The 116467-nt window shown below is 45.1% G+C and overlaps 4 protein-coding genes and 1 non-coding gene across 8 annotated transcripts in view; all 5 read left to right on the top strand.

Annotated features, from left to right (window-relative positions):
• The first annotated feature begins 1148 nt into the window (after window positions 1–1148).
• LOC116509662 (protein ABHD16B-like) lies at window positions 1149–2456 on the top strand. The gene has a single exon (XM_032218914.1). It carries the CDS (start codon window positions 1149–1151, stop codon window positions 2454–2456), a length of 1308 nt encoding a protein of 435 aa, XP_032074805.1.
• Window positions 2457–6792: 4336 nt separating this feature from the next.
• Window positions 6793–8245, top strand: LOC116509657 (protein ABHD16B-like). Its single transcript, XM_032218909.1, has one exon. It carries the CDS (start codon window positions 6793–6795, stop codon window positions 8170–8172), a length of 1380 nt encoding a protein of 459 aa, XP_032074800.1. The 3' UTR covers window positions 8173–8245.
• A 4575-nt stretch (window positions 8246–12820) lies between these two features.
• Window positions 12821–55907, top strand: TPD52L2 (TPD52 like 2). 4 transcript variants are annotated; one of them, XM_032218052.1, is made up of 7 exons: window positions 12821–12955; window positions 19958–20121; window positions 22804–22952; window positions 33485–33544; window positions 42405–42506; window positions 52921–52969; window positions 53981–55907. In XM_032218052.1, exons 1-7 carry the CDS (start codon window positions 12937–12939, stop codon window positions 54077–54079), a joined length of 642 nt encoding a protein of 213 aa, XP_032073943.1. In that variant the 5' UTR covers window positions 12821–12936; the 3' UTR covers window positions 54080–55907. The 4 variants fall into 4 exon arrangements, with proteins under 4 accessions (XP_032073943.1, XP_032073945.1, XP_032073944.1 ...); XM_032218053.1 differs by having other exon boundaries at window positions 12822–12955; window positions 19985–20121; XM_032218054.1 differs by lacking the exon at window positions 33485–33544.
• A 6570-nt stretch (window positions 55908–62477) lies between these two features.
• TRNAE-CUC lies at window positions 62478–62549 on the top strand. Its single transcript has one exon. It is a non-coding gene; the product is annotated as a tRNA-Glu (tRNA).
• Window positions 62550–63371: 822 nt separating this feature from the next.
• DNAJC5 (DnaJ heat shock protein family (Hsp40) member C5) overlaps window positions 63372–116467 on the top strand; it is a 97380-nt gene continuing 44284 nt past the window's right edge. The window contains exon 1 of the mRNA XM_032218141.1: window positions 63372–63630. The gene's annotated coding sequence lies outside the window, so the exon portion shown is untranslated. The remainder of the gene's footprint in view (window positions 63631–116467) is intronic.

Here is a 116467-nt window from a genome sequence, read left to right as displayed (position 1 = left end):
GACGGGGGTGAGGTGGGGAGACAGAAAAATAGAGAGAAAAAGAAAGAGAGAAAAGAAAGAGAAGAGGAGAGAGAAAAGAAAGAGAGAAAGTGAGAGAGAAAAGAGAGAGAAAAAAGGGAGAGAAAATGAGAAAGAAAGAGAGAGAAAGTAAGAAAGAGAGAGAGAGAGAGAGAGAGAGAGACGAGGGTGAGGTGGGGAGACAGAAAAATAGAGAGAAAAAGAAAGTGATAGAGAGAAAAGAAAGTGAGAGAAGAGAAGGAGAGAGAAAAGAAAGAAAGTGAGAGAGAAAAGAGACAGAGAAATAGAAAGTGGGAGGGAAAAGAGAAAAAAGGGAGAGAAAATGAGAAAGAAAGAGAGAGAAAGTAAGAAAGAGAGAAAGAGAAAGAGAAAGGGAGAAAGAGAGAGAAAGAGAGAGAGAGACTGCATCTGGGTGGGCTTCATGGCTCTCTTGGGGATGCGGTGGCTCAGAAGCTAACATGCTGAGCTTGTCAATCAGAAAGGTCAGCAGTTCAGCAGTTTGAATCCCTAGCACTGCATAATGGAGTGAGCTCCCGTGACTTGTCCCAGCTTCTGCCAACGTAGCAGTTCGAAAGCACGTACAAAATGCAAGTAGAAAAATAGGAACCACCTTTGGTGGGAAGGGAACAGCATTCCGTGTGCCTTTGGGGTTTAGTTCTGCCAGCCACATGACCACGGAGACGTCTTCGGACAGCGCTGGCTCTTCGGCTTTGAAACGGAGATGAGCACCGCCCCCTAGAGTTGGGAACGACTAGCACATATGTGCAAGGGGCAAGCTTTACCTTTATATGGCTCTCTCAGGCAAGTCCTCAGAGGAGAAATTGCTCACAAAGGGAGGTTGCCCTGGCTAATTATTACCTCTCTCTGACCTGGAGGTCTCTCAAAGGACATGTCCTCTGCCCATTGCATGGTGCCATCCTCCTTTTCCATAACACCACCTGGGTGACCTCAAGATGTTCTAACACAGTTCAGGAGCCACATCTCCTTTGGGGCCAAATCCTGAAGAAGTGGCTCACTCCCGGTCTTATGTCCAAACCAGGTTGGTGGCCGTTCCTCCTCCTCCTCCTCTCCTGCCAACTTCCTTTCATTTATCTCGCGCTTTTCAGGTGACCTCACTCGAGGGCGCCACCATGTGTTTCAAAATGGAAACGTGCCTGAAGCTCAAGGACAGCTATTCCTTCAAGAAATGGCCCATTGCGTATTCCTGGGATGAGGACAGCAAAAGTATCAACAGCAAGAAGGACAACATCAGTCACAGGAGCTCCCTATCGGATGTGGAGACAGCGGCCCAGGATGGAGAGGCCAAGAAGGTCAAAATTAGCATCCTCCACCAAATGAAGCGGGCATCCGGCACCTGGATCAGGTACACCTTGGCACACTCCCTCGGTCGCTGGCTGCTATACCCTGGTTCCATCTGCCTCTTGAACAAAGTCCCGCTGAAGCTGCTGGTGAACGGGAGGACACGCCTGATGGAGGACTTTCGCGGGAAGCGGGCCAAGCTGTTGGCGTGCGACGGGAACACGATTGACACCATGTTTGTGGACCGGCGTGGGGAGAACTCCGGGAAGCTGGGAACGCAGCTGGTGATCAGCTGCGAAGGGAACGGCAGCTTTTACGAAGTGGGGTGCTTCATCACCCCGTTGAAGGCGGGGTACTCTGTCCTGGGATGGAACCACCCTGGTTTTGCCAGGAGCTCGGGCAAGCCGTACCCCGAGAATGACGTCAACGCCATGGAGGTGGTCCTCCGGTACGCCATGCACCGTCTGAAATTTAGCCCAGAGGACATTGCCATCTACGGATACTCCTTGGGGAGCTACACTGCGACGTGGGCGGCCATGGCTTACCCAGAGTTGGGAGCCCTGGTCCTCGACGCTTCCTTCGATAGCTTGCTCCCTTTGGTCGCCAAGATGGTGACCAAGCGGGTGCGGAAGCTAGTCCTTCAGACGATCAAAGAGAACTTCAATCTCAATGTGGCGGATATGCTGCGCCACTATCAAGGGCCGGTGCTCCTCATCAGGCGGACCTTTGATGAAATCACCACCACCCAGTACCACCTGGAGAGCCATCTTCCCGTGATCCAGACCAATCGAGCCAACGACCTACTCCTGCAGATCTTAAAGTGCCGTTATCCTAACATCATCTCCGGGGTAGAGGAGGTCGTCCAGCAATGGCTCACTGCCGACTGCCCTCGCGTGGAACGCTTCATCTACCACAATTTCTACCGGGTGGATGACAACTGGTGTCTCGATCAACTGAAGACCTACCGCTCCATCGTGGGGAGCCAGGATGAATTCCCCTGGAACGTCGGGAGCGACTTAGAGACTGCAAGGAAGAAGCACCTGGCTTTGTTCCTGGCCAAGAAACATCTGAAGAACGTGGAGATCACGCATGGGAGAACGTTACCCCCGGACGAATTTGAGCTGCCTTGGAAGCTCTAGCCAGGCCGGCAGATGGTGGGTTTGATAGCAGAGTAAGAGAGAGAAATAAAAGCTAGGATACATCATTGCCTATGGTTGCCCTGAGAGGTTTGTCTAAGGATGAAGAACTTATGACTCAAAAGGTGGATAGGAAGCCAACTTTCTGCTTCTCAAAAGAGCTGAGGAATGGAACTGGCTGGGTCCACCCAGGTTAACCATGGCAGGTAAAGATCTACTGACGTCATGTGCACCAAACCTGGTTGACTATTAGCTTGGTTGGTTGGGATGATGGTGGTTTTTGCTTTAGGGTTCATTATCTCCTCAAGCCTGTGTCCTAAGTCCACTGTTGACCCATGAGTGTTGTGCCAGGTCAGGGGTCGGCAACCTTAAACACTCAAAGAGCCACAAAAGTCCTAACCAGAAGCCTCCCGTTCAATTCTGGAGCCAACCGGAAGTCTGGTTCCCCCACCATAGAGTCTCCTGCTAGCATAGCGTCCTTTTTCCTTTGCTGACCGGAAGTGCAGTTCCCCCACCATAGAGTCTCCTCCTAGCACAGTGTCCTTTTTCCTTTGCTGACTGGAAGTCCGGTTCCCCCACCATAGAGTCTCCTCCTAGCATAGCACCCTTTTTTCTCTGTTGACTGGAAGTGCGGTTCCACCATAGTGTCTTCTCCTAGCACAGCGTCCTTTTTCCTCTGCTGACTGGAAGTCCGGTTCCCCCCACCATAGAGTCTCCTCCTAGCATAGCACCCTCTTTTCTCTGCTGGCTAGAAGTGCCGTTCCACCATAGAGTCTTCTCCTAGCACAGCGTCCTTTTTCCTCTGCTGACTGGAAGTCCGGTTCCCCCACCATAGAGTCTCCTCCTAGCATGGCATCCTTTTTTCCTTTACCTGTTCTAACCAAAAGGCCTATCAATTGTGGAGCTGACCAGCGACAGGGAGCCGCAGTAGAGGGATGAAAGAGCCACATGCGGCTCCAGAGCTGCAGAATTGCTGATCCCTGTGCTAGGTTGACCACCAATCATATCGTGAAGTATGTGGACGGTACAACAGCAGTGGGCTTTATTCAAGATGGCAAATGACTCTGGCTTCTCCTATTGAATTTCCTTTCCTTGTCAAAAGGTTACAAAGGGAAATCACGTGACTCCAGGACACTGCAACCCATAATAGATATGAGTGGGTTGCCAAGCATTCAAATTTTGATCAAGCGACTGTGGGGATGTCGTGTGTATGTGAAACAAGTGTGAAAAATGATCCTAAGTCATTTTTTTCAGTGCTGCTGTAACTTCAAACAGTCACTAAATGAATTGCTGTAGCTGGTGTGATGGAATGTGATCTGGATTCCAAGGAGGGAGGGGCTGCATTCCAGAGGGCAGCCAAGTTTAGATAGTTTGTTTCTTAACAATAGGAGTAATTCACTTAACAACTGTGGCAAGAACTTTCATAACATTGGACAAAACTCACTTTAACAACTGACTCTTTGGCAACAGAAAGTTTGGACCTCAGTTGTGGTCATATGTTGAAGATTACCATATTTTTCGGAGTATAAGACGCACCTTTTCCCCTCAAAAAAGAGGCTGAAAATCTGGGTGCATCTTATACGCTGAATATATTTGAATTTGAATTTATTGACATTTGTATGCCGCCCACTCCCTTGGGACTCTGGGCGGCTTACAGACAAGACAAAGAAACATATATAAAAATCAAAATATAGCATTTTTGGCCTCCTGAAACCCTGCCCCCTTCACAAAAATGGCTGTGCAGAGCCTTTAGGAGGCTTTCGGAGATCTCCTGGAGGCTGGGGAAGGAAGAAATTAGTGAAAAACGGACCGTTTTTGCTCATTTTGGGGAGGGGGCATCACCCAGGAGCACCCCCTAAAGGCTATTCATGCCTTTTTATGGAAAAAAACAGGGCCGTTTTTGAGAAAAACGGGGCGTTTAGGGGAGGTTTGCAGAGTGCAAAACCTTTTTAAAAAAAATTTGCCTCTTCAAAACCTTGGTGCGTCTTATACTCTGAAAAATACGGCACCTGCTTTCTGCTTTATTTTGGCAAGATTCTGTCTTTAGGTGAGGAACAATAAAGGAAATTTGCTCAGAAGGAATTCTTTCAGGGGTGAAATCCACCAGGTTCGGCTCAGTTCGGCCGAACCGGTAGGGACAATTGCCATTAGTGCTGCGAACCAGTAGTAAAAAAAAAAGCTTGTGAGGATTGTGCCACTCAGTTGTGAACCATGCAATCGTCGGAAGCTTTCCCCCCGCTTTTTAAAGCATTTTTTCCTGCCTATTCGCTCAAACCAGCAAGAATTTTTTTTTTCAAAAGTGGGGGGGGGGAGTTGGCCCCACCCACCCAGTCACATGACCCCACCACTACAACCAAGCCACGCCCACAAAACCAATGGCAAAAAATTTAGATTTCACCACTGAATTTTATATGTCTTTTTTGGTACTTGGAGCCTGACAGCTGGCAACCTACGGAATTTTTCGGTGTATAAGATGCACTGGAGTATAAGATGCACCAAAGTTTTGAAGAGGCAAATTAAAAAAAAAAGTTTTTGCACTCTGCAAACCTCCCCAAAACAGCCCATTTTTCATGACAACCGGCCCGTTTCCTCCCCCCCCCCCCCGAAAAGGGCATGAATAGCCTTTAGGAGGCTTGTAGAGTGCTGGGGGGGGGCAAAAATGAGTAAAAAAAACCTCTCTTTTTTTGTGAAAATGGGCCCATTTTTTGTCCAAAAAAGGCATAAATAGCCTTTAGGAGGCCTTTAGGGGGTTGGGAGGGGGGCAAAATTGAGCAAAAAACTGGCCATTTTTTGCTTATTTCTGCCCTCCCCAGCCCCCAGGAGAACTCTGAAAGCCTCCTAAAGGCTATGCATGGCCATTTTGGTGAAGGGAGCGGGGTTTCGGGAGGTGAAAAATGCTGTATTCAGTGTATAAGACACACCCAGATTTTCAGCCTCTTTTTTGAGGGAAAAAGGTGCGTCTTATACTCTGAAAAAATGGTACATATTTCCAAAAAGCAACCCATATTTTCCCCAGACCTCCTTCCATTCCACTTAGTTCTTTAGTTTTTCAAACGTAACTCTCTTTTTAGCAAGACTTCTGAACTGGTTTTATTGCCGAGAAATTGGGATTGGTGTATCCATTTTGATCTCAGAGTGGGAAACTGACACCCCCTCGCCAGCCCTCCAGCCTCATTTCGTCAACCCTAGAAATCGATGAGAAGGCTACACCAGTTGGATAATGGTTTTACCAGTGCCCTCCAGGCAGAGTAAGAGTTGGAAGGGACCTTGGAGGTCTTCTAGTCCAACCCCCTGCTTAGGCAGGAAACCCTACATCATTTCAGACAAATGGTTATCCAACATCATCTTAAAAGGTTCCAGTGTTGGAGCATTCACAACTTCTGGAGGCAACTTCTGTTCCACTGATTCATTGTTCTCACTGTCAGGAAATTTCTCCTTAGTTCTAGGTTGCTTCTCTCCTTGATTAGTTTCCACCCATTGCTTCTTGTCCTGATTTCAGGTGCTTTGGAGAATAGCTTGACCCCCTCTTCTTTGTGGAAGCCCCCATAAATATTGGAAAATGCTATCATGTCTCCCCTTCTTTCCATCAAACTAGACATACCCAGTCCCTGAAACCGTTCTTCATATGCTTTAGCCTCCAGTCTCCTAATCCTCTTTCTTGCTCTTCACTGCACTCTAGAGTTTCCACATCTTTTTGGCATCGTGGGGACCAAAGCTAGATGCAAATATTCCAAGTGTGGCCTTACCAAGGCCTTATAAAGTGGTATTAACCCTTCACGTGACCTTGATTCTATCCCTCTCTGTTGATGCAACCTAGAACTGTGTTGGCTTTTTTGGCAGCTGCTGCACAAGGCTGGCTCATATTTAAGTGGTTGTCCACTAGGACTCCCCAAGATCCTCTTGCAATTACTACACTTGAGACAGGTAGGACCTATTCTATAACTGGAGGACATTCTCCTCCTCTATCCTCCATCGTGGTCTTCTGGACCTCCTGTCCACAGGGGCGGGGGAGCCCTCAGGCCTGCTCAGGCAGTGGCCCTTGCCTGATTTGGGAGCTGCTTGAGCTCACAAAGAGGACTGATGTCACCCATTATTACGCGGTTCTTGTAGGAGGGGATGCTGAACCACCTTGAGATCTGCATTGGACATGGTTTCATCATCGTCACAGAGATGTCCTTCTAAAGCTAGCGCCATGCAGCTATGAAGGGAGTGGTCCAGCCACGAAGGTCCTACTTCTGAGACATCAGAAATATCCAGGTGGGGGTCCTTGCCGTAGCCCCCTCCGTTTTTTTTAAAAAATTACTTTATGCGGCTCCTAGAGAATAAGCATCGTCTCCCTATGTGCGTCTTCTGTTTTCCCAAAGCGCTAGGCCGGGTTTTTAAGGCTTATTTTACAGCCAGTTATCACTTTGACTTTGCGAACTGGCCGGTGGAATTTCGATGGGACGAAGCAGGAGGCAGCAGCTTTCCGGAGACGCACACTGACCATGGCAAGTCCCGTAAGCACTCTCTCAAGGCCGTGCCAGGGGCTTGTCCCCCAGAACTGGCGTTTGAGGCCGGTCCTTGTGGACATCGGAGTAGCCAATGGAACCTGATCAGCAGTGTCAAACAGTTGCCCAGTCGACTTGCCAGTTACATCATGGCTCACTCCTTAGGCCGGTGGTTATTGTACCCAGGATCGGTCTTCCTTTTGAACCAAGCCCTGCTCCCCATCCTGGCCAAGGGTCAGACTCGCCTCTTGCAAGAGTATAATGGGAGGCGGGCAAAGCTGGTAGCCCGGGACGGGAATAAGATCGACACTATGTTTGTGGACCGGAGAACCAGGTTAAACATCCCCGGAACGGAACGAGGGAACCGCCTCGTGATCTGCTGCGAGGGGAACGTCAGTTTTTATCAGTGGGGCTGCCTGTTCACCCCCTTAAAGACAGGCTACTCGGTGTTGGGGTGGAACCACCCTGGCTTCGCCGGAAGCACCGGGCAACCGTACCCGAAGAACGACGCCAACGCAGTGGACGTGGTGATGAGGTACGCCGTGCTCCGCCTGGGCTTCCCGGTGGAGGACATTGTGATGTATGGGTGGTCCTTAGGGGGCTATTCGGCCACCTGCGCTGCCATGTCCTACCCAACGCTGGGCGCGTTGGTCCTGGATGCCACCTTTGACGACTTGCTCCCCTTGGCTCTGAACGTCATGCCCAAGAGTTGGAACAAGCTGGTGGTGAGGACGGTGAAAGAGCACTTCAACCTCAACGTCGGGGAACAGCTGTGCAAGTACTGTGGCCCCGTCTTGCTCATTCGCAGGACCAAGGATGAGGTCATCAGCACCTGCCCGGTGGGTCTGGAGGACCAGATAGACAATCTCCGATGCAACAGGGCCAACGAACTCCTCATCCAGTTGCTGCAGCACCGCTACCCATGCGTCATGTCCCAGGAAGGACTGGAAGCCGTCCACGACTGGCTCCGAGCCTTCAACCCCAAGCAGGAAGCAGCCCTTTACCAACGCTACCAAGTGAACGACGACTGGTGCCTGAAGGAGCTTCAGAGCTACAAGTCCATCCTGGGGCTGAAGGACCACTTCCCTTGGCAGATTGGAAAGTACAGCCAGCGCCGAGAGAAGCAACAGCTGGCCGTCTTCTTAGCCAGGAAGCATCTGAAGAACGTGGAGGCCACCCACTGGTCTCTTCTGAAGCCCGACGACTTCCAAATGCCGTGGCGGTTGTAGCCGGAAGAGGGGGAGACGGACACGGAAGGGAGAAAAGAGGAAGCGACAGACAGACAAAGAGAAAGTCTTGGAGAATTGGATGGTGTGTCTCTGTTGTCTTTGCGCGATGTGCCCTTTCCCCCCAAGTACGGGTCCTTTGGTTTTGCTGGATCAATCACCATCATCTATGGCAGGGCGAAAGCTATGGGCCAGCACATCTTATGGGGCAGCAGGCCCACTGTAGAGAATTAGGGTGATAGCCAGTGGTGGGATTCGAATAATTTAACAGCGGGTTCTCTGCCCTAATGACTGGTTGGGCGTGGCTGGGTGGTCATGTGACTGAGTGGGTGTGGCTGGGTGGTCATGTGACTGGGTGGTCGTGGCTGGGTGGGCGTGGCTGGGTGGTCATGTGACTGGGTGGGCGTGGCTGGGTGGTCATGTGACTGGGTGCGCATGGCCAACTTGATTGATTTCACCCTTAGGAAATTTCTCCTTAGTCCAACTCACAATAAAATAGAACAATAAATTAGCAATGTTCTAATATTTACAATATAATAGAATTGGAAAGAAATAGAGTTGGAAAGGACCTTGGAGGTCTTCTAATCCAACCCCCGGCTTAGCCAGGAAACTCTACACTACTTCAGACAAATGGTTATCCAATCTCTTCTTAAAAACTTCCAGTGTTGGGAGTATTTAAAATTTCTGGAGGCAGGCTGTTCCACTGATTAATTGTTCTGTCAGGAAATTTGAGGGGCTCCTACAAAAATGAGGGAGTCAATCTCTTTTCCAAAGCACCGGAAGGCACAAAAAGAAACAATGGATGGAAACGACCATATTTTCGGAGTATAAGACGCACCTTTTTGCCTCAAAACAGAGGGTGAAAATCTGGGTGCATCTTATACACTGAATACAGCATTTTTGGCCTCCTGAAACCCCGCCCCCTTTGCAAAAATGGCCTTGCAGAGCCTTTAGGAGGCTTCCAGAATGCTCCTGGGAGCTGGGGAGAGCAAAAATGAGTGGATAACGGGCCATTTTTTGCTCATTTTTGCCCCCCCCCCAGCCTCCAGGAGTACTCTGGAAGCCTCCTAAAGGCTATGCATGCCCCCCCCTTTTTTGACAAAAAACGGGCCTGTTTTGGGGAGGTCTATAGAGTGCAACCCCCCCCCCCTTTTTAATTTGCCTCTTCAAAATCTTGGTGCGTCTTATACTCTGGTGTGTCTTATACTCTGAAAAATATGGTAACCAAAGAGAGAACAAGCTAGGACTAAACAGAAATTTCCTAAGGGTGAGACCAATCAACCAATAGAATAGCTTGTCTTCAGAAACTGTGGGTGCTCCATCATTAGAGGCTTTTAAAAAGAGTGAGGGAAGTACACCCCAACAGGACAGCGACGGGAACCACTAAAACAATGCAAAAAACTTAACTATTCCCCGTTTTTAAAAAAGTCAACTCCAAAGCAACTGCCGCCAGCTGAGAGGAAAACTAAGAGCAGTTGCTCATGCTAATTGAAAGCCTGGGCATGCTGCCAAACACCATTAACCCTTCTAACTCTATTATTCTAGGTTTTCTATGTTCTAAATTGGATTCTTTACCGCAGAAGCAATACAGTTGGCTGGACAACACATGCATTAAATTCAGGGCCTGTATGATCAAGCTGCATCATTGTCCCCTCTTGTATCTCCCCTCCCCCCAAGGAAACAAGAATAGCCAACATTGCAGCACACACACACACACTCACTCACTCACACACCTCTGTCATGAATGTTAGTCAGTTGGGGAAATAAATATATATGTTTATGTTCTAACCTTGGCTTCCCCAGCAGCACGAAGCCGAGTCCTCGTCCTGATAAACCCCTTTTATTTAATTGACAGTGAATTCCTTTCCAGCAAAGTCTTTCCTCTCCCACAGTCTTTCAAGATAGTTCACAATTACCGACCTTTCTCAGGATTGGAGAGCGGACAGGCCAGTATCTTTCAGATGCTGCATTACGTGGCAAGAATGCAGGAATGAACAAATTGTCTCCTGCAAACTCCACTCCCCTGTCACTCCTCTTTTATTCTCTCTGGGAGGGGCCATTCACCGTCCACCTGTGGCCTTACTCCCAAGTCGACCCCTGTTCCTTAGCAGTTCCCTTCGTCTGGCAGCTCTGCTCATGCGCACACTGGGAACAGGCTCCAATTGTTCCTCTGCCTCACTGATGTCTGACTCCAAAGGCAGCTGATAACTGGCATACAGCTCTGGCTCCCTCTCTCCCTTCATCAGAGCCTTCTGCGGGCTCCAGGACTGGCCCATTAATCTGTCGACAGGTCTGCTGGCGTCTGGCGAGACACAACAATATATACAGGGGGAAAAATAATTAATGCTAGCCAGACTTCGCATCTTACATGAATGGATCTGCTAGAGACAAAAAGCAATCCATTTAATCTTATTGTATGTCATGCTGGGTTCTCCCAGCGTCCCAACCTCCACACTGACTCTGCAGGATGTGTGAAATCATTCAAGATGACGATTGCAATTGTGCAATTAAGGCCCTGCATGGCTGGCTGGGGAATTCTGGGAGGTGATTCCAACTGGTCTTAAAGTTGCCAAGGTTGGACACCCCTGGTGGAAAAAAACCACCAGAGCTTCGCCTGTTAATGAGAAATTCAGGGATTTATTTATTTATTTCCATTAATAAGGCTTGCAGGACGGGAGGAAAAAAATACTCTTAAAACTTCAGAACAAGTAAGGTGATTCTTGGTGCTGTGTGTTCTATCGCCACGAGAGGGCGCTACGCCAAAGGTACTTTTCAAAAGGAAAAACCAGACTTTGTTGGGGGAGGGGGGGGGGATGAAATTCACATTGGGCCAAAGAGTGGCAGTCTAACCCACGTCTCACATTACTTCCGATTCTCAAATGCAACTGGACTTTGGTGGCCTTTTGATAAAGCATCCCTGGGATCGATGGATTGAATTTATATAGCTGCCCACTTACGCTTAGAGGCTCTGGGGCGGTCTACACATAATAAAACTTTCTCCAGGGGGGTCGTCTGCATGAGGGACAGGCATGTGGATGAATTGCTAAGGATAAAAGCCTTGCCTTTTTTTTGCTGGTGCTTTGAAAGAAGGCCTCTTCCTCCCCCCAACGGCAGGAATGAAACGGCAAATGTCCCATCAGCCAGTGAAGCTCATCTTAGCTAAAGAAATAGAATAGAAATAGAATTACAATAGAATTAAGAACGAAAAAATAGAATAGAGAATAGGAAATAGAATAGGAAATAAAATAGAATATAGAATAGAATAGCATTAGGAATAAGAATAAAATAGAATAGAACAGAGAATAGAATAGAACAGAGAATAGAAAATAGAATAGAATAGCATTAGGAATAAGAATAGAATAAGAAATAGAATAGAACAGAATAGAAAATAGAATAGAATAGAAAATAAAATAGAATAGAATATAGAATAGAATAAAATAGAAAAGAAAATAGAATAGAATATAGAATAGAATGTAGAATAGAAAATAAAATAGAATAGAAAAGAAAAGAGAAAAGAGAATAGAATATAGAATAGAATAAAATAGAAAAGAAAAGAGAATAGAATATAGAATAGAAAAGAATAGAATAGCATTAGGAATAAGAATAGAATAGAACAGAGAATAGAATAGAACAGCGAATAGAAAATAGAATAGAATATAGAATAGAATAGCATTAGGAATAAGAATAGAATAGAATAGAATAAGAAATTGAATAGAATAGAACAGATAATAGAAAATAAAATAGAATAGAAAATAAAATAGAATAGAAAATAAAATAGAATAGAAAAGAGAATAGAAAAGAATAGAAAATAAAAGAGAATAGAAAATAGAATAGAATAGCATTAGGAATAAGAATAGAATACAATAGAATAGAGAATAGAAAATAGGATAGAAAATAGAATAGACTATAGAAAAGAATAGCATTAGGAATAAGAATAAAATAGAATAGAACAGAGAATAGAATAGAACAGCGAATAGAAAATAGAATGGAATATAGAATAGAATAGCATTAGGAATGAGAATAGAATAGAATAAGAAATTGAACAGAATAGAACAGAGAATAGAAAAAATAGAATAGAAAATAGAATAGAATAGAATAGAAAATAGAATAGAAAATAAAATAAAATAGAGAATAGAATAGCATTAGGAATAAGAATAGAATACAATAGAATATAGAATAGAAAATAGGATAGAAAATAGAATAGACTATAGAATAGAAAATAAAATAGAAAAGAATAGAAAAGAGAATAAAATATAGAATAGAAAAGAATAGAAAATAGAATACAGAATAGAATTGAATTGAATAGAAAATAGAAAAGAAAAGAAAATAGAATAGAATAATAACCACTGGGTTAACTAACTGAACAAATGCAACGATTCACTTAACAACCGTGGCAAGGAAAGTCGTAAAACGGGCCCAGCATGCTTTAACAAACGTTTCACTTAGCAACAAAGAATTTCGGGCTCCATCGTGGTCGTTAAGTAACGCGAGGTCTTCCTGCCCCGCCTTCCTTACCCCTTGCCTCCCACTTCTCCAGAGTCCATCGAGAACCCGAAGTTTTGAAAACGCCGCTTTTTTGTCTCCTCCCGCTCGCCCTCTTTATCCCCCCCTTGGGCGGGGCGCGAGCCGACGCTTCTTGATGACGCCCCGCAGGCCGGAAGAGAGCGTCGGTGGCGTGTGACGTCGCGCCGTCAAGCGAGAAAGCTGCCTCGGTGGTTGTTTTCAATCTCCGCCGTAGCCGCGCAACGGTCCCCGGGCCTGGGCGAGATGGAGAGCGCCAGCCAGGGTAGGGGCCGCCGGGAGGGGCCGTCCTGGGGGTCGGGGGGGGGGGGCTCGTCTGGAGGCTGCGCGGCTTCAGCCTTTCTGGGGGTCGGGGGGGGCACCTCTCGCCTGGCTGGCCCTCCCTGCAAGCAGAAATCCAGCATGTTGGGCGGTGGGGGGGGGGCTCCGCTTTTATTCACCGGGGGGGGGAGGTTAAGTGGTCCAGCAACTCAGAGGGGAAGGTCAGACACCCCCCACCCCAAAAGGGAGGAACGGTGGGAATTGGGGCCATGGGGGCTCCTGGGGAGGGGGGGGGAGGACCCTGCAGGGAAAGCGGGTCTGCGGGGGGGGGGGGAAGCGGGGAGTCTTTATTTTATTACATTATTTTATTTTGAAGTTTTCCTTGTTTTCCTTTTTTTTTAATTCTTTCGCTTTTCGTTTACTTTTTATTCTTTTACTTTTTTGTTTTATCCTTTTACTTTTATTCTTTTATTTTGTTCATTCTGCTTTTTTATTTCGCTTTTGTTCTTTGTTTTATTTTACTTTTTTATTCTATTTTTATTTTATTGTTTATTGTTTTCTTTTTTTTATTCTGCTTTTTTATTCTTTTACTTTCATTCTTTGGTACTTTTTTATTTTTATTATTTTACTTTTTCCTTCTACTTTTCTTCTTTTTATTATATTTTTTATGTTGCTTCTTTATTCTTTTGCTTTTATTCTTTTGCTTTTATTATTTCTTTATTATTTTTATTTTATTCTTTATTTTTTGGGCTTTTATTTTAATTATTTCACCTTTTTATTTTATTTTTATTATTTTACTTTTTTATTTTACTTTTATTGCTTTTATTTTATTTTTTATTTTGCTTTTTTATTCTTATTATTTCACTTTCATTATTTTTTATTTTTATTTTATTATTTTATTCTTTATTTTTTGGTCTTTTATTTTTATTATTTCACCTTTTTATTTTATTTTTATTATTTTATTCTTTATTTTACTTTTGTTTCATTTTTATTCTACCTTTTTATTTACTTTTTATTGTTTTACTTTTATTGTTTTATTTCGTTTTTCTTTTATTGATTTTTTTAAATTTCATTCTTTATCCTTTAGTTTTATTTATTTTATCATTTTTTTTTACTTTTACAAATTTATTTTTATTCTTTTACTGTTATTCTTTTATTTTTATTATATCATTTTGCTTTCTGTAGCTTTTGGAGACAGCCCTTCCTGCAGTCCCTTCCTGGGGGGGGGAGGAGGATTGTGAAAAATGAATCCCAGAACTGGATTTCCAGCTGTTGCAAGGAGAAGCAGTGTAGGGGTCACCAGGGCTTGTTTGCCCGCCCGTCGCCCCCTTTAATGCCCCACCCTGGGACACTGAAGAAGTTTCGGATGGAAGCCTAGAATTGGAAGAGGCCTTTTAATTAGGAGCAGCTGGTTGGGTGGGTTTGGCCTGGCCAGAATGTCCTTGGATGCGGGGAGGGAGAGAAGGCTGAAGGGGAGTCTGAACTCAGAGTTTACTAAGGGTTAGGAAGGCCCGCCTGGAAGGAGGGGAAACTGGATCTGTTTTGGGGCTGCGGGAGGTTGCAATCTTGGGCGCGGGCTTGGCTTTTGCAGCTTTAATCTCCTTGAGGGAGGGGTGTCTGTTCCCCCCCCCCCCCCCATGATTTGCCAAATTAAGTTTGATAGTTTAGAGCTGTCTTTTTCAAACTTGGTGTTGAAGACGGGTGGACTCCCAGAATTGCCCAACCAGCCATCCTAGCTGCAGGAACAAAGTATTAAGTATGTTTGCCAGCTTTTAGTTATGTGTAAAAGCAATAATGATGGGATAAAGATCTAATCAATAAACTAAACATTTAGGCTTATCTTTTCTACTTTCCCCTGTCCCTAAACAATTTATTTTCTATTTGAGCACTTACCTGAGCCACTTCGTAATATTTAGAATTCTCTCTGGCTTTGTTGATAATGTTCCTACCCGACGGATGTTTACGCTGCTTTAAATCAATACTAACAGGGATGCGGTGGCTCAGTGGCTAAGACGCTGAGCTTGTCGATCAAAAAGGTTGGCAATTCGGCGGTTGGAATCCCTAGCGCCGCCTAACGGAGTGAGCTCCCGTGACTTGTCCCAGCTTCTGGCAACCTAGCCATTCGAAAGCAGGTAAAAAATGCAAGTAGAAAAATAGGAACCACCTTTGGTGGGAAGGGAACAGCGTACTGTGCGCCTTTGTTGTTGAGTCATGCCGGCCACGTGACCTTGGAAATTTCTTTGGCTCTTTGGCTTTGAAATGGAGATGAGCACCACCCCCTAGAGTCAGGAACAAGTAGCACACATGTGCGGGGAAACCTTTACTTTTTTAAATCAATGCTTCTTAACCTTTTTTTTTAAAAGGAAAGGGCACAGCTAAACTGATGCTACATCCTCTTTGAATTTGTCAATGGATTCTGCAAGTGATGCGGCACCTGATTGAGACCTGAGTCCTTTTGACCAATCCTATTTGGCTTCGGCTAAATTTTGAAGGAACAGGGGGGTACATCTATAGCAATAGCAGTTAGACTTATATACCGCTTCATAGGGCTTTCAGCCCTCTCTAAGCGGTTTACAGAGTCAGCATATCGCCCCCAACAACAATCCGGGTCCTCATTTTACCCACCTCGGAAGGATGGAAGGCTGAGTCAACCCTGAGCTGGTGAGATTTGAACCGCTGAACTGCAGTTATCAGTCAGCTGAAGTGGCCTGCAGTACTGCACTCTAACCACTGCGCCATCTCGGCACTTACAGCCCAGTTCAACTGCGCGGTCAATATCTCTTCCCCCATATACCCCAAAGAGGGGAAATGTCTCCTGGTGTTCGCTGAATTCCTCCCTTACTTTGTTCCTTTAAAAGTTATTTTTAATCAAAAAGAACCAGAACAGGGAAGGCAACGTGCTAAAAGCACAAGAGCTCCTTCTCTTACTCAAAACAACTGCAAAAAGGAAAAATAGTGGGTAATCTAGAGCTGTGTTTTGCCCCCATCGCTAACCACTTTAAAATGGATGGACTTCAAATCCCAGAATCCCCCAGCCAGCAGGCTTCAGACGAGGAAAAACAATTGGGGCGGGGGGGGGGGGAAGCAGATTCCTTAAAGGCTGCATGATTCACTTAACCTGCTGCAGGGATTTCACTTAAGGGCAAAGCAAAAAAGGCTGTAAAATGAGGCGCTTGCCTAAGAATTGCCTTGCTTAGCAGCAGAAATGTAGGGCTCATTTTTGGTCATATGTTGAGGACTATCTGTGACACCTCCACACCCCACCCCACCTCGAAGTATCCTAGGGAACTGCTGACTTAAAGCATAGAAGGCGAAATTGCGGACAGTAGGCCTCTGTTTTCACACAAGTTTTGAGCTGTTTTCTAAGGCCGCCTAAGGTTGACACTTGTCTCCTGTTACAGTTGCAGCTGTGTTTTTAGAGGGTGTGGGGGTGTCCCTTGTGTTCTTGTGTATCTTGAATGTGCAGCTGTTCTCTGCCCACCCTCTGTATGAAGCGTCTGTGTCCTATATTAGGGAGATAGTGACCGTCCGAAACACCAAAAGTTTAGAAAAATCTTTTTATTTGCTTTGATAGCAGTTAGGCCAGTATGGCTCAACCTTGGCCACATTTAAGGTATATGGACTTCAACTCCCACAATTCCCCAGCCAGCCATGACACACAGACACACAAACACACACACACACACCACCAGGGCAATGCAACCATCGTAAATATGAACCAGTTGCCAAGTGTCTGAATTGGGATCACGTGACCCTGTCGTAAGTCGAGGACTACTTGTACCCTGTTGTTCCTTCTTTCATGTACATGTGTGTATGAATTATGAAGCATGGAAAGACAGGCGCCTATCAGGCAGGTATAGCTGTTGTGGTCCACTAGCAGAGCTGGCAGCAGATTCGGACAGTGAGGAGGCTGGGGAGGAAGATGGGCCAGTCCTGGAGTCTGGGGAAGGCTCTGATGAGGGCTCTGTGTCAGGGGCAGAGAGGGGGTCAGAACCGTCCGACAGTTCTCAGCTGCCTTCGGAGTCAGAGATCAGTGAGGCAGAGGAACAACTGGAGCCTGTTCCTAGTGTGCGCATGTGCAGAGTTGCCAGATGAAGGGAACAGTTAAAGAACAGGGGTCGACTTGAGAGTAAGGCCACAGGTAGACGGTGAGTGGCCCCTCCCAGAGGGAATAAAAGGAGCGACAGGGGAATGGAGTTTGCAGGAGACAATTTGTTTGTGTAATTGGTTCATGACTCTCTGAGATTCCTTGCCAAGTTCTGCAGAGATCGGCCTGGCAGCTCTCCAAGCCAGAGAAGGTCTGTGACTGTAAATCCTCCCTTGAAAGACTTTGCTGGAGGTGAATGAGCAGAATTCATAGTCCATGAATAAAAGGGGTTTTTGTCAGGACAAGGAGTTTGCTTCAGGCTCTTGGGAAGCCTCGGTCAGAACAATAGCTTGATGCCACGTACTATGTCTCCAATAAGAAAAATAAATTGTAAGATGGGCGGCTAATAAATTTTACAAGGGCATGCATATGGATTTGTGCCTCAGGGTTGAACTGTGAGTTCTTTGGTACTCCCTAAGTTGGTTGTTTCCTTGCAAACAGGTTTCATTGCTCAATTAGATACCCGACTCCTACAGCAAAGGAGAGTCCAATTAAGGAACTGCAGTACTAACTCAGAGAAGCAATCAAAGAATAAACAGCCTAAACAAGGAACTACTAAGAACACCCCCACCAAAACTGGCAGGGCAAACTGCTCGTATAGGAACGAGAGTGAAACCCCACAGCCGTATAGCCCTGATGATGTTACCTAGTTTGGTAGTGAAACGTCTGCAAGAAAACCAGCTCAGAGGGCACCTGTGACCTCACGACGTCTTCCTGACTGGTACACAACCTGGCACCGTGTGTTTGTCTTGAACTGCTATTAAAAATGCCTGTGGGTCCAGGCTGTGCTGTAGCCCACAGGATAAATAACTCCCATGATCTCGGCTAAATGAAATGTCTCATCCCCCATGTTGAATAACGGAGTTGGAAGGAACCTTGGAGGTTGCCTAGTGCAGGGGTCAGCAAACTGCGGCTCTGGAGCCACATGTGGCTCTTTCATCCTTCTGCTGCGGCTCCCTGTTGGCTGGTTTGCGTCACAATTTTGAGTGGAGCTTCCGGTTGGGTGGGTGGGAAGCCCAGCAGGCCAGGAGGAGACTCTATTGCAAGGGATGGGTTTTCCAGTTGGCTCCACAATTGATAGGGCTTTCAGTTAGGACAGGTAGAGGAAAAAGGACACCCTGCTAGGAGGAGACTCTATGGTGGGGGAACCAGACTCCCAGTTGGCAGAGGAAAAAGTGCACCCTGCTAGGAGGAAACTCTGGTGGGGGAACCAGACTTCCAGTTGGCAGAGGAAAAAGTGCACCCTGCTAGGAGGAGACTCTATTGTGGGGGAACCAGATTTCCAGTTGGCAGAGGAAAAAGTGCACCCTGCTAGGAAGAAACTCTATGGTGGGGGAACCAGACTTCCAGTTGGCAGAGGAAAAAGTGCACCCTGCTAGGAAGAAACTCTATGGTGGGGGGGAACCAGACTTCCAGTGTGCAGTGGAAAAAGGGCACCCTGCTAGGGGGAGGCTCTATGGTGGGGGAACCAGATTTCCAGTTGGCAGAGGAAAAAGTGCACCCTGCTAGGAGGAGACTCTATGGTGGGGGAACCAGACTTCCAGTTGGCAGAGGAAAAAGTGCACCCTGCTAGGAAGAAACTCTATGGTGGGGGGGAACCAGACTTCCAGTGGGCAGTGGAAAAAGGGCACCCTGCTAGGGGGAGGCTCTATGGTGGGGGAACCGGACTTCCAGTTGGCAGAGGAAAAATGGCACCCTGCTAGGAGGAGACTCTATGGTGGGGGAAACCAGATTTCCAGTGGGCAGAGGAAAAAGGCCACCCTGCTAGGAGGAGACTCTATGGTGGGGGAACCGGACTTCCAGTTGGCAGAGGAAAAAGGGCACCCTGCTAGGAGGAGACTCTGTGGTGGGGGAACCAGACTTCTGGTCGGTTCCAGATTTGCATGGTGCGCTTCCAGTTAGGACCTTTGTGGCTCTTTGAGTGTTTAAGGTTGCCGCCCCCTGGTCTAGTTCAACCCCCCTGCTCAAGCATGAGATCCTATAGCAGTGGTGGCAAACCTTTTCGGCACTGAATGCCCAAACTGGAACGGTTGTGCGCACCGAAATCCGAAGACCTGGTCTTCGGATTTCTTGTGCTCTGGTGTACGCGAAGACCAGCTAGCGCCAGAAACCAGAAGAGCAGCTGGCAACATTGTGTGTGCCCACAGAGAGGGCTCCGCATGCCACCTGTGGCACACGTATCATAGATTCGCCATCACAGTCTTATACCATTTCAGACAAATGGCTGTCCAATCTCAAACACCTCCAGTGTTGGAGCAGCCACAACTTCTGGAGGCAAATCCTTCCATTGATTAATTGTTCTCCCTGTCAGGAAATTCCTCCTCAGTTCTAAGTTGCTTCTCTCCTAGTTGAGTTTCCACCCATTGCTTCTTGTCCTGCCCTCAGGTGCCTTGGAGATTACTTTGACTCCTTCTTCTTTGTGGCAACCCCTGAGATATTGGAAGATGCTATCATGTCTCTCCTGGTCCTTCTTTCTATTAAACTAGACATCCCCAGTTCCTGCAACCGTTCCTCATATGATTTAGTCCCGTAATCCTCTTTGTTGCTCTTCTCTGCCCTCTTTCCAGAGTCTCCACGTCTTTTTTTCTTTATATTGTGACCAAAACCAGATGCAGCATTGCAAGTGTGACCTTGAAAGCAGAGATCACACCTTTACTATTGAAGTGGATCTATGGTGTGACCTGTGGGTAGCTGCTTGCGAGTCCCAAAACACAGATGCCCTTCCTGTAACCCTCTGGGCCGCTCTTTCATTTGACTCCGTCTCCTCCCTCTTCTCTGCACCGGCGTCCTCTGCTTGACTAATCCGCTTGCCTTGTCTCTGCCTGTCCTGTCCCTCCCTTTGCTTCTCGTCCATGACAGATATCAACCTTAACTCTCCCAACAAAGGTCTCCTGTCCGATTCCATGACCGACGTGCCCGTGGACAACCCCAGCGCCGTAGCCATGGCTGCTCCGTCAAGGACCTTACCCTACAATGGTCTCACCGAAGCCGAAGAGGAGGAACTCAGAGCTGAACTGGTCAAGGTAAGGGATGGCCTCCTGTCCGCTCTTTGAAGCTTGCTCAATCTCGGCAACCTTGTTCAATGTGGTTGAGCCAGTTGGGCCTAGTGGTTAAGGTACCAGGCCCAGAAACCGGGAAACAGGGAGTTCTAATCCCGCCTTAGACTTGAAAGCAAGCTAAACAGGCCAATCACCATGATAAGATCTAGTCATTGCTTAGGCATGAAAGCCAGCTGGGTGACTTTGGGCCAATCACAAGAAGACATTAAGTTCTAGTCCCACCTTAGACATGAAAGCCAGTGGGTGACTTTGGGCCAATAACCAGGAGACAATGAGTTCTAGTCCTGGATTAGGCATGAAAGCCCATGCGTGACTTTGGGCCGATCACCAGGAGACAATGAGTTCTAGTCCTGGATTAGGCATGAAAGCTGTCTGGGTGACTTTGGGCCAATCACCAGGAGACAATGAGTTCTAGTCCTGGATTAGGCATGAAATCCGGCTCAGTGGCTGGATCAATCATTCACTCTCAACCCAACCCACCTCACAGGATTGCTGTTGTGGGGAAAACAGGAGAAACAAAGTATTAAGAGTGTTTGCCAGCTTTTAGTTATGTGTAAAAGCAATAATGATGGGCTAAAGATCTAATCAATAAACTAAACATTTAGGCTTATCTTTTCTACTTTCCCCTGTCCCTAAACAATTTATTTTCTATTTGAGCACTTAACCTGAGCCACTTCGTAATATTTAGAATTCTCTCTGGCTTTGTTGATAATGTTCCTACAGCCATCATTAGATAAGATAGGCCAGTATTTCTCAACCTTGCCAGCATGTGGATGTATGGACTTCAACTCCCAGAATTCTCTAGGCAGAAGGTAAACACTCGGACATTGAGGGATCTGGAGCTCTAATTCTGTAGGGCCCAGCTGTCAATCATCTTCCCTGCCTCCTCTGTTTTACGGCAGAAAAGGAAACTGCTTTGCTGCAAAACACCAGCAGGCAGAAACATTTTTATTCGCAAGATTTGCCTAGGTTATCTAAAGATTTCCCAAGAGCAGCACGGTGGTTTAGAGGTGAAGACGCTGGGCTCCCACTCAGAAAGTTGAGAGTTCAATTCTAGGCAGCGACAGATGTTTCTCTTATCAGAGAAAATATTTGCTGTGAACTCCATGTAGGCATCAGGAAGGCCAGTAAATGCTCAACTCCACTTAGTTGCCCTGACCCCACCCTGAAACAAGAGATTACAGGGTTGTAAAAAGATTAAAAAAAAAAAAAAGATTTCCCAGGAAATCTTTTCTTAGAAACTTTCCTAGGAATTACGGGGAGGGAATTTACTTTTATTCAATAGGCATTTTGTGAATGGCTACCTCCTCCATCGTGGGTATAGAGGTAAAGTCTTTTTTGAGGTACCCTGTTTGTGAATGATCTTAAATTTTCAAAACACACCTTAAAATGTTTACGGCAGTGTTCTCAACCTTGAAGATGGGTGGACTTCGACTCCCAGAATTCCCCCGGCTGGCTGGGGAATTCGGGGGTTGAAGTCCAACCATTTTAAAATGGTTGAGAAACCCTGTCTTAACACATTAGTTCAGTGTTTCTCAACCTTTAGCAACTTGAAGATGTCCGGACTTCAACTCCCAGAATTCCCCAGCCAGCATTCGCTGGCTGGGGAATTCTGGGAGTTGAAGTCCGGACATCTTCAAGTTGCCAAGGTTGAGAAACACTGCATTATTAGTTGCATTCATGCAAGGTGCCTAATTTCCTGAACAGGTGTGCACCGTGCATCAGGTAACTAATTAACCCAAAGTGCTGAATTTGCATTCCAGGTAAACTCTCTTAAAACGACTTTCAGTTTAATACTGATCAAGCCCAGGAAGTCCCAGCTGCTGAATCGACCTGACCTGCTTAAGCATGTTGTGTCATCCCACAGCTGGAAGAGCTGATGCTTCAGTCTTCTTAACCTGCCTATTAAGATGACGAAAGAGCCAAGGTGGCGCAGTGGTTAGGGTGCAGTACTGCAGGCCACTTCTGCTGACTGTTATCTGCAGTTCAGCGGTTCTAATCCTACCGGCTCAAGGTGAACTCAGCCTTCCATCCTTCCGAGGTGGGTGAAATGAGGACCCAGACTGTGGGGGCGATATGCTGACTCTGTAAACCGCTTAGAGAGGGCTGAAAGCCCTATGAAGCGGTATATAAATCTAACTGCTATTGCTATTGCCATTCTGCTGACTGCCAGCTGCCCACAATTTGGCGGTTCAAATCTCACCGGCTCAAGGTTGACTCAGCCTTCCATCCTTCCGAGGTGGGTGAAATGAGGACCCAGACTGTGGGGGCAATATGCTGACTCTGTAAACCGCTTAGAGAGGGCTGAAAGCCCTATGAAGCGGTATATAAGTCTAACTGCTATTGCTATTCTGCTGACTGCCAGCTGCCCACAATTTGGCGGTTCAAATCTCACCGGCTCAAGGTTGACTCAGCCTTCCATCCTTCCGAGGTGGGTGAAATGAGGACCCAGACTGTGGGGGCAATATGCTGACTCTGTAAACCGCTTAGAGAGGGCTGAAAGCCCTATGAAGCGGTATATAAGTCTAACTGCTATTGCTATTGCTACTTTTCTTGAAGGAATGCGTTGCTGATCATCAGTGGGGACCCTTATAAATTAGAATAGAATTCTTGCCTAACTTGGGCTTCCTTCGTCCAAACGTGTAGGTGGAAGAGGAGATTGGCACCTTGCGCCAGGTGTTGGCGGCCAAGGAGAGACACTGTGGAGAGCTGAAAAGGAAGCTGGGCTTGACCCCCCTGGATGACCTGAAGCAAAACCTCTCCAAGAGTTGGCACGACGTCCAGGTTTCTAACGCGTAGGTATTCCCCTCTTTTGGGATCTGGTATCTTGTTGCACACATTTAGAGGATGAAACACCCAAGACGTAACCTTGCAGCTCAGCAAAGGAGGGGAGAAGGCACAGGTAGTCCTCGACTTACGACCAGCTGCTTAGCGGCCATCCCAAGTTGCCACAGGCTTACCTTGAGGCAGCAAGGTAGTCCTCGAGTTGCGACCACACACTTGAGCCCAAAATTTTATTTTTGCCGAGAGAAACATTTGCTAAAGGGAGTTTTGCCCTATTTTACGACTCTTCCTGCCACGGTGGTTAAGTGAATTGACGCGGCTGTTAAATTATTCATGTGGTTGTTAAGTGAATTTGGTTTCCCCTATTGACTTGGCTCGTAAGCAAGGTTGCAAAAGACACCCCACCCCCCGGGGACCCTGCAACGGTCATAAATATGAGTCAGTTGTCAAGCCATTTTGATCACCCGACCTTGGGAAATGCTGCGACGGTCGTAAGTGTAAAAAATGGTCGTAAGTCACTTTTTTTCAATGCCGGTGTAACTTTGAATGGTCACTAAATGACCTGTTGTAAGTCGAGGACTACCTGTACTTAACAACTCAGCTTTGAAGTTACAGCAGTTGGAGAAACACACACACACACACACACACACACACACACACACACACACACAGGCATTCACGTGGCCAAACTTCAGACACTCGGGCAACCGGACAACATTTTCACCCGTTTGCACCATCCCGTGGTCGCGTGATCTCATTTTATGACGGTTTCACCAAACAACGGCATTTACAGGGAAACGACAATCATAACAAACTCTTGGTTCGCCTAACAATCTCAGCGTTTATTTAACTTCCACCCCCAAAAAGGGTTTTAATATTGAGTCGGTCACATGACCGAGTCACTGTATGACCATGATGGGCAGGCTGTGTTACGGTCGTAAGTTGAGGATTGCCTGTACTTTCCTTCCATTTGCTTCATGTTGTATCTGTGAAGCCCCCTGTCTCCGCAGTCCTCGGGCAATGAGCTTGCCTTCTGATGTGCCCCTGGGTAGGGTTTCTACTGGTCATTGGGGCATACGGGGTCTTGCCCAGGGTGGCTCCCTCTAGGTGCCTTAGACTCGTGGTATCCTGGGAGTTGTAGTCCTAGTGTCTCCATAGGGCTCCCAACTCTGGCAGGCCTGTATATCTGGGAGAGGATTGCTTCTCTCAATCACAGGCCTCGGGGATAACAATGAGGAAGTTTCAGTAGAAAGCCCTGTGATTTTGAGCATTTATTTATTTATTGGACTTCATTTATTTAATACAATACAATAGCAGAGTTGGAAGGGACCTTGGAGGTCTTCTAGTCCAACCCCCTGCCTAGGCAGGAAACTCTATACCATTTCAGACAAATGGCTATCCAGCATCTTCTTAAAGACTTCCAGTGTTGGGGCATTCACAACGTCTGGAGGCAACTTCTGTTCCACTGATTAATTCTTCTCACTGTCAGGAAATTTCTTCTCAGTTCTAAGTTGCTTCTCTCCTTGATTAGTTTCCACCCATTGCTTCTTGTTCTGCCCTCAGGTGCGTTGGAGAATAGCTTGACTCCCTCTTCTTTATAGCAACCCCTGAGATATTGGAAGACTGTTGTTTGTTTGTTGGATTTATATGCCGCCTTTCTCCCAAAGGACTCAGGGTGGCGTACAACATTAAAAAAACCACACACATATTACAAAAGTTAAAAAGAAAATTAGATAAGAGTATCCAAAAACAAACCCAATTAATATTAGCAATAACATTTAAAAAATTAGATTAAAATTAACAATTAAATCAATCATTTATTTTATTTTGTTCAGGCCAGGGCCGGCTTGCTGGGAAAGCCAACTTTTTAGGGCCCGTCGGAAGGACCGGAGGTCGGGGATTATAAAACCACGATCTGCGTGGCTGAGAATCTCCACAGACGTCCATCACTTTGAGATGGATGAGATTGAGGAGAGAGGGAGGAAGAGATTGGGCAGCCATCTGTCTGAAATGACATACGGCCATGATGGCGAAGCTCAAGTGGCATGCAGAGCCATGTTGCCTGGCACGCGCAACATTGCCCCTTCCTCTTCTGGCTTTCTGGCACGCATGCATGCATGCACGCGCGATCAGCTGTCCTCCTCGAGTGCGGCAGTGGAGGAAACCAGAAGAACTGGCCTCCCGGTTTCTGGTCTGCACATGTGTGCCGGCTAGCTGATCATTGCGCACACATGTAACCAGAAGACTACCTGGCCAGTGCGCATGCATGCGCTGGAAACTGGAAGTTCGTTTCCCGGCGCGCGCATGCCCACCGGGCAGCTTCTCTTCCGGGTCGTGGCCCCAATGAGCCCGCATGCGCTTGGTGTCTAAAAGGTTTGCCATCCCTGATATAGGGTGTCCTGGTTGAGCAGGGGGTTGGACTAGAAGACCTCCAAGGTCCCTTCCAACTCTGCTATTCTGTTGTTCTGTTGGAGACTTTGTGGATAATCCGTCCGCCTGGTCTTCTTGACCACAGGAGATTCTTCCTTTTCATCTGAGACGTTATTTCTCAACCTTGGCAATTCTACGTAAGAAGTGTGGACTTCAACTCCCAGAATTCCCCAGCCAAGCACCTCTCTATGATTCATTAAAGGCCCCCTTCTTTTGTTCCCAGGATCCTGGATGTGCTGAGAAATGATGATGATGATTCTTGGGGGGGGGGGGGGGGGGGGGCATGTGGCAGGCAACCTCAAAGGAGCCACTTGCTGGCTGGCTAGGCAATTCTGGGAGTTGAAGTCCACACACCTTAAGAGTTGCCAAGGTTGAGAAACACTCACCTAAGACCTTAGAGCAGTGTTTCTCAACCTTGGCGACTTTAAGTCCTGTGGACTTCAAGTCCCAGAATTCCCCAGCCAGCTATGCTGGCTGGGGGATTCTGGGAGTTGAAGTCCACAGGACTTAAAGTCATCAAGGTTGAGAAACACTGCCTTAGAGCCCTGGTGGCGCAGTGGTTAAAGGGCAATCTTGCAGGCTTACTCTGCCCATTGCTAGGGATTCGATCCTGACCGGCTCAAGGTTGACTCAGCCTTCCATCCTTCCAAGGTGGGTCAAATGAAGATCCAAATTGTTTTAGGGGCATATGTTGACTCTGTAAACTGCTTAGAGAGGGCTGTAAAGCACTAGAAAGCAGTATATAAGTCTAAGGGCTATTACTAGGATACTTTCAGCCTTTGTTCTGTTTCCCCCCCCCTCTTGGGATTATTTCCCCCCCCTCCACAAGTTCCTAGTCCTCAAGTGTGATTGACCCCTGGGTTTCCCCATCCCTCCAGCTACATGAAAACTTCTGAAAAACTTGGAGTGTGGAGTGAGAAGGTCATCCAATCGGATTTCTAAGTCCCTTCCACCTTGTACACGCTGCCTCCTTCCTGTCTCTGTTGCCTTCTGGGCCCTGCACCCCCTTATTTGCGGGGGGGGGCAGAGGCTGCTTGTATGCTCAGAATATGGCAGATTCCCGTCGGGGCCTTTGGCTTCTTAACTTTCCGGCTTATTCTTCACTGGGAAATGCATTTTCCACTAAATATCTTGCGAGGTGTTTCCTGAGGCCGAAGAGAAGGAAATTCCATGCAGCGGATGTCACAGGGAAACAGAAGCCATTGTTTCATCCCAGTGAGATTTCCCCTGTCCTGTTTTGCTCCAGGGCAAAGATAGTCCTCAACTTACAACCGCAACGGAACTTGACGTTTCCGTTTGCTGAGCGAGACGGTCGTGAAACGAGTTTGGCCGCTTTGCGTTACGATCTTCCTTGCAGAGTTGTTAATTGAATCGCTGCTATGGTGAAGTTGGCAACACGGTCGTTAAGGGAATCTGACTTCCCCATTGGCTTTGCTCTGCGGAAGGTCGCAAAAGGGAGTCACGTGACTCTGGGACACAGCGGCCGTCATAAATACGAGCCCGTGGCCAGGTGTCTGAATTTTGATCACATGACTCAACGGCCATTAAGCGTGAAAAACGTTCATCGGTCACTTTTTTTTCTGGTGCTGTTGTAACTTGGAACGGTCACTAAATGAAGCTGTTGTAAGTCCAGGAGTACCTGTACCGTTGTAATTTCAAACAGCCGCTCAGTGAATGATTGTAAGTGGAGAAATCCCTTTATTTCTTCATTTTTAAATAATAATTTTAATATTGATACCTTAGCACCATCTATATAGTGGCCCCCAGACAAAGAGAGCAAAATATAGATTAAATTCAGGCAGTTGAAGAGAGATTCCAATACTCAGTGGCTAAGATGCTGAGCTTGTCGATCAGGAGGTTCGTCAGTTCGAATCCCTAGCGCCGCGTAATGGAGTGAGCTCCCGTTACTTGTCCCAGCTTCTGCCAACTTAGCAGTTCGAAAGCACGTAAAAAATGCAAGTAGAAAAATAGGAACCACCTTTGGTGGGAAGGGAACAGCGTTCCGTGCAGTTTTGGCGTTGAGTCATGCCGGCCACATGACTACGGAAACATCTTCGGACAGCGCTGGCTCTTCGGCTTTGAAACGGAGATGAGCATAGCCCCATAGACTAGTATATATGTGCAAGGGGAACCTTTACTTTTACAGATATGTATGTGTAAATGTATAAGCAACGCGGTGGCCCAGTGGCTAAGATGCTGAGCTTGTCAATCAGAAAGGTCAGCAGGTTGATGGTTCGAATCCCTAGCACTGTATAACGGAGTGAGTTCCCGTGACTTGTCCCAGCTTCTGCCAACCTAGCAGTTCGAAAGCACGTAAAAAATGCAAGTAGAAAAATAGGAACCACCTTTGGTGGGAAGGTAACAGCGTTCCGTGTGCCTTTGGCATTGAGTCATGCCGGCCACATGACCACGGAGATGTCTTCGGACAGCGCTGGCTCTTCGGCTTTGAAAGGAAGATGAGTACTGCCCCCTAGAGTCGGGAACGACTAGCACACCTGTGCGAGGGGAACCTTTCCCTTGACCTTAGCACCATCCATATAGTAGCCCCAGATGAAGAGAGCAAAATACAGATTAAATTCAGGCAGTTGAAGGGAATTTTAATCTGCAGAGGACAAAGGGATGTGTAACTATGGGGAACACCCGTGTTTCTGTCGGTGAATTGCTGGTTTGCGCAGAAGTGTCCATGCTTGAATGTGTCTTATTACACAGGTGTCAAACTGGTGGCTGTTTTACATCCGTTGTGTGACGTTTCATGACGTTTTTCCCCCTTCGCGGAGCTGGGGTGGGCGTGGCCTGTGCATGACACCTCCAGCCCTCAGCCTGCTAGTTTGACACTCCCTGCTCTATTATAATTTCCAACCAATGACATGGCCATGTTTGTGACGGCTTGGTCGGAGCATCTGAGCTGCAAACAGCTAGGTCTGGATGGACAGTAATCCTTGACTTACGACTGGTTGCTTAGCAACCATCCAAAGGTACAGCAAACCAACATTGGAGATAACTGGTGACCCAGGTTTGAAATTTCGATGGTTATCCCCATGTCCCCTAAGGTCAGGTGATCAAACTTTGGACCCGTCGTCCCAAAGGTGGTTTTTTTTCCCCCCAAGAGGCAACTGGACTTTCTGGTTTTTGTTTAAAGACGTTTCCCTTCTCATCCAAGAAGCTTCTTCAACTCTGAATGGATGGTGGGCAAGGGAAGGATTTTATACTCCTTGCAGACAGCTGGTCATTTGCATCCTCTTAGAGAGTCGTTGAGGCCACCTGGATCTCTGCAAGGAATATAGATCCTTCCATTCCCCTCCCTCCAGTCAAAGCTGAAGAAGCTTCTAGGATGAGAAGGGAAACATCTTCAAACCATAACCAGAAAGTCCAGTTGCCTCCTGAAAAAAGCATCTTTGGGACAACCATGACCTGGAGGGCGGAGAATCCCCATAGACACTTGAACACTTCCCCATAGACACTTGAAGAGACACTTGAAGAGCTGAGGTGGCTCAGTGGTTAGGGTGCAGTGCTGCAGGCCACTTCAGCTGACTGTTATCTGCAGTTCTAATCTCACTGGCTCAAGGTTGACTCAGCCTTCCATCCTTCCGAGGTGGGTAAAATGAGGACCCGGATTGTTGTTGGGGGCAATATGCTGACTCTGTAAACCGCTTAGAGAGGGCTGAAAGCCCTATGAAGCAGTATATAAGTCTAACTGCTATTGCTACTGCTATTGCTAACAATCGACAACACAAGCCGCGTTTTAGAACCTTTTGCTGCCGTCATGTAACTCTGTCACAACACATACAGCCTTAGAATCGTTCGTGGCTTTTGTTGAAGGCCACATTTGTTAACCTCGGCAACTTTAAGATGTCTGGATTTTGTTGTGGTCTGCCAGCAGCCAGCAGAGTGAGGAGGTTGGGGAGGAACCTGGGCCAATCCTGGAGTCTGGGGAAGGCTCTGATGAGGGCTCTGTGTTAGAGGCAGAGGGGGGGCCAGAGCCGTCCGACAGTTCTCAGCTGCCTTTGGAGTCAGACATCAGTGAGGCAGAAGAACAGCTGGAGCCTGTTCCCAGTGTGCGCATGTGCAGAGCTGCCAGAAGAAAAGAACAGCTAAAGAACACACACACACACACACACACACACACACCACCCAGGGCAATGCAACCATCGTAAATATGAACCAGTTGCCAAGTGTCTGAATTGGGATCACGTGACCCTGTCGTAAGTCGAGGACTACTTGTACCCTGTTGTTCCTTATTTCATGTACATGTGTGTATGAATTATGAAACATGGAAAAACAGGCACCTATCAGGCAGGTATAGCTGATGTGGCCCACCAGCAGAGCTTGCAGCAGATTCGGACAGTGAGGAGGTTGGGGAGGAAGATGGGACAGTCCTGGAGTCTGGGGAAGGCTCTGATGAAGGCTCTGTGTCGGAGGGAGAGAGGGGGTCAGAACCGTCTGACAGTTATCAGCTGCCTTCAGAGTCAGACATCAGTGAGGCAGAAGAACAACTGGAGCCTGTTCTTAGTGTGCGCATGCGCAGAGTTGCCAGACGAAGGGAACAGCTAAAGAACAGGGGTCGACTTGGGAGGAAGGCCGCAGGTGGACGGTGAATGGCCCCTCCCAGAGGGAATAAAAGAGGAGCAAAAGGGGAGTGGAGTTTGCAGGAGAGACCATTAGTTTGCTTCATTGGTTCGTGACTCTCCCAGACTCCTTGCCAAGTTCTGCAGATATGGGCCTGGCAGCTCTCCAAGCCAGATGAGGTCTGTGACTGTAAATCCTCCCTTGAAAGACTTTGCTGGGTGTGAATGAGCAGAATTCACAGTCAGTTAATAAAAGGGGTTTTCGACAGGAGAAGGAGTTTGCTTCAGGCTCTTGGGAAGCCTCGGTCAGAACAGATTTGCTGACTGAGGAATTCTGGGAATTGAAGTCCGGACATCTTAAAGTTGATGAGTTGAGAAAGACTGGATTAATTGGGAAGGTCTTGCTGAGCCCAGGGAAAGGGGCTGTTTTGCAAAAGGTGGCATTCAGGGATTGGATTTTCTGCTGCAGTTACCTTTTGAACTACAGGTAGTCCTCGGTCTACGACCGCCACCGAGCCCAAAAATTTCCATTGTTAAGCAACATGGTTACTAGGTGATTTTTGACCCATTCTACGACCTTTCTTGCCACCGTCGTTAAGTAAAGCACTTCAGTTGTTAATAACCCGGTTTGTTAAGTGAATCCAGCTTGCCCCTTGGATTTGCTTGTCGGAAGGTCGCGACGGGATCCCAGGGGACACTGCAACCGTCATAAAGATGAGTCGGTTGCCAAGCGTCTGAATTTGGATCACATGACCCCGGGGGAGGCTGCGACGGTCGTAAATGTGAAAAATGATCGTCGTAAGTCATCTTTGTCAGGGCCGTCATAGCTTAACAACGAACGGTTGTTAAGTCAAGGACTGCTTCTCATGGAAAAAATTAGAAGTTGTTGATTTTTGCAATTTCCTGCCGTACCAATGTCATTTCCATCCTTAGCCTGGTATCGTTAGGAGCACAGGTATGTCTGCGCCAAGGTGGCGCAGTGGTTAGAGTGCAGTACTGCAGGCCACTTCAGCTGACTGTTATCGGCAGTTCAGCGGTTCTAATCTCACCGGCTCAAGGTTGACTCAGCCTTCCATCCTTCCGAGGTGGGTGAAATGAGGACCCAGACTGTGGGGGCAATATGCTGACTCTGTAAACCGCTTAGAGAGGGCTGAAAGCCCTATGAAGCGGTATATAAGTCTAACTGCTATTGCTATTGCTATTTATAGTTTCGATATGGTGATATGCTGAGCACAGGTGGAGAAGGTTCAACAGGGAACGTTTCTTTTTAAACAATTTTTATTTGTTTTTGAACAAGGACAAACAAACATAAAAATTAAAAAAAAACCCATCTTCCATTACAAATTGTAGAAAGGGTGTCATTTGGTCACAATATTTCTATGCATCTCTTCCATAGTCACCACCTGCTTTTCATATCAAATCGCGTATTTTAAATTCACCTATATTCATGTATTTCACAATTATTATAGCTCAACCTTAATTTGACTCTAATTGTTTTTACGTCCTTTTATGTATAATATTCCAAATCTAGAATAGGATTATACGATAACATTCCACTAAATCATCCTAAGATCATCCAATCACAATACATCTTTATAGCATATTCTAGATAAAGCTTTTAAACCTCCCCTCATGATCTCCACGTGTTGTTTATATAACATTTCATATTATCAGACTAATATATCTATATGTATTGTTATCATTATTAATAATTATTTAGCTATAGCTGTTGTCACTTCATTTTATACATACTACTAGTAAATTTAGCTTAATTTTTATTATACATTTTCATTGCATAAACCTGTATCCCTCCCGCAATAGTATGGTCTTATATCTCTTGCCATTTGTAACATTAATGTTCTAGTTTCTTTCTTAATAAATCTTGTATAAACCTCCCTTGGCAACATGCTGTTCCTTTCATATCTCATAAAAGCTGGAAACCCAACATCTGCTCTTTCCATCAGCTTATCTTTGATTATCACTAGTGCTTCTATCAAGATTTCTCTCTTTATCTCCGTCAATTTTTCTCTGTTTTCTTCTTCTATGCTTTGAGGTCTGGGGTAGAGTTCCAATCCATCCATCTCCCCTTTCCATATTCTGCTCTTGCCAATACCAACCTGTCAGTATCCACATTTTTCTTATCTCTTTGCTCATTTTTTTCTTCCTTCTTTTGAACTCTGTCCTCCACTTTCTTCATTTGGTAAACATCCTCAGTTTCTCCATCGGATTTTTCTGTTTTGTATTCCATATTCTCCAATCTCTTTTCAATTCTCTCTGTCACAACTAATAGATTTTGAATTTCATACATAATCATTTGCAATGTTAACAGTTTCTTTTTCCTGCTGAGCCATTCTTTCAATTTTGCAGACACTGCCACTATAGGGTTCAAGGCTATTTTAATAAACTTCAAACAGGTTCATTTATTATCTTTCAAGTCAAAATATTGTCGTCCCTCCAATAGCTAGTGATAGAACTCCCAAAAGGCACCTGTATAAACAATCTGTGCTCTTCCTGCTATCACTATCAGTAAACAAACTGAAAGAACCTTGAATCTCAAGTGATCAAAGAGAAAGGAGAAAAAACTATGTATCCAGCCTCTTAAGTGGCATTGTAACTGCTTTTCCTCCTGTTGTTACAACCCTCTCCTGCAAACTCCACTCCCTTTTCGCTCCTCTCTTATTCCCTCTGGGAGGGGCCATTCACTGTCTACCTGCGGCCTTACTCCCAAATTGACCCTTGTTCTTTAGCTGTTCCCTTCGTCTGGCAACTCTGCGCATGTGCACACTGGGAACAGGCTCCAGCTGTTCTTCTGCCTCACTGATGTCTGACTCTGAAGGCAGCTGATAACTGTCGGACGGCCTTGGCCCCCTCTCTGCCTCCAACACAGAGCCTATCTCAGAGCCTTCCCCAGACTCCAGGACTGGCCCATCTTCCTCCCCAACCTCCTCACTGTCCGAATCTGCTGCCAGCTTTACTAGCCGCTGGCTGGCCACAACAAGGGGAAAGGAGACCAACTGGTTGCCGGAAGATATGTCCTTTGACTTAGAAATGTGGGGAGGGGGGACTGAGAGGTGTTGGCCCAGCAGGTAAGAATTAACAACCAGATGATCGAAAACAGCTTGTGGGTGTTCCCGTTGCTGGAGGTTTTCAAGGAAAGATTGGACAATCTTTTGTCCGGGATGATATAAGGTTGGGCTAGACTAGAAGACATCTGAGGTCCCTCCTAGCTCTATGATTCTATGGTTGCCCTCTTGCACGACGAGGTCTCGAAAGCTGCCAACTGCCAGGGTTCCAAATAGCATCCAAAAGAAAGATGGCTGCCGGCCTAACACCAACTTTTAAGAGTTGTGGACTTCAACTCCCAGAATTCCTCAGCCAGCCTAGCTAGAATTCTGGGAGTTGAAGTCCACAACTCTTAAAAGTGGCCCAGTCTCCAGAGCCCTGTTCCAGATGTGAAGGGGGGGGGAACAGGCCTATTCCCTCCTAACCGATGAGTAAAATTGTATGAACAAATGAAAGAGGTGTTCTCTAATCTGTTGTATTTATAGATATGTTTCGGCCAGCAATACTCTGGAGGACTGGAATGACAAATTAACCCAATCAGAAGCGTGAGTCTCTTAACCTTCTGCATAAAACGCACGCACACCTTCTGTGCAAGACCACCATTAACTTTTCCTTCCTTGCACTAATTACTTTTCTGCTTGGTCCCTTTGCTGGAAATGCTTCCCGGGGGCTGCGTAATATAAGGCAAAAGGGTGAGGAAATTCTTGGAGTTTCGGGCTGTTTGGCTGATGCTTTTCCTGGGGAGATTGATAGTAAGACGGTTCTTTTATCCTACTAGCATTGACTACTAGCACTGAGGGTGTTACCTAGCTGGGCCATGAAATGTCTGCAAGAAAACAACCAAGCTCAGAGAGTGCAAGCATCCCACAGTCGTCCTCTTCCTCCTCCTCTCCCACTCCCTTCCAGCGCTGATGATGTTACCTAGTTGGGTCATGAAACGTTTGAAAGAAAACCAAGCTCAGAGAGCACCAAGGACCCCACAATCTTCCTCCTCCTCCTCCTCCTCCTCCTCCTCCTCCTCCTCCTCCTCCTCCTCCTCCTCCTCCTCCTCCTCCTCCAGCTCCTCTCCACAAACCCCATTCCCATCTAGCGGTGATGATGTTACCTAGTTGGGTCATGAAACCTTTGCAAGAAAACCAAGCTCAGAGAGCCCCAAGGACCCCACAATCTTCCTCCTCCTCCTCCTCCTCCTCCTCCTCCTCCTCCTCCTCCTCCCTGTAAGCCCCACTCTCTTCTAGCACTGATGATGTTCCCTAGTTGGGTCATGAAACGTTTGCAAGAAAACCAAGCTCAGAGTACATGGACACTACAATCCTCCTCCAGCTCCTCTCCACAAACCCCCTTCCCATCTAGCGCTGATGATGTTACCTAGTTGGGTCATGAAACGTTTGCAAGAAAACCAAGCTCAGAGAGCCCCAAGGACCCCACAATCTTCCTCCTCCTCCTCCTCCTCCTCCTCCTCCTCCTCCTCCTCCTCCTCCTTTTCCCTGTAAGCCCCACTCTCTTCTAGCACTGATGATGTTCCCTAGTTGGGTCATGAAACGTTTGCAAGAAAACCAAGCTCAGAGTACATGGACACTACAATCCTCCTCCAGCTCCTCTCCACAAACCCCCTTCCCATCTAGCGCTGATGATGTTCCCTAGTTGGGTCATGAAACGTTTGCAAGAAAACCAAGCTCAGAGTACATGGACACTACAATCCTCCTCCAGCTCCTCTCCACAAACCCCCTTCCCATCTAGCGCTGATGATGTTCCCTAGTTGGGTCATGAAACGTTTGCAAGAAAACCAAGCTCAGAGTACATGGACACTACAATCCTCCTCCAGCTCCTCTCCACAAACCCCCTTCCCATCTAGCGCTGATGATGTTCCCTAGTTGGGTCATGAAACGTTTGCAAGAAAACCAAGCTCAGAGTACATGGACACTACAATCCTCCACCACCTCCTCTCCACAAACCCCCTTCCCATCTAGCGCTGATGATGTTCCCTAGTTGGGTCATGAAACGTTTGCAAGAAAACCAAGCTCAGAGCACCAAGGACCCCACAATCCTCCTCCTCCTCCTCCTCCTCCTCCCTGTAAGCCCCACTCTCTTCTAGCACTGATGATGTTCCCTAGTTGGGTCATGAAACGTTTGCAAGAAAACCAAGATCAGAGTACATGGACACTACAATCCTCCTCCAGCTCCTCTCCACAAACCCCCTTCCCATCTAGCGCTGATGATGTTACCTAGTTGGGTCATGAAACGTTTGCAAGAAAACCAAGCTCAGAGAGCACCAAGGACCCCACAATCTTCCTCCTCCTCCTCCTCCTCCTCCTCCTCCTCCCTGTAAGCCCCACTCCCTTCTAGCACTGATGATGTTCCCTAGTTGGCTTATGAAACGTCTGCAAGGAAACAACCAAGCTCAGAGAGCACCAAGGGGCCCTCATTTCAACCCAGAGCTACAAATGTTCTCCTAGACAGGTAGTCCTCGACTTGCAACGGTTCACTTAGTGACCGTTCAAAGTTACAACGGCACTAAAAATGTGACTTGTGATGATTTTTCACACTTACCGCTGTTGCAGCATCCTCAAGATCACGTGATCAAAATTCAGAACCTTGGCCATTGACTCGCACTTATGACGGTCGCAGTGACCTGGGGTCACGACGTAATCCCCTTTTGTTACCTTCGGACAAGCCAAGCCAATTGGGAAGCCAGATTCACTTCACAACCGTGTGACTAACTTAACAGCTGCAGTGATTCCCTTAACGGGGACAAGACGGGTCGTAAAACGAGGCAAAGTTCACTTGACAAATGCCTCACTTAGCAATGTTGGGCTCAGTTGTGGTCGTACGTTGAGGGCTACCTGGAATTGGGCACTGTTTAATAAAATGAAAATCAATGGTGAAAAGAGTGAGGTTCTACATAAGAAAAACTAAATGTACAGGTGTAGAATAGGTGGTATCTGACTCAATAGCAGTAACTGTGAGAGGGATCTTGGAGTCCTAGTGGGCAACCATTTAAATAGGAGCCAGCCGTGTGCAGCAACTGCCAAAAAAGCCAACACAGTTCTAGGCTGCATCAACAGAGGGAGAGAATCAAGATCACGTGAAGTCTTAATACCACTTTATAATGCCTTGGTAGCAATAGCAATAGCAGTTAGACTTATATACCGCTTCATAGGGCTTTCAGCCCTCTCTAAGCGGTTTACAGAGTCAGCATATCGCCCCCACAGTCTGGGTCCTCATTTCACCCACCTCGGAAGGATGGAAGGCTGAGTCAACCTTGAGCCGGTGAGATTAGAACCGCTGAACTGCAGATAACAGCTGAAGTGGCCTGCAGTACTGCACCCTAACCACTGCGCCACCTCGGTAAGGTCACACTTGGAATACGGCATTCAGTTTTGGTCACCACGATGTAGAAAAGATGTGGAGACTCTGGAAAGAGTGCAGAGAAGAGCAACAAAGAGGACTAGGGGACTGGAGGCTAAAACATATAAAGAACAGTTGCAGGAACTGGGTATGTCTAGTTTAATGAAAAGAAGGAGTAGGTGTGACTTGATCCAATATTTAAGGAGCTGCCACGAAGAAGAGGGAGTCAAGCTATTCTCCAAAGCACTTGAGGGCAGAACAAGAAGCAATGGGTGGAAACTTGTTAAAGAGTTTGCAGCAGCTGCCAAAAAAGCCAAGACAGTTCTAGGCTGCATCAACAGAGGGATGGAATCAAGATCACGTGAAGTCTTAATACCACTTTATAAGGCCTTGGTAAAGCCACACTTGGAATCCTGCATCCAGTTTTGGTCGCCACGATGTAGAAAAGATGTGGCGACTCTGGAAAGAGTGCAGAGAAGAGCTGGTTTAAAGTTGCCCAGGTTGGAGACCTCTTTCCCAGATAACTCCAGATGAATAATTTGGTTTCTCACACATTAATTCATCAAGGTAAGATTCCCACTGCCCCCACTGCACTCAGCAGCCTGCCCAATCAGCTTGAATAGGTTTTCTCCCTTCAGATCTGATCTGAATACAGGTAGACCTTGAGTTACGACCACAATTGTGCCCAAAATTTCTTGCTGCTAACTGAAACATTTCAGTGAGTTTTAGCCCCAATTTATGATTTTTCTTGCCCCATTTGTTAAGCGAATCACTGCACGTGTTCATTGACTAACGGTCGTTCAGTGAATCTGGCTTCCCCGTTGATTTTGCTGGTCAGAAGGTCGCAAAAGGGAATCACAAAGCGACTTGTCACCCTTGTTTCATCCTTACGGCCATTGCAACATCCTCATGCTTAGGTAATCAAAATTTGGGCGCTTGGCAGCTGGCATGTGTGCGTGTCCACTGCAACATGCCAGGATCACAACCTCCCTAGCCAGCCTCTGACCAGCAAAGTCAATAGGATAAGCCAGATTCATTTAATGACCACATGGTTCACTTAACAGCTGTGGCCAAAAAGCTCATGAGATTGAACATGACTCAGTTTGCAACTGTCTTGCTTAACAGCAGAAATTCTGGTCCCAGTTGTGGTCAGGACTACCTGTATTTAAGCTGGAGGGCTTTGCTCCAAAGGAGATGCTCCAGTTGTGATTCGGAAGAAATGGAATTGTTTTAGGTATAATTTGAAGAATCCATTGTTCTACTTGGCACCCACTGGCTTCCCCAGTACCAAAGTCAATGGGGAAGCCAGTGGGTGCCGAGTAGAACAATAGATTCTAGATGACTTTAATTGTCAATGGGGAAGCCAGATTCACTTAACAATTGTGTTAGTAACTTAACAACTGTGGTAATTCACTTAGCAACTCTGGCACAAAAGGTCATAAAATGGGGCAAAGTATTTCACTTAGCAACAAAGATTTTGGGCTCAATTCTGGTCGTAGGTTGAGGACTACCTTGCATTCTGTGAATCGGAAATGCATTTTGTCTCCGAGGTCATTTCTGTAAATCAGTGTTCCTCAACCTTTGCCTCTCGAAGGTGGATGGACCTCAACATCTCGAAGTCACCCGCCAGCTGGCAGGGAAATTCTGGGAGTTGAAGCCCACCCATCCTCAAGCAGGCAAAGTGGAGAAACCCTGCTATAAATGAATGGTGCACCAGAGTTGGTTTCGTGCTTTCAAGTCGGAGAAAAGAATTAATACAATAACAGCTTCTTGTGATGCCCCCTCAGGAAAAGGACGACTTGTCATTTCTATTTGCAGACTGCTTTTCCAAGTGTCCCTTGGTGATTTATTTATAATCATTTAATTGCCAGAATTACAGTTTGCCTTTTTTCCAGATGCTTCCAAGTGTGCGTGTTTGTGTTTAGATAGAGAGATAGAGATAAAGAGAGAGATAGAAGGAAAGATAGAGAGATAGCTAGATTAGGATAAAGAAAGAAAGAAAGATAAATGATAGGTAGATAGGTAGATAGATGATAGGTAGGTAGGTAGGTAGGTAGGTAGATAGATAGATGATATATATATATATATATATATATATATATATATATATATATATATATATATATATATATATATATATATATATATATATATATAAATATATAAATAAATAAAATAAATAGATATAAATAGATCAGTGTTTCTCAACCTTGTTAACTTGAAGATGTCTGGACTTCAACTCCCATTCTGGGAGTTGAAGTCCAGACATCTTCAAGTTAACAAGGTTGAGAAACACTGAAATAGATGATGGATGATAGATAATAGATAGATGATAGATAGATGATAGACAGATGATAGATAGATGATAGATAGATGATAGATAGATATAGAGATGGATGGATGGATAGATGATAGATAGATATAAATAGATGATAGATAGATAATAGATGATAGATAGATATAAATGATAATAGATGATAGATAGACAGACAGACAGACAGACAGATAGAGACTAGGGGGTGACAAGATAGAAGGATTCCAGTATTTGAGGGGCTGCCACAGAGAAGAGGGGGTCAGGCTATTTTCCAAAGCACCAGAAGGCAAGATGAGAAACAATGAATGGAAACCAATCAAGGAGAGACGCAACCTGGAATTAAGGAGAAACTTCCTAACAGTGAGGTTAATTAACCAGTGGAACAGCTTGCCTCCAGATGTCGTGCTCCGTCACTGGAGGCTTTTAAAAATAGAGTGGATACCCACTTGTATGAAATGGTATAGGCCTGCTGCTTGAGCAGGGGGTGGTGGTGGACTAGAAGACCTCCCAAGTCCCTTCCAGCTCCATTAGGTATTGATTGAGATTGGAACCCAGGTTCTACCACCCCCATCCCTTCAATTCAGGTACTTTAATTTTTGCTTCCTCGGCTGGATGTCCTGCCTCACTCATAATTATGGGCTCAGTTATGGTTGTAAGTTGAGGACTACCTATAGGGGCATTTCCAGATTGACCAATTGCACTGCAATTGCAATTCATGCAGGGGTGGGGTTCAGGCAGTTCGGGAGGAACTGGGTGCTAATTTTACATCTGATTCGCTGAACCGGTACTTGCAAGGAATGGCTGGCCCCGCCCACCCCTCTTCCCTTCCAGGAGCCTCCCCGTGGCCCGTTTTGGATGCCAGGTAAGTGCAGGGCCTGCGCGGAGGCTCCGGAAGGGGGGGAAAATAGATCTCACGGAAGTTCCGGAAGCCTGGAAAGGGGCCTGTTTCCAGCTTCCGGAGCTTCCTGTTTTCGCCCTCCTGGAGGCTCAAGAAAAGCCTCCAGAGCCTGGGGAGGGTGAACATGCCCCGCCCCCGCCATGCTGCAGGAGGCCGAGTAGGCCATGCCCACCATCACCGCGCCCACCCAGCCACCAAACCCTTTGCTAAAATTTTTGAAGCCCACTCCTGAATTCTTGGTTATTTTGGAGAACCCCCACGTTGCAATTTCTGTCTTTCTCCACAAAATACCGAGCCTGGCTATGGAGATTCCACAGCATCCGGCTTTTGGGGCAGCTAAGCTTTGTGCTGACAAGGATTGCGGATGTGAGCGACTTCCTTCCATTCGTTTGCGAATCTTGTGATCAGAGGGGAAAAAGATTACAGTCTCGGTAGCTTCCAACTGTTGGAGAAATCTCAGAATGGGCAGTTTGAGAAGAACAGAGGCTGCTTCCGCTGTTGAAAACTGCAATTTTTGATGGTGTCTTGACAGGAAGCCTTTCCCTTCCTGAATATGTAAATCCTTGCTCAACAGTAGTAACTGGGAGAGGGATCTTGGAGTCCTAGTGGGCAACCATTTAAATAGGAGCCAGCCGTGTGCAGCAGCTGCCAAAAAAGCCAACACAGTTCTAGGCTGCATCAACAGAGGGACAGAATCAAGATCACGTGAAGGGTTAATACCACTTTATAAGGCCTTGGGAAGGCCACACTTGGAATCCTGCATTCAGTTTTGGTCACCATGATGTAGAAAAGATGTGGAGACTCTGGAAAGAGTGCAGAGAAGAGCAACAAAGAGGACTAGGGGACTGGAGACTAAAACATATGAGGAACGGTTGCAGGAACTGGGTATGTCTAGTTTAATGAAAAGAAGGACCAGGGGAGACATGATAGCAGTCTTCCAATATCTCAGGGGTTTCCACAAAGAAGAGGGAGTCAAACTGTTCTCCAAGGCACCTGAGGGTAGAACAAGAAGCAATGGGTGGAAACTAATCAAGGAAAGAAGCAACATAGAACTGAGGAGAAACTTCCTGACAATGAGGACAATTAACCAGTGCAACAACTTGCCTCCAGAAGTCGTAAATGCTCCAACACTGGAAGTTGTTAAGAAGAGACTGGACAACCATTTGACTGAAATCGTATTAGGGTCTCCTGCTTGAGCAGGGGGTTGGGCTAGAAAACCTGTAGGGTCCCTTCCGACTCTGTTATTCTCTTATTGTTAGTGATAAAAGTGCAAAAGACCAAGATATCCTCAATGTGGTTTGGATTTTTGCAACTCGAATCATCATCATTTTTTAATGACCCCATAAATCCCTTGCGGGGAGTGGGTCTGGGCAACTGGAGCTAGTAGAGTGTTTTCTGGCCGGATGCCCTTCCTGTTGCCGTTGCAGAGTTTTGTTCAGCAGAAACATTCTCATTGTGCCCAGAGAGAGAGATATCTGCCTCTACCTAGGATCGAACTCACAGCATCTTGATTGTGAGGCAAAAGCTCCACTTGTAGGCCACCACGCCATTCCATTTTTGCAACTCAGATATGGTAGTTACCGTATTTTTCAGAGTATAAGACGCACCCTTTTCCCTCAAAAAAGAGGCTGAAAATCTGGGTGCGTCTTATACACTGAATACAGCATTTTTGGCCTCCTGAAACCCCGCCCCCTTTGCAAAAAACCCCACCCCTTTGCAAAAAAAATAGCCTTTAGGAGGCTTCCAGAGTGGTCCTGGGGTCTGGGGAGGGCAAAAATGAGTGAAAAACAGGGCATTTTTTGCCCCCCAATCCCCAGGAGCACTCTATAAGCCTCCTAAAGGCTATGCCTTTTTTGGGGGACAAAAAACAGCCTGTTTTCATGAAAAAGGGCCGTTTTTGGGAGGCCTGCAGAGTGCAAAACCTTTTTTTTTTTATTTGCCTCTTCAAAATCTTGGTTTGTCTTTTACTCCGGTGCGTCTTATACTCCGAAAAATACGGTAATTTGAAAAGCGCATGGATGATAAGCTGAGCTGATGATAGGCAGATACCAATAATGTTAATATGTGCTTTCCCCCTTTTTGATCTCCTTAAACAAGGCCAAAAAAGAAGAAACAATTTGACAATAACAGCAGAATAAAGAGTGTTAATTTCACCCATTATCGGGAAGCAGGCAGAGAGACTTCGTACCCTTGCTGAAGTACAGGTAATCCTTAACTTACGACCATTCGATTGACGTTAACGGCGCTGGAAAAAGTGACTTGCAACCGTCCCTCGCACTTACGACCGTCACGGCATTCCCCCCACTGTCATGTGTTCAAAATTCAGGCGGTAACATTTTCAACGGCTGCAGCCTTCCCGGGTGGCACGAACATTGTTTGCGACCTCCTCAGCTGGCTTTTAACAGGTCAGGGGGAAGGGGGGAGGGAAGCCTGATCCGCTTAATGACGCATAGTTCACTTAACAACTGCAGCAATTTGCTTAACAACCATGTTTTTTTTTTAAGTCACCAAATTGGGCATGACTCGATTTTAACAGCCTCCCTGCTTAGCCCAGGAAATTCTGATCTCTTGGTCGTAAGGTGAGGACTGCCTGTATCTTGAGCGTCTCTCAAAATCCTGCCATAACGAAGCGTATCTTCAGAAGGGACACATCCTTGCTTAAATCCTGTTTGCGGTAGTTGCAAAGCTTTGCGAAGCCTCCAATGTGTATGTACACTGAATGCATACAAACCTCTCCCTTTCCCTAACTCCTGTTGTTTTAATCTCCAGCTGAGTCTTCCTTTGCTCCTTAGAGACCGTTCTCAATTAATGACGGCCTCCCTTCACCGTTCTTGTTTTTCTCTAGCTATAAGAAGACCCAGGAAACGCTGTATCAGGCCAGCCAGAAGACCTCAGCTGCTCTTTCCAACGTGGGCTCTGCGATCAGCCGGAAGCTCGGAGACATGAGGTAAGGGGTTGAGTTATTTTTCCTTTTTAAAAAAAAAATCTAATTCTTCCAAAGAATTTTTGACAGGTGCCAAAGATCCGGTCCAGGCATGAAGGTCCAGCTAAAACGGATTTATTGCTCAAATGCCCATGGGCAGACTAGGACTTACTCGGGAGTTAAATAGGGGCCAATGGGACGCGGTGGCTCGGTGGCGAAGATGCTGAGCTTGTCGATCAGAAAGGTCAGCACTTCAGCGGTTCGAATCCCTAGCGCCGCGCAACAGAGTGAGCGCCCGTTCCTTGTCCCAGTTTCTGCCAACCTAGCGGTTCGAAAGCACGTAAAAATGGAGGTAGAAAAAATAGGAACCACCTTTGGTGGGAAGGGAACAGCGTTCCGTGCGCCTTCAGCGTTGAGTCCTGCTGGCCACATGACCACGGAGACGTCTTCGGACAGCGCTGGCTCTTCGGCTTGGAAACGGAGATGAGCACCGCTCCCTAGAGTCAGGAACAACTAGGGGAACCTTTACCTTTTAGGTAGGCTTACAATGAAATTGTGCTTAACATCGTCACGACCAATGCAAAATCACTGTTGTTCTTGGCATTGATCTTGGAACAGCAGTTAAAGTAACTCAGTGGCATCCTATTTTGGGCCTAAAATCCTGATTCTTACCTAATCTAATCAACATCCTGATTTCCCTTTTTCTAAAAACACCTTTTAATCCGTCTGATGTTCTAACTGAGGGGCTGTGGACAAATTAACAAGTTATCGTTGTTGATGTGTTCAGAACTTCCCTTGGACATATCGTTACACCGTACCCGTTGCCAATACTTCATATTTCGGGGTTTATATAACATAGTTCTGATGACGTAGATCAGTGGTTCCCAAACTTGGCAACTTTAAGACTTGTGGACTTCAACTCCCAGAATTCTCCAGCCAGCTGGAGTTGAAGTCCACCAGTCTTAAAGTTGCCAAGTTTGGGAACCACTGACGTAGATTAAAACGATGCTTTGGTTGACCTGCTTGGGAACACATTCATCCTCCCCGTTGAAACTGCTGTTCTTAAATGTTGAAGGCACTCCAGAAGTTCTGGGCAAATTACTTCTTAAAAGATATTGGACAGTTAAGATGCAGAAATACAATTTATATAAATTAGTTTTGGCTTAAAAAGCTGCAGAGTTGAGGATTCTTTTGAGCCAAGTGGCGAGAAGGAAGGTGGCCAAATTCTAGCATTGGGATTTCCCACATATATATGAAATTTCAATAGTCCCCCCCCCCACCTTTTCCACATTGGGGGTTTTCTTACTAATGAGAATCCGTTTGATTTTGTGGTTAAGGCCCTGGGAGAGAAGCCAGAAGATGATGAATGCTAGTCCTACTTTAGGCATTGAATCCAACTGGGTGACTTTGGGCCAATAACCAGGAGACTCTGAGTTCTAGTCCCACCTTAAACATTGAATCCGACTGGGTGACTTTGGGCCAATCACCAGGAGACTCTGAGTTCTAGTCCCACCTTAGGCATTGAATCCGACTGGGTGACTTTGGGCCAATCATCAGGAGACTCTTGAGTTCTAGTCCCACCTTAGGCATTGAATCCGACTGGGTGACTTTGGGCCAATCACCAGGAGACTCTTGAGTTCTAGTCCCACCTTAAACATTGAATCCGACTGGGTGACTTTGGGCCAATCACCAGGAGACTCTGAGTTCTAGTCCCACCTTAAACATTGAATCCGACTGGGTGACTTTGGCCCAATCACCAGGAGACTCTGAGTTCTAGTCCCACCTTAGGCATTGAATCCAACTGGGTGACTTTGGGCCAATCACCAGGAGACTCTGAGTTCTAGTCCCACCTTAAACATTGAATCCAACTGGGTGACTTTGGGCCAATCACCAAGAGACTCTGAGTTCTAGTCCCACCTTAGGCCTAAAAGCCAGCTGGATGACTTTGGAAGGAGGAAGGAGCATTGTGTCTGTTCACCACTTTGAGTGGTTTCTAAAAAAAACAATGATGATCGGCTGTAACTAGATAAATGAAATGAACAAGTGGATAGAGCAGCTGCCTTGTGTGTTTGTTGTGACAAAATTGTGAACCAGCAAAGAAGAATGCTTCACTCATCAAAACCCTGATTTTTCAGGAACTCTCCTCTCCCCATCTGGCTGGGATTATCTGGGTGGTAAGCGCATGCGATGGACTCTGATCACATAAGTGTCAAATGCAAATACCATTTTGTGGTCTTCTACAATTTATGTGTCGATATATGGCTCCTTCCTCCCTTTCTGTTCTGACCCAGGCTTCCTTTGAAACCAAGAAGCAAAATATTGGTCCCGACAAAACCTCCTTTATTTACACAACTGTGAATTCCTTTCATTCACAGTCCGCAAGGCTTTAGCAAACAGTCTTTCAGAGGAATGTTTGTCCACACGAACCTTATTTCGTTTGGCGAGCTGCCAAATCACTAGTTTGCAAACGCAGGGCAAGGCAAAACATGGCACAGAGTCTCTTATAGGCACAAACAGAACTTTCCACTCTTGAAACGACCGAAGGAACAAATTGTTTCCTGCCAACACCCCCCACCCCACCATGTTCACTCCTCTTTTATGGCACTGTTGGTAGGGATGGGGTTTTCTCCTTAGTGTTTGCTGATTAGGTTATTGTTCCCTGATTGATTGTTTGTCTGGGGTCAATCCCTGTTTATCTGGTTGGTGGAGAGGATGTGTAAAACTAATAGCAAACCCCCACACTTATTAGTGTTTGATGATGTTACATCGTTGGGTCATGAAATGTCTGTTAAAAAACCACCAACTCGGCACCAACGACCCCACAGTCCTCCTCCTCCTCTTCACAAACCCTACTCCCTTCTAGCACTGATAATGTTTCCTAGTTGGGTAATAAAATGTCTGCAAGAAAACCACCAAGCTCAGAGAGCATCAAGGACCCCACAATGTTGAGTCTTCCAGATTGATAATACTTACCCGGTCATGATTAACAATCAGAATTAAAACTAGGAGAACAAAAATACCACACAATTTTATCAAAAGAAACATTTTCTCTTCCTCTCAATCTTAGCAGCTTTACAAAATGCCCAGTTCAATCCCCAGCATTTCCCAGCCAGCCACGTGTGGCCTTCAATGTCCAGAATGCCCCAGGCGACATGCCAGCTGGGGGCTGCTGGGGGCTGAAGTCTGCACATTGTCAGGGTTCCAAATAGCATCCAAAATTAAATGAGAGTCCAAGGCAAAGTATTGCTCAAAGTTCCAATTTATGAAGAGAGACATGTTGGCACATCTGGGAAAACCCGAATCTGAAAGCTTCCCGGTTTTCCCCACCCAGTTGATAGTTCAAGATCTTGCCCCTCTCTCCCCCCCGCCCCGCCCACAAGTCCATCACATGGCTCAATCATCCCCTGCCATGCTGGCAGCTTCCACCCATCCAGTTCCGGTCAGGTGCAGCGGTGCAGAGACAAAGGATGACTTTGGCTTTCTAGAAAGAATGTTGTTATGGCTACATCTCATCTCACTCTGTACAATCCCCGCTCCCGTTTTCCCACCATAGAAAATGCATAGCAGAATAATAGAAAGTGCGGCAGGCCAAAGATCCAAAAGGAAAGATGGCTGCAGGCCTGACACACATCTTTTTACCTTACCATGGTTGAGAAAGATTGCTACCTGGTTGCTATCGGTTCTCTTTTTTAACCACGGGGGCGGATTTTGGCTTCTCTGGCAGCCCCCAGCTCCTCCCACCAAAACATCTCCAGTTATTTTGCGGTGCAGAAAGACTCCAAATGATTAATCCGCCCCCATTTTCGAGTTTATCTTATGTGATCAGAGGCTAAGTATTGTGGTGAATTCCTTTTTTTCCTTGTCTTTGAAAGGTCACTTCTGCTCAGCTTGTCTCTGCTGTGTGGTCTTTTTGAGGTTTTATGGTCTTTCTCCCACCAAACTCTGTGTGTGCAGTTCCTTTACTTTCCTGGTGTGCCTGCATGCGTTTACCTTAAAATGGGTAAACAGTTCTGGAGGTGATTCCGAATTGGGGAGACCAGGGAAATCCTGGCAAATCTGAACGGCTTTGGTATGTAAGTCACCTGGTAGCTCAGCATAGTTTCTATACAAGAGTATAAATAAGGGTATATGGAAAGATATATATTTCTATAGAAGAGGGACATGGTGGCTCAGTGGCTAAGATGCTGAGCGTGTCGATCAGAAAGGTCGGCAGTTCGAATCCCTAGTGCCACGTAATGGAGTGAGCGCCCGTTCCTTGCCCCAGCTTCTGCCAACCTAGCAGTTCGAAAGCATATGAAAATGAAAGTAGAAAAATAGGCACCACCTTTGGTGGGAAGGGAACAGCGTTCCGTGCGCCTTTGCCGTTGAGTCATGCCGGCCACGTGACCACAGAGACGTCTTCGGACAGCGCTGGCTCTTCGGCTTTGAAACGGAGATGAGCAGCGCCCCCTAGAGTCGGGAACGACTAGCATATGTGTGCGAGGGGATCCTTTACCATCACCTATAGTTATTCTAGTTTGATCCAATCCAGATGTGTTTATATTATTCCTGTCTCCCCCCCTCAGCTTTGCCAGTGTCTCTCCTGGCTGGGGATAATGGGAGAAACCAGCGGGTCTACATTCAAAGTGTAGCTAAATTGAGTTGGGTTCGATCCAATGGGAATTAGTTGTAGAATGAACTTCCTTTGGATTCAGGCAAGCCAGAATCACTTTGGTCTAGTGGTTAAGGCAGCCGGCTACAAACCAGGAGACTGAGAGTTCTAGTCCTCCTCCAGCATGAAAAGCAAATGGGTGAGTTTGGGCCAATCACCAAGCGACTATGAATTCTGGTCCCACCTTCAATGCGAACGTCAGCCGGATCACCCAGGGGGACGGTGAGTTCTAGTCCTGCGTTGGTCACAAGTCGACTGGGTGACTTTGGGTCTATCAGCAGGGGATTGTGAGTTCTAGTCCCGCCTCAGGCATGAAAGCTGGCTGGATGACTGGACCAACCATTCTCACCTCTCCAGGTATTGGTTCTCGTAGGGAGGAAGGAGTACCAAATATGTTTACTGCCTTGAGCTATTTAATAACAACAACAACAACTGCTGCTGTAAAAAAATCACGCAGACTGATTATAGGTTGCGGCACAATTCATTAGCACAAATGATCCACTGGAATTTGTGCAAAAATTATAATATTAAAACAGCAACAAACTGGTGGGAGCATAAGCCTGAAAAAGTCACCGAAAATCAGATGGTCAAGATCTTGTGGGATTTTCGTATACAAACGGACAAAATACTGGCGCATAATACACCAGACATCACACTGGTTGAGAAAAATAAGGTCACAATCATAGACATTGCAATACCAGGTGATAGCAAGGTCGCCGAGAAGGAACATGAAAAAATCGCGAAATACCAGGACTTAAAAATCGAAATTCAATGATTATGGCACAGACCTGCAGTGGTGATTCCAGTGGTAATTGGCACACTGGGTGCTATTCCAAAAGCACATTTAAAACAGTTAAAAATTGACAAAATCACCATCAGTCAAATGCAAAAAGCCGCACTGCTTGGATCTGCACGCATATTACGAAAATACGTTACGACGTCGTAGGCCCCTGAGTGGGACCCGACTAGTAACCAATGCCAAATCCGGCGAAACAACTGGCCGCTGTGATATAATTCTGTTGTTGCGATAATAATAATAATGGGAAATAAACAAATACAATAAATAACCCCACTGCTAATTACTCTTCTTCTCATTCCTCCAGTGATGAACAGGAGGGACAGGTTTTTTTAAACTATTTTATTAAGTGCACTAAAATCACCTGGAGGTTGACCTTTGTCAAAGATTCCCAGCTTTGTTTGCCAATGTCTCTCGGGAAACTGGTTTGCCTAGTAGCTTCTTCCTTGCCACCTGGCCGTTTCCTCTGGGTTTCTCCTGCCAGAAGATGCCGATTTGTGTGTCGGTGACGCCTGGGGCTAAAGACCAGGGCGTTCCTTCCTTGTACATTCAAGCATAATTTTGGTCTTGGGGGAGAAGGCGTACCTTCTCTGATCTTCTGTAATTCGCAATGAAATGAGCCCAGAGGTGCTGTTGGAAACAAAAAAGGACGTGGGTTTTTTTTCCCTTGAAAACGTTTCGCTTCTCATCCTGAACTGAAGAAGCTGCTTGGATGAGAAGCGAAGCCTCTTCAAGCAGAAACCAAGAAATCCCAGTTGCCTTTTGAAAAATTGCACCCGGGCCTGAATGATTGCAAATCTCGAGAGGCAAAAAGGAGACAGGTACGGCTTGACCAATGGACTTGGCTGCGTATGGAAATGAAGCAGTCAATTTAGCCTACGGAAGTCCTCAATCATCCATGTTGTTTTTTGCTCCAAAGGTGCTCTCTTTCAAAAGGCAACTTTGCTTTTTTTCCCCTTGAAGGCATTTCGCTTCTCATTCCAAGGAGCTGCTTCGGTTCTGATTGAATGGCGGAGGAGGGAAGGATTTACCGTATTTTTCAGAGTATAAGACGCACCAAGATTTTGAAGAGGCAAATTAAAAAAATAACAAAAACGTTTTGCACTCTGCAGACCTCCCCAAAATGGTCCATTTTTTGCAAAAATGGCCCTGTTTTTTGTCAAAACAAAGGGCATGCATAGCCTTTAGGAGGCTTGTAGAATGCTCCTGGGAGCTGGGGGGCAAAAATGAACAAAAAAGGCCTGTTTTTCACTCATATTTGCCCTCCCCAGCTCCCAGGAGCACTCTGGAAGCCTCCTAAAGGCTCTGCAGGGCCATTTTTGCATAGGAGGTGCGGCTCCGGGAGGCCAAAAATGCTGTATTCAGTGTAGACTCACCCAGATTTTCACCCTCTTTTTGAGGGGGGGGTGCGTCTTATACTCTGAAAAATATGATATATTCCTTGCAGTCTTCTGGTCGTTAGCATTCTTTCTGAGAGTCATTGAGGCCACTTGGAGGTTTATCTGTGCAATGGGGGGGGGGTTCACTTGAATCTAGAACTGAAGAAGCTTCTCGGGTGAGAAGCGAAACATCTAGCAAAATAAAGTCCAGTTGCCTTTCAAAAAGCACCTGGGTGATTGAGAATTTCCACAGACAATTGAATGAGCCATTTCTGACCTGCAGCCCAAGGGGAAGACGGCCTACAGACCCCTTAGCAGATGTTGGTGGACCTGTTGGTTTAGGAGCCGAGGTGGCGCAGTGGTTAAATGCAGCACTGCAGGCTACTTCAGCTGACTGCAGTTCTGCAGTTCGGCTGTTCAAATCTCACCGGCTCAGGGTTCACTCAGCCTTCCATCCTTTCGAGGTGGGTAAAATGAGGACCCGGATTGTTGTTGGGGGCAATATGCTGACTCTGTAAACCGCTTAGAGGGTGCTGAAAGCCCTATGAAGCGGTATATAAGTCTAACTGCTATTGCTAGTTGGGTGGGGAGCAGATGTCCTCCAGCATCCTTCACTGAACTCATCCGAGCTGTTTTGAGATCTGCCACGGACGTTCAGATGGGTCAGGACTTAATTGATGGAAACTAACTTTAATCCCACTCTGTGGCATGGATACTAACCGGGGTCCATATTTGGCAGGCTGGAGCTTCTATAATTCTTTCTCCTTTTAAGATTCAACTCTTGGTGGATTGTTTGAGGCCCGAGGATTGGATATGGAAGAGGTGGTCTTGCAATGTGCCCCTAACTTTCTCTCTTTCCTCCTTCTCTATTTCTGCTTCCGTTGGACTCTGCCAGGGCCCATCCGTTCTCACACTCTTTTAGGTAAGGCTTGGTTAGAGGGACGCGGTGGCTCAGTGGCTAAGATGCTGAGCTTGTCGATCAGAAAGGTCGGCATATTGGCAGTTCAAAACCCTAGCGCCGTGTAACGGAGTGAGCTCCCTTGTCCCAGCTTCTTCCAACCTAGCAGTTCTAAAGCACATAAAAAATGCAAGTAGAAAAATAGGAACCACCTTTGGTGGGAAGGGAACAGCGTTCTGTGCGCCTTTGGCATTGAGTCATGCCGGCCACATGACCACGGAGACGTCTTTGGACAGCGCTGGCTCTTCGGCTTTGAAACGGAGATGAGCACCGCCCCCTGGAGTCGGGAACTAGCACATATGTGCGAGGGGAACCTTGACTTGGTTAAAGGAATCATCTGTATGGGAACGCTGGTTCAGCCACGTCACTATTCTGGAATGCAGGTAGTCCTCCACTTACGACCACAATTAAGCTGTAAATTTCTGTTGCTAAGCAACGGAGTGTCTCCCCCCCCATTTAATGATCTTTTCTTGCCACCGTTGTTAAGTGAATCCCTGCAATGGTTCAATTTAGTAAACATGGTTGTTAAGCGAGCCCGGCTTCCCCCTGGACTTTGCTCGTCAGAAGCAAAGGGGACCAGTTGATCCTGGGGATCCCTGCGGCCGTCATAAATACGAGCCACTTGCCAAGCGGCCGGATTTGGATCACATGACCATGGGAGGATGCTGCAACGGTTGTAAGTGTGGGGAAAAGTCTCTCCCCCCTCCTCCTCCTCCAGTGCCATTGTAACTTAGAACGGTCGCTAAAGGCATGGTCGTAAGTTGAGGACTGATCTGTAATTCTCCTGATCCATCCTCTGCTGAGAGGGTCCCAGAATGAGTTGCGAGTCACAACTCGTGCCCAGCGAGGGCTGCAAGGGGCAGTGTGGCGCTGTCCGTGGTTTAATGCTTCTAACGTTTCCTTCCTTTCCCCTTAACGCTTCCGAGTAGCAGTTACTCCATCCGTCAGTCAATAAGTATGCCAGCAATGAGGTAAGGTAGCAACAGCCTCGTTTCCCCCCCCTCCAAAACGATGTTTAATTTATTTTTTATTTTTTATTAACAAACATGTAAAATACACACACACACACAAAACCTAGACGTACACCACATTTACATAATACAATACGAACAGGAGCTTCCTGTTCTTTCTAATAGCAATTATCGATCGATACCGCTCACCTTATATTATTTCCCCTTCTATTGTATTTCATTTGGATTTCACCATTCTTAACCCTCCTATTTTACTCATAACTATTATTGTTTTGAGTTTTGTTATATTCCTTCATTGATTCTTGTTTCTTTCCTCCATCCAGCTCTATCATTTATCCCATATCTGGTATGATTCTGATTCTTCTTTTCCCTGGATTTCTTTAGTTAGTTTGTCCATTTCAGCACAGTCCATAACCTTTCTTATTATTTCATCTTCGCTTGGAATTAATTTGGTTTTTTCCATTTCTGGGCAAAGGCAATCCTTGCTGCCGTAATTGCATGTAGTATTAAATTACTGGATTTCTTTTTTGTATTTCGCAGACATTATTCCTAATAAAAAAACTTCAGGTTTCCATTCTATTTTAACCCCTGTTATTGCCTCCAGCAACTCTTGCTTATTGATTCCGTGTTCAGTCTGGCGAAATGGCCATGATTTAAATGTTTATTTTTTGCAAAGACACCTAGAATCACTGAAGGTGAGTGGGAGGCCATATAAATTCTCTAAAAATAAGCAAACGAAGAAACAAATTGTGGGAAAGCAAGTTTGTCAACAGGAAATAAGCCTGTGGATTCTCAGCTGGCGGTGGGACGTGGCCATTTAGCGGTTACCACGTTTTTGTGCATGCTATTGTAAACTTGGGGGCTTTGACTATCGCTGTTGTATCTTATGATTTATGATGATGGCATTTTAGGATTGTGATCGTGACTTACCACTTATTGCTTGTATGTATTCTCTTCTCTTCTCTTCTAATTATTTCATATTCTATTCTATGCTAAGCCAAACTATTCTATTCTGCTCTACTCTATTCTTCTGTTGTTCTGTTTTGTTCTGTTCTATTTTACTCTACTCCACTCTATTCTTCTGTTCTGTTCTATTTTATTCTATTCCTTATTCTATTCTACTCTACTCTATTATCCGTTCCGTTCCCTTCCTTATTCTATTCTATTCCATTCCACTCTACTCTATTCTACTCTATTCTATTCTACTCCTATTCTATTATTTCATACTCTTTGCTATGCTATGCTATTTTATTCTACTAATTCTGATTCTATTTTCTGTTCTATCCTATTCCTATTCCTGCTTTTGAACTGCTTTCTAAGAAAGCTGGAACCTAAAATTTCTGAACCATCTATAATTGTTTTTTGACACAAGCCTTCCTGGAAGTTGTAGATACATCTTTCTCTTTCTGGAAAAAAAAAAGTGTGCGTGTTTCTCATTCAACCGAGAATTGTGGCTTTTAAGGATGCTTTTGTGGAGCTTCCCTTGTTTTTCCACATCATCATCATCCAGAGTTCAGCAAATTGTGGAGGTGATAAATTGTGGGAAGTGGGTTCTGAAGTATTCTTCAGGTAGCGAGACAGCAGGCTCCAAGATGGCCTGCCTGAACAAAGAATGCAAAATTGTAGTACTCTCTTTCTATTTTTTATTTTATTTTACATAACTGTTCTTTTTTCTTTTGCAAGGAATTCTGCAACTTTCAAGTCTTTCGAAGACAGAGTTGGAACCATAAAGGTAATTTTCCTTCCAAACATGGGAGAACCATCTCCTCCACCTCCTCCACCACCACCACCACCACCACCACTAGGCAATGGAGAACCAGCTAGTAGTTAAGGCGCCAGGCTAGAAAACGGGGGATCGTGAATTGTAATCTCGCTTTAGGCATGAAAGCCAATTGGGTGACTTTGGGCCAATCCCTAGGAGACGGTGAGTTCTAGTCCCGCCTTAGGCACGAAAGCTGGCTGGGTGACTTTGGACCAATCGCCACAAGACCTGGAGTTTAATTAATTAATTAATTAATTAATTGATTGATTTATCTATTTATCTGTTTATTTATTTATTATCAAAATTTATATGCCACCCAATCCCGAAGGACTCCGGGCGGCTTACAAAAAAGAGAAAAAAAGACACATAACGAAAGAAAACGGTTTAAAATAGCAACACCTCATACATTCATCCTAATCGGGGCTGGACCTCAACAGTGAGGTCAACAGCCCCAGGCCTGCCGGAACAGCCAGGTTTTTACAGCTTTCCTGAAGGCCATGAGAGTGGGTATGGTCCGGATCTCTGGTTGTAGCTGGTTTCAAAGAGTCGGAGCAGCCACAGAGAAGGCTCTCCTCCAGGGGCCCGTCAGCCGACACTGTCTGGCTGATGGCATCTGAAGGAGGCCCAATCTGTGGGAACTTACTGGCCGCTGGGAGGTATGTGGCAGTAGGCCTTAATCCTGCCTTAGCCATTAACTATGGGCCAGTCACTAGGAGACCTGGAGTTCTAGTCCTGTCTTAAGCATGATAACCGGCTAGGTGACTTTGGGCCAAATCACCTCTCTGTGAGGTTGGTTGGGCTGAGAGAGCCCAAAGGCCAAAGGAGTATCAGATAGCAAGATTAAAGGTCACATATAGATTTTGAAAAATGCACTTAAATGGGGGGGGGGGGGGGAAATGGAGCAAAAAAAAAAAAAACAAACCCAGGGGAGAGGTTCATCCGCTTAATTCTTAACACTTTTTTTTCCCCTTTTTCATTCAGTCCAAAGTTGTGGGTGGCAAAGATAATGATGGCGGCAACCAGCTCCACTCGCCGACAGCCGCTGGCGACAAGCCGCCCCAGGACAACGCGCCTTTCTAAGCCCCCCGACAATCGTGGCGGTGCATGGCTGCCGGAGCCCCACCCTTTGCTCTTCCCAACACGCAAGACGAAAAGAAAAAAGAAAAAAAAAAAGGAAACAAAACAAAAAAAAAAGAAGAGAATTGCGGTCCCACTTGGAAGAGAGAGATCCATACATCCCCTCTTCGCTGCTGGAACCTTCAGGTCCAATAAAGTGAACAGACGGCTTTTTGTACACTTATACCTATTTTACACTAAAGGCTTCTCGAGGGAGCCCCGCTCTACGCTTCTTGTTGGAAGGGTTAATCAGCGGGGAGGATTCGGCCGTTTGAACCTAAAAGAAAGACCCCTTTTAGGCTTCAAGAGGCTTGTAGACACTGCCCCCCCCCCACACACTCTTTGTTCCTCCAGTTGCAAGCAGAAATTTGAATTTTTTTACGCAATACGGGGAAAAAAGGGTCGTTTCAGGAGGCATTTAAGCTGTACGCAAAACAGCCGAGTGCTCTATGTACCCTTAACGCCATCTTCTTGGTATAACTAGCTAGCTAGCTTTCAGTTATTCGAGCTCGTTTCCTTTCGGGGCAGTTAGAGTCCCCGTTGACTGCTTTGGAAACCTTGCCCCACCTCTTGTTTAGATCGATAAACCCTTGGGGGGGGGGCTTAAAGATAGCCCTCCCCCTTTCCCTTCTCTTCTGGAATTCCCAGAATCTCCTCTTAGCCCCCAGCCGAGCCTGCCGCCCAGGCTTATCTTAAGCTTTAATAAATCTCAGAAAGTTTATTTTTTGGGGGGGTGGGGACGACGCGGGGGACTTCCATAGCGCATCAGCTTTTTCGCATCGCGATTTAGGGGGCCATTCCCGCCTCTCAGACGCGGGAGCTGAAACACAAGCCTTACGTCACCAGCTGCTTTAATCGTTTATAATCTTTTTATATCTCGGAAGTGTGAAGGAGGTTGTGGGTGAGGAATCGAAGGAAAGGAAACGAAACAGGTTGAGGCATCTTATCGTAGAAACGGTGTCTCTTGACGTTCATTACAGCGTGTTGCATACATACTCGCTTGAACGCATGTTCTTTTTCTCTCCCTCTCTCTCGTTCCCTTCAAGTGTAGGGAATTTGCTTTTCTGTCCTCTGGATTTGGGTCTTGCCTTAGAAAGTCCCAGAGGCTGCGAGGGAACCCCTGGGATTATCAGGGCGCCCCAAAATTCCATTCTTTTCTTCACTCGTTGGTTCCTTCCGGGAACTTTTCGTCCCATGTTTTTGAGATTCTGATGGCAGGATTCTCTCCATTGGCTTCTGCAGCCATGGTGGTCGTGGGTGGCACCGCTTGGTGATTACGTATGGAAACACTAATCCCTGGAGGGAAGGGTGAGAACGCGCCGTTCTCCTCCCCTTGTAGCTCGAAGGCAGAGGCGCCCCTGAGCGATGCAGACTTTTCCATGCCTTAGAGGCTCAGTGGGATGGGAAGCAGCGTGCCCCACAATAGATACCAACTTAGCACCCAGAAAGAACGATTGGGAGACCCTTCCTCTCTCTCCAGTCACCCGAGAAGCAAGTTTTGACACTCAAAAATGCGGGCGATGAAATTCTTCTTTGTGTCCTTTTGTTGCTGTTGGCTGAATCCCTTCCTGGCTCAGAACCTGGCTCCAGAGAGGCAGGGGAGGCTAAGGGGAGGGGTTTTTATTGTCGTTTCTTGAGAGGGAGATAGCCCACCTGCGTTTGGAAAAAAATAAATAAATAAAAGGGAGAATCGGTGTTGATGCGACCGGGCGCTGCAGGACGAGGCTCAGTTGTTTCTCCTGTAATGGGTCTGGGGGAAATTTGTCAATAAAATATTCCTTTTGGAAAAGCAGAGCGCTTGTCTGTCCTGTTATATTTCGGATCTGCAAATCCTGGTTATAGGCAACGGTCCCCGGGTTGCGATGCGTCAGCGTTCCAAGTCATAACCCCGTAGAAATCGGAACTCCCGAGGCAGACGGATTCCTCAAAGAAGAGTTTTATTGGAGATATCATATTGGCACAACTGGTGAAAACCGGCTCTGAAAGTTTCCACGGTTTTCACCTAATTAAAAGTGAAAGCCCCACTTTCCCCAAACAATCAGTCACGTGGTCCAATTAAGGTGCTGGCCAGTTGCCTGGTTACTTCACTCCTCCTTTCTCCAGCCACCTGTTGGAATGACCTTGGTTCCCACAGGAATCTATTTTGCTTTGGCTACAGATCCCCATTGAACTATGTTCACCCTCCCTATCCTTTCTTCGCATAGCGGCAATCCTCAAGCATCTATAATGGCCCCAGCTCGGTTCGCTTCAGAATTGACACGGTGATGATAGATAGATAGATAGATAGATAGATAGATAGATAGATAGATAGATAGATAGATAGAAGTTTATTTATATGCTGCCCTTTTCCCTGGGGGGACTCAGGGCGGCTCACAATCCAAGAAGGAGGGGGAGACAAACTTTTTGACATATAAGACAATACATAATTAAAAAAACACAACATTCATAGCATTCGGGCGGGTTACAGTCTTAGCCCCAGGCCTGACGGGATAGCCAGATTCTGAGGGCTGTGCGGAAGGTCTGGAGGGTGGTGAGGGTACGAATCTCCATGGGGAGATCGTTCCATAGGGTCGGAGCTACCACCGAGAAGGCTCTCCTCCACGTAGTTGCCAGTCGGCATTGACCGGCAGATGGAACTCGGAGGAGGCCTAATCTGTGCGATCTAATAGGTCGCGTGGAGGTAATTGGCAGTAGGCGGTCTCTCAAGTACCCAGATCCACTACCATATAGGGCTTTATGGGTGACAAGTAGCACCTTGAAGCGCACCCGGAGATCGACAGGTAGCCAGTGCAGCTCGCGGAGGATAGGTGTTATGTGGGTGAAGCGAGGTGCACCCACAATCGCTCGCGCGGCCGCATTCTGTGATCTTTTTGGTGCGGCTGAAAGTCAGATGATTCTGAATGAAAGGTTGAGAGCAACCTTCGAGTCGCCTTGAGACGAGAAGGGCAGCAAATGGATCTAAAACAAACAACAGTTTGCTGTCAAACCCTTCTCCTTGCGCCATCGTCGCACTGTTCAGATATTCCACGACTTACAATCACAATTGAGCTCACAAATTTCCCTTGCGAAGCCAGACAGATCTTCAGTGGGCTTTTTTATGACCTTTCTTGCCACAATTGTGGAGCGGATCACTGCAATTGTTATGTTAGTAACACGGTTGTTAAGTGTAGGTAGAGGTCACAAAAGGGAATTGCATGACAATAACGCGTCAATGGGAGGCAGGGAGCGGAAGCTGAATTCGCTTAACCACATGATTTACTGAACTGCAGTGATTTGCTTAACAACTTCGGCCAAAAAGGTAGTAAAATTGGGCACCCCTCCCTGAACGGAACGGCCTTGCTTAGCAGTAGAAATTCTGGTCCCAGTGGTCATAAGTTGAGCACAGTCCGTATTGGCATAACATGAGCGACGTTGAGCCAGGGGTTGCCTTGCGTCACTCATGTCACACCCAGCTGTGTGTCAGCTTTGCTTTTGAAAAATCCACCTTGCTGTGCTACAAACACTTTGAACGACAACGGGGAAGGCACAACTTCACACAATATCCTCTGCGGGCCATCTTAACGGCTTGCTGATTATTGTGAGTGCAGTGAGATGATGGTTCAGCGATGCAGACTCTGAATGTAGTTTAATTCAGTTCAATGAACAAGAGCCCAACATGTCCTCCTAACCCAGGCAAGAGGATACATCTTAATTCTGCAGCGACATTATGCAATTAATCTTTCGGTATTTGGGCCATGAAATTGAGCATTTTTTGCCTGTGATCCACGTCTCTTTAAAATGTGAGGTCATTCAATGTGCGTTTGATAGGCTTCTTTTGGGTGGGTGGGTAAGAACGCAGCCAGCAGATAATTAAAAAAAATAAATTCCTATGATCCTGCGAAGGGCTTGGGGGAAGAAAAGGATCAGCACACGGTGCATCTGCCACTGAAAATGGGCCCCCATTGCGGCCGAAAACAAACTGAAAATGAAACCAAAGGAGAAATGTTTCCCCTTTTGCATTTGAGCATTCAAAAAGAGACAGAAGAGGAGAAGTGGAACGAGCAAGGACAAAGAAAAAGAAGGGAAGAGAGCAAGGAAGGAAAAAGAGGGGAGAAGAAAGGAGAAGAGGGAAGGAAGAGGGTCTGGGGGAGGTCCTGCCTTAGTATTTGGCTACCACAGGTGCCCCTCCCTCTGACATGAGTGACATTGAGCTGGCCGCGCCCGCCAGACCCACACCCTGGCCAGGCACCCTCTCCCGGCCCTCCGAGGTCAAACACAACCCTGATGCAGCCCTCAATGGAAACGAGTTTGACACCCCTTTATAGGTAGTCCTCAACTTACGTTTACTTGTTTAGTGACTGTTCAGTTACATCATGGAAAAAAGTGACTGATGACCATTTTTGTGACTGTTGCTCCATGGTCATGCAATCAAAATTCGGACAGTTGGCAACTGACTCACATTTACGACGGTCGCAGTGTCCTGGGGTCACGGGATTCCCCTTTTGCGACATTCTGACAAGTGAAGACAACGGGAGAGGCAGATTCACGCCACACATTAGCGTTGCGAACTTAACCACGGAAACGATTCACCTAACAACGGTGGAGAGAAAGGTTGTCAAGTGGGGCAAAACTCACTGGACAAATGTCTCGCTTAGCAACAGAAATGTTGAGCGTAACTGTGGTCGTAAGTCATACTTATCCATCCTCTGTCTATCAGCGATTGTCTTCACCTTATTCCATCAGTAGTTCCAACTTTAGCAAACGTTCTACCAATGTACCTAAAATCCTTTATTTGCTCTGGCTTTTCACATTTCTTGCCAAATTTTTAATTACTCATGACATTTTGTTAAAGCCAAGTTATCTTGGTCGCTGATGCCTTCGTTTTTGGGGGTCTCGTGCTCAATGCACCATGTACTCTGAACAGCTGCAGCTGGAAGCAAGCATCATGTTCGGCGATAGCCATTATTTCGAATTATGATGGAACCGCAATTAGGTAACGTTTGAAGATTAATACGCTAAAAGTATAGTGCAAATTTACACTGTGATTTTTATTATTTTGCTAGTAGGGCTGTTCAGTGGAAACACAGCACAGATAACCCTCAACTTAACAATCATTCGTTTTCGAGATCATTCAAAGTTACAACAGCACTAGAAAGTGACTTACGGCCATTTTTCACATACATGACGGTTGCAGCATACCCATGGTCATGTGATCAAAATTTGGCTGCTTGGCAACTGGCGTGTAATTATGATGGCGTCACGTGCTTCTGACAGACAAAGTCAATGGGGAAGCCGGGTTCATGTAACAACTGTGTTACAACTTAAAAACTTGATTCACTTAACATGTGGCAAAAAGTCCTCCAAATGGGGTAAAATTCACTTAACAACTGTCTTGCACAGTAACAGAAATGTTGGACTAAATTGTGGTTGTAAGTCGAGGTCTTGCAAATACAAATAAAAATATATTACGGGTAGTCTTCAGTTTGAGGCAGCAATTGGAATTACTATTACTAAGTGACAGTTTTAAAACATGACTGCATTGCTTAGCAACAGCAATCTCTGGCAACTGGTGTTAACTGAATCACACAGTTGTTAGGCAAGGCAAGTTCCTGCTGGCTTCCCACAAGCAAAGTCACTGGGGAAGCCAGCGGGAAATTGCAAGTCCCAGTTCAGTAGCTGCTGCCGGGCGGGAGAAGGGAGCAAGGGGGTGTGCAGTGGGGAGGCATAGGGAGGGTTGGCAAGGGGGTACATTAGAAACATTGGGAGGGTCGGGGAGGGGGTGACAGGTGTGATGGGTTGGTATGTGTGTGTGTGTGTGTGATCAGCATGAGCACAGATGGGGATGTATGGATGGTGGAGACTTACTCAGTGACTTGCAATCTTTCCTGCTGGCTTCTCCAGTGACTTTCTGCAACCAGTTGTAAGTATGAACTGTCATATTGCAATTACGTGAAGACCAAGGTTCAGAAACACTGGATTGGTGTGTGAATGTTCTTTCAGCACTTCACAAGTTTTAACCAGCGAGCAAGACCTGATGGGTCAAAAATCTCTGTTTATACCATCGTGGCTTAACAATCAAATTTGTAGGATTTGTAGGATCAGAAATTGCCGCTAAGTCAAACTTCAGCAGATGAAGCAAATCTGGTGGGAAATACATGGATAGGAGACCACCAGGAAATTTTTCCTTTGTAGGAAGTGGATGTCCTTGGCCCTAAACTTTGCTCTCTGAGACCATCCAGCTTTGAGAGTGCAGAAACTTTGCACTCTTTGGTCCTCTCAGAGCAAGGTGGGGATTCTGGGTGTTGTAGTCCTAGCTCATCTCAAGGGTAAAGAATGGGGAGAGGGGCTATAAAGTCCATTTGGAAACCTTTCTGTATCCAAAGACATCCACGCCAGCCACGCATGCAGCACGCAGTGTCCAGACTTAGCTAAGAAGTTATTTCTGGGTGAGTAAGGTTAATACAAGGTAGTCCTCGAGTTACGACCACAATGGAGACCAAAATTTGCATTGCTAAGTGAAACCTTTGTGAAGCGAGCTTGTCCCATTTTGCAACTTTCCTTGCCACAGTTGTTAAAGCAAATCACTGCAGTTGTTAAGTTAGTAACAGGCTCGTTAAGTGAATCTGGATTCCCCGTTGATTTTGCTTGTTAGAACGTCGCAAAAGCAGATCACGTGACTCCGGGACACTGCAATCGTGATAAACATGAGCCACCTGCCAAGCATCTGAATTTTGATCAGGTGACCCTGGGGCTGCTGCAATGGTAAGTGTAAAAAATGGTCCTAAGTACTGTTGTAAGTTCAAACGGTTGGTTTGAACAAATGGTCGTAAATGGGGGGCTACGGTACAGGTAGTCCTCAACTTACAACAGTTCATTGCTGTAACTGAACGGTCTAAATCAGGGGTCGGCAAACTTAAACACTCAAAGAGCCATTTGGACCCGTTTCCCACAGAAAAGAAAACATCGGGAGCCACAAAGGTCCTAACCGGAAGCCCCCTGTTCAATTCTGGAGCTGACCGGAAGTTCAGTTTCCTCACCATAGAGTCTCCTCCTAGCGCGGCATATTTTTTCCTCTGCCTGTCATAACCAAAAGCCCTATCAATTGTCGAGACAACTGGAAAACCCTCCCCTTGCCATAGAGTCTTCTCCTGGAGCACTGTGCTTCTCGCCCCCCCCCCCCCCACCGGAAGCTCCTCTCAAAATTGTGGTGCCGACTGTTGACGGAGCCACAGCAGAGGAAGGAAAGAGCCACATGCGGCTCCAGAGCCGCAGTTAACTGGTCTAAATGAACTGTTAAGTCGATGTCTACTTGTACCTCACATGATAGCAATGCACTGGTCACCAAAATCATTTGTGCATTTACTCAAGATGCAGCTGTCTTCATAAATTGCGGGGGGGGGAGGGAGGAAATGAACCCCCAAGCCCCGCTTTTCAGGCAATTCTGATAAGAGACAGGTAAGGGAAAGGGGCACCTTCTAACCCAGGGGTCGGCAACCTTAAACACTCAGAGGCATTTGGACCCGTTTCCCACAGAAAACACCGGGAGCCACAAAACCTTTCCCGTGCCTGACTATTTCCTGAACGCCCACAAAACTACCGTATTTTCCAGTGTATAAGATGACTTTTTAACCCCAAAAAATTATTTTAAAAATCGGGGGCCATCTTATACGCCGGATATACCAAAAAACCAAAAGAAAAAGCAACTCCACCAAGCAAAAAGCCGCCCCGCCACCACCAGCGCAGATGCCGGCCTTTCAATTGATAACCTCGGTGCTCCTCGCCTGGGCACGTGAGTGGATGAGCGCTAGGATGGCTTAGTAAAGTCTGGCTGGAGGTCTGGAGGAGGAAGGCGCTGAGCTCAAATCTGAAAATAGGGGTTCGTCTTATACCCCCCACCCATTGCCTTATACGGCGGACTATACGGTAGCGTATGTATTTGAATTAAACTCTTCTGTTTTCTTCTGAAACTTTTCTTGGATTTATTCATGATTGGCCTACTGGGGATCGAAAAGCTCAATAAATCGCATGCTGGTGGGTGTCGCACATTGGCAAGTTGTGGCATAATTTGAGCAACAGGGAGCCACAGCAGAGGGATGAAAGAGCCACATGCAGCTCCAGAGCCGCAGATGGCTGACACCTGTTATAGTGTAATCTTTATTATCATTGTACGGAATAAATACAATGAAATTGGTTCTAACCCATGGACCTCATTCTCTGCACATAATACGTGGACATGCATGCAATGTTTGCTTAATTGCGCATTGCTTTCTCTTCCATCCTTCACAGGAGCAGATCAGATCGATAAGATACTTCATTAAAGTTGCAAGGAAGCCAGAGAACTTCACTTCGATATAAGGCTTTGTGGAGGCACTTGCTGCCACCTTCCCTGGTGGTCTAGTGGTTAGGATTCGGCGCTCTCACCGCCGCGGCCCGGGTTCGATTCCCGGTCAGGGAAAGTGAATTTTACTTCGGCCCAGCTTTAAAGGGGCGAAGGCGCAATGCGATGCCAAAGCTTTTGCATCTCCCCCAGCGCCCAAACCAGTCAGCCAGCCAGCAAGACCACGAGGCGGGTTGGAGTTGGGGGTGGGTTGGATCTATCTCTCCTGCCGCAGAAACACTGCGCCTGGCCCTGGGCCGTGCCCGAGCCAGCCGGGGAAGCACCGGGAATCCCCTCCTCTTCCCCGCTCAGCAGCAAATCCTTGTGCGCAGGCGCGAAGGTGGAGGGGGGGGGGAGACGAGGAGGCCTCCGTCACTCTCCTCACTCCCCCCTCCCCCGCCGGTCCATCCGCGCGCCTCATGCTCGTCGCGCGACTGTGAAAGCCGGCGCCTCAGCCCGCTCGGCCGGCCTCCTTTCCCAGCCTCGCCGGTGCTTCTCCTCGCCTCTTTTTTATAATCAAATCTCACTCTCTCTATAAATAAATAAATACTTATATAGATTTTTTTAAAATCGTTTCTTCCCCCCCCCACCCCCCGCTCTTACACACCGTCTGGTCGAAGCGCGCGCTTCTTATTCTTCCCCCCCCCCCCACCCCAGGAGCGGCTGAGCGCGCGCAACCGCCTGCGCCAAATCTCGCCTCAGCGAGAGAGCGAGAGAGAGAGAGAGAGAGAGACTGCGGAGGCGCGCGCGCCCGCCTCCCTCACGCGCCCGCTCCTCCTCCGCGCGCTTCGACAACCCCCCCCCGCCCCCCCCTTTCCTCCTTCGCGCGCGCTCGCGCCCCCCTCACGCGCCCGCCCTCCTCATCCCGCTTGCCGGCCTCGCGAGCGCGCACGTCGCTTGTATCCGGGCGGGCTGTGGTCGTGTGAGGCGCGAGCGCTTCGGGGCTTTTTTTTTGGTGGTTGGCAACCGGCCGCCCGGCTGCCTTCCTCCCCACTTCCTTCCCTCAACGCCTCAGTGGCCGGCCCTGCTTCCTTTCCTTCCTCCCATCAGTCCGCCGCCCCGTCTGAGGAGGGGGGGACGGGACCCGGCCCGCCCCTCACGCCCCGTCGCGGCTCGCGGAGGCCGCCCTGAGGCGGCGGCGAAGTCGAAAAGGCGGCAGGTGAGGAGGAGGAGGAGGAGGGCCGGGCGAGGGGGCGAATGGAGGCGACGGTGGCGCAGTGGGGCGGCCGGCGGCGGCTGTGGACATACGGGTCGGGGGCGGCGGATTGGGAGGGGGGTTAAGGAGAGTCCCGCCGCCCTGAGGGAAGCGGGATAGGAAACGTTGGACGGAGGCGGGGAGGGTCTCCTCTCCTTCGTGCCCGTCTAATGCCCCCCCCTCCCTATTTTATAGGTTTGGCTGGCAGGGATGGGTGAGGAGGGGGGAAGCCCGCCGATGCTGGAAAGGAAGGAGGCAGGCGGGCGGGCGGGCCAAGGAAAGGCCCACTGGATTTTGGGGAGCTGCTGCTGGGCCTCCCCAATCTCTTAGCCCTCCCCCCCCATCTCTCTCTCACACACATGTTGGGTCTGGGGGCTGCTCCAGAGGTCGTTGGGTTTTGCAAAGAGAGGAGATAGGTTATTCGTGGGAAGAAGCTGAGCCAGCCCTTTGCGGAAGGACGGGCGCATCCTTTCGGGCCTCTTGCGCTGGGAATCAGCTTTTTTAAAAAAATTAAAAAAAAATCTCCCTACTGGTGGGGAAGAAAAATATATACCCCCCCCCCACAAATTGCATATATGCTGGGCTTTCATTTTTTTTAAATTTAGGAGGGGTGTGGAGGCTGAATGTGGCATCCCCCCCCCCCCCCAATCTTGAGCCTTCCAAATCCACGCATTTCATTTGATGTTTGGCAACCGGGTCCTTTAACAGTAAATTTTGACGTTATGCATTTGATGAGGATTTGAGAATGATGAACGCTTGGTGCCTTCCTGAGTGCGCTGAGGGTTGGGGTGGCTGATGCCGTTTCTAGCCAGACCCCGAAGAGCGGAGGATGAAAAATCAAGAGATGTGCGTCATCCCTACATTTTATCTGTGTCTCAGAATTACAGACTTGATGGGCCCAGGCTGGTCAGTTCATTATCCCTGTGGCTGGAATTAGGGAGCTCTTTTCTGGGGGGGGGGTAGGGGGGGGCAAGCAAAGCCTTCAGGCTGAATGCCGGTGCTGTGGGAACACAGCAGGGGCTTGTATCAACTTTATGTCTTGTGCGCCTGGTGATTGGGGGAAGCATCCGTTTGCAGTATTGCAATTAATAAATGCACTGCTAATTTTTGCTGTTCCTTACTTGCCTTTTGCGTAGAGTGTGAAAAAGGGAGGGAGGGGGGGAGAAGACAAAATCAGTATATCATTTTGGACCAGTAGGAGATAAAAATCTGCTTTTTATCAGTTCAAGCTGTTTTATTGCTGCAATTTTCTCCTTGGGATGTGTAATGGTGAGAGTGCCTTTCTGGCTGGTTACTGAAGCAAAGACTGAGCTAGATAGGTCATTCTGTGAGCTACGGCAACATCTTTAATTACTGTACCGAAAGACATTTATTTATCTATTTGCTGACTTTATAGGCCGTTGCAATCCACTGAGTGAGCCAATCCATAGTTGGAGTTAAAATAAATACGTAACAATCAGTTAAAATCCAGACCACACATTATAAAACACCAGATTTACTAGGAATTAAGCATCCCCCCATCCAAAAAAACAAAAAAAACAAAACCTAATTAAAAGTAAATGTGGAGGGATAGTCACAGCAGTCTTGCTGGATGAATTAGATATCTGGGAGGATCCTGTTCCAGATGTGGGGGACAGCAACTAAAGAGGCCTGTTTGTTTCTATGGTCCTTTCACATGGCAAGCTGTGATCAAGAGGACCTTTAAAGATCCTACTCCACTTTATCTTAAGGATTGGGGGGCAGATGTTATTTAGAGGTAGTCCCCCACAGAAATCAAAATAGAGCTGTTAGGTGATTCAATTGCCACAATCTGGAACAGCTTCTACTGCTAACTGCCTTTTAATGACATCCCAAATAGAGATCATCACAGCAGGCCAATCGAGGCAAAAATACAGAAAGTTGCAGTTGGTATACAAGATGGAGCTGTGCAAAGGTGCTCTTGACTGTGGCTGCCACTTGATTATCCTTCCATTTAAATTGGGGTGGTTTTTTTTGATAGGGCAATATTAGATACCTAGTGTATCTGGGTGTTTTATAATGTAAGGTCTTGGCTTTAAACTTTGATATGTATTTAACTGCAACTGTGGATTTCTTCAGTTGACTAAAATGGCCTATAAAACATTGCAAATAAATAAATGTGTGCTATTTAAATTCAGTTGGACGGGAAGTCAGAAAGGAGCTAGTACTTGTATACTTGATGAAAGGAGCATTCACTGCAAGCTATTTCAGACATAGGGTCCCCTTATCTCCGTGATGAAATCTTTACTGCCTCTTGATTTCATTTCACTTGGCTACAAGAGGAATGAGGGCTACAAACTGGGTCAGTTGCCTACCCCCCCCCCCCCCTTTGGCAGCAGTTAAGTCTGTTGTGATTCCTAGGACTTTTGACTGAAGGCCAAGGGAACTATTTAACATATGGGATTAAATTGGATATTGCCAGTGGTGCATGATTCATTTATTTTACAGTTCTGCATAAAGCTAATTGAATTAACACATCTTATTTTCTCAGTATTACTGAAAAGGAGATAAACTTTGGGAGGAAAACAAGAGGTGAAAGAGCATCCAGTACATGATGTTTCTGTCCCCTACATTCTTCTGTTCCTTTTGTTAATAGATCTGCTTTATTGGACTTCTTGGAGATGTTTCGCTAAGGTAGCTTCTTGATAAGAAAGTAAATTCAATTCTTTTTCTCCATTTTTGAATTTCTGGTCTTTTGGCCCTAAAAATTATAACGCACACACACACACGCACACACACACGTGTATAATTTTGAGACCTAAAAAATATTCAAAAATGGAGGAAGAAAACTGAATACACACACACACACACACACACACTCCTATTTATTATTTATTCGAATAACTCAAGGTGACAAACACATCCAACACACCTTCCTCTTCCTTTTCCCCCCACAACAACAATCCTGTGAAGTGGGTTGGACCAAGGAGAGAGACAGAGAGAGACTGGTGGGATTTGAACTCATAGTTCTGTTAACATTTGAGGTTTGTGTCAACTGAATGAGTTCAGAGTTTAACCAATGAAAGCTATAACTATTCTATTTTCTCCAGAACAGGATTTTTATAATCCTGACTTACAAAATTGATCAAATTTAAAAAAACAGTATTTATTGCCAGGCATATTTTAAAGCCAGCTTTTAAAACTTTGGAAGGTTATGCCTTTTTCCTTGGTATTCTGCTGAACCACTGGGTTGTGGAAGGATTGCAAACATTTGTGCATTTGTACTGCTACGTTGCTGAGCAAACCTGTGTTTCACAAATATTGAGGCCAGAGCATTTTATTACCAAATTTCATGCAGCATAAACTTTTTGGGATGTTACTAATGCTGTTTCCTTGTATTTTGAAAGGAAAAGCTCTCATGCTGCCTGGGCAGTCTTTTATTGTGCCTTAGGAATTTACTTAAGTAGGCTATGGGGAGTAGAATTGCACAGCTCAGAATCAGACATACTCGCATATGGCCAAAAGAACAGGAGGCTGAGCTTAGATGTTTAAAAGAGAAGATGGAATCTTTATAAACACAGATCTGTTGTGAGGTTGTTGTTAAGAACATAAGCAATTCCCTGGCCCATCTGGTTCAACAATCAGCTTTCAGTTGTGGTCAACTAGTTGCCCAAGGAAGCCTATTGGTATCTCAGTAGAGGGTCTTCAGAAGCAGTCCCATGACTATCAAGGTTAAGAGCCAGCCTAGGACTATAATGAATCAGTCTAACATTTTTTTTAAAGCCAATCAAGTTGGTTGCCAGCACCACATCTCATGTTACTATCAATAAACTTTTGCAAAACAAAATTAGCCGAACACTCACGGCAAGTTGCTGTCACATGATGTTTTATGACATTTTTTTCCCTTTTATGGAGCTAGGGTGAGCATGTGTGACGCATCTGGCCCATGGGCCACCAGCTTGACACCCATGCTACAGAAGATAGGCCCAAGATCCAGAATGGTCTCCAGAGACTTGAATACTGGACCCTATCCAACAAAATGAAATTCAGTGATGAGAAAAGTAAAGTATACACTTAGGCAAGAAAAATCAAATATACAGATATAGAATAGGTGGTCCCTGGCTCAACAGCAGTAATTGATCTGGGAATTCTGGTGGAGAACCACTTACATATGAGCCAGCCGTGTGCAGCAGCTGCCAAAAAGCTAACAGAGTCCTAGGCTGCATCAACAGAGAGTTAGAATCAAAATCACATGAAGTGTTAATGCCACTTTATGATTCCTTGGTAAGATCATAATTGGAATCCTACATCCAGTTTTGGTTGCCAAGATGCAAAAAAAGATGCGGAGACTCTGGAAACAGTGCAGAGAAGAGCAACAAAGATGATTAGTGGGCTGGAGGCTAAAACATATAAAGAATGGTTGGGTATATCTAGTTTAATGAAAAGAAGGACTAGGGGAGACATGATAGCAGTGTTCCAATATCTCAGGGGCTGCCACAAGAAGAGGGGAGTCAACCTATTCTCCAAAGCCTCTGAAAGGAGAACAAAAAGGAACTGATGGAAACTAATCAAGGAGAGAAGCAGCCTAGAACTAAGGAGAAATTTCATGACAGAACAATTAATCAGTAGAACAACTTGCCTCCAGAAATTATGAGTGCCCTGTCACTGGAGATATTTAAGAAGAGATTGGACAGCCATTTAACAAACGGTATAGCGTCTCATGCTTGAGCAGGTGGTTGAACTACAAGACCTCCAAGGTCCCTTCCAACGCTGTTATAGTATTCTACTTTGGGCTCTCCTTTCAGTCTACATTGTTTTCTTGGGTTTTTGCAATGTTACCCCATTTGGGCTAACCTCAAAGGGCATTGTTTCCAATTCTGGCTATCTTTATTTGTTTCTCTCACTCCAAATTCAAATGAACCTAATCATAATGAACCTAATCATGAAATCATAGTCCTACATGAAGCAGGAAATGGTAGATCTCCCTAGGATGCTATGCCTTTTTTTCCTTCTTTCAACTTTGCCCTGTCTCAGTCAAAAGCTTGGTAGAGCGAGGATTAAGAATTATGGTTGCCTTGAAATAGAAGGCCCTCCAAAGGTACAAAGCAATTTGTTGTTCCAGATTAAAATTTAGAAATTTAAATTTAGGCCTCCTCCGAATTCCATCCGCCGGCCAATGCCAACTGGCGACTACCCGGAGGAGAGCCTTCTCTGTGGCTGCTCCGACCCTCTGGAACAAGCTCCCCGTGGAGATTCGAACCCTCACCACCCTCCAGGCCTTCCGCAAAGCCCTTAAAACCTGGCTGTTCCGACAGGCCTGGGGCTAAAGAGCTTTTGCCCCCCTCCTCGAATGGTATGACTGTTGTGTGCTTTTAAACGATGTATTGTTATGTTTGTCTTTTTTATTCCCTGTCTGTACCTCCTTCCCTGATTTGAATTGTGAGCCGCCCTGAGTCCCCTTCGGGGAAAAGGGCGGCATATAAATGTAATAAATCATCATAATCATAATCAGAATGGCAAAAATGACCCTCTTAAATCCTCGGCATCCTTTTGAGAGTTGTTTGGCGAGCTGAATATGCAGTTCAGGTGAATACACCTGTGCAAATGTCTGTGCCCTTCCCATCCACAATATTTACTTTTAATTTATCACATCCTGCCTGTCCAGAAAACAGCCCCATCAAGGTTGAGTACAGGTAGCATCAAACAAGTAGTCCTCAATTTACGTCCACATTTGGGACCAGAATTTCTGCTGCTAAGTAAGGCAGCTATTGAGTTGAGTCCGATATTGCAACCTTTTTTTTTTTGGCACAGTTGTTAGCAAATCCCTGCAGTTGCAAAGTGAATCGTGTGGTCTTTAAGTGAATCGGGCTTCCCCCACAGATTTTGCTTGTCAGAAGCTTTCTGGGAAGACTATAAATGGTGATCACATGACCCCGGGATGCTGCAACTGTTGTAAATGCCTAGCGGTTGCCAAATGCCTGAATTTTGATGACATGATCATGGGGATTTTGCAATGGCTGTAAGCCTGAGGTCCGGTCACAAGCCACTTTTTTTTGGGTGCTGGTATAACTTTGAATAGTTATTGAATAAATGGTGGTGGTAGGTTGAGGACTACCTGTATTTCAAATGAAATAATATTTTTTTTGAAAAAAAAGTTGTTCTTGTGGAATAATAGTTCGTAGGAATGATCCTGTAGAATGCGAGGAGATAATTTTCAGAAGTGGATTTTGCCCACCTGTCTTCCTCTCCTTTTTCAAGTATTTTTCATTTACTGCCATTTGCAACTCATAAAAAGAGCCTCCTTCCCTAACCCAGCAGTGCCCTGATCTGCTGAGATTCCCTGAAATCTCCAGTAATTCCTTGGGAATTCTGGATGTTACATTTGTATCCTTTCCAGGGGATGTCCTGTGGAAGAATATAGGGTTGAAGAATATGTCATGTTGAAGAATAGAGGGATCCACACAGGATCCCCAGTTGTCAGAAGATGGAGATGTCTGCTTTGGAAATATTAACCATTTTGCGATAGTAGCAAATATGTTAGCTCAGGTGGAGGTTCGTTCTCCAACCTTATGGTTTGGTTTCCAAGCATTTTGGAATTCCCTGAATTCTAGTGAAGATGTTACCTAGCCTGGTAATGAAATGTTCGGAAACTAACTCCAAAACCTGGAGAACCTAGACCCTGATTAATCATTTCCCCAAGTAGAGCTGAATGTTGAGAAAAAGTAGCATTCCCAACTCCATTAATGGTGGCTGGTGTTGCTTTGATATTTTTTGTCCTGTTCCCCAATTTTCTTTCCTTAGAGTGCAAACTAAGTTATCCCTGAACACATTTTCTGGTTGAATTAATAGGCAGGAGAAGGAACAAAATTGTCTTGAGTTTCATTTCTTGCTTTTTCATCCTTGGCAGCTGTGGGTGTGGCTGCATTTATTGCTTGAACTCCTTCATGGTTTTTTCATTAGATTCATTTCCTTGTATAACAAAGGAAACTGTCAGTAAAGTTATGCTAAAGTTTTCTTCCTTTGATTTTAATTCATCGCTGTCTGATGCAAAGATGCTTTTTCAAAAAACAACTAGACTTCCCCCCCCCCCCTTGAAGACATTTCACTTCTCATGCAAGCTTCTTCCGAAGAAGCTTCTTGGATGAGAAGTGAAATGACTTCAAGGAAAAACAAAATCCAGTCGCCTTTTGAAAAAGTACCTTTGGGAGAACCAGGACCTGAATGGCTGAGACTTTCCAAAGACATTATTGCTGTCATTTCAAAGTTGTTTAAAAGTAATCCAATTCCCTGTTTATGGAATCCACGATTCTTTTCTTAATGGAAACTGCAGCAGTAATTCTGTTGATGTGCATTACAATAAGAATGACAATAATTAATACATTGGCTTCACTCAGTAGAGTCTTGGGGTGGATGTACACATTTAATAAATAAACACGTTAATAATCTTTCCTCATTGGGTAAAGAATCTCAATACAGATAGTCCTCAACGTATTGGGACCAGAATATTTTGTTCCTAAGCAAGGTGAGCATTAAGTGAGTTGTGCTGAATTTTAAGACCGTTGTTTTCCCATGGTCATTAAGTGAATCCAGGTTCCCCTATTGACTTTGCTTATCAGAAGCCAACTGGGAAGGTTGAAAATGGAGGTGATATGACCCCGGGATGCTGCGACCATCGTAAATACGTGCTGGTTGCCAAGTGCCTGAATTTCAATCACATGAATGTGGGAATGCTGCAACAGTTGTAAGTCTATGGACAGGTCGTAACTCACTTTTTTCAGTGCCATTGTAATTTTGAATGGTCACTAAACGGATGGATGTAAGTTGTAGACTACCTGTATTTCCCATAAGCAGAGTAAACAAAAATATTAAGGACTATAGAATATTTATAATGTGATACTTGTTACAAATCAGTTACATTTTCAAGCCCATCCACACTCTTCACCCTCTGCATACAGATGTAGCAAGACATGGCATTTAGTTGCACAGCAACTGCATAATTCTGCAGTTTAGACTTCTGGCCAAGCTGGAAGGATGTGTATAGTAGGTTGTGAGAATTCTTTATTTTAGTTGGTCATATAAACCATCTATTTACAGGAAGCCATAAAGTGATTTGTTTGGGCATATAGCATATTCTATGAATTTGTATGTACTGTATTTCAACACTATTGAATTAAATGATACAAGTCTGCTTATTTTGGATAGGTTGTTTTGATATTTAGAACCTGAACAAAATCCTTACTGGGGTGGGGTTGCCTTTGCCATGAATTTGCTCATGGGTTTCTTACAAGATTCAGTTCATGCAAGCAGCTCTTCACACATTTGCCTTTGTCCATTGTGGGTTATGAAATGTCCACTTGCTGAGCATTTTAATATATCACTTTTTGGAGGCATCTCTGTTTGTATCCATGGAAACTTTTAACTACTTGTAGATTTTAGCTAGTGGCAAAAGTCTGAAGGAAAGCTTAAGTTTTTATACATACAGGACGATGATCCAGCAATTCCCTTTCGTATGTACCAAATCAATGCTTCTCAACTTGAGCAACTTTAAGATAAGTGGACTTCAGTTCACAGAATCCCCCAGCCAGCATGCTCGCTAGGGAATTCTGGGAGTTGAAGTCCTCATGTGCTGGTTAGGGAATTCTGGGAGTTGAAGTCCACGCATCTTAAAGTTGCTAAAATTGAGAAACAGTGTACTAAGCAATCCATGTTATGCTCATTGGTTGATTTGTTCCAAAACTCAGGTGTGTCACAACTGCCAAGAATTTCACAGGTAAACCAATTCTTAAACACTTATTCCCCAACTTGCTCTCTTTGAACTCATAATTCATAATTTCATAATTCCAAGTAAAAGGGCAAGTTATTCAACATCTCTAGAAAGCAGCATCGAACATTGTTGAGTAACAATTGAGTGTATAAATGCTAAATGTTTTGTTTTGAGAGCAGAAGTGAAGTGACAGCATGAGGGAGGGAGCTGAATTCCTGCTTATCAGCACATTTTATTTGGCAGCTCTGTGGGTCAAGTACACCCACATTGGAGTTTTATTTGATGGGCCTGCTGGCCAAAGACAATGAGAATTGATCCAATTTACTTAGGAAGCAAAAGGTTGGGGAAATTCAGCTTCCAAATGAGAGTAAATGAATGCCCTTTATTAAATTACTTAATTTGTGAAGTTGGTCTCCCTGCCATTTTAAATGTGGCTTGGTCTTTGTGCTTTATAAAGGCTCTCTTAGGCCAAAATAAAATGTGGCCTTTTCAGGCTGAGAATCACGTCATAATAATAGCAGTGGGTGGTGGGTTTAAAAAAAAGGTAGGCCTCTACCTTGGATGTGTTGCTAGTGGAGCTGTCCAGCATGTAATACTGAAACGAACTTCTCCCTTTCTTTCTTAGTTTCTTTGGTTTAGTTGAGGGGGCTTCTGAGTTGAGTTGAATACAGGTAGTCCTCAACTTACAACTTAGTGACTGTTCAAAGTTCCAATGGCACTGAAAAAAAATGACTTGTGACCATTTTTCACAGTTATGACCGTTGCAGCACCCCCACAATTATGTGGCCAAAATTCAGGCATTTGGCAACTGGTTCATATTTATGATGGTTGCAGTGTCCCAGGGCCGTGACTTTGCTGACTGAGGAATTCTGGGAGTTCAAGTCCACAAGTCTTAAAGTTGCTGCCAAGGTTGGAGGCCCCTGTTCTAGAGTACTCTAGAGTAACTTTGCTGAGAGGAAAGGTGCTCGTGAGAAGGAGCTACAATTGTTTGTACGTATCAGGTGGTGCTACCTTAAAGGCCTCTTATTGGGGGACCAGGCAGGCTGTTAAAAATGCTCCCATGCTCTAATGTTTATGGAAAATGTTATATGGAAATAAATAATTCACATTTCACATACTTTTAAGTGAATGGCAATTTTTGGAGCTTTTGATTTTAATATTGGTGCTCATGTTAGCCTGTTAGCTTTGCAGACATGAAAGTTGGGTGTGGTTTTTTTTTCTCTCTTGTGAATGTTTTATACAGCATTAAGAATATCTGCCTTTGAGGAGGTTTTTGGAAGAAAAAAAATTGAAAATCTGGTGGCCACTATTTATTTTTATATTTTTATATTTATTTTAATCTGCCCTTTTCTGCTGCTCTACTTATCCTGTGGAACATCATTTCCCCTACGTCAGGTTGGGCCTGATCTTGATGGACCTTTGGAAGGGCTTGAAGACCTGGCTTCATCGTCTGATCCCGGGATCAGAAAGTGGTATAGATGCCATAAAATTGCTGTATTGTTCTTGAATGGCTGTGCCCTCCTAGTGATTGTATTCTATAGCTTTTAATTGTTGAATTGTTTTTAATGTTTGTATTGCTTGTATGGCTGTTTGTTTTTTGTTTTGTTTTGGTACTGCTTATATTTTAATTGGAAGCAGTCCAGAGAGATGAATATGTGGTGGGCGGAGATATAAATTGGATAAATAGAGAGAGAGAGAAAAAGGGATTGCAGGTTTGTAATATTTATACAGCATGGAAGAAAATTGCATCCCTCCTGTGTGAATGTGCCATAAATTTGCAGATGAAAGTCTTTCCAGTTAAATTACTCTCTTTCTGGTTTTCATTTTTTGACAGCAACACGCTTTCATGGCACCAAGTAGAATAATTAACTCAGCCAGCTTATGTAAGATAGTCCTGAATTCTAACAAGAAAATCCATACAAAATACCTGGCAATAGTTTTTTCAGCTTATTGACTGCCACAGACTTCTAAAAGCACATATGCCGAAAACAGATTGATTGTCTATAAATATAGAATTAAGCAACACCAAGATGCCCATGGTTGCATTCCAACATGGGGTATGCGTGAAAACTGTCGCTGAACAATATTGATCGTAAACAGAGAAACAATAAATTTGAGAATGTTATTTTGACATTATTCCGTGGAAGTGGAACCCAGAGGATACCAAAGATACCTGACTTGATATGTTTCATTGAGGTAACTGCATAGGACAGTTTCCATGTGATAAAACTCTAGTCATTTCGGGATGGGTTGAAGGCATTAGTAGATATTATAAAAGGAAGTCAAGATAGGCATAAGAGTAGGGGCATAACCGTAGAGATGACCTTAGAGAACCCATGCGAAAGCAGTTTGTCAAAATATGATTTAAGTTCAGAACAAGAAGAAAACTAGAAAGAAACTCAAATTGGCTGTGCCTTAACTTTTGGAGGGGCAGGGGAGAAAATAGTCAGTTTTTCCATGTTTCTGCTACTTTAGCCTGATCAAATACTGTATGTGTAGAGTCATTGGTGCTCTCTGAGCTTGGTGGTTTTGTTGCAGACATTTCATGATCCAACTAGGTAGGTACAGTGCACTGATGATGTTATCTAGTTGGGTCATGAAACGTCTGCAAGAAAACCACCAACCTCAGAGAGCACCAGAATTTCCATTGCTAACCAAGGCAGTTGTTAAATGACTGGTGCCTGATTTCATGACCTTTTTTGTCATGGTGGTTAAGTGAATCACTGGAGTTGTTGAGTGAAGCCAGCTTCCCCAGTTGACTGCTTGTCAGAAGCTGGCTGGGAAGATCACAAATGAGCCCAAGACACTTCAACAGGTGTACATACATGCTGGTTTCCAAATGCCCAAATTTTGGTCATGTGACCATAGGGATGCTGTGACAATCATAAGCACGAGGACCATTCTTTTTCGGTATATTGTGGCTTTGAATGGTTGCTAAATGAATTGTTGTAAGTTATCACTACCTGTGCTAGCATTCTGTTGCCAACATAATCAACAAAAGCATCTTGAGATGCTTGCAAATAAAGCTTGAAGGAATAGCTGTGTTGTCTTTATTCCAAGCACCTGCTTCCAAGAATTTACCATGGGTGAGGAACTCTCATTATGCACAGCAAGGGACCCATTTAGCCACGTGCATTTAAGAGAAACAGATCCTAACCCAAAGCTCCACACTTACATTATTTTTGTAAATTAGAAAGTTCCAAATATTGGTGTGCCTTTTAGAGTGAGGGTGTTCCTACCCTTTACTGGTTCCTTTTTATTTCATTTCTTGCTGTTATTGCCTTTTCCATAGAGTTGCACATGGTAACTCCAAATATGGATTGTAAGCCATCCATTCAAATGAAAGCAGAACGGTATGGTAATTATTTTCTTTCTTTTGTAGTGATTTCTTGGGAGCTAATGAAAGGCAACAGGCTAGAAACTGGGAAACCATGAGTTCTGCTCCCAAGAAGAAGGCAAGGACAAATCTCTTCCATAAATGCTGCCGAGAAAACTGCAGGGATTTGTCTGTGTAGCGACAAGTGGTGTGTGTGTGTAGGTAGGTAGGTAAGTAGGTTTAGAAAATTATTGAAAACATAGTTCAGGACAACTTTGAATGCTTGAATGCAACCTTTTATTTCCTTGTTGTCTCTTTTTAAATGTGACTTAAAGTTCAAGTCAGTCCTCTTCAACTATTCAGTGATAAATCAGAAATAACATTGGCTCATAGAGTTCATGGCCTTTACTGTGTGTAGATTAATACTCATTGCATGAGAATCAAATAAAAGGATCTTAAGCACCTAATACAAGAAAGGTAGGTACAATTTAATAAGTACAACATAAACCTGAGGGAATCTATCCTGTAACTGGAATGTTAGCAGCTGAAGAAACAAGTAATTAAAGTGGTACCTTTTTCTATTAACCAAATGCATTAAAAGACATAGGCTTTTGTGAGCCTTAGCTCATTTCATCAAATCCATACAGTGGCTGGATTGAAGTGGGATTTATTGTAAATTGGGTTGAGGTGGAAGGGAACACACGCTTGTTATGTAAATGTGAGATATTACAGGTTACTATATCAATGAACAGTTGCAATGTGCTAAAGTGAGAATAACAGACTTGGAAGGGACCTTGGAGGTCTTCTAGTCCAATCCCCGCTCAAGCAGGAGACCCTACCATTTCAGAAAAGTAGCTGTCCAGTCTATTCTTGAAAATCTTATCGGAGCACCAACAACCTCTGGAGGCAACTCGTTCCACTGATTAATTGTTCTCACTGTCAGGAAATTTCTCTTTAGTTCCAGGTTGCTTCCCTCTTTTATGATCTCCCACCTGTTGCTTCTTGTCCTGCCTTCAGGTGCTTTGGAGAATAGTATGACCCCCTCTTCTTTTTGGCAACCCCTCAAATATTATCACCCCTAGTCCTCCTTTTCATTAGACTGCACATTCCATTGCCCATAGTATAACATCATAAAAATAGATAATAGATAATCCATTGTGTTTGTTCTGAAATCTTTTAATGTATATAAGTTCAGTTAAGTAATAGAAAGCGAAGAAGAATTGCATCATTGCATTACAGATTGAAAATATCCTTGTTCATAAAGCCAAGAAAATGGATTTGGCAGTAAAGAATCTGAGTTAAAATAAGTGGAGAGGAGGAAATAATAAAAATACTATTATTGTTTTCTCCACCCCCAAAAAATCATTGAGAAAATGTGAAGGACCCCTTCCAAAACCAAACTAGAGTTATTTGAAGAGAGCATGAAGTTGTAGTAGTATTCTTTTGAGCTGAAGACAAAGTTTGGATCTTTTATGGCTGTTTCTGACCTGCTTTGCTGACTTTGTCAATCAGAGAATGTCAGGAGGTAGAAAAAAACACCCAGCTATCTTATTTAATGTCAAATGACAGATAAAACCTAATTGATGAAATGGAAGTACAGTAGCAGGAACAGTTGGGGGAAAGTGATCATGTAATGCTGATGTTTTTGAGGGCAAGGGAAACGATAAAGTTGGGTATAATTGAGTGCATGAAAATTGATTTTTATAAGCTTAGAGGAATGATGATTGTGATTTTATTGTAGGAAGGCACTATAGAGAAGAAAAGGCTGGTTGGATGGTCAAAGAAAAATAAAAAATGCCCAGAATATGGCTACCACAAAATTCCAGCAAGGCAGAGAACAGAAAGCATAAGCCTGTGGGACTACCCCAAAACCGTAATAAGGAACTGAGAAAAAAGGCAATATATACAGGAAGTAGAAAGAGGAACAGCTCACCAAGACAAAAGAAGGAGCAGTTAGCCCAAAAATTGGAGACTAAACTCAGAAAAGCTGAAACTCAAAATGAGCTGAAGTTGGTGAAAGATGCTAAGAATACCAAGAAGGACTCATTCAGATATTTTCAAAATAAAAAGAAGAGGGGGAAAAAAGTGGTTATCCAGCTGCTGAATGAAAATGGGAAGATGCTGAGAGACAATACTGTAGGCAGAACTAATCAACTTTAATTATAATAAAATAACAGTTGGAAGGGACCTTGGAGGCCTTCTAGTCCAACCCACTGCTTAAGCAGGAGTTCCGATACCATTTCTGACAAGTCGCTGTCCTTTTTCTTCCTAAAAGCCTCCAGTGATGGAGCACCCACAACTTCCAGAGCCAAGCCATTCCGCTGATCAATTGTCTTAACTGTCAGGAAATTTCTTCTTAGTTCTATATTTATGTCTGTTCTTCTTCGAAAAAAGTATATATCTATTTCCTTGCAATGAGGTATAGTCTTCAGTGCTAGATGAATTACGTCTGAGGGCCCTGAAGGAATTATCTGGTGGTCTGGTCAATCCTGGACAATGGATTAGCAGATTATTGGAAGAGGGCAGGTATTGTAGTATCTTCAGAAGTGATGCAGATAGAGCATTTTGAGTTAAAAAAAAGTGGAAAAGAGGAAATAATAAAAATGCTATTATTAGTTTTTCCTACCCAGTCATTGAGAAGATGTAAATGACCCCCCCTCCAAAAAAAACCCCAAGTATAGCTATTTTAGGTTTTTATTTATCAATTTTTTAAAACTGCCCATATGCCTCACAAAGGCAGGTAGATATTGACCTCGGCACCTGGAAATATTTTAGAGTGCATCATAAAATGAAAAGTATGCACTTTTTTTTGGGGGGGGGAAATGGCGATGACTAATAATACTCTGTAAGCAGAAATAACATTCAAAATGATTCTTAATAGCCTAGATTAGTGGGGTGGAAATAACACAATTAAATTTACAGAGAGTTAGAGCTAAATGCTTATGAAACAAATCGAATTCACAGATACAAAATGGGACTGTTCCAGTTGTGGGATTCAACATTTTTTACTACCGGTTCTGTGGGCGTGGCTTGGTGGGCGTGGCAGGGGAAGGATACTGTGAAATCTCCTTTCCCTCCCCACTCCAGGGGAAGGTTATTGCAAAATCCCCATTCTCTCCCAATCAGTTGGAATTCCGGAGGCAGAGAATAGATGAGGGTGGGGCCAGTCAGTGGGGGCATTTACCAGTTCTCCGAACTACTCAAAATTTTTGCTACCGGTTCTCCAGAACTGGTCAAAACCTGCTGAATCCCACCTCTGGACTGTTTGATTTGGCAGTACTATCTGTGGAAAGGATCTTGCAATAATACAGATAAGTTGATTACAAACTGAATCTGAGTGAGCAGTTTTTATGTGACTTGGGAGGGGGGGGGGAAACAGAAGTAAAACCATCTCAACTGACATTTATTTTCCAAACCACGAGAAGTAGTTAATCCACTTCATTTCATGTTTTGGTCATATTGCACCTTAGATTTTTAACAAGCTTTCAGTGGAATTGAAACGGATTCAGAAGATGATATTGGGTGTAGAAATTTCAGTCCTATGTTAAGAAGGCTGAGGCGGGATGATAACATGTTGAAGACCCTTTGTGGGCGTGCCATCCAGAAGACAAAAAAAAGGGGGGCCATTCTAGAGGGCAGGGCACAGAATAATGAATTTAAGGAAGGCAGAATCTGACAACGTTAGAAAAATGTTTCTAACAATAGTCAAAAAACAGGACCCAGGACCCAAAGAGATGGTGTTATTTTGATTGGGATGCTTGGAGAGGAGCAAGGAGTTGCATTTAGTCATGCCTTTCTTCAGCTGCATCAGTTCTGCTGATTCGTGACACTAGTAAAAACTGCCAATGTTTTTTGCAACCTCATGAAAAGCGAGCAGTGAATTTTAGTAAGTGAGCTCTCTAGAGCACAAGATCGTTTAATTGTTTTGCAACCAGTTTTTTGTTTTGCTGAGGTTTTTTTTTTTTTTTTTTTTACAAAAAGCAATTAATTAAAAGTAGAGGCTGGTACTATTCTAAAACTGCTCCCCCCCCATAAAATACAGATAGTCCTCGACTTACAACAGTTCATTTAATAACTGTTCAAAGTTACGAAGACACTGAAAAAAGCGGCTTATGACAAATTTTCACACTTACAACTGTTGTGGCCTCCCCATGGTCATTTAATCAAAATTCAGATGCTTGTCAACTGGATCATATTTATGTCTACGGAGATTCTCAATCATCCAGGTCTAGTTCATATTTAGTTCATATTTATAGCGGTTGCAGTGTCCCTGGGATCACATGATCCCCTTTTGCGATCTTTTGACAAGCAAAAGCAGTGGGGAAGCCCAGTTCATCATATTACTAATTTAATAACTGCAGGGATTCACTTAATGAATGTGGCAAGAAAATTCGTACAATGGGGCAAAACTCACTTAACAGTTGTCTCACTTAGCAAGAGAAATTTGGGGCGTAATTTTAGTCATAAGTGGAGGACTACCAGTATACCTAATATCAGCCAGTGAGTTAGTGGTTGATGAAGATTTAAAATGGACAGCTGATAACAACACAGTACGTGTTAATGTTCTTGGGTTTAATGACGCTTTTGTCTGATGTTGCATTGCAAAAGATTTTTAAAACTTGTGTGTTCATCACATGTATCTTTTTGGGTAGTTATTTTCCTGTTGTGTAAAATACATTGCCTAATTTTGTGGATGCAGCATACATTTGGCAATGTTCCTCTGCGGTTTGCTTTATTACATGTATTATTATCTGTTTTAAATGAGCACATACCATATGCAGGAAAAGGAAAGAAAGGTAGTCATTTTCAAATTCTATAGCTTATATGCTGTATAAAAGAGCAAAATTAGGTGGGTCTTTGAGGGGTGTTTGTTTGTAGAGCAAAATGTCAAAACTAATATGACTTAAAAAGAATTTAAATAAATGCCAAGGAGAATCCCAAGCCAATCGGGGAGTTGAGTGCTCAGAGGAGGCCCAGAATGCTGGCTGGCTTGCTTGCTTTCTGATGGGGTGTGGGATGGAGGTACAAACTAGGTTTCGTGGAATAGAATGAAGATTCTGGGAAGCAGTTGATAGAATAGAATAACTGGACCTCAGTTTTACTGGCTGGTAACTCTGGGTGTTGTGGTCCAAATGCTTCTTGAAGGCATCTCATTGGAGAGGAAGCTACATTGTAAAAAAAATATTTTTGGAAAGCCATAGTAAGTTCTCCAATGTAAGTTTACAACACGGAGGTTCATTTTTGTTGTATTTATGGGAAAAACCTTTTGTTTTTTTACACACTCTGCTGTCTTAGCTCCGGATTGGAAGTTTTCTTATTATAGAGAAGGGAAATTGCAGGTAGTCCTCAGTTAATGATAGCAGGATTGCCATCACTAAGCGAGGGTCACGGAACTGCATCACGTGGCAACAACCTTAGCAGACCTTGTTGCTAAGCAGGAAGTGAGGGGGGGGTGTTGCAGGGCGGTGTGGGAGGGGAGGCCCTCAAGCCACATGTGAATTGGGCAAGCTCTAATGCAGGTTGCACACCAGAAGGCCTGGAGGTGAATGGGTGGGGAGGGAGGGTGCAAATGCAGGAAGGCTGGGGGCTGGATGGCATAGCAAAAGGCCAAGAAGACGAATGGGTGGATGCAAACACAGCCAGTTGTGAGTTGAAGATTTAGGAGGTCTGGTGCACGCTTGCGCACAGGTGTAGGAAACCAGCGAACAAATGGTGCAACATGGTGCAAATATAGGAAGGCAAGGGTGGAAAAGGGGTAGCTATTTCCTCCCACACCCCCTTTTTTCCTTTTTTAAAAAACTATTTAGAATTTTATCTCTCTTTGAAACTTTTAAGTTGCTTATATTTTTACTGCATTAAAATTGCAAGTCCCGTTCAATGTAATAAAATATATTAATTTTATTGCATGTTTTTTTAAAAAGGAAGACCAGGGATGGATGAGGTGGCTGGGCACGAATGCAGGGAGGGAGGGGATGGACAGTGTGGTGCAAGCGCAGGAAACATGGACTTACCAGAGGGACTTGCAAAAAGTCCCCCGTTGACTTTTTTTTCATGGGAAGCCAGCAGAGAAGGTCACGAATGGCGATTGCACAACTACATGACGCTACAACCCTTGTAAATTTAAGCTGATCGCCAAATGCCCAGATTCCGTTCACATGATCGTGGTGACAGACATTGCTAATGTGTACGGTTGCCAAACAGGTGATCAGTAAATGTGGACTACTTGTACTTAAAAAAATTACAAGTACATAAGTCAAAAGCAAAAGATGTAAAGGGACGGAAAAAGAAAAGCAGCACAGCTTGGTAACAGAGATGCTCTGAAGATTTTAACATCTGACAGTATTTTCCCTCTGGCAATATTTGAAAAGCTTGTCAATCCTTGAACTGATAGCAGCAGTTATCTTTATTTAAGAATTAAGAATTAAGAATTTCATCTGAGTGAAAATGAAATAAAAGCTGCTACATCAGCAATTCCCAATCTTTTCCTTTTGCCAGGGAAGTCTAACTTGTCTTGACTACTCTAAGACTTGTGGACTTCAACAAGTCCATGCTAGCTAGGGAATCCTGGGAGTTGAAGTCCACAAGTCTTAAAAATGGCTAAGATTGGACCAGCCCTGCTTTACGTGGGGGCCGAGGTGGCGCAGTGGGTAGAGTGCAGTACTGCAGGCCACTTCAGCTGACTGCTAGTTGGCAGTTTGGCGGTTCAAATCTAACCGGCTCAGGGTTGACTCAGCCTTCCATCCTTCCGAGGTGGGTGAAATGAGGACCCAGACTGTGGGGGCAATATGCTGACTCTGTAAACCGCTTAGAGAGGGCTGAAAGCCCTATGAAGCGGTATATAAGTCGAACTGCTATTGCTATTGCTACGTGGATCAGTACCTTTGGCTTCTCTGAGCTTTTTACGAACAGAAAATATCTTTCTTTGCAAGAGTTACAGCCACTACAACAATTGTTCATAGTTTGCAGCCAAAAACACTCAGATAAAAACTAAAGCTATTTTTAACAAACAAATTGTCAAAACAGTGTGAGATCACTCAATATTTTAATACTCCCATCCCAAATCTTGTAAGGTTTTGACTGAGAAACCAACATATTTAAAGCTTTGGTGGATCTTGTAAGATTTTAAATATCTTTTGAAAGATTTGTTCTTGGCAGCTTCACAGGAAACACAGTTGAGGTCCTCCATAATCCCCTGCCTACAGGTGAGAATTAATATTCTGCTGTTGTTAAAAGGCTTAGGGTAAAAAATAAATTAGCAGCTGGAAAGAAAAAGCAAAATTTTATGTCTTCATAAATGTCTTCATGTGCTGTAAATTACAGCTCTCCCAAGGCAAGGATTTTGTAGAATTAGATTAATAAGGGTGGATTTCCCAAACAATCCCTAGGAATCCTGAAGAAGGTGGGTGGTCCTTCGGAGAGCAACACCTTAAAACTTCTCCAGAAAACAAAGTTGTATAAATGGGCTTGAATCAAGAATTGGGAGATAGTAATGCAATTGTTGGCTGCATGCTTCTCACTGTCAATGAAGGATTTGTCATCTTGCTAGACCTTAGGAAAGAAGGATCTTTGATCCTTGATGCTCTCTTAGCTTGCCAACATTTCACGGCCCAACTAGGTAACATTATCAGTGTTGGTAAGAAGTGCGGTTTGCTGTCAGTTTATATTCTGGTGTCTTGCTCTGTTGTTGACGGGGATGGTCTTAAGAGATTCTTTGGTTGGGTTCTTTACTTTGGCAGTTTTTTAAATTAGGCTGTTGCTTCCTTGATTATTGGTCTGATGTTATTTTTGGAGTTAATCTATGCTCATCTAGGTGCTGATTGCTGGTGGAGAGAGGCTGGAGTCTTTTTTTTTTCTCTTTTGGGCTGGTTGATTGTCTCTTTTGCACAGTCTATAGATACTTCATCCTCATTATAGTCATTCTCTATCCATTGCAGGATGAAGGCCTCTTATGCATGCTTCCAACCAATACGGTCCTGAGCTTCCTTTTGCCAATTGGGCTGGCCATACTTGCTGATGTTGTCGATCGATATTAGTTTAGGTCTCTTTCATGGATGCTTTTGATCCAGTGGGATCCATTGCCTTGGTCCACCTGACCTCGGTTCTTCTTGCTATGTGGCCGGCCCGTTTCCATTTCAATTCTTTCACTCTCCTGATGGCATTGTATACTTTTTGTTCTCTAACCTGTATGCAGGTCTTACTATGATATGGTTTATCTCTATTCATATTGATATTGATGGCTAATTTGTCAGAAATTCCCTAGCGCTAGGGAATCCTTCCTGTCCCGCCTTCAGGTGCTTTGGAGAAGAGGTTGAGCCCCTCTTCTTTGTGGCAGCCCCTCAGATATTGGAACAGTGATATCATGTGTCATCCCATTACACATATCCCACATGAAACATTACTGTTTTTATGTTGCTTATCCTGTGTGTTAAGCCTATTGTTACGTGCAGCTAATTCTTTGCCAGGCTGTTCCTAGGTGGTGTCTTTGGATGCAACACCTTGAAGTCCTTCATCTTGTCTGTCATCCTGAGCTATGCTCTTAGAAATGACAAAATCTGACCGAAAAGAGTGTTTGGTTGTTTAGGGGACTGGTGTAGCTCATAAGTCCAGTGTGCTGGTCTTCTTTGATTGCAGTTCTTAGATGTACATAGGGCTGGAAGGGACCTTGGAGGTCTTCTACTCCAATCCCCTGCTCAAGGCAAGGAGACCTTAGACCATCCTGGTACCTTTTCTTGAAAACTTCCAGTGAGCGAGAATTACTATATTACATCTGATTAGGCTTGAGTTTTTGCAGGAATTCCTGTTAAATTTTCAAGTATGTAGAGAGTTTGCTTTGATATTTGTCACTTTGAAAAGAAGAGCAGTATTCTTTTCCACCAAGAATAGAGGATTAGAGAAGCAACATTCAATAGTAGAAGGATATGATTTGCATGTTTAAAATCATAGATTGCATCCTAGTTAAAAAGACTTTTTAAGAATAGAAGACAAAATCATTTGACTTTAAAAGAGTCAGAAAATAGGCTTTGTTACTTGATGAGCTTGGAAATATTCAAAAGATTTTAGTGTCAGATGAACATAAATGAATCAAAGCAAAGACCCCTGAATTCATACCTAGTTGTGTCATGTATTTGCATGATATCTTTCCTTAGAGTACAAGGTCACAAATCTTTACAAGACACTGGTCAATTAGATTTAAATAGCTGAATTATAATCCCCTAAGCCTATTAAAGCAATGATATTTGGGCTACTAGGTTCAGCAGAGCTAATTATAGACAAATTCTTGCTTTTTAAGTCAAATAAATTAGGGATTGTAAATGGTTAAAAAAATCTGTAATTCTGATAGATCTCACAAAGAATTGCTGTTACTTGAGAAGCTTGTCCTTTTAACGAAATTGAGTTAAAGGATTCTTGGCTCTCATGTTTCCACAGGGGCTTCTAAACCCAAATTCCGTGTCCATCGCTCATGCTGACCTCCCCTTGTTCAGTGTACAGAGTGGTGAATTTTATGCTAATGAAACAGCACGAAAGAAGCATTAAGTAAAATCTATATGGCTGCTGCGTCCTTCTTTAATAAGTCCCCTGCAAAAAAGTGGACACTTGAACAGTGTATAGGATCACAAACACAACATGACTGGTTTGGAACATCCATCCCATTGCTTGCTGTTGTGGTTCTTTTCTACCTCAGTCCTTGACCTATGACCATAATTGAGCCCAAAATTTCTGTGTCTAAGTGAGATACTTGTTAAGTGAGTTTTACCTCATTTTACAACATCCCTTGCCACGTTTGTTAAGTGAATCACTGCAGATATTAAGTTAGTTACATGGCTTCCACATTGACTTAGCTTGTCAGGAGATCACAAAAGGGGATCACGGGACACCCGGGATCATTGCAACTGTCATAAATACGAGTCCGTTGGCAAGCAGCTGAATTTTGATCACATGACCACGGAGATGCTGCCATGGTCGTAAGTGTGAAAAGCGCTCATAAGTCACTTTTTTAAAAGTGCCGTTGTAACTTTGAAGAGTCACTGAATTAACTATTCTAGGTTGAGGACTACCTGTACTTGAGAGATTGCTGGGCCTTAAGTGCTGGGCCTTAAGTAAGAGCAGCAGCTTCAGGTATGATTCGGAGCTCTAGGCAGAAATATTTCCAGGGTAATAGCGGTGGTGAAATTGCTTTGAGTCAGTTAAACAGGTAGTTCTTGCCTTAACGACAGTTCATTTAGTAACTAAAGTTATAGTGGCAGAGAAAAAAGTGACTTGTGATCATTTTTCACACTTAAATGACTGTTGCATGGTCACATGATCAAAATTCAGCTGCTGTCAGGCTCTGCTTCGCTTACTTGCTAACAGCTGCCATAGAAACGGGGAGGGTGGGGGCATGGTATTTGGGATGGGAATAAATGGTCCAGGAGGTGATATGGAAAAGGGAGTATTTTTCTCACCATCTTCTGCGCATGCTGGTGGCCGGTGTTTAAACCTGGTCAAGGCCAACCGTCCTGCATACTAACCTGATGATGCCTTTTGGAGATGCACCCCACATGACACCTAAGGGAGTTGCTGATTGGACACTGGGGTGGGGTTGTTGGAGGGTGGGGGCTGGGTTATCATTTGATATGTACTTGTTCGCGCCTTTCTGGCTCAGATCTTGCTTTACTTTCGTTGCTATCTTTTTATAAGCAGTAAAAGTATTTTCATTCCATGAACAATGGAGTTGGGAGTATTTTCATTCCATGAACAATGGAGTTGGGAGTATTTTCATTCCATGAACAATGGAGTTGGGAGTTAGGTTATTGATGGAGGCACTCCGGACCGCCGCTTAGCAAATGATTCATACTTATGATGGCTGCAGTGTCCCGGGATCATGTGATTTCCCTCTTTTGCCACTTTCTGACAAGCAAAGTCAATGGCGGAAGCCAGATTTACTTAACAAAATGAAGCCCAGATTTACTTGTGCAAAAGGCACTTTACAGAGAAGTGGGCAGAGGTTTTGATTCCGACAAAAATATCAAACCGTCAATTGAGTGCTGCGTTCTTTTCAACCTACACTGCTATCCATGCACTCAACAACGTCTGTTGGTGGGAGCCCTTTTATTTATCCATTAATTTCCCCGATTTGTGCCTTAATCTTAGCCTAGTATTGTTTCTCTGTAATCTGTACTTTCTTATAAAATGAAAATATGCTAGCAATTTGATGAACTCATCATCATTTCATTCCATGTTTACTTGCGCAACCCAGAGGGAGCTGTCTATATTCCTGGCACTGTTTATTTTATTTTATTTAGAAATTTTATTTTGCTGACTATTCACACATGGCAATTCAAGGTGGTTTACAGGAATATAAAAACATATATAAAAAAATAAGACTAATAAAAGAAAATAATAGATTAATAAAATACTATAATAGCCCCCTATCCCGGCAACATCACAGAAGCCATTTGATGGGCTACGTCCCACTCCGGGTTTCCCAGGCCTGCTGACAGAACCAGGTCTTCATTGCCTTCCGGAAGAGCATTAGAGTGGGGGGCCTGGGGAGATAATGTTTGAGAGAGAGGGAGCCACCACGAAGAAGGCCCTTCCTCTGGGTCCCACCAGATGTGTCTCCCTCGGGGATGGGACTTGCTATGCTCACGCTCTAGTGGAGTGGGTAGATGTGACCAGCAAGTCCCTTAGACAATCTGCTCCCAAACTATGAAGGGCTTTAAAGCACTGTTCCCTCTAAGGTGCGCGCATGCGCGGCCGCGCACGTTGCAAGAAAATCCCGCGCAGCAGTTTTTATCTGCCGCGCAGAGATTTCTTAAGGAAACGTGTGGAAGTCCTTTGCAGGCGGCTGCAACTGAATCCGGCAGTGCTGTTGCCTGTTGGAGGAGGAGGAGGCGAACCAGCCTGCCACCACCGCCCACCGCCAGCCCCGCTGCTCTTCCCGCCCCCTTCTCAGCCCCACAGTCCAGCGGTCGCAGCAGAAATTGCTCCGGGTTTCTGCTGCCGCTCCCCGCATTTTCTGGACAGGGTCTCGCAGGAAGGAAGGGATCCCCATCCAGAAAATGCGGGGAGTGGCAGCGGAGACCCGGGGCTGCTTCTGCTGCGACCGCTGGACTGTGGGGCTGGGAAGGGGGCGGGAAGAGCAGCGGGGCTGGCGGTGGCCGGCGGTGGCAGGCTGGTTCGCCTCCTCCTCCTCCAACAGCACTGCCGGATTTCCGCCCAACGCTGCGGGGGCGCCAGCGGGAGCTTCGGCGGCTTCACCTCAGCCGCAGCGCTGGGCAGCAAATGTGCTGGTGCTGTTGGAGGAGGAGGAGGAGGAGGTGGCAGCAATAGCACCTGAGGACAGGACAAGAAGCAATGGAAACTTGTCAGGAGACTCAAGATGGAAATAAGGAGAAATCTGACAGTAAGAACAATTAAAATCAATGGAATCTTAATTCATTTGCTGCAGGTTTTCAAAAGACTGGACGGCCATTTGTCTCAGATGATATAAAGACTCCTGCCTTGGACAAGGGGCTGGACTAGAAGACCTCCAGTATCCCTTCTGATTCTATGATTTTAAAAACCACAAGCTTTTTACAGCTCGCTTGCAACTTTACCAAATTTAATTCAGCCATTTCCTTTTGTTATTAAATGGGTATTGCTAGTTCAATGCACATGCGCTCCACTTTTAAGATGCTGAAAAAATCCCCATGACCTGCAACAAAATTCATTCTTCCACTCTTATCTTGCCCTAACTTCTGATAGGTTCCTGAAATATAGATCTACAAAATTTAGTGAAAATATTTCTATCTATTTTAATACAGACTCGTAAAACAGATTGGGACAAATGAAATTAGTGCTCTGGGATAATAGCAGGTTTACTCTATTTGGATTTTCAGATAAAAGGTATCTTTTGTGCTAAGTTCTAACAATGTAGTTCTCTAATGTAACTATGAAACAGTCCAAATATATAATTCCCCTCAGGGAGGAATTCTGGGAGTTGAAGTCCACAAGTCTTAAAGCTGTCACGTTTGAAAACCCCTGGGTTTTTTTTCCCTAAAGGGTTAGGGGTGCAAGGGTCTTGTAACAACAGCTTTAAGACCTGCGTGCTTCAAATGCCAGACTGTCTGAGCCAACATTTTGGTTGCTAAGCAGGAGCGTTGTTAAGTGATACTGATATTATATAACACTTTTAATTAAGCGGGTACCTTGAATAAACATAACTTTGAGTTTCAAATAATACTGATTTTGTTGTTGTCTTAGGTGACATATGTGAAAAAAATTCAGGTGTTCAGGCATGAAAATGTGCCGCTCAAACACTATACTTTTCCGCTCACACTGAAAAAAAATTAGAGGGAACATTGCTTTAAAGGTGACAACCAGTACCTTGAATTGCACCTGGAAGCCAATCGGCAATCCTTGCAGCTACCCGTGGGAGAGGTGACGACATCCGAGGCCTGCACAAAACCATGCGGGCCGCTGCATGTTGCACCAACTGGAGCTCCCGGATGCTTTTCAGGGGCAGTCCTACATAGAGCGCATTGCAATAGTCAAGACAGGAGGTGACTAGGGCATGAGTGACCATGAGTAGGAATTGTTGGTCCAGGAAAAAGCGTAACTGCCTGTGCAATCCTGTGCTAAGCACATTCAGCCACGTGAAGCTTTACGGTTCACCGACAAAAGGGCGAACGACAACTGCGCCCGACTAAACCGCGGTGACAAAACCGCAGGTTCTAAAGCGTTCCGATGAATGAGCGCTGAATCGCGCCGACAACAGCGCGGCGACAGAAGCGCGCTGTAAAACTAAACCTAACCCTTACCTTAACTTAAATTGGCTTTCTGTTGACGCGCTGTTGTAAAGGGCCCTTCTGTCGCTGCGCTGTTGTCGGCGCGTTGATGATGTCGCGGTTTTAGCGACGCGATTTTGTCGGCACGCTTTTGTCGGGTGACGAAGCTTTACCACTTTCTAAAGTTCATCATAAAATAGGTTTTATGAGCATTACACCTTGGATTGTGTATAGGTCTTTCTACTGTCAGTGGAATCCCACTCCCTCTTCCAGTTTGCATATGTTGCCGGCGCTCGTTGAATTTCTGTGTTTTCTTTTTAAGCGCAGAAGAGTTTAGCACTGTGGCAAACATTTGGAGCGGTCAGAAACCTAATAGATCACAATTCCCTTTTGTTTTGTCCTTAGGAGAATCTTGCTGACATATCTACGAAGATTTAACTCCAGGATCTGCACCCGGGATCTGTTTTGCTTCGTTTCACAAGGACGGCATTATTTCAGTAAGTGAAAATTCTTTGATCCTTTTCAAGGCTTGCAAATAACACAAGGTGATACAGAAGAAACCCAATGTGTGACTTTGATTCCTTAAATGCACCTGGCTGAGAGTCCACAGCATAGCTGACCATAGAAACAAAGGGTCAGAATATTTTCTTTTCTTTTTTTTTGAAAAGTTTTTTATTGTTTTAATTAAACAAAAACACAAAAAAAGAATCATCCTTCATTACATCTTGTAGAAAGCGTGTCGATTGGTTACAAATACATTTCGTGTGTTTCTCCCACAATCATTACATATATTTCATTCATATTGAATTGTACATTTTAAATAAAAAATCTTTATATATTTTACTATCAGGGTACCACAATTCTCATTTAACTACAATTATTTAAATGAGCTTTTATCTGAAATCATTTGTATTTAAAGACACAACCACCTACTGGCATTCATTCGCAATTTCAATAAACCTCCAATAATATTACGCCTTTATAACATATTCTGAAACAAAATCAATTAATAAGATATCTAAGCATTCCCCCCCTTTTTCCCCTCAACTCACTATTTAAATCTTATATCCATTTTGTTTTTACCAATACAACACATGTATATATCATTAAACATTATCCATTAACATTTCCTTGTTCTTATTGTAGTTAACTAAGAATTATTTACTGTTTATATCACCTCTCCTCTCCTCAGGCCCAAATGAAATTATACCTTTATAGTAAGATCTAAACAAGAATTTATTAATAACATTTATAGGTCTTTTCCCTAGGTCCCAACTTACAATTTATATCCAAATTATTTTCACTAATTAAGGTATATTTTCTAAGTATCATCTGTTGCCAAAACTGGCACGTTAATCAAAGAGAGGGAGGAGTATTAGGTATATTCACTGCCTTGAGTTATTTATATATTTTAAAAAACGAAGGTGGGATAAAATCCCCAAAAAATAAATAAAAGAAAAGTACACCAGATTGCAAAGACAAATAACTGTAGCATTATTCATTTAACAGGTATTGACACAATGATTCCTGGCTGTTTGCATTGCAGTGGTCTGATGCTGGGTGGGAAATCTAACAACCAATCAATGATCTGGTGTTGCAAAATAAACATCTCCATGTAGGAGTTAGTATATTGTGCTGAAGAAGAGTTTGTAGTCAAAAAGACTGCATAACAATTAAATGGGTTGGTTTTTTTGAAAAAAAAGGTATCAACCCCACCTAAGCATTGTAGGAGGAGAGCCATATTAGTCTCGGGCCTTGATGGCGAACCTATGGCACACCTGCCACAGGTGGCGTGCCGAGCCCTCTCTGTGGGCACATGAGCCGTCGCCCCAGCTCAGTCCCACTGTGCCTCCCGCCGGCCAGCTGATTTTTTGGGTCTCTGCCGCACATGCGCGGGGGGCAAGGTGCATGTGTGAGACATGTGCACATGCATGAGGGCGGGGGGTTGCACGCACAGGCGGGGAGTGGGGTGGGGAGTCCCAGGAGGCTGCAGGGAGGCCTTCTAGGCGCAAAACAGGACGCGGGGTGGTGGTGCAGGGGCGGATTGCACGTGCATGTGCGGGGGGAGAAGGGAAGGTGGGTGAGTCATGTATCCGTGCGCAGGGGGGGCTAGGGGTGTGCGGGGGATGTCGAGCACACATTGCATTATAGGTATTGGACACACTACAACAGAAAGGCTAGCCATTACTGGTCTATGGTAGCCTTTTTTCAGGCTAATCAATTTTATTAGAAGGCATAAGTTTTGGTGAGCTATAGCTGACTTCTCACTTGCTGTCAGATCCCTAAAAGTGATACTGCCGTTCAATTGGGAGGAGGGGATCCTCCGAGTTAAATCATTAGCTACATCTGAAACAACTGAGTTTTACAACTTTACAACTGGTTTCCTGTCACCGGGAGACTGAAAGGTCCCAACATCTCTGGAGGGATGTTTATGGTAGCCATGTGGGATATCTTACTTTAATGTCTAACTAGAGATAGCCATGGGAACGTGTGTTTTATTGACTCCCAGGGCAGAAGAGTTAAGGACGCATCTTCACACTTGTGTATTGGTCAGAATCTGCATTCGGACAAAGGGGAGGCGTCATTATCAGCTTAATCCCATTTGCATGGCCTAAAGGTTTTCAAATGCTGCTTTGCGTCTAATAGTTTCCATCCTGGCTGATTAAAGGTTCCTTTTGAAATAATCCGTTTCAAGAGTCTTTACTTTCTCAAGTTAGGAGAGGAGCCGTTACACTTGCATCTGATGAAGTGATCTTAAGCGCACGAACGTATGGCTTTTAATAAAATTGATTAGACTAAAATAAGGTGCCACCAGACCCCATCCATATGTAAAGCTTAAAATGTGTAAGATTTCAAGTATTGTTCTTAATTAGAATAGGGCAAATGAACCTGCATGAATACTGGTCTAAGTCAACAATTGGTTTTCAGTCATATTATTAGAGTTTTTTAAAAAATTCTATATGTGTCATTTGGTTTTTCTGCTGCAGTTTGTTGATAGAAAGATTGGTCAGCCTGCCCCATTAGTTCTGGCAGTGTCAGCCCTTCTTCATTCAAAAACCAGGAAAGAAAACCACTGGACTCCATTTGTTGAAATCAAGTGTACTTTTACTAATTATAAATGAATAGAAGCGAAGCTAAGCTAAGTCTGATTATTTAGGCGCGGAAGCGAATAATATATTGTATAATTCATTCCCCTCCCCTTGGCATCCCGAATACAGTCCAATCATAATTCTCCCAAATGTCAGGTGTGAGATAACCTCAAAAGGCATCACCAGGATGGAATGCTGGACCGTTGGCCTTGGCGGGAAACACTCCTCCTCCACATGCGCAGTAAGGTGGTCAGTTCAAAATCTAGAATCTTCCTCCAGCACAACAATGATTCCCCTCCCAAATACCATGCCCCCCCTCCCCTTTTCAATGGCAGCCAAAGCAGCAGCAAAGCGGAGGCTGACAGGCAGAAAAAGTCTATGCAGCTGATCCCATCAGCCAAGGAATTTCAGCTGGTGGGGTCCAGAAGAGGCTTTTCAGCCTCAGTCCCCACCCTTTGGAACATCTTGCCACTGGAGGTGAGATCCACCACCTCCCTTCTAGCCTTAAGGAAAATCCTTAAAACCTGGCTAAGCCGGCTGGTATGGGGGCCCTGAAGAAGACGCTGTAGGCTGGCAGCAATAGCGGTGAAAGCACCATTGCTGCTCTGCTCCAAACCCCGGATTTCTTTAGACTGCTCTTAATCCTCTCTAATTGTCATCTGCTTTTATATTTATAATAGTTTTTATATCTATATGCTTTGATTACATTGTAAGCTGCCCAGAGTTGCCACAAGCTTCAAAATGGGTGCTGTATAAATTTAATAAACAAATGAACAAATACATATATATATATTTGTTCCCCCAATTCAAAATCCCCATGGAAAGAAATGTATTTTGACTGCTCCAAAGGTACCATTGATAACCGAGCAGTAGCAATGGCTGCAGATAAACATGTATAATTGATTTTTTTTTTAGATTTCGAAGGTTAAAAATAACTTTAAAATTAAGAACTGTCAACGAAATGTATAAAAGACAGTCATTGCTGATGCAATCTCCATAGAATGCATACATGATGGATGGGGCTTGTTTGCAGAATCTAGAAGAAAACTTCTGTTTTTCCCATTATTTGAAACATCAATGGTTTCACCAGCCATAAAATATAATGGTTAGATTTGTCGGATGTGGAAACGTAGATACACTATTAGCTTTAAAATTGAATACTGAAGAATAGTTTGATCTTTTGCTGTTTTATCTCTCAGATATGGCCAATTAAGCATATCTGATAGCGAGGTGATAATATTTACCGTGTATTTTTCTAAATGTGGTTTTGCCTACATTTTGGATGTTACAAAATGGTTGTTGCAGTGGGGGCAGCTGGTTGCAGCCTGGAGTTAAATAGATTCAATTTTGAGAGGTCCTTGCTGCTCTCTGAGCTTGGTTGTTTACTTGCAGACATTTCATTACCCAACTAGGTAATGTCATCAGTACTAGAAGGAAGTGGTGTGTGTGTGTGGAGAAAAGGAGGAGGACTGTGGGGTCCTTGGTGCTCTCTGAGCTTGGTTGTTTTCTTGAATATGTTTCATTATTCAACTAGGTAACATCATCAGTGCTAGAAGGGAGTGGGAGAGGAGGAGGAGGAGGGGAACTGTGGGGTCCTTGCTGCTCTCTGAACGTGGTTGTTTCTTTGCAGACGTTTCATGGCCCAGCTAGGTAACATCATCAGTGCTAGAAGAGAGTGGGAGAGGAGGAGGAAGAGGACGACTGTGGGGTCCTTGTACTCTCTGAGCTTGATTGTTTATTTCATGACCCAGCTAGGTAACATCATCAGCGCTAGTAGTCAATGCTAGTAGGATAAAAGAACCGTCTTTACTATCAATCTCCCCAGGAGAAGCATCAGCCAAACAGCCCGAAACTCCAAGAAAGGTTCAATGTTCCAGGAGTGGGGAAGAGAAGGAGATGGGGACAATGATGATCATTGAGAAACACATCAGGGATTCCAGGCCTGAATTAAACCCATTATTCTCAAGCTTGGCAACTTTGAGGCGTGTAGACTTCAAGCAGAGCTCGCTGGGGAATTCTGGGAGTTGAAGTCCACACGCCTGAAAGTTGTCATACTTGAGAAACCCTCCTCTAGCTATTGAACTGAGATTGCGGACGACAAAAGCTCCACAGGGGAAGAAGGCCAATCCTAGGTGACTGGGTAGCATGCTACCTGCATTATAGGTAGAGAATCAGGGGTGGGATTCAGCCAGTTCGGACCAGGTTCGGGCGAACTGGATGCTAATTTTACATCTGGTTCAATGAACCGGTAGTTGTAAGGCCTGGCTGCCCCTCAGTGGTGGGATTCAAATTATTTAACAACCGGCTCTCTGCCCTAATGACCAGCTGGGTAGGCGTGGCTCGGTGATCATGTGGCTGGGTGGGCACAGCGAACTCAATGTCACTCATGTCGATGGGCGCTTCGCCTTAGCTTCTATAATGTAATAAAGGTTAACCAGAGAGGCAGTTTCTGTAAGCAGGGCAATAAAGATGAGGCTAGAGACAACACCAGAATGTTTCCTTCCTGCCTTCCTTACAGGATTAGCCCTGCAAAGTGGGGAAAAAACAAAAGGAGGTTTCTTCCAACAACCGGTTCTCCAAACTGCTTAGAAAGTTAACAACCGGTTCTCCCAAATAGGTGCGAACTGGCTAAATGCCATCACTGCTGCCCCTCCTCTCCCAGGAGTCTCCTTGCAGCCTGTTTTGGATGCCAGGTAAGAGCAGGGCCCCCATGGAGGCTCTGGGAGGGCGAAAAACAGGCATCCTGGAAGTCTAGAAACAGGCCCGTTTCCGGCCTCCAGAGGGCCTCCGGAGTCTGGGGCAGGCTGTTTTCGCCCTCCCGGAGGCTCAAGGAAAGCCTCTGGAGCCTGAGGAGGGCAAAAAACAGGCCTCCCTGAAATCCGGAAGGGCTCGTTTCCAGTCTCCGTAGCCCAGGGGAGCCTGTTTTCGCCCTCCTGGAGGCTCCAGAAAAGGCGAAAACGCCCCACCCCTGCCATGGTGCAGGAGGCCAAGTAGTCCACGCCCACCCAGCAAGTGGGCAGAGAACGGGTTGCTAACATTTTTCAATCTCACCCCTGGTTCTTCCCTAAAATTCTGGGAGCCGAAGCCCCACATCTGCAATTTGCCACTTGGTTGAGAAACGTCCTGTCATTTTAAACATTGGAATAAACGCTCTGAAAAGCACGGATGAGATACAGCAAAATTAGGGCTTGAATTCAATCATACTGTTTTTGGTGGACAGTTAAAAGTGGGCTGTTTAATCCCAGAGATTATATTTCTTGGTGCATTCGCTCTCCCAGGCTAGGAACAGTAACAGATGGCGGGCGAGCGATTTGCATGCCACCTGCATTAAAAGTACAGAAGAATGCTAGTCCCACTTAAAAATTCCAGGCTTATTTGTGGCCTGACATATAAAATCAATACATTTTACTCATTAGCTTGCTCCCCTCAAGATCAGGAGCCTGATGGAGTCATCCCTCGCTGAAAAGTACCATTAAGGCCAAAAAGCCTTTATGAGCTTTAGCTCAGATGCCTAGAAAAGGCTAGCTGGTTAGAGGATTTAAACTGAGAAGGGGGGGGGGAAGGAGGGGCAGACAGGTTGATTATGCAAATGCAGATTACGTGTGAGACAAAAGTCCATGATCCACTCACAACTGTAATGTGTTAAAAACCCATTGTGGCTGTTGAGACCTTTCTAGAGAGCAGAAAATCTTTCGATCTACGTGGGTTGGTTGATGGACAGATTGTTTAGGCCCCACCTTTATTATTTTTACAAATAAGGCAGCAAATACCTCCCAACGGCCGGTAAGATCGCACAGGGCGGGCCTCCTTCAGGTGCCGTCAGCCAGGCAATGTCGGCTGGCGGCTCCTCGGAGGAGGGCCTTCTCCGACCCTATGGAACGAACTACCCCCAGAGATCCGGACCCTTCCCACTCTCATGGCCTTCCGAAAAGCTGTCAAAACCTGGCTATTGCGGCAGGCCTGGAGCTGTTGACCTCTTTACTGAGGTCCAGCCCCGATCAGATTGGGTGCATGGTGATTTTTAAACTGTTGTCTTTGTCTTTTTAATTCTTATTTTTATTTTTTTGATAATTCACTTCTGTAAGCCGCCCGGAGTCCTTCGGGATTGAGCGGCCTATAAATCCATTAAATACAATACAATACAATGCAATATATCCAAACTATCCTCCTTTTCTCCCCACAGCAACAACCCTGCGAGGTGGGTTGGGCTGAGAGAGAGAGTGACTGGCCCAACGTCTCCTAACTGGCTTTCATGCTTAAGACTTGAACATCATCATCTATTTCATTCTTTCATTTCTCTTCCTTTGCATTTGTATTTCTCCTTTGCATGGTACATAAGCACCCCTTCCTCTCTTCAGCACATATTCTGGAATATTGTAGATCAGGGGTGTCAAACTCAATTTCATTGAGGGCCGCATCAAGGTTGTGTTCGACCTCAGGGGTGTGTGTGGGATGATGTGGCCAGGGTGGGTGTGGCCAGCTCACCATCACTCGTATGATTTCACCGTCATAAATATGAACCAGTTGCCAAGCAACTGAATTTTGATCATGTGACCCTGGGCATGCTGCAACGGTCATAAGTATGAAAAACAATCAATGGCTTTTTTCACTGCCGTTGCAACTGACCAGCCACTAAGTGAACTGTTGTAAATTGAGGACTACCCATGCACAAACAAGCCACAAACTTCCCTCTTCCATCCACTTGACGCTGTTACCTATCCTGGCAATGAAACATTTGCAAGTAGATTGCAATGACAAAACTATTTTTGTCAGGGCCCCAGTGGTTAGAATGCCGTACTGCAGACTACTTCCGCTGGCTGCCAATTTAGCAGTTCAAATCTCACCAGGCTCAAGGTCGACTTATCCTTTCATCCTTCTGAGGTGGGTAAAAAGAGGACCCAGATTGTTGGGAGCAACAGGCTGACTTTGTAAAACCACTTAAAGATGGCTGCAAAGCAGTGTGAAGCGATATATAAGTCTAAATACTATTGCCATTTCTGAATTTAATGCCAGAAAAAATCTTCCTGCATTGTTCATGTAATCATGATTTGAAGTTGCAATACCTAGCTAACATTGGCTGATCCAGCAGGCAACGTAGCATAACCATGGTGATTGGGCCAGATTTTTCTATCACTAAGCAGCACAGTTGTCAGCATGTTGACTGCCTCACTTAGCAACAGTGGTTCCAGCAGTCCCCAGTTACTGTCATTGAACAAATCTCAGTCGGTCACTCAGCAAGGACCACCTGGGGCTGCAATTTCCTGCTGGCTTCCCCATTGAGTCACTTGGGAAGGTCACAAATGGAGGTCATGTGACAGGGATGTTGCCACAGTGGCTGAGTGCCCGGATGATGATCTCTTGATCTCAGGAGCCATGTAATGATTGGAACTTGAAGGACTGGTCATAAATAATAAAAGATAGAATAACAGAGTTGAAAGGGACCTTGGAGGTCTTCTAGTCCAGCCCTCTGCTCAAGCAGAAAACCTTAGACCATTCCAGGCAAATGGCTGTCCAGTCTCTTCTGAAAAACTTCCAGTGTTGGAGCATTCGCAACTTCTGGAGGCACGTTGTTCAACAACTACCATAGCAACTGGCTCACATTTATGACAGTTACAAAGTCCCTGATTCACTTAATCACCTCATTACTAACTTAACAACTGCAGTGATTCACTTAACGGTGGCAAGAAAGGCTGTGAAATGGGGCAAAACTCACTTAACAATTGTCTTACTTAGCAACAGAAACTTGGGGCTCAATTGTGCTCACAAGTCGAAGGCTACCTGTTCTGACCCCCCTTGTCCCACACCAAAGATACTTTACGGAATTTATTAACAGACAGACAGGTCCTTGGCAGCAATCCAGCACAGATAAGCCTTGGCAGCAATCCAGCACAGATAAGCCTTGGCAGCAATCCAGCACAGATAAGCCTTGGCAGCAATCCAGCCTGCCAAGCTAACACCACAGTTCTCCAATTTTCGTAAATGTGTTGACTTCTGCAAAAGGGGCGTGTGCACAAGCATTCCTTTTATAGACTGGAGAGGAGCCTAATGACCACCAGCTGAGTGCAATTACCTCCTGTAACTGCGCAATTGTTCCTTACGCCTATTAGCTCTCCGGTGCAGGGCATCTAGGAACAACTCCTTTGGCTCCTCCCCACTGTTGACGTCGGGATCACACTCCCTTGTCTCCTTCCCACTGGTCCAAGGCTCAGGTGCCTCCTGGTGGCCAACCAGCCTCTCTGCTCCCTGCTCGGAGTCGGAACCCTGTCCAGGGTCCTCCAGAGCCGACTCATTGGGCCCTTCGCTGTCGGAGTCTGGTGGCAGCTCCAACGGCTCCTGCTGGGCCACAACACCTACCTAACCAAGGAAAGGAGAGAGAGAGAGAGAAAAAGAAAAGGAAATGGTCCAGTTTCTGACGTGCCACAGACCAGAAGTTGGGGAGCCCTGGTTTAGCCCCCAACTTCTGGTCTAGAGTTGTGTTTTCTAGTGGCCTCTCCCTCTGCTCCCTTTGCAGGCCGGAGAAAGTCCATCCTGGCCTCCTGCTAGCTGAGACTCCAAACTTTCAGCCACTGCCTTATCTCTTGATTTTCTCTACCCCGCCACTGGTTTCAACCTCCGGCTTCTTTCCTTTATGCCCTCTGATGTCCACTGTTGCCCAGCAACCCCGCTGATGCTGAGCTCTTCTCCGTCTTGTCCTTCCCTCACCTCTTCTTTCTCTGCCTTTATCCTTAGGGACCTCCAACAATTATGCCTCATGACGATCTCCCTGTATCCCCAGCCGTACGCTCATCTGTTTCCATCCCTGTCGATATTTCAGCCAGGCTGACCTGTCGCGCTCTCTCTCCTCTGGCTGAGGTAGTTGCACACTCAATGTTCAGCCATTCTCATATCACCAAATTTAATCGATATCATGATTATGAATGTACCAATAGAATAACATAGAATAAGAGAGTTGGAAGGGACCTTGGAGGTCTTCTAATCCAGGGGTCACCAACCTTTTGGACCTCAGGGACCATTAAATTCATAATTTTGAATCCGGCGGACCACTAATATGATCTGCCTAATGACCGGCTGGACGGGCATGTGGCTGGGTGGGCGTGGCCAACTTGATGTCACTCATGTTGAGGGGCGCCTGGCTGGCCTCTACTCGTCCCTCCCAGCCACTCCTCGCACTCCCCGCCTGGGCTCCTTAGGACCCCAACAGGAAGCAGTTGTTGGAGCTAAGCAGCCATCAGGAGAAAGAGTTAGCAAAATAGCTGGCTCAGTTCAAATTGGATCTGACCGAGAAGGAGGCTCAGCAGAAGCACCTCACTGAGGACTAGGAGCATAGGCTTTCCAAGCAGAGGGAAGACCTGCGGGAGTGCAAGGCCAGGGACCAGCGGCTGGAGGCTCAAAGGGCTGAGATGGTCAGCCAATTCCAGACTATGATGCAGTCCCACTGGAACGAGGCCCTCCGGCTCTTCGCCACCAGTGGTGCTTCCCTCCAGCCTTTGCCCAAAGCCCCCCACCAGGAGGCTGAAGCAGACCCCAAGTCGGAATTTCTGCCCCCTTCCGCCCCACACAAAAAGATCCCAAAGGGGGGGACTCTCTGCAGCAACACAAGCATTCATTGCACGTATCCACCCAGGGACAGTAGTTTAACAATACAATACAATAGCAGAGTTGGAAGGGACCTTGGAGGTCTTCTAGTCTAACCCTCTGCCTAGGCAAGAAACCCTATACCGTTTCAGACAAATGTCTATCCAAAATCTTCTTAAAGACTTCCAATGTTGGGGCTTTTACAACTTCTGGAGGCAACTTCTGTTCCACTGATTCATTGTTCTCACTGTCAGGAAATTTCTCCTCAGTTCTAAGTTGCTTCTCTCCTTGATTAGTTTCCACCCATTGCTTCTTGTCCTGCCCTCAGGTGCCTTGGAGAATAGTTTGACTCCCTCTTCTTTGTGGCAACCCCTGAGATATTGGAACAATGCTATCCTGTCTCCCCTAGTCCTTCTTTTCATTAAACTAGACATACCCAGTTCCTGCAACCGTTCTTCATATGTTTTAGCCTCCAGTCCCCTAATCCTCTTTGTTGCTCTTCTCTGGACTCTTTCTAGAGTCTCCACATCTTTTCTACATCGTGGAGACCAAAACTGAATGCCGTATTCCAAGTGTGGCCTTACCAAGGCATTATAAAGTGGTATTAACACTTCAGGTGATCTTGATTCTTTCCCTCTGTTTATGCAGCCTAGAACTGTGTTGGCTTTTTTGGCAGCTGCTCCACACGGCTGGCTCCTATTTAAATGGTTGTCCACTAGGACTCCAAGATCCCTCTCACAGTTAATACTCTTGAGCAAGGTACCACCTATACTGTACCTGTGCATTTCGTTTTTCTTGCCTAAATGTAGAACCTCTGATTGAGGACCTCTGATTTAGTGCAATATCAAAAATGCAAATAATTTTTCTGCGGACCACCAAAATTTTCTCATGGACCACCAGTTGGTGACCACTGTTCTAGTCCAACACCCCCCCCCCCAACTTCACTTAACAACTGTCTCACTTGTCAACAAAAAATGTGGGCTTCATTGCAGTCGTAAATCAAGGACTGGTTGTAAACTGGGCTGAGCGACTGTACTTTCATCAAGCAAAATAAAACTAGGGAAATGCCAATGCCTGTTTCTTCTATCTGTAGTCAGGCCTCTTCTAAATAATGATTTTCTCTCTTCATTGTTCTATCTGGCACAAAACACACTCTTGGCGTTAACTTGTTACTTAATCTTAGCTCAGCCTGCATTGTAGACATATCAAGTTCTCTGCTGTCCTAAGAGCATCTTCTCTTTTCAAATGTGTCATCTAAAAATATTGCTGATTGCTGTCCCTATACTTAAGATGCACAAATCATGTTTTTTTTTTCCAGCTGCCTTCTTAAATGCTGGCAGAGATATTTATTATTCATTATTAGTTTGTTCAGACTTTATTCACCTTCAGATCTTATTCACCATGAAAAAGCTCTGGAAAAACAGAGATATTGATAAAAATACAAACAGCAGGCTAGTTTGAGCTATAGTCTTCCCTGTAATGATGAATGGGCGTGAGAGTTGGACAGTAATAGCAATAGCAGTTAGACTTATATACCGTTTCATAGGGCTTTCAGCCCTCTCTAAGCGGTTTACAGAGTCAGCATATCGCCCCCACAGTCTGGGTCCTCATTTCACCCACCTCGGAAGGACGGAAGGCTGAGTCAACCTTGAGCCAGTGAGATGTGAACCGCTGAACTGCTGATAGCAGTCAGCTGAAGTGGCCTGCAGTATTGCACCCTAACCACTGCGCCACCTCGGCTTTAAAACCGGTGATGGAAGAAGAATTGACACCTTTGAACTGGTGATGGTGGCGTAAATTACTGCATATACCAGGGGACAGCCAGAGTCACTAACACAGGGGTGTTAAATAGTTAAATACATCACTAGAAACTAAGAGCATAAGACTACCTCTGGTTTACTTTGGTGTGCAAATTCATCGGAGAAGGCAGTGGCGCTAGGTAGGAATGGTTCATGGAACAAAGAGAAGGTGCAAGCAAAGAACAAGCTGGCTTGATAAGATCAAATCCGATGCAAAGTTGAGCATTCAACAACTGAAAGAAGCTGTGATTGACAGGGTAGCATGGAGAGAACTTGCCTATAAAGTAACTTAGAGTTGGACTCGACTAAATGGTTAAAAACAAGCAATTTATTAAATACATTTATATAACACCTCCTGCCCCCAATTCACATATATGGGGACTCTGGCTAAGATGCTGAGCTTGTAAATCAGAAAGGTCAGCAATTCGGTGGTTTGATGATTAGCGTCGCGTAACAGAGTGAGCTCCCGTGACTTGTCCCAGCTTCTGCCAACCTAGCAGTTTGAAAGCGTATAAAAAATGCAAGTAGAAAAATAGGGACCACCTTTGGTGGAAAGAGAACAGCCTTCCGTGCACCTTCAGCGTTTAGTCATGCCGGCCACATGACGATGGAGACGCCTGTGGACAGCGCTGGCTCTTTGGCTTTGAAACAGAGATGAGCACTGCCCCCTAGAGTCAGGAATGGCTAGTACATATGTGCGAGGCAGAGGTGGGTTTCAGCCAGTACAGACCGGTACTGGCATACCATTTGGTGAAATTTAGCGTGCCTTCCCGTACCCGTTCTTCCGGAGGCCCCATACTGGAATGCTCCCTCCCCTGGCCTGCCCCCCTCCACTCGCTCCCCCCGCCCACCCGGTCGCCACTCGCTTGCTCCCCCCGCCAGTCCAGTTGCCACTCCCTCGCTCACCCCGCCTGTCCGCACCAGGCTTGCCCCGCCCACTTACTTCCTTTGCCGGAGCGGAGGATTGCGAGAAGCCCACGTGGCGCGCACTTCCTTCTCTTTGACAACCGCCTCGTTTCCAATGAAGGGGGTGGGGATTCCATGCAGAGGGAGGAAATCACATGGATTTCCCACCCCCTTTATTGGAAACGAGGTGGCTGCCAAAAAGAAGAGAGCAGGGCACACCACGTGGACTTCTCCAACAGCTGAATCCTTGCCTCCAGTTCTCACCCTCTTCCCCCATGGCAGGAGTAACTCAATGACTTGATTGCTCCCTCTCGGTCTTCCAGGCTCATTGGCAAAACTACATTTTAGGGCCTTTTAGAAAAACAGCAGGGTGAAGATGAAACGTACTAGGGGTGGGGGTGGGGAATTATGTTCTATAAAGAAGGGGCCACCACCGAGAAGATCCCTTTTTATGGCCCACTAACAATCCCTAATCAATGGGACCTGTAATACGCTCTGCCTTCTCGTCCCAGTAGGCCAGTTAGATATAAAACATGGCATTATAACAATAATACAAGCATTAGGTTGACTCAGCCTTCCATCCTTCCGAGGTGGGTAAAATGAGGACCCGGATTGTTGTTGGGGGCAATATGCTGACTCTGTAAACCGCTTAGAGAGGGCTGAAAGCCCTATGAAGCGGTATATAAGTCTAACTATTGCTATTAGTGGTACATTTCTCAGTGCAGCAAAAAGAGCGTTTTTTTTCAAACCAAGTGATTCTGAATGAAAAAGTAGGTAGTTTCATATATGTTTGTTAGCAAGATTTTGGATTCTTGTGGAGTTTTGATTCTTGGAAGTCGAGCAATTTAATTTAATTTAATTTAATTTTACTTTCTCCAGAAATTGGGAGTACAGATTCCAGGGCTGTAGATTAGATAGGGAAGATGAAACAACATCCTACCAAGCTTTTCTGTACCGTTACCAAGAAAACAGGCTCAACAAAATGCAGATTAATTTTTAAGTGAAATTAGTGTTAAAAATACCTTTCTCCCAAGTTGGACATGTCCTAATTATTTTAACTGTATTGAGAAACAGATTCGCAAAAAGCTCTCTGCCACCTTTGGTCTCCTGTGTCTTTAAAAGGCCTATTTTTTTTAATTATTATTATTTATTTTAAAATTTTATTTACAAACATGTAAAATACACAGACACGAAACTTAGACGTACACCACATTTACACAATACATTACCAACAGGAGCTTCCTGTTCTTTCTAATAGCAATTTCCAATCGATATCGCTCACCTTATATTGTTTCCCCTTCTATTATATTTCATTTGCATTTCACTATTCTTAACCCTCTTATCTTACTCCTCTGCCTGCTATATTGGCTGATTACCTCTAGTAAATTTAAACCACTTCGATACATATATATGTGTGTTAATTCTCCTTAACTACTATTTTTGGGCTTTGATGTCTTCCTTCATTGATCCTTGTTTCTTTCCTCCATCCACCTCTACCATTCATCCCATATCTGGTAGAATTCTGATTCTTCTTTTCCCTGGATTTCTTTAGTTAATTTGTCCATTTCAGCACAGTCCAGAACCTTTCTTATTATTTCGTCTTCGCTTGGAATTAATTTGTTTTTTCCATTTCTGGGCAAAGGCAACCCTTGTAAAAGGCCTATTTTGAGTTTTGATCATTTAGGCTGACGCTGCCTTGCCTAGAATTTGAGCATCGTTGGCTTATAGGCATCTAGGATGCCAGGTGCCCAATCGTTTTAGAAGAACCCATTTTGAAAACCAGGTGAGGTTTTCTCCGTTTTGGCCAGGAGAAGGCCCCCTCAAGCAAGAGAAAAACACACGTTAATCCGAGGGCTTTAAAAATACCTTTTCCGTTAGGCCTGTTTAATCTAGCATAGCTAGCTGCAGTGACCTGATCCCAAAATAGCAAGCAGTCTCTCCTCTCTCAGAGTATTTGCTGCTAAATAATGACAGATGGTGATTTAGCTTGGTTTGAAACCAAAACTCTGCAGTGCAGAACTTTTTTAAAAAATGGACAGAAGGGAGAATGAGATCCAAATGTCAGGCCTGCAGCGGTTCCTTTAAGAATCTTTGGCCTGCCACACTCTCATTAAGTGGGGAGGGGGGGGGAAATAGCAAGGGGTAGAATGTGTTGTTTTCAAAATAAAAAAATTCCTTTCTAGAAGCTCAAGGTCATCTTTTGTCTCCGCACCTTTGCACCTGACCGGAAGCAGTTGGGCGTGGGTGCTAGCGTGGAAGAAGGAGATTGGACCATGTGATGGATTATGGGTGTGGGGACAAGATCATGAACTTTTAACTGGGTGGGATTAATTTACAGAATTGGGAATCCATAGTAATGTGCTAAGATGTCTCCTTTATTAAATTGGAACTTTAAGGAAAGTTTTGCCTTGGACTCTGATTTAATTCTACATGATACTTGGAACGCTGACATCTTAGCACATTACTATGGAATCCCAATTCTGGAAATTGCATCAGAATCCCACCCAGATACTTCTACATGATACTTGGAACATTGACACCAAGGTCTTCAGACAACCCAGCAGCAAGATGGATAGACTCCATTATGAAGAACGGTTGCTGGAACTGGGTTTGTCTAGATCTGTGATGGAGAGCCTGTGGCACGAGTGCCACAGGTGGCGCGCAGAGCCCTTTCTGTGTTTTTACCTGTGGTTTTTTTCTTTTTTCTTCTTTGGTTTTTCCTTTCTCCCCCCCCCCCCCCCCTGCCTTGTTTTTTGTTCTTTTTGTCTTCTCTGTGTTTTTGACTTTTTGATTTTTTCTTTTCCCACTGGTGTGGGCATGTGTTGTTTAAGTAACAAAATAAAAAAAAAAAATTTAAATTAAAAAAAAAAAGTATGAATGATTTGAGGTAAAAACATGTTCAAATAATGGTAGTGAAATGAGAATTGTGATACATTGATAGTAAGATATACAAAGATTTTTGATTTATATAATATAATATGAACTATAAGTAATGACTGTTGAAGAAATGCATGAAGGTTATCTGTAACCAATCGACATGCTTTCTACAAGATGTAATGAAGGATGATTTTTTTTGGTGTTAAAATAAAAAAATTCATAACAAAAAAAAAGATAAAGGAAGCTTAAAAACTAGACATCTGTTTTGGCTGTCGTTTAACGCAGGCATCAGGAAAGGATTCTTAAAATGCAGTGTCACTTCCTCAGCACACAATTGGAGGGGGGGGCTTTTCACTTTTATGTTCAGCAGGAGCTTGATTTGGTTTGAAGGTTAGTATTCTAGATTTTAAATAATTTCTTTGTAACACCACTCTGGATTCAGAGTTACTTCTCGTTAGGATGTTCTTCTGCAAATTAAATAGAACTATCCCTTCCTTTTGGTCCCCACGATGTAGAAAAGATGTGGAGACTCTAGAAAGAGGGCAGAGAAGAGCAACAAAGATGATTAGGGGACTGGAGACTAAAACATCTGAAGAACGGTTGCAGGAATTGGGTATGTCTGGTTTAATGAAAAGAAGGACCAGAGGAGACATGATAGCAGTCTTCCAATATCTCAGGGGTTGCCACAAAGAAGAGGGAGTCAAACTATTCTCCAAAGCACCTCAGGGTAGAACAAGAAGCAATGGGTGGAAACTAATCAAGGAGAGAAGCAACTTAGAACTGAGGAGAAATTTCCTGACAGTGAGAACAATTAGTGGAACTACTTGCCTCCAGAAGTTGTGAATGCCCCAACAGTGGAAGTTTTTAAGAAGATGTTGGATAACCATTTGTCTGAAATGGTATAGGGTTTCCTGCTTGAGCAGGAGGGTTGAACTAGAAGACCTCCAAGGTCCCTTCCAACTCTGTTATTCTATTCTATTCTTTGGTTATGTAGGAAAATAAATGCTGAATCTAGAAAACAAACATTCACCCTTAAATGCTGTTTGAAGGAAAAAGAAACCTTGATTAACCCAGAACACCATTTGGCCTTTGTAGAGGTAGTCCTCGACTTACAGCCACAATTGAGCCCATTTCTGTTGTTAAGCGGGACGTTTGTTAAGTGAATTCTGCCCCAATTTGTGCCCTTCCTTGCCGCAGCTGTTAAGTGAGTCACTGCGGTTGTTGCGTTAGTCACACGGTCGTTAAGTGAATCTGGCTTCCCCATTGACTTCGCTGGTCAGAAGTTGATCACATGGTCCCGGGACACCGCAACCGTCATAGATATGAATCCGTTGCCAAGCTTCTGAATTTTGATCATGCGGCCATAGAGTCATAAATGTGAAAAGCGGTAATGTCAAATGGTTTTCAGTGCCACCGTAACTTTGAACAGCCACTAAATGAGCTGTCGTAAGTGGAGGACTACCTGTGTCGTGGAAAATTTATTATTTTGTCTTCTGCAAACGGTTTGCAAGTCTGATTAGCCTGCAACTCCAACAGAGTCATGCAGTTAATGACGGTGCCAGGTGGGAGGAAGGTGGGAAGTGAAAATTAACCAGCTGACGTGACATGGGGATATGGAAAGACGGTTGTGTCAAGATCAGCGTCATCAGTTGAGATGCTTGTTAAAAAGAAGTAGAGTCTTCAACAGGGGTGAGGAGGCCCTGAGTCATTTGGACAGATGTTATCTCTCATACTAAGACAGCTGCAGTGGAAAAGGTCTAACATGAGAGGCAAATACATCATGGAAAATGCAGTGAATGGAAGGAATTCAGCATTGGGGTTCAGAGGTGATAGTTGTCACAACAGAATCAGTCCTTTTCTCAAAATCAAGGATGTCCAACCTTGGCAGCTTTAAGACTGGTGGACCTCAACTCCTTGGCTGGGGAATTCTGGGAGCTCAAGCCCCCCCCCCCCAATCTTAAAGCTGCCAAGAATTGAACACCCCCTACTCAAAACACTAGCCTGGCCACCTTTGAGACAGGTAAATACGTGGAATTCCTTGATGGTGATTTGAGTCGCTTGGAGGAGAAGATGGAGGTGGAAATGGAGAGGGAGAAGGGAGAAAACGGGGGTGAAAACAGTGCTTTATGGCCCTTTCTAAGCGGTTTACAGGGTCAGCCTATGGCCCCCAACAATCTGGGTCCTCATTTTATCGACCTCGGAAGGATGGAAGGCTGCGTCAACCTTGACCTGGTCAGGATAGAACGCCTTGCAGTTGTCAGAATTAGCCTGTGGCAGATAGATTGATTAGATAGATAGATAGATAGATAGATAGATAGATAGATAGATAATAGACAGACACGGTAGATAAAATACGGTAGATAGATACTGTAGGTAGATAGGTAGACAGACAGACAGATGACGATGATAGATAGATAGATAGATAGATAGATAGATAGATAGATAGATAGATAGATAGATAGATAGATAGATACCATAGATAGATACATACCATAGATAGATACATACCATAGATACGTACAATAGATACGTACAATAGATACGTACAATAGATTAGGTAGGTAGATAGGAGATAGATAGATACCATAGATTAGGTAGGTAGGTAGGTAGGTAGGTAGGTAGGTAGGTAGGTAGGTAGGTAGGTAGATAGATAGATAGATAGATAGATAGATAGATAGATAGATAGATAGATAGATAGATAGATAGATAATAAGCTCGTTGATTTACCATATTTTTCAGAGCATAAGATGCACCAAGATTTTGAAGAGGCAAATTAAAAAAAAAAGTTTTTCCACTCTGCAGACCTCCCAAAAACGGCCCGTTTTTGTCAAAAAAGGGGGGCATTCATAATCTTTAGGAGGCTTGTAGAGTGCACCTGAGGGCTGGGAAGGCAAAAAAGAACAAAAAAACTGGCCCATTTTTCGCTCATTTCTGTCCTCGTCAGCCCCCCAGGAGCACTCAGAAAGCCTCCTAAAGGCCATGCGTGGCCATTTTGGTGAAGGGGGCGGGCTTTCAGGATGCAAAAAAAAAAAGAGCTGTATTCAGTGTATAAGACACCCCCAGATTTCCAGCCTCTTTTTTGAGGGGAAAAGGGTGCGTCTTATACTCCGAAAAATACGGTACATACCACTTCACAGTGCTTTGCTATCCTCTCTAAGCGGTTTACAGAGTCAGCCTCTTGCCCCCAACAATCTGGGTCCTCATTTTACCGACGACCTTGGAAGGATGGAAGGCTGAGTCGACCTTGACTCAGCCAGGATCAAACTTCTGGGCAGTCAGCAGAATTACCCTGCAATACCTCATTCTAACCAATGCGCCACCAGGGCTGTTTCTATGCTTTTGCAAGAAGTTTGTGAATGCTTTGGGGACAACTTAGCTGCCATCCAGCAGCCAAGCTGGTTGGGCTAGAAGGGGGGCAGAGCAGCCTTTACTGGTGGAGCCTTGCACTGCATTATTATTGAGGAGCAATCAGAGGTTGCAGTAACATTCTGGAAGGGGGCTGAACTGTTTTTTCCCCACCGTAGGGCTGGGAAAACCTTGCTCCTTTGACTTTCCAATTGGGATAAGCCCAAAAAGAGGACTTGCTTGGGGTTTTTTTCCTTGCTTTTCTTCCTCTGTGGAAATAACAGGAAACGGTCACCTCTGTTGCTCAGCAGGTTTTTTTTTGTACCAGAAGGGAAAATGATGTGAGTTATGAGCAAGGCATTCCTCGGGGTTACCCTGTGGATTCTTATTGTGGCTTGCTGAGCCCATCAGGTCATCTTCACATGAGTTACTGGGGTCTTCTCTGAGAAAATTAAAAAACAGACTTTGTGCTTTAGTGACGACGGGGGTCCATTGCATTTCCCAGATCCGTCTATTTTGTCCCTAGCTGGCAGCTAGCAAAAACTACTACATAGTGACTTACATACAGTGGTGAAATCTAATTCCCCCCCCCCGCACCGGTTCTGTGGGCGTGGCTTGGTGGTGGTGGTGTCATGTGACTGGGTGGGCGTGGCCAACTTTCCCCCTCTTTCTAAAGTGGAAAAATGCTTTAAAAATCTAAAAAAAGACCTTCTGACAATCTGCGAGCTATGAGCCGCTTTTTAAGGTATTTTTTCCCTGTCGGTTCGCCCAAACCAGCAGAGAAAAAATGCTTTAAAAAGCAGGGGACGGAGAGCTTCCAACGATAGATAGATAGATAGATAGATAGATAGATAGATAGATAGATAGATAGATAGATAGATAGATAGATACGGTATTTTTCAGAGTATGCACCGGAGTATAAGACGCACCAAGGTTTTGAAGAGGCAAATTAAAAAAAAAAGTTTTTGCACTCTGCAAACCTCCCCAAAATGGCCCATTTTTTGCGAAAATGGGCGCGTTTTATTAAAAAAAAAGGCATGAATAGCCTTTAGGGGGCTTGCAGAGTGCTTCGGGCGGGGGTCCAAAAATGAGCAAAAAATGGCCCGGTTTTTCATGAAAACGGCCCCGTTTTTTGTAAAAAAAGGTGGGGGCATGGATAGCCTTTAGGAAGCTTATAGAGTGCTCCTTGGGACTGGGGGGGGTTTAAAATTGAGCAAAAAATGGGCCGTTTTGGTGAAGGAGGCGGGTTTCAGGAGGCAAAAAATGATGTATTCTGTGTATAAGACACACCCAGATTTTCAGCCTCTTTTTTGAGAGAAAAAGGTGTGTCTTATACTCTGAAAAATACGGTAGATAGATAGATAATAGCACTAGCTCTTTAACTTATATACCACTTCACAGTGCTTTACGGTCCTCTTTAAGTGGTTTACAGAGTCAGCCTATGGCCCCCAACAATCTGGGTCCTCATTTTATTGACCCCGGAAGTATGGAAGGCTGAGTCAACCTTGACTCGGCCAGGATCGGACTCCTGGCAGTCAGCAGAATTACCCTGCAATACTGCATTCTAACCACTGTGCCACCATGACAGACAGTCAGCCGAGCCACACAATCGTCGGAAGCTTTATTTTTTACTACCGTTCTACAGAACCATGGAAAATTGTCCCTACCGGTTCAGCCAAACCAGGCCGAACTGGGAGGATCTCACCCCTGCTTACATAGGTTTCCTTTCTCTCCCTGTCACCTTTTACTTTCTGCCTAAGAGGCTTTCAGGCTGAAAATTGGGGGTTATAAAAGCTTTGAACTCAAAAGGCATAAATGTTGCCGATGCAAACTAGCGAAACATGTTGTCAACATCCAGCTCGAGAATCCAAATAAAACTCCAAGTTCATTCCGTTTCTGAAAATCTTACTGTTTCTTGAATACACTGCATGGCAACGTCGAAGCAAAACTAACTCTTGAGTTTCCCAAACACCAGTTCATAGAATTAAACAATACTTTCCCCAGCCAACCCCCCCCAGCCTCTCACGTAGTCCATGTTTCAAACTGGGTTATGGGAACCGTCTGCTTCAACTCCACACCTGCTACAATGTCCTTGAAAAGCTTTCAGGCTCTCTTGGTCTTCAGCTGAATCATGGAGCTTTCGTTTCTCCATCTAACCCATTCTAAAGCAACACCTCCCTCCCACGTTACTCCAATGGAAAGTTGAAACAAAGAGGCAGGTAGCTGCCATTCTTGACATGCATTTGGGAAACCTTTTTGAGAGATTTGATGGTTAGAAGTCAATGCATGGATTTCAGGTAGTCCTCGACCTATGACCACAGTGGAGCCCAGGATTTTTGTTGCTGAGCGAGACCGTGGTTGTTTTGCCCCCTTTTGCGACCCTTCTTGCCACAGTTGTTAAGTGAATCACTGCAGTTGTTAAGTCACTAACACGGTTGTTTGGGAAATCTGGTTTCCCCTTTGAGTTTGCTCATCAGAAGGTCCCAAAAGGGGAATCACATGATCCCAGGACCCTGCAATTATCAGAAATGCGTATGCCAACTGCCAAGCATATGAATTTTGATCATGTGACCCTGGATCATGTGATGCTACAGCGGTTGTAAGTGTGAAAAACAGCTGTAAGTCACTTTTTTCCAATGCTGTTGCAACTTCCAATGGTTACTAAATGGGTTCCACCACAAAACCGCGTTCGACTAAAGGGCGCTCGACGAAACCGCGTAGCTGACGTCATCACAGCGCGACAACAGTGCAGAGAAAAAAGCACGCTGTAAACACTAAACCTAAAATTAACACCTAAACCTAACCCCCCTAAACCTAATCCTAAACCTAACCCTAAACCTAACCCTTAACCTAACCCTAAACCTAACCCTTAACCTAATGCTAAACCTAATCCTAACCCTTAACCTAACCCTAAACCTAACCCTAAACCTAACCCTAAACCTAACCCTAACCCTTAACCTAACCCTTACCTGAACTTGAATCGGCTTGCTTTCAAAGCGCTATTTAAAGCGCCCTTCTTTCTCCGCACTCGCTGCTGTCGCCCTGTTGATGACATCAGCGACGCGGTTTAATCGGGCGCGGCTTAGTCGAGCGCGATTTTGTCGTGCCACGTACTAAATGAATGGTTGTAAGTCAAGGTTGTAAGACATTTTATCAAGGTCACAGAAATAATGTTCATCATTAAAACAGCTTTTTTTTTCTGTGGAAAAAGGATCTTCTTATGCAAAGCTTTATTGAGTACATCATTTCGGCACATATGAAAGCAAAACCATACCTAGTTATTTCCCGCACAAACCCATGTAGTTAAAGTATGGATTCTCCCTCCCACTTTTAGGCCAGATCACATCGTCCAGTTGTGTTTCTTAATATTGCTGTGGGAAAATCTTTTTGGCTCTGGCAAACAAGGTGTGGAAGTGTCCTTGGTTCCCATGGCTGGTTGTCTCATTGCCTGGAGCGTACATTCCTTTCCGCCTCGGGTTGTTGGCAACCTGGGAATCGAAAATGGCTGAAACAGCAAAAGCAAATTTCAAAGCCTGATAATGTCCTTCCTTCATGGTGCTGTAATCAAAATACATGGGATTGAATCCTGTCCCTCTCCTGATAAGGTTGGTTGGGCGGGCAGAATATCCTGGAGTGTCCTTCAAATGAACTTTATGGCTGCAGTGGGTTGAGAGGTCTGGCCTTCTTAATCCAACTCACCACTGCATATTGCAGAATGCTAGTTTTATGGAGATGGGAAACCAGTTTTATGTAATGTTCCAGAAGGGCTTTTCAAAAAAGAACTGGACTTTCTTCTTTTTTAAAAAAAAAAAACATTTCACTTCTCATCCAAAAGGCTTCTTCAGTTCTGGCTGAATGGTGGGGCATGGAAGGATTTAGAATAGAATAGAATTCTTTATTGGCCAAGTGTGATTGGACACACAAGGAATTTGTCTTTGGTGTATATGCTCTGAGTGTATATAAAAAGACAAGATACATTCGTCAAGAATCTGAATCTTTAATAAAAGACGATACAAATAAGCAATCAAATCAGGTCCTCAATGGAAGGCAGGTTGGTATTGGTAGCCATTATTTTTTCTGCAGTTCTAATTATCCTCTGAAGTCTCTGTCTGTCTTGTAGGGTTGCAGAGCCAAACCAGACAGTTATGGAGGTGCAGATGAGAGAATCAACAATTCCTCTGTAGAACTGAATCAGCAGCTCTTTGGCCAGTTTGAGCTTCCTGAGTTGGCGCAGAAAGAACAATCTTTGTTGTGCTTGTTTAAATTATGCTTTTTGATGTTAGGTATCCATTTATATTTATATTCCGTCCAGTCACCTGTTTATTAGCATTCTGAAGGTTGGTCTTTTGGCTCTCTGAGGATCATTGAGACCATTGGGAGTTTATCTGTACTCTCGGGGTCACCTGGATCAGAGTGCAAATGGGTAAGGAGCCGAGGTGGTGGCGCAGTGGTTAAATGCAGCACTGCAGGCTACTTCAGCTGACTGCAGTTCTGCAGTTCGGCTGTTCAAATCTCACCGGCTCAGGGTTGACTCAGCCTTCCATCCTTCCGAGGTGGGTAAAATGAGGACCCGGATTGTTGTTGGGGGCAATATGCTGACTCTGTAAACCGCTTAGAGAGGGCTGAAAGCCCTATGAAGCGCTATATAAGTCTAACTGCTATTGCTATGGCTAAGGAACAGGGGTGGGTTCTGGCAGGCACTACTGCCAGTTCGCTTGTGTGTGTGCTGTATACGCACACACCCATGCATGCTGCAATAAAAATTGTTTTGCACATGGGCAGAAGCGAAAAACAAGATGGCGGCGCCAATGGCGCCACCCGGAGAACCAGTTCAGCGGCGCGGCAGGCCTGAGTCGCTGTGGTTCCAGCAACCTAGGCCACCACACTACTACCGGTTCAGCCAAACTGGTAGGAACCCATCACTGGTAAGGAAGCTTTTTTGGGACTGCTGAGAGGACTGCTGTAGACGGGAGTTAGGTGGTGTCATGTTGACAAGGCCTGTTCAATTTTAATATAAATGGCCTCTTGGACCCCGTTTTCAATGGGTCCTCTCTATCCAGAATGTGGATTCTGCTGTCTTCCCAAGAGAGAGCTAATAACCAACCCTCCAGAGAGGTCATGATCTGACCTTCAGAGTGCTAACAACCAGTTTGACTGCTGAGGAATAGAAACCCTTCCATTCCCCACCAGAACTGCAGAAGGAGCAAAATGTCTTCAAGAGCCAAGGTGGCGCAGTGGTTAAATGCAGCACTGCAGGCTACTGCTAGATCAGCAGGTCAGCGGTTCAAATCTCACCGGCTCAGGGTTGACTCAGCCTTCCATCCTTCCGAGGTGGGTAAAATGAGGACCCAGATTGTTGGGGGCAATATGCTGACTCTCTGTAAACCGCTTAGAGAGGCCTGAAAGGCCTATGAAGCGGTATATAAGTCTACTGCTATAAAGAATAAACCAAGAAAGTCTGGTTGTGTTCTGATCCAGGCTTCCCAAGATCACGAAGCAGACTTCATCCCGATAAACCCCTTTTTATTTAGGTGAAAGGGAATTCCTCTCCAGCAAAGTCCCGGCCGACAGTCTTTCAGGAGATTTCACAACGACAGACCTTTATCAGGCTTGGAGAGCTGCCAGGCTGATATCTTCCAAACGCCACGCTGTAGCAGCAATTACCATATTTTTCAGAGTATAAGATGCACCTTCCCTAAAAGAGCATGGAAATGTTGGTGTGTCTTATAAACCAAACACAGCCATTTTTGGCCCCCCGAAGCCCCACCCCCACATCCCATTTTTGCAAAAAAAGGGCCATTTTTCGCAAAAAACAGGTGTTTTTTCCTTCCTCCAACCCCCAGAAGCACTCTGCAGCTTCAGCAGGGCTGGGAGAAGGCATCCCACCCACCCACCCACCCCCGTTTTTGCGCAAAACGGCCCATTTTTTGCAAAAACAAGGGCGTTTTTGCCTTCCCCCAGCCCTGCTGAAGCCTGCAGAGTGCTCCTGGGGGCCGGGGAGCACAAAAAACTTTTTTTTCTTACTTACCCCTTCAACATCTTGGTGCGTCTTATAGTCTGAAAAATACGGTACTTGGCAAGAAGTCAGGAACAGATCTTCATCCTAAAGAATTGAACTGTCTCCTGCAAACTCCCCTCCCCTTCCGCTCCTCTTTATTCCCTATGGGAGGGGCCATCAACCATCCACCTGTGCCTTTACGCCCAAGTTGGCCCTTGTTCCTTAGCTGTTCCCTTCTCCTGGCAGCTCTGCGCATGCGCACACTGGGAACAGGCTCCAGCTCTTCTTCTACCTCACTGGTGTCTGACTCCGAAAGCATCCTCACTGTACGAGTCTGCCGCCAGTTCCACTGGCCTCTGGCAGTCCACAACAGCTGGCGGGTCTTTTGGAAAAAAGCATCTTTGGGACAAACATGACTAGGATGATTGAGACACTCCACAGACAATGTCACGTCATGTTTTGAACACTTTTCTCTCTTGACAGGGTAGCTCAGGATGGGAGATCAGAGGCAACGTTCGTTATCCACATCCGGAGAATCACTATATCATGTTTTAGGACTGGACAAGAATGCCACCTCAGATGATATTAAGAAATCATACAGGTAAGGAGGTGGAACCTCATCCTGAAGATAGTATGGATTTCAGATGCATTTTAAACATTTGCAGGCCGTCTTGAGTTTCAAACATCTCCAGGTGGCACATAAGTAGGTGGCATACGGACCTTTGTTGATACAACCAGCTCAGCTTGCGATTTGGGGGTCTCCGAATTTCTAGAACCTGAAACAGGTAGTCCCCCACTTAAGAACTATGTCTGGGACCAGAATTTCTTTTGGGGAGTAAGGTGGTGATTAAGTGAATGGCTGCAGTTAAATCGCACGATCCGTTAAGTGAACCTGGCTTCTCCCCTTGACTTTGCTTGTTGGAAGCTGACTGAGAAGCTTGCAAATGACCATCACAGGGTTCTGGGATGCTGCAACCACATGCTGGTTGCCAAGCAACTGGATTTTGATCCTGTGATTGTGGGGATGCTGTGATAGTCGTAACCAGCAGGACTGTTGCCGGTCCCTTTTTCCCAGTGCTGTTATAACTTCGGGCAGTCACTCAATGGATGATTGTAAGATGAGGTCTACCTTTACGAGATCAGCTGGTGTATGGACCAGTAAATGCACTCACTAGCTATTTCTATTGGAGAAAATGTGGCCGTTGGAATCTGCCCCTCTCCTCCCTCCAAACTTCATTGAGTTGGGGAGACAACAAACATTCGATCAACTCTGATCTTCCAAGGTCTGTGTGTTTTGTTTTTTTTTGCAACTGACAATGTCACTTAGTTAAATACGAGCTTTTGACTTTATAAAACAACTTGTTTGATTTCAGTAGAAAGCAAAAATTAAGACCACAGGAGCATAACCTCAAAGTGGCAGGTGGGA

The sequence above is a fragment of the Thamnophis elegans genome, chromosome 5 (assembly GCF_009769535.1).
Source record: "Thamnophis elegans isolate rThaEle1 chromosome 5, rThaEle1.pri, whole genome shotgun sequence".
Taxonomy (NCBI): Eukaryota; Metazoa; Chordata; class Lepidosauria; order Squamata; family Colubridae; genus Thamnophis; species Thamnophis elegans.
This window is presented reverse-complemented; position numbering and strand designations above follow the sequence as displayed.

Coding starts and splice junctions, on each gene's coding strand:
- LOC116509662 (XM_032218914.1), top strand. CDS start 1,149: ATGTGTTTCAAAATGGAAACGTGCCTGAAGCTCAAGGACAGCTATTCC.
- LOC116509657 (XM_032218909.1), top strand. CDS start 6,793: ATGTGCGTCTTCTGTTTTCCCAAAGCGCTAGGCCGGGTTTTTAAGGCT.
- TPD52L2 (XM_032218052.1), top strand. Junction 22,953..33,484: donor GACGTCCAGGTTTCTAACGC/GTAGGTATTCCC, acceptor TTGTATTTATAG/ATATGTTTCGGCCAGCAATA. Junction 52,970..53,980: donor ACAGAGTTGGAACCATAAAG/GTAATTTTCCTT, acceptor TTTTTCATTCAG/TCCAAAGTTGTGGGTGGCAA.